The sequence below is a fragment of the Ranitomeya imitator genome, chromosome 3 (assembly GCF_032444005.1).
Source record: "Ranitomeya imitator isolate aRanImi1 chromosome 3, aRanImi1.pri, whole genome shotgun sequence".
NCBI classification, from domain to species: domain Eukaryota; kingdom Metazoa; phylum Chordata; class Amphibia; order Anura; family Dendrobatidae; genus Ranitomeya; species Ranitomeya imitator.
In genome coordinates, this window is record NC_091284.1 from 4,669,410 (window position 1) to 4,794,718 (window position 125,309).

Here is a 125,309-nt window from a genome sequence, read left to right on the forward strand (position 1 = left end):
GTGACCAGAAGAGGGCGCTGTACACAGGAGATGTCCCCGCAATCTGTTGTGACCTGAAGAGGGCGCTGTACACAGGAGATGTCCCCGCAATCTGTGGTGACCTGAAGAGGGCGCTGTACACAGGAGATGCCCCCGCAATCTGTGGTGACCTGAAGAGGACGCTGTACACAGGAGATGTCCCCACAATCTGTTGTGACCTGAAGAGGGCGCTGTACACAGGAGATGTCCCCGCAATCTGTGGTGACCTGAAGAGGGTGCTGTACACAGGAGATGCCCCCGCAATCTGTGGTGATCTGAAGAGGACGCTGTACACAGGAGAGACCCCGCAATCTGTGGTGACCTGAAGAGGACGCTGTACACAGGAGATGTCCCCGTAATCTGTGGTGACCTGAAGAGGACGCTGTACACAGGAGATGCCCCCGCAATCTGTGCTGACCTGAAGAGGACGCTGTACACAGGAGATGTCCTACAATCTGTGGTGACCTGAAGAGGATGCTGTACACAGGAGATGTCCCCGCAATCTGTGCTGACCTGAAGAGGATGCTGTACACAGGAGATGCCCCCGCAATCTGTGCTGACCTGAAGAGGACGCTGTACACAGGAGATGTCCTACAATCTGTGGTGACCTGAAGAGGACGCTGTACACAGGAGATGCCCCCGCAATCTGTGCTGACCTGAAGAGGGCGCTGTACACAGGAGATGTCCTACAATCTGTGGTGACCTGAAGAGGGCGCTGTACACAGGAGATGTCCCCTCAATCTGTGCTGACCTGAAGAGGACGCTGTACACAGGAGATGTCCCCACAATCTGTGGTGACCTGAAGAGGGCGCTGTACACAGGAGATACCCCCGCAATCTGTGGTGAGCTGAAGAGGGCGCTGTACACAGGAGATGTCCCCGCAATCTGTGGTGAGCTGAAGAGGGCGCTGTACACAGGAGATGTCCCCGCAATCTGTGGTGACCTGAAGAGGACGCTGTACACAGGAGAGACCCCGCAATCTGTGGTGACCTGAAGAGAGCGCTGTACACAGGAGAGACCCCGCAATCTGTGGTGACCTGAAGAGGGCGCTGTACACAGGAGAGACCCCGCAATCTGTGGTGACCTGAAGAGGACGCTGTACACAGATGTCCACGCAATCTCTGGTGACCTGAAGAGGACGCTGTCCACAGGAGACACCCCGCAATCTCTGGTGAACTGAAGAGGGCGCTGTACACAGGAGAGACCCCGCAATCTGTGGTGACCTGAAGAGGGCGATGTACACAGGAGAGACCCCACAATCTGTGGTGACCTGAAGAGAGCGCTGTACACAGGAGATGTCCCCGCAATCTGTGGTGACCTGAAGAGGGCGCTGTACACAGGAGATGTCCCCGCAATCTGTGGTGACCTGAAGAGGGCGCTGTACACAGGAGATGTCCCCGCAATCTGTGGTGACCTGAAGAGGACGCTGTACACAGGAGATGTCCCCGCAATCTGACAAATGTGAAGCTGCTTCGAGGAGGAGGCGGTAAAAACCTCCATTTCTAGATGTCCCACACTGATAGACCCCGACCCAAGAAGACTAAGGCTATGTGCACACGTTGCAGATTATTCGCGTTTTTTTAGCGTTTTTGCGCTATAAAACCACAAATAATCTGCATACATTAAGCATCCTATCTTTTTTAATGAAATCCGCAATTTCTGTGCACATGATGTGCGTTTTTCCGCATGAAAAACGCATTGCGTAAAACTAATGAACCTGCTTAATAATTTTGCGGTTTTTTCGCAGTTTTCCCACTGTCTAAGGGTACCGTCACACAGTGGCATTTTGATCGCTACGACGGCACGATCCGTGACGTTCCAGCGATATAGTTACGGTCTCGCTGTGTCTGACACGCTCCTGCGATCAGGGACCCCGCTGAGAATTGTACGTCGTATCACATCGTTTGAAACTTTCTTTCGTCGTCTAGTGTCCCGCTGTGGCGGCATGATCGCATGGTGTAACAAAGGTGTGCACGATATTGTATACGATGTGCGCATAGTAACCAACGGCTTCTACATCGCACATACGTCATGAAATTATCGCTCCAGCGTCGTACATTGCAAAGTGTGACAGCAGTCTACGACGCTGGAGCGATATTGTTACGATGCTGGAGCGTCACGGATCGTGCCGTCGTAGCGATCAAAATGCCACTGTGTGACGGTACCCTAATGCATTGGGAACTGTCTGGGAAAAACCGCGCAAAAACCGTCAAAAAAGCGCAAAAAAACGCGCAAAAAAAGCATGCGGATTTCATGCGGAAATCTGGCAGAAATGTCCGGATTTCCACAGGAATTTTCTGCATGAATTCCTGAACGTGTGCACATAGCCTAAGGCCTAAGGCTATGTGCACACGTTCAGGATTTCTTGCAGAAAATTCCTGAGAATTCCAGACATTTTCTGCAAGAAATCCGCAAGAAAACCGCATGCATTTTTGCAGCGATTTTGCCGCCGTTTTGACGCGTTTTTGCTGCGGTTTTGACGCGTTTTTGCCGTGGTTTTTTCCGGACACTTCCCAATGTATTTTGGAGTGGGAAATCCGCAAAAAAAAAAAAACGGAAAATTAATGAACATGCTGTGTTTTTTGCCGCGATGCGTTTTTTTCGCGGAAAAAAATGCATCATGTGCACAAAACATGCGGAATTCATTCTAAATGATGGGATGCTTATTGTATGCGGCTTTTTTGCGGTTTTATGGCGTTTTTATCGGAAAAAAACTGCAAAAAAACTGCAACGTGTGAACACAGCCTAAGGGTATGTGCACACGTCAGGATTTTTTGCAGAAATTTTCCTGACAAAAACCGGACATTTCTGCCAGAAATCCGCATGCGGGTTTTTTTGCGTTTTTTTCATGTGTTTTTGACGCGTTTTTGGTGCCTTTTTTGTGCGTTTTTTTCTCAAATGCATAGAATAGTGGGAAAAACGAAGAAAAAAACCACGCAAAATTAATGAACATGCTGCTTTTTTACCACTATGCATTTTTATCGCGGAAAAAAAACGCATCACGTGCACAAAAATTGCAGAATGCATTCTAAATGATAGGATGCATAATGTATGCGGTTTCTAATGCGGTTTTATAAAAAAAAAAAACGCAAAAAAAACTGAACGTGTGCACTTACCCTGAATGCTACCAGAAGCTCACAGGGGACTGCAACAAAGTATTAGTCTACATTATTTTACTTTTGTTTTTTATTTTTCCAACTGAAAAGATTTCCGTTTGTTTCTTAGTGGATTTGTACAGATTGCGGCGACATTAAAGTCTTATGATTCTTCGTGGTAGGATTTTTTACATGACAAAAACCTGGCACTTCCCAGGGGTGTGTGGAGTTATAATATCCACTGTATCCTCACTGATCGCTCAGTAACCATGAAAATGTCCTCGCCGATAGGCGGCGTGGCGGACGTGGTGATAGTCAGGTGCGTGGTTAATACGTGGCCTCTTGTGAATATTTACAATATAGGAGAAAATCAGAGCAAAGTCTTCATAAATGAATAATCTCCCGACAACCGTCACATGTAAATAGTGCTCCTCCTGCGCCTCTCTATAAGCGTGTGCCGGGGAGAACGCTCGGTAACATTTCCAAGTCCGGGGGGGGGGAACCAGTTAAACAATTGGATTGCCGGCTGTTTACAGTAAAGACTCGGAGAACGAGGGCGCTGTAGTGTCAACAGGCTGGGACAGGAGGGAGGGGTGACAGCCATGCAGATGCCACAGCCGCGGTCATAGAGCAGCTACACGCAGGAGGAGCGGACGCCGGAGATGAAGGCGATCACAGAGGAAGAGCTGCACAATTTTATCATTAACACGGTACTGTGTGTGTGTGAGAGTGAGTAGCCGGGACCTGGTGGCTTCAGTGGTCACAGTACAGGAGATCCTACCTGCTGCCTTCCATTAATGTACAATCCCTGTCTTCTATAATGGAAAGTTAATCCCACTCCTGACCTCTCCTTCCCCGGTCCTGGAGATCACAGATACAGTGCCTTGTGAAAGTATTCGGCCCCCTGGAACTTTCCAACCTTTTCCCACATATCAGGCTTCAAACATAAAGATACCAAATGTAAATTTTTGGTGAAGAATCAACAAGTGGAACACAATTGTGAAGTTGAACGAAATTTATTGGTTAGTTTGCATTTTTGTGAAAATTCAAAAACTGAAAAGTGGGGGGTGCAATATTATTCGGCCCCTGTAACTTAATACATTATTGCGCCCCTTTTGCTGCGATTACAAGTCTCTTGGGGTCTGTCTCTATCAGTTTTGTACATGGAGAGACTGAAATTCTCGCCCGTCCTTCCTTGGCAAACAGCTCGAGCTCAGTGAGGTTTGATGGAGATCGTTTGTGATCAGCAGTTTTCAGCTCTTTCCACAGATTCTCGATTGGATTGAGGTCTGGACTGTGACTTGGCCATTCTATCACCTGGAAACGTTCATTTGTGAACCATTCCATTGTAGATTTTGCTTTATGTTTGGGATCATTGTCTTGTTGGAAGACAAATCTCCGTCCCAGTCTCAGGTCTTTTGCAGACTCCAACAGGTTTTCTTCAAGAATGGTCCTGTATTTGGCTCCATCCATCTTCCCATCAATTTTAACCATCTTCCCTGTCCCTGCTGAAGAAAAGCAGGCCCAAACCATGATGCTGCCACCACCATGTTTGACAGTGTGGATGGTGTGTTCAGGGTGATGAGCTGTGTTGCCTTTATGCCAAACATATATCATTTGGCATTGTTGCCAAAAATTTCAATTTTGGTTTCATCTGACCAGAGCACCTTCTTCCACATGTTTGGTGTCTCCCAGGTGGCTTGTTGCAAACTTTAAACAACACTTTTTATGGATACATTGAGAAATGGCTTTCTGCTTGCCCATCTACCCATCACTGATCTATGTCCTGTCCCCGATTCTTTACCCTCTCCACCCATCACTGATCTATGTCCTGTCCCTGATTCTTTACCCTCTCCACCCATCACTGATCTATGTCCTGTCCCTGATTCTTTACCCTCTCCACCCATCACTGATCTATGTCCTGTCCCCAGTCCCTTACCCTCTCCACCCATCACTGATCTATGTCCTGTCCCCGATTCTTTACCCTCTCCACCCATCACTGAACTATGTCCTGTCCCTGATTCTTTACCCTCTCCACCCATCACTGATCTATGTCCTGTCCCCGATTCTTTACCCTCTCTACCCATCACTGATCTATGTCCTGTCCCTGATTCTTTACCCTCTCTATCCATCATTGATCTATGTCCTGTCCCTGATTCTTTACCCTCTCCACCCATCACTGATCTATGTCCTGTCCCTGATTCTTTACCCTCTCCACCCATCACTGATCTATGTCCTGTCCCTGATTCTTTACCCTCTCTACCCATCACTGATCTATGTCCTGTCCCCGATTCTTTACCCTCTCCACCCATCACTGATCTATGTCCTGTCCCTGATTCTTTACCCTCTCCACCCATCACTGATCTATGTCCTGTCCCCGATTCTTTACCCTCTCTACCCATCACTGATCTATGTCCTGTCCCTGATTCTTTACCCTCTCTACCCATCACTGATCGATGTCCTGTCACCGGTCCTTTACCCTCTCCACCCATCACTGATCTATGTCCTGTCCCAGATTCTTTACCCTCTCCACCCATCACTGATCTATGTCCTGTCCCTGATTCTTTACCCTCTCCACCCATCACTGATCTATGTCCTGTCCCCAGTCCCTTACCCTCTCTACCCATCACTGATCTATGTCCTGTCCCTGATTCTTTACCCTCTCCACCCATCACTGATCGATGTCCTTTACCCTCTCCACCCATCACTGATCTATGTCCTGTCCCCGATTCTTTACCCTCTCCACCCATCACTGATCTATGTCCTGTCCCTGATTCTTTACCCTCTCCATCCATCACTGATCTATGTCCTGTCCCCAGTCCCTTACCCTCTCTACCCATCACTGATCTATGTCCTGTCCCTGATTCTTTACCCTCTCTACCCATCACTGATCTATGTCCTGTCCCTGATTCTTTACCCTCTCCACCCATCACTGATCTATGTCCTGTCCCGAGTCCCTTACCCTCTCCACCCATCACTGATCTATGTCCTGTCCCTGATTCTTTACCCTCTCCACCCATCACTGATCTATGTCCTGTCCCCAGTCCCTTACCCTCTCTACCCATCACTGATCTATGTCCTGTCCCTGATTCTTTACCCTCTCTACCCATCACTGATCTATGTCCTGTCCCTGATTCTTTACCCTCTCCACCCATCACTGATCTATGTCCTGTCCCGAGTCCCTTACCCTCTCCACCCATCACTGATCTATGTCCTGTCCCTGATTCTTTACCCTCTCCACCCATCACTGATCTATGTCCTGTCCCTGATTCTTTACCCTCTCTACCCATCACTGATCTATGTCCTGTCCCTGATTCTTTACCCTCTCCACCCATCACTGATCTATGTCCTGTCCCGAGTCCCTTACCCTCTCCACCCATCACTGATCTATGTCCTGTCCCTGATTCTTTACCCTCTCCACCCATCACTGATCTATGTCCTGTCCCCGATTCTTTACCATCTCCACCCATCACTGATCTATGTCCTGTCCCTGATTCTTTACCCTCTCCACCCATCACTGATCTATGTCCTGTCCCCAGTCCCTTACCCTCTCTACCCATCACTGATCTATGTCCTGTCCCTGATTCTTTACCCTCTCTACCCATCACTGATCTATGTCCTGTCCCTGATTCTTTACCCTCTCCACCCATCACTGATCTATGTCCTGTCCCGAGTCCCTTACCCTCTCCACCCATCACTGATCTATGTCCTGTCCCTGATTCTTTACCCTCTCCACCCATCACTGATCTATGTCCTGTCCCTGATTCTTTACACTCTCCACCCATCACTGATCTATGTCCTGTCCCAGATTCTTTACCCTCTCCACCCATCACTGATCTATGTCCTGTACCCGATTCTTTACCCTCTCTATCCATCATTGATCTATGTCCTGTCCCTGATTCTTTACCCTCTCCACCCATCACTGATCTATGTCCTGTCCCCAGTCCCTTACCCTCTCTACCCATCACTGATCTATGTCCTGTCCCTGATTCTTTACCCTCTCTACCCATCACTGATCTATGTCCTGTCCCTGATTCTTTACCCTCTCTACCCATCACTGATCTATGTCCTGTCCCTGATTCTTTACCCTCTCCACCCATCACTGATCTATGTCCTGTCCCTGATTCTTTACCCTCTCCACCCATCACTGATCTATGTCCTGTCCCTGATTCTTTACCCTCTCCACCCATCACTGATCTATGTCCTGTCCCAGATTCTTTACCCTCTCCACCCATCACTGATCTATGTCCTGTCCCTGGTACTTTACCCTCTCCATCCATCACTGATCTATGTCCTGTCCCCAGTCCCTTACCCTCTCCACCCATCACTGATCTATGTCCTGTCCCAGATTCTTTACCCTCTCCACCCATCACTGATCTATGTCCTGTCCCTGATTCTTTACCCTCTCCACCCATCACTGATCTATGTCCTGTCCCCAGTCCCTTACCCTCTCTACCCATCACTGATCTATGTCCTGTCCCTGATTCTTTACCCTCTCCACCCATCACTGATCTATGTCCTGTCCCCAGTCCCTTACCCTCTCTACCCATCACTGATCTATGTCCTGTCCCCAGTCCCTTACCCTCTCTACCCATCACTGATCTATGTCCTGTCCCTGATTCTTTACCCTCTCCACCCATCACTGATCTATGTCCTGTCCCTGATTCTTTACCCTCTCCACCCATCAATAATCGATGTCCTGTCACCGGTCCTTTACCCTCTCCACCCATCACTGATCTATGTCCTGTCCCCGATTCTTTACCCTCTCCACCCATCACTGATCTATGTCCTGTCCCTGATTCTTTACCCTCTCCACCCATCACTGATCTATGTCCTGTCCCCGATTCTTTACCATCTCCACCCATCACTGATCTATGTCCTGTCCCTGATTCTTTACCCTCTCCACCCATCACTGATCTATGTCCTGTCCCAGATTCTTTACCCTCTCTACCCATCACTGATCTATGTCCTGTCCCTGATTCTTTACCCTCTCTACCCATCACTGATCTATGTCCTGTCCCTGATTCTTTACCCTCTCCACCCATCACTGATCTATGTCCTGTCCCTGATTCTTTACCCTCTCTACCCATCACTGATCTATGGCCTGTCACCGGTCCTTTACCTTCTCTACCCATCACTGATCTATGTCCTGTCCCTGATTCTTTACCCTCTCTACCCATCACTGATCTATGGCCTGTCACCGGTCCTTTACCTTCTCTACCCATCACTGATCTATGTCCTGTCCCTGATTCTTTACCCTCTCTACCCATCACTGATCTATGGCCTGTCCCTGATTCTTTACCCTCTCTACCCATCACTGATCTATGTCCTGTCCCTGATTCTTTACCCTCTCCACCCATCACTGATCTATGTCCTGTCCCTGATCCTTTACCCTCTCCACCCATCACTGATCTATGTCCTGTCCCTGATTCTTTACCCTCTCCACCCATCACTGATCTATGTCCTGTCCCTGATTCTTTACCCTCGCTACCCATCACTGATCTATGGCCTGTCCCTGATTCTTTACCCTCTCTACCCATCACTGATCTATGTCCTGTCCCTGATTCTTTACCCTCTCCACCCATCACTGATCTATGTCCTGTCCCTGATTCTTTACCCTCTCTACCCATCACTGATCTATGGCCTGTCCCCAGTCCCTTACCCTCTCTACCCATCACTGATCTATGGCCTGTCGCCGGTCCTTTACCTTCTCCACCCTTTATTGATCTTTACCATCTCCAATATTACTGATCTCTCTAGTTATCCTCCTATCCCTTTTGTTCTCTGCCCATCATTTATCTTTGACTTGTCACCAATCCTTTTTCCCTCCACCAATTACTAATCTATTGTCTGCCCCCTGTCGTTTACCCTCCTCACCCATCTTGTTTTCTACCCCAGCAATACTATCCATATAACCTTAAGTAGCTGGCCAACAACTAGGGCTCCCAGCTCCATGCATTCATGTGTTTGCAGTAGGGACAATTTTTCTGCCTCCTGGTTTTTCTTTCCGTTACTGACCTCTTTGATCCTGACCTTCATAATCCTCTTTAGGCTGCTGTATATATTGCTCACACCTCTGCCTCCACCAGATCTGTTTCCCCTACAGACTCCTTTGCTTCCTGATTTCAATGCTCCCTCATGACACCAATGTTCTTTTCTGTACTCCTGTACTCAAACCCTCCATCCCTTCAGGACTCCTGTGCCCAATCCAGTCTCCTCACCCAGATCTCTCCTTTGTCCTTCTACGGGCCCTTATGTCTACACAAAGACACAAATGTTGTCCCTTTCCAGACTTCTCTGTCACCTGCAAACGACAGTCTCCTCTAGACATTAGTATTCTCCAGACTCTTGTTTATCCAGCCAAACTATCCTGTCACCTTAAGATTCATCTGTCTCCTCCAGACCCCGCTGTCCTCTTCAAACCACAATATTTCCTCCAAACACCAGTCTTTCATGAGACTTTTGTCCTTCTCCAGACTCCGTCTTCCTCCAGAGCCCAATGCCCCTCCAGATTACAATGTACTCTCCAATCCCCTCTGTTCACTGCATACTTCTTTTTCTTCCAGACCTGTGTCCACTTGATACTTCCTTTTTATTCTCCGACACCTGTCTTTACCCTTTAAACGCCTCTGTCCCCTCCAAACTCCTTTGTCACACTTCATACTCCTCTGATGCCATTTAGTCTCCTCGATCCTCATTTAGACTTATCTGACCTCCTTCACTGCACTCCTTCAGACTTCTCTGTTCCCCAAATACTTATTTGTCCCTTGCAGATATTTTCATCTCTCTTCTCCCAACATCTCTATCCTCCTTCAGACTCATCTGCCTTTCTCAGACCCTTTTGTCCTTCTCCAGATTCTGTCTTTCTCTAGACCTTTCTGTCCTCCTCCAGAATCCACTCTTCCCCAAAGACTTCTTCCTAGTTTCTTCCAGACATCTTTGTTCCCAACAGATCTTTTTCTCTTATATCCCCGGACTCCATTATTTTTCTTCAGACTCCTCTGTGCCCCTGCAGACACTTCTGTCTTGCTACAGACTACACTGTTCCCAAAGCCTTCCCAGTCATCTCTAGACTTCTTTGCCCCACCTCCCCCAATTTTGTTATCATCTCTGTCACCCTTTACACTTTGTCCTCTAGATTCCACTGCCTGCTATTAAACAGCATGTATGTAAGTACTTGGATAAGAATATAGTAATTAACCCTGCTGTTGGCTTCGGTCAAAAACGACCGACCTTGAACTTCAATATTCTTTAAAATATTCAAGATGCGGCTCTGAAACCCGTGGCCGACCGACCCATCCTCATTTAAGTCAATCAACCACAAGTTTCAGAACCGCATCTTGAACACCCCAAAAAAATACCAAAGTTCAAAATCGGTCTCCCCAGACCGAAGACAACAGCAGGGTTAACCGGAGCCAAGAGTTTATAGAAATCCTGCAGACTGTGAGCCCTCGTGGGCAGGGTCCTCCCTCCTTATGTACCTGTGTGCCTTGTTTTTTGCTCATGTCTATTGTACTTGTCTATATTTGCCCCCTTTTCACATGTAAAGCGCCATGGAATAAATGGCGCTATAAAAATGTATAATAATAATAATAAGTAATGCCAGACTATTCTAATTTCCATCACTGACTGGGTGGATCAGGGAAATACAGTACATCTAGACTTCAGCAAAGCATTTGATAAAGTATCTCATACTATCCTTATTGAAATAATAATCAAGTATGGGATTGACAAGGCTGCAGTTAGGTGGATTCATAACTGGCACAGTGATCGTACTTAGAGTGATAATAAATGGCTGCATATCTAAAGTGTTTCAAGTAGGGTACCACAGTGCCCTGTCCTGGCTCCAATGTTACCAGTGGGGACCACAAGGCTCTGTCCTGGCCCCAATGTTACCAGTGGGGACCACAAGGCTCTGTCCTGGCCCCAGTGTTACAAGTGGGATACCACAAGGCTCTGTCCTGGCCCCAATGTTACAAGTCGGATACCACAAGGCTCTGTCCTGGCCCCAGTGTTACAAGTGGGATACCACAAGGCTCTGTCCTGGCTCCAGTGTTACAAGTGGGATACCACAAAGCTCTGTCCTGGCCCCAATGTTACAAGTCGGATACCACAAGGCTCTGTCCTGGCCCCAGTGTTACAAGTGGGATACCACAAGGCTCTGTCCTGGCTCCAGTGTTACAAGTGGGATACCACAAAGCTCTGTCCTGACCCCAGTGTTACAAGTGGTGTATCACAAGGCTCTGTGCTGACCCCAGTGTTACAAGTGGGGTACCACAAGGCTCTGTGCTGACCCCAGTGTTACAAGTGGGGTACCACAAGGCTCTGTCCTGGCTCCAGTGTTACAAGTGGGGTACCACAAAGCTCTGTGCTGACCCCAGTGTTACAAGTGGGGTACCACAAGGCTCTGTCCTGGCCCCAGTGTTACAAGTGGTGTATCACAAGGCTCTGTCCTGGCTCCAGTGTTACAAGTGGGGTACCACAAAGCTCTGTCCTGACCCCAGTGTTACAAGTGGGGTACCACAAGGCTCTGTGCTGACCCCAGTGTTACAAGTGGGGTACCACAAGGCTCTGTCCTGGCTCCAGTGTTACAAGTGGGGACCACAAGGCTCTGTCCTGGCCCCAGTGTTACAAGTGGGGTACCACAAGGCTCTATCCTGGCCCCAGTGTTACAAGTGGGGTACCACAAGGCTCTGTCCTGACCCCAGTGTTACAAGTGGGGTACCACAAAGCTCTGTCCTGGCCCCAGTGTTACAAGTGGGATACCACAAGGCTCTGTCTTGGCCCCATTGTTACAAGTGGGATACCACAAGGCTCTGTCCTGGTCCCAGTGTTACAAGTGGGGACCACAAGGCTCTGTCCTGGCCCCAGTGTTACAAGTAGTGTATCACAAGGCTCTGTCCTGACCCCAGTGTTACAAGTGGGGTACCACAAAGCTCTGTCCTGGCCCCAGTGTTACAAGTGGGGTACCACAAAGCTCTGTCCTGACCCCAGTGTTACAAGTGGGGTACCACAAGGCTCTGTGCTGACCCCAGTGTTACAAGTGGGTACCACAAAGCTCTGTCCTGACCCCAGTGTTACAAGTGGGGTACCACAAGGCTCTGTGCTGACCCCAGTGTTACAAGTGGGGTACCACAAGGCTCTGTCCTGGCTCCAGTGTTACAAGTGGGGACCACAAGGCTCTGTCCTGGCCCCAGTGTTACAAGTGGGGACCTCAAGGCTCTGTCCTGGCCCCAGTGTTACAAGTGGAGTACCACAAGGCTCTGTCCTGGCCCCAGTGTTACAAGTGGGGACCTCAAGGCTCTGTCCTGGCCCCAGTGTTACAAGTGGGGTACCACAAGGCTCTGTCCTGGCCCCAGTGTTACAAGTGGGGTACCACAAGGCTCTGTCCTGACCCCAGTGTTACAAGTGGGGTACCACAAAGCTCTGTCCTGGCCCCAGTGTTACAAGTGGGATACCACAAGGCTCTGTCTTGGCCCCATTGTTACAAGTGGGGTACCACAAGGCTCTGTCCTGGTCCCAGTGTTACAAGTGGGGACCACAAGGCTCTGTCCTGGCCCCAGTGTTACAAGTGGGGATCACAAGGCTCTGTCCTGGCCCCAGTGTTACCAGTGGGGACCTCAAGGCTTTGTCCTGACCCCAGTGTTACAAGTGGGATACCACAAGGCTCTGTCCTGGCTCCAGTGTTACAAGTAGTGTATCACAAGGCTCTGTCCTGACCCCAGTGTTACAAGTGGGGTACCACAAAGCTCTGTCCTGGCTCCAGTGTTACAAGTGGGTACCACAAAGCTCTGTCCTGACCCCAGTGTTACAAGTGGGGTACCACAAAGCTCTGTCCTGGCCCCGGTGTTACAAGTGGGGTACTACAAGGCTCTGTCCTGACCCCAGTGTTACAAGTGGAATACCACAAGGCTCTGTTCTGGCTCCAGTGTTACAAGTGGGGTACCACAAAGCTCTGTCCTGGCCCCGGTGTTACAAGTGGGGTACCACAAGGCTCTGTCCTGGCCCCGGTGTTACAAGTGGGGTACCACAAGGCTCTGTCCTGGCCCCAGTGTTACAAGTGGGATACCACAAGACTCTGTCCTGGCTCCAGTGTTACAAGTGGGATACCACAAGACTCTGTCCTGGCCCCAGTGTTACAAGTGGGGTACCACAAGGCTCTGTCCTGGCCCCAGTGTTACAAGTGGGATACCACAAGACTCTGTCCTGGCTCCAGTGTTACAAGTGGGATACCACAAGGCTCTGTCCTGGCCCCAGTGTTACAAGTGGGGTACCACAAGGCTCTGTCCTGGCCCCAGTGTTACAAGTGGGATACCACAAGACTCTGTCCTGGCTCCAGTGTTACAAGTGGGGATCACAAGACTCTGTCCTGGCTCCAGTGTTACAAGTGGGGTACCACAAGGTTCTGTCCTGGCCCCAGTGTTACAAGTGGGGTACCACAAGGCTCTGTCCTGGCCCCAGTGTTACAAGTGGGATACCACAAGACTCTGTCCTGGCTCCAGTGTTACAAGTGGGGATCACAAGACTCTGTCCTGGCTCCAGTGTTACAAGTGGGGTACCACAAGGTTCTGTCCTGGCCCCAGTGTTACAAGTGGGATACCACAAGACTCTGTCCTGGCTCCAGTGTTACAAGTGGGGATCACAAGACTCTGTCCTGGCCCCAGTGTTACAAGTGGGGTACCACAAGGCTCTGTCCTGGCCCCAGTGTTACAAGTGGGGATCACAAGACTCTGTCCTGGCCCCAGTGTTACAAGTGGGGTACCACAAGGCTCTGTCCTGGCCCCAGTGTTACAAGTGGGATACCACAAGACTCTGTCCTGGCTCCAGTGTTACAAGTGGGGATCACAAGACTCTGTCCTGGCTCCAGTGTTACAAGTGGGGTACCACAAGGCTCTGTCCTGGCCCCAGTGTTGTTCAACATTGTTAAAAATTATCTAAATAAGGGAACTGAAGGTAAACTAATCAAATTTGCAGACGATGTAAAGCTAGGAGCGATAGTAACACTAGAGAAAACAGAGGATTCAGAAGGATCTAGAGAGTCTTGAACAAAGGGCAGTGACTAAAGGCCCCTTCACACATAACGATATTGTTAACGATATCGTTGCTATTTGTGACGTAGCAACGATATCGTTAATGAAATCGCTATGTGTGACAGCGACCAACGATCAGGCCCCTGCTGGGAGATCGTTGGTCGCTGAGGAAAGTCCAGAACTTTGTTTCGTCGCTGGACTCCCTGCTGACATCGCTGGATCGGCGTGTGTGACACCGATCCAGCGATGTCTTCACTGGTAACCAGGGTAAACATCGGGTTACTAAGCGCAGGGCCGCGCTTAGTAACCCGATGTTTACTCTGGTTACCATGCTAAAAGTAAAAAACAAACAAACACTACATACTTACCTACAGCCGTCTGTCCTCCAGCGCTGCGCTCTGCTCTCCTCCTGCACTGGCTGTGAGCGTCGGTCAGCCGGAAAGCAGAGCAGTGACGTCACCGCTCTGCTTTCTGGCTGCCCGGCGCTCACAGCCAGACCAGAGAAGCAGAGCGCCGAGGACAGACAGCGGAAGGTAAGTATGTAGCGTTTGTTTTTTTACTTTTTAGGATGGTAACCAGGGTAAACATTGGGTTACTAAGCGCGGCCCTGCGCTTAGTTACCCGATGTTTACCCTGGTTACCGGGGACCTCGGGATCGTTGGTCGCTGGAGAGCGGTCTGTGTGACAGCTCTCCAGTGACCAAACAGTGACGCTGCAGCGATCCGGATCGTTGTCGGTATCGCTGCAGCGTTGCTATGTGTGACGGTACCTTTATTCTAGACTGATCTGTCCTCCTCTAAACTGCTCCTTTATTACCCTTTGTTTTCATCGAGCTCCCGCTCCTCCTCAAAACTCCACTGTCATTCTCCAGACTCCTGTGTCCCCCTCTAAATTCATTTGGACTCTTGTGTGATCCTCTATGCTCCCCTGTAATCCTCTATGCTCCCTGTATCACACAATCAGCAGAGCAGGAGATGAGTGAACAGCCCCAAGAACCTTTTATTACATTCAAACCGAAAGGTCCATAAAACAATCCACCACACAGAGGATAAAATAGACTAGGAGCATGGATTCAGTCCAGTAGCCGGATACATGCCCGGGACATGAGGGTCACAATCCCCCGATAGAGATTGATATGGCAGAGCGGCTCCAGATACTTCTCCAGATAGGGCTCCTCCGGCAGTATCTCCAGGGTAATCAGGGTTTCTCCAAGTCTCTCTGGGGTTCTGGCCTTAGCATCAGCATCCCACAAAGGGTCTATCTTACTGGTCTCTATGTCCTCCTCAGGCCCCTCCTTATATCCAGGAGTAGGCGGACAGGTCGGATGCTTTTCAGGCCCCCCTAGACCTGGGAATGGGTCTCAGAGATCAGGGCACTACAAGGGGTGATTTGCAGCATTTGGAGCCAAGAGGTGTACTGAATGGACAGTCAAAGTTGGGAAATGTCAGCAGGGGATCATCAAGAGGCATGGACACATTCAGGCTGTAGATGGTAACTGAGCTAATTCAATGATCGGACCTTTTGTAAGGTAATTAAGACTTGAGTCTAAACCAAGGTGGGCCTTGAGGACTGAAGTTGGGGAACACTGCTCTAGACTACTGTGTCTTCCTCTAGATTCCTCTATCCTCCTTTAGGTTCCTTTGGACTCCTCTGACCTCATCTGTTCTCCTCTAGACTCCCCTTTCAATCTCTAAACTTCCGTGTCCTCCTCTAGACTCCCATGTCCTCATCTAACCTCCCCTTTCAATCAACCTCCCCTTGGTCCTCCTCTAACCTCCCCTTGGTCCTCCTCTAACCTCCTCTATTTCATTCTGTAGAATCCCATGTCCTCCTCTAACCTCCCCTTGGTCCTCCTCTATCCTCCTCTATTTCATTCTGTAGAATCCCATGTCCTCCTCTAACCTCCCCTTGGTCCTCCTCTAACCTCCTCTATTTCATTCTGTAGAATCCCATGTCCTCCCCTAACCTCCCCTTGGTCCTCCTCTATCCTCCTCTATTTCATTCTGTAGAATCCCATGTCCTCCTCTAACCTCCCCTTGGTCCTCCTCTAACCTCCTCTATTTCATTCTGTAGAATCCCATGTCCTCCCCTAACCTCCCCTTGGTCCTCCTCTATCCTCCTCTATTTCATTCTGTAGAATCCCATATCCTCCTCTAACCTCCCCTTGGTCCTCCTCTAACCTCCTCTATTTCATTCTGTAGAAACCCATGTCCTCCTCTAATCTCCCCTTGGTCCTCCTCTAACCTCCTCTATTTCATTCTGTAGAATCCCATGTCCTCCCCTAACCTCCCCTTGGTCCTCCTCTATCCTCCTCTATTTCATTCTGTAGAATCCCATGTCCTCCTCTAACCTCCCCTTGGTCCTCCTCTAACCTCCTCTATTTCATTCTGTAGAATCCCATGTCCTCCCCTAACCTCCCCTTGGTCCTCCTCTATCCTCCTCTATTTCATTCTGTGGAATCCCATGTCCTCCTCTAACCTCCCCTTGGTCCTCCTCTATCCTCCTCTATTTCATTCTGTAGAATCCCATGTCCTCCCCTAACCTCCCCTTGCTCCTCCTCTAACCTCCTCTATTTCATTCTGTAGAATCCCATGTCCTCCCCTAACCTCCCCTTGGTCCTCCTCTAACCTCCTCTATTTCATTCTGTAGAATCCCATGTCCTCCTCTAACCTCCCCTTGGTCCTCCTCTAACCTCCCCTTGGTCCTCCTCTAACCTCCTCTATTTCATTCTGTAGAATCCCATGTCCTCCTCTAACCTCCCCTTGGTCCTCCTCTAACCTCCGCTTTTATTCTTTAGACTCCTTTGTCCTCCTCTGGCTGTGGCTTGATTCTCAGAAGAATAAAATGATCAGACCGTTTTATTTAAACTTTAGAATTCACAGTTAATTGTGAGGCCACATAAATTACATTTACTACTTTTCAACTGATATGTAAGAGGCTGTAAGATTTAAGCAGTCCTCTTATTACTACCATCACCAAACCTTGTCCTGCTGCCAGCAGCCATCACTAGGCCCCTGCTTCCCTCTGACCTTCACCACTCAGCAATCACCTTGCGATCACGATCCATAATCATCCCTAACATCATCCTTCATATGCATTCATGAACAAACTGCAGCCCTGGGCGATTGCTATTGACAGCTATCTGCTGCCCCTTAGTGCCCGTATCCACCCATAGCAGAGCTGTATACCACAGCCCCGAGCAGCGTACATTGCATTTGACCACTGTGCTTTCTATAAGCCCCAGGATCAGCCATCTCACCTCTCCCAAGCTCCAAAATATCTGCCCACCACTAACCCTCACCAAGATGTATGCCATCCCCGACCATCAGGCCATGTGCACACGTTCAGTATTTTTCGCATTTTTTCGCTATAAAAATGTGATAAAAATGCGAAAAAAACGCTTACATATGCCTCCTATTAATTACAGTGTATTCCGCATTTCTTGGGCAAATGTTGCTTTTTTTTCTGCGAAAAAATCACATTGCGGAAAAAAAAGCAACATGTTCATTAAATTTGCAGAATTGCGGGGATTCCGCACACCTAGGAGTGCATTGATCTGCTTACTTTCCGCATGGGGCTGTGCACACCATGCGGGAAGTAAGCAGATTATGTGCGGTTGGTACCCAGGGTGGAGCAGAGGAGACTTTCCTCCACGGACTGGGCACCATATAATTAGTAAAAAAAAAAGAATTAAAATAAAAAATAGTCATATACTCACCCTCTGATGGCCCCGGAGTGTTCCCGCCTCTTAGCGGTGCATGCTGCCGCTTCCGTCCCTATAGATGGTCTGTGTGAAGGACCTGCGATGACGTCACAGTCCTGTGATTGGTCGCGCGACCGCTCACGTGACCGCGACGTCATAATTTTACCTCTATACAAGTCACTAGTTCGACCACACTTAGAATACTGTGCACAGTTCTGGTCTCCGGTGTATAAGAAAGACATAGCTGAACTGGAGCGGGTGCAGAGAAGAGCGACCAAGGTTATTAGAGGACTGGGGGGTCTGCAATACCAACATAGGTTATTACACTGGGGGCTATTTAGTTTGGAAAAACGAAGACTAAGGGGTGATCTTATGTTAATGTATAAATATATGAGGGGACAGTACAAAGACCTTTCTGATGATCTTTTTAATCATAGACCTGAAACAGGGACAAGGGGGCATCCTCTGCGTTTGGAGGAAAAAAGGTTTAAGCATAATAACAGACGCGGATTCTTTACTGTAAGAGCAGTGAGACTATGGAACTCTCTGCCGTATGATGTTGTAATGAGTGATTCATTACTTAAATTTAAGAGGGGACTGGATACCTTTCTGGAAAAGTATAATTATTATTATTATTTATTGTTATAGCGCCATTTATTCCATGGCGCTTTACATTTGAGGAGGGTATACATAATAAAAACAAGTACAATAATCTTAAGCAATACAAGTCATAACTGGTACAGGAGGAGAGAGGACCCTGCCCGCGAGGACTCACAATCTACAATGGATGGGTGAGGATACAGGAGGAGAGAGGACCCTGCCCGTGAGGGCTCACAATCTACAATGGATGGGTGAGGATACAGTAGGTGAAGATAGAGCTGGTCATGCAGCGGTTTGGTCGATCGGTGGTTACTGCAGGTTGTAGGCTTGTCGGAAGAGGTGGGTCTTCAGGTTCTTTTTGAAGGTTTCGATGGTAGGCGAGAGTCTGATGTGTTGTGGTAGAGGGTTCCAGAGTAGGGGTGATACGCGAGAGAAATCTTGTATACGATTGTGGGAAGAGGAGATTAGAGGGGAGTAGAGTAGGAGATCTTGTGAGGATCGCAGGTTGCGTGTAGGTAAGTACCGGGAGATGAGGTCACAGATGTATGGAGGAGACAGGTTGTGGATGGCACCAGATCGCAGGGCAGGCAGAGTCATAGTAACATAGTTAGTAAGGCCGAAAAAAGACATCTGTCCATCCAGCTCAGCCCACACTCCATCATAACAAATACCCAGATCTACGTCCTTCTACAGAACCTAATAATTGTATGATACAATGAGTCCGGTCGGTCTGATGGCAAGTGCACTTCCTCTAGTGCCTGGATGTTGTAGTACCTTACTGCTAAGCTTCTCATAGGGTCCTCACAACTGTTGTAGATGTTCTAGATGTTATGTCTTTCTCTCTGTCCCCCAGATGGATAGGAACAACCCATATGACTGATGGCCTGAGGCTTTTTACAGGGACTCTAGCACGCCCCAGCCCCCACAAGTTGCCACCATGCCTCCTGGGTATAGATGCGGATAGGTAACGTGGAATTATCTGTCCTGCCAGTCTCTGAAGTAAAGCATAGAGATCTTTACTCCCTCGGTATTCTGGCTACCGAATTCCTGCGCCTCAGAAGGAAGCAGTCTGCTCCTGGCTGGTCTCCCTCTGATATTCCTCTCCTGTGCTCTGCTTTCCTGCACACTCTCTGCAATATGTTAACTTTAGTGTTTTCTTTCAAGAGCTGCAGCACTTCAGGCTCCAGGACTCTGTCCCGTCCCTCTGTCTTCCTGACAGGAACTGAACTCTGAACCCCTTTTCCCTCCAGATCAGGATGTTTTATAGGGGAGTTCACCTAAAACAGGCTTAGAGCTCCCCCTTCTGGTCTGGAGTGTGAACATGTTGCATGCATTGTGTTTACCTGGTAAAGAGATCTCCTTTATTGCCTTCAGACGTAACATCACTCCCCCTGGTGGAAGAATAAGATTACTGCAACGACCAGGATCCTGGGGCGCTGCACTTACATGACCCGTGCAGTTACACACTGGTGGCCTATTTGTTAACTGTATGACATTATAGGAGGACAAATTTATGAGAACGTTGTGAAAAGGACGTGTGTGGGGGACGTGTGCTGGTGTGAGGGGAAGTGTGCCGGTGTGAGAGGAATGTGTGAGGGGGACGTGTGCCGGTGTGAGGAATGTGTGAGGGGGACGTGTGCCAGTGTGAGAGGAATGTGTGAGGGGGACGTGTGCTGGTGTGAGAGGAATGTGTGAGGGGGACGTGTGCCGGTGTGAGGAATGTGTGAGGGGGACGTGTGCCGGTGTGAGGAATGTGTGAGGGGGACGTGTGCCAGTGTGAGAGGAATGTGTGAGGGGGACGTGTGCTGGTGTGAGAGGAATGTGTGCCGGTGTGAGAGGAATGTGAGGGGGACGTGTGCCAGTGTGAGAGGAATGTGTGAGGGGGACGTGTGCTGGTGTGAGAGGAATGTGTGTGGGTAACGTGTACCGGTGTGAGGGGGATGTGTGTGGGTGACGTGTGCTGGTGTGAGAGGAATGTGTGCCGGTGTGAGAGGAATGTGAGGGGGACGTGTGCCAGTTTGAGAGGAATGTGTGAGGGGGACGTGTGCTGGTGTGAGAGGAATGTGTGTGGGTAACGTGTACCGGTGTGAGGGGGATGTGTGTGGGTGACGTGTGCTGGTGTGAGAGGAATGTGTGCCGGTGTGAGAGGAATGTGAGGGGGACGTGTGCCAGTTTGAGAGGAATGTGTGAGGGGGACGTGTGCTGGTGTGAGAGGAATGTGTGTGGGTAACGTGTACCGGTGTGAGGGGGATGTGTGTGGGTGACGTGTGCCGGTGTGAGAGGAATGTGTGTGGGGGACGTGTGCTGGTGTGAGAGGAATGTGTGAGGGGGACGTGTGCCGGTGTGAGAGGAATGTGTGAGGGGGACGTGTGCCGGTGTGAGAGGAATGTGTAAGGGGGACGTGTGCCGGTGTGAGAGGAATGTGTTCCGGTGTGAGAGGAATGTGAGGGGGACGTGTGCCGGTGTGAGAGGAATGTGTTCCGGTGTGAGAGGAATGTGAGGGGGACGTGTGCCGGTGTGAGAGGAATGTGTGAGGGGGACGTGTGCCGGTGTGAGAGGAATGTGTTCCGGTGTGAGAGGAATGTGAGGGGGACGTGTGCCGGTGTGAGAGGAATGTGTTCCGGTGTGAGAGGAATGTGAGGGGGACGTGTGCCGGTGTGAGAGGAATGTGTGAGGGGGACGTGTGCTGGTGTGAGAGGAATGTGTGTGGGTGACATGTGCCGGTGTGAGAGGAATGTGTGAGGGTGACGTGTGCCGATATGAGAGGAATGTGAGGGGGACGTGTGCCGGTGTGAGAGGAATGTGTGAGGGAGACGTGTGCTGGTGTGAGAGGAATGTGTGAGGGGGACATGTGCCGCTGTGAGAGGAATGTGTGAGGGGGACGTGTGCCGGTGTGAGAGGAATGTGTGAGGGGGACGTGTGCTGGTGTGAGAGGAATGTGTGAGGGGGACGTGTGCCGCTGTGAGAGGAATGTGTGAGGGGGACGTGTGCCGGTGTGAGAGGAATGTGTGAGGGGGACGTGTGCTGGTGTGAGAGGAATGTGTGAGGGGGACGTGTGCCGCTGTGAGAGGAATGTGTGAGGGGGACGTGTGCCGGTGTGAGAAATGTGTGAGGGGGACGTGTGCTAGTGTGAGAGGAATGTGTGTGGGGGACGTGTGCCGGTGTGAGAGGAATGTGAGGGGGACGTGTGCCGGTGTGAGAGGAATATGTGAGGGGGATGTGTGGTAGTGTGAGAGGAATGTGTGTGGGGGACGTGTGCCGGTGTGAGAGGAATGTGTGAGGGGGACGTGTGGTAGTGTGAGAGGAATGTGTGTGGGTGACGTGTGCCGGTGTGAGAGGAATGTGTGAGGGGGACGTGTGCCGGTGTGAGAGGAATGTGTGAGGGGGACGTGTGCCGGTGTGAGAGGAATGTGTGAGGGGGACGTGTGCCGGTGTGAGAGGAATGTGTGTGGGGGACGTGTGCCGGTGTGAGAGGAATGTGTGTGGGGGACGTGTGGTAGTGTGAGAGGAATGTGTGAGGAGGACGTGTGCCGGTGTGAGAGGAATGTGTGTGGGGGACGTGTGGTAGTGTGAGAGGAATGTGTGAGGAGGACGTGTGCCGGTGTGAGAGGAATGTGTGTGGGGGACGTGTGCCGGTGTGAGGAGAATGTAAAATAGTAACAGTTAGCAAGGCCGAAAAATCCATTTGTCCATCCAGTTCAGCCTATATTCCATCATAATAAATCCCCAGATTTACGTCCTTCTACGGTCATTACTGATAGTGTGGCTATGATTACTCGCCCTCTACTGGTCATTACTGATAGTGTGGCTATGATTGCTCGCCCTCTGCCGGTCATTACTGATAGTGTGACCATGATTGCTCGCCCTCTGCCGTCCATTACTGATAGTGTGGCCCTGATTGCTCGCCCTCTGCCGTCCATTACTGATAGTTTGGCCTTGATTACTCGCCCTCTACTGGTCATTACTGATAGTGTGGCTATGATTGCTCGCCCTCTGCCGGTCATTACTGATAGTGTGACCATGATTGCTCGCCCTCTGCCGGTCATTACTGATAGTGTGGCCATGATTGCTCGCCCTCTGCCGACCATTACTGATAGTGTGGCCATGATTGCTCGCCCTCTGCCGGTCATTACTGATAGTGTGGCTATGATTGCTCGCCCTCTGCCGGTCATTACTGATAGTGTGGCCATGATTGCTCGCTCTCTGCCGGTCATTACTGATAGTGTGGCCATGATTAATCGCCCTCTGCTGGTCATTACTGATAGTGTGGCCATGATTGCTCGCCCTCTGCCGGCCATTACTGATAGTGTGGCCATGATTGCTCACCCTCTGATGGTCATTACTGATAGTGTGGCCATGATTGCTCGCTCTCTGCCGGTCATTACTGATAGTGTGACCATGATTGCTCGCCCTCTACTGGTCATTACTGATAGTGTGGCCATGATTACTCGCTCTCTGCCGGTCATTACTGATAGTGTGACCATGATTGCTCGCCCTCTGCTGGTCATTACTGATAGTGTGGCTATGATTGCTCGCCCTCTGCCGGTCATTACTGATAGTGTGGCCTTGATTGCTCGCCCTCTGCCGGTCATTACTGATAGTGTGGCCATGATTAATCGCCCTCTGCTGGTCATTATTGATAGTGTGGCCATGATTGCTCGCCCTCTGCCGGCCATTACTGATAGTGTGGCCATGATTGCTCACCCTCTGATGGTCATTACTGATAGTGTGGCCATGATTGCTCGCCCTCTGCTGGTCATTACTGATAGTGTGGCCATGATTGCTCGCCCTCTGCCGGTCATTACTGATAGTGTGGCCATGATTACTCGCCCTCTGATGGTCATTACTGATAGTGTGGCCATGATTGCTCGCCCTCTGCTGGTCATTACTGATAGTGTGGCCATGATTGCTCGCCCTCTGCCGGTCATTACTGATAGTGTGGCCATGATTACTCGCCCTCTGCCGGTCATTACTGATAGTGTGGCCATGATTACTCGCCCTCTGCTGATCATTACTGATAGTGTGGCCATGATTGCTCGCCCTCTGCCGGTCATTACTGATAGTGTGGCCATGATTGCTCACCCTCTGATGGTCATTACTGATAGTGTGGCCATGATTGCTCGCCCTCTGCCGGTCATTACTGATAGAGTGGCCATGATTGCTCGCCCTCTGCCGGTCATTACTGATAGTGTGGGCATGATTGCTCGCCCTCTGCTGGTCATTACTGATAGTGTGGCCATGATTGCTCGCCCTCTGCCGGTCGTTACTGATAGTGTGGCCATGATTACTCGCCCTCTGCTGGTCGTTACTGATAGTGTGGCCATGATTGCTCGCCCTCTGCCGGCCGTTACTGATAGTGTGGCCATGATTACTCGCCCTCTGCCGGCCGTTACTGATAGTGTGGCCATGATTGCTCACCCTCTGCCGGTCGTTACTGATAGTGTGGCCATGATTACTCGCCCTCTGCTGGTCATTACTGATAGGGTGGCCATGATTGCTCGCCCTCTGCTGGTCATTACTGATAGTGTGACCATGATTGCTCGCCCTCTGCTGGTCATTACTGATAGTGTGGCCATGATTGCTCGCCCTCTGCTGGTCATTACTGATAGTGTGGCCATGATTGCTCGCCCTCTGCTGGTCATTACTGATAGTGTGGCTATGATTACTCGCCCTCTGCCGGTCATTACTGATAGTGTGGCTATGATTCCTCGCTCTCTGCCGGTCATTACTGATAGTGTGGCCATGATTGCTCGCTCTCTGCCGGTCATTACTGATAGTGTGGCCATGATTGCTCGCTCTCTCCCGGCCATTACTGATAGTGTGGCCATGATTGCTCGCTCTCTGCCGGTCATTACTGATAGTGTGGCCATGATTGCTCTCCCTCTGCCGGTCATTACTGATAGTGTGGCCATGATTGCTCTCCCTCTGCCGGTCATTACTGATAGTGTGGCCATGATTGCTCGCCCTCTGCCGGTCATTACTGATAGTGTGGCCATGATTGCTCACCCTCTGCCGGTCATTACTGATAGTGTGGCCATGATTGCTCGCCCTCTGCTGGTCATTACTGATAGTGTGGCCATGATTGCTCACCCTCTGCCGGTCATTACTGATAGTGTGGCCATGATTACTCGCCTTCTGCCGATCATTACTGATAGTGTGGCCATGATTGCTCGCTCTCTGCCGGTCATTACTGATAGTGTGGCCATGATTGCTCGCCCTCTGCCGGTCATTACTGATAGTGTGTCCATGATTGCTCGCTCTCTCCCGGCCATTACTGATAGTGTGTCCATGATTGCTCGCTCTCTGCCGGTCATTACTGATAGTGTGGCCATAATTGCTCACCCTCTGCTGATCATTACTGATAGTGTGGCCATAATTGCTCACCCTCTGCTGATCATTACTGATAGTGTGGCCCTGATTACTCGCCTGTTATGATCTGGTGGCCTAGGAGCAGCATGAGACGTACTCTGGAGAAGGTGGTACCTGTACTGACCGCAGACCCTGAACTTAGCACTGCAACTAGAAGTAGCCGTGGGATGTACCTAACACTCCCTAGACCCCTCGGCACAGCCTAAGGACTAACTTCCCCTAAAGATAGAAACGGGAAAACTATCTTGCCTCAGAGAAAATCCCCAAAGGAAAGACAGCCCCCCACAAATATTGACTGTGAGAGGAGAGGGAAATGACATACGCAGACTGAAATCAGGATTTAGCATAGGAGGCCATACTAGCTAAAAAGAAAGAATAGGACAGAGTACTATGTGGTCAGTATTAAAACACTAGAAAATATCCACCACAGAATATACAAATCTCCACATCTGACTAAAGACATGGAGGGTATATCTGCATCTCCAGAGAAACAGCTTGGCTGCAAAAAAATCCTTACACAGACAAAGCTGGACAAGACAAAACATGAAAATGCACAGAAATATAAGGCCCACAGCATGTGGACAGCAAAAACAAAGCCAGAACTAATCTTTGAAGAACAGCAAAACAGGAGAGACCAGCAGGGAAGTGAATCCTCCAAAAACAATGGACAACTGGCACTGACTAAAGGATCAAGCAAGGCTAAATAGCCCAGTCCAAATTGCAATAAGTGGACACACCTGATAAATGCTGCGATCCAAAGACAGTAGCACTACCACTCATAACCACCGGAGGGAGCCCAAGAGCAGAATTCACAACACTCGCCCTCTGCCGGTCATTACTGATAGTGTGGCTATGATTGCTCGCCCTCTGCTGGTCATTACTGATAGTGTGGCCATGATTGCTGGCCCTCTGCCAGTCATTACTGATAGTGTGGCCCTGATTGCTGGCCCTCTGCCAGTCATTACTGATAGTGTGGCCATGATTGCTGGCCCTCTGCCAGTCATTACTGATAGTAACATAGTAACATAGTTAGTAAGGCCGAAAAAAGACATTTGTCCATCCAGTTCAGCCTATATTCCATCATAATAAATACCCAGATCTACGTCCTTCTACAGAACCTAATAATTGTATGATACAATATTGTTCTGCTCCAGGAAGACATCCAGGCCTCTCTTGAACCCCTCGACTGAGTTCGCCATCACCACCTCCTCAGGCAAGCAATTCCAGATTCTCACTGCCCTAACAGTAAAGAATCCTCTTCTATGTTGGTGGAAAAACCTTCTCTCCTCCAGACGCAAAGAATGCCCCCTTGTGCCCGTCACCTTCCTTGGTATAAACAGATCCTCAGTGGCCTTGATTGCTGGCCCTCTGCGGGTCATTACTGATAGAGTGGCCTTGATTGCTGGCCCTCTGCCGGTCATTACTGATAGAGTGGCCATGATTGCTGGCCCTCTGCCAGTCATTACTGATAGAGTGGCCTTGATTGCTCGCCCTCTGCTGGTCATTACTGATAGTGTGGCCATGATTGCTGGCCCTCTGCCAGTCATTACTGATAGTGTGGCCATGATTGCTCGCCCTCTGCCGGTCATTACTGATAGAGTGGCCTTGATTGCTCGCCCTCTGCCAGTCATTACTAATAGAGTGGCCTTGATTGCTCACCCTCTGCCGGTCATTACTGATAGTGTGGCCATGATTGCTCGCCCTCTGCCAGTCATTACTGATAGAGTGGCCTTGATTGCTCGCCCTCTGCAGGTCATTACTGATAGTGTGGCCATGATTGCTCGCCCTCTGCCGGTCATTACTGATAGTGTCGCCATGATTGCTGGCCCTCTGCCAGTCATTACTGATAGTGTGGCCCTGATTGCTGGCCCTCTGCCAGTCATTACTGATAGTGTGGCCATGATTGCTGGCCCTCTGCCAGTCATTACTGATAGTAACATAGTAACATAGTTAGTAAGGCCGAAAAAAGACATTTGTCCATCCAGTTCAGCCTATATTCCATCATAATAAATACCCAGATCTACGTCCTTCTACAGAACCTAATAATTGTATGATACAATATTGTTCTGCTCCAGGAAGACATCCAGGCCTCTCTTGAACCCCTCGACTGAGTTCGCCATCACCACCTCCTCAGGCAAGCAATTCCAGATTCTCACTGCCCTAACAGTAAAGAATCCTCTTCTATGTTGGTGGAAAAACCTTCTCTCCTCCAGACGCAAAGAATGCCCCCTTGTGCCCGTCACCTTCCTTGGTATAAACAGATCCTCAGTGGCCTTGATTGCTGGCCCTCTGCGGGTCATTACTGATAGAGTGGCCTTGATTGCTGGCCCTCTGCCGGTCATTACTGATAGAGTGGCCATGATTGCTGGCCCTCTGCCAGTCATTACTGATAGAGTGGCCTTGATTGCTCGCCCTCTGCTGGTCATTACTGATAGTGTGGCCATGATTGCTGGCCCTCTGCCAGTCATTACTGATAGTGTGGCCATGATTGCTCGCCCTCTGCCGGTCATTACTGATAGAGTGGCCTTGATTGCTCGCCCTCTGCCAGTCATTACTAATAGAGTGGCCTTGATTGCTCACCCTCTGCCGGTCATTACTGATAGTGTGGCCATGATTGCTCGCCCTCTGCCAGTCATTACTGATAGAGTGGCCTTGATTGCTCGCCCTCTGCAGGTCATTACTGATAGTGTGGCCATGATTGCTCGCCCTCTGCCGGTCATTACTGATAGTGTCGCCATGATTGCTCGCCCTCTGCCGGTCATTACTGATAGTGTGATGTTGTGAATTCTGTTGTCAAGCTCCCTCCTGTGGTCATGAATGGTACTTCGGCTGCGGCTTCTGAGTTTCCTTCCACAGGTGACGAGGTTAATTCGTTAGCTGGCTGCTCTATTTAACTCCACTTAGATCTTTGCTCCATGCCACCTGTCAATGTTCCAGTATTGGTCTAGTTCTCTCCTGGATCGTTCTTGTGACCTGTCTTCCCAGCAGAAGCTAAGTTCCTGCTTGTTTTTCTTTGTTTGCTATTTTTCTGTCCAGCTTGCTATTTTGATTTTTGTCTTGCTTGCTGGAAGCTCTGGGACGCAGAGGAAGCGCCTCCGCACCGTGTGTCGGTGCGGAGGGACTTTTGCGCCCTCTGCGTGGTCTTTTTGTAGTTTTTTGTGCTGACCGCAAAGTTACCTTTCCTATCCTCAGTCTGTTCAGTAAGTATTTCATCTCTGTGTTTGTATTTTCATCTTTACTCACAGTCATTATATGTGGGGGGCTGCCTTTTCCTTTGGGGAATTTCTCTGAGGCAAGGTAGGCTTTATTTTTCTATCTTCAGGGCTAGCTAGTTCCTTAGGCTGTGCCGAGTTGCATAGGGAGCGTTAGAAGCAATCCACGGCTATTTCTAGTGTGTGTGATAGGATTAGGGATTGCGGTCAGCAGAGTTCCCACGTCGCAGTGCTTGTCCTATATTATTTGCAACTATCAGGTCATTCCGTGTGCTCTTAACCACCAGGTCCATTATTGTCCTTACCACCAGGTCATAACAGTGTGGCCATGATTGCTCGCCCTCTGATGGTCATTACTGATAGTGTGGCCATGATTGCTCGCCCTCTGCCGTCCATTACTGATAGTGTGGCCATGATTGCTCGCCCTCTGCTGGTCATTACTGATAGTGTGGCCATGATTGCTCGCCCTCTGCCGGTCATTACTGATAGTGTGGCCATGATTGCTCGCCCTCTGCCGGTCATTACTGATAGTGTGGCCTTGATTGCTCGCCCTCTGCTGGTCATTACTGATAGTGTGGCCATGATTGCTCGCCCTCTGCCGGTCATTACTGATAGAGTGGCCTTGATTGCTCGCCCTCTGCCGGTCATTACTGATAGAGTGGCCTTGATTGCTCACCCTCTGCCGGTCATTACTGATAGTGTGGCCATGATTGCTCGCCCTCTGCCAGTCATTACTGATAGAGTGGCCTTGATTGCTCGCCCTCTGCAGGTCATTACTGATAGTGTGGCCATGATTGCTCGCCCTCTGCGGGTCATTACTGATAGTGTCGCCATGATTGCTCGCCCTCTGCCAGTCATTACTGATAGTGTGGTGTTGTGAATTCTGTTGTCAAGCTCCCTCCTGTGGTCATGAATGGTACTTCGGCTGCGGCTTCTGAGTTTTCTTCCACAGGTGACGAGGTTAATTCGTTAGCTGGCTGCTCTATTTAACTCCACTTAGATCTTTGCTCCATGCCACCTGTCAATGTTCCAGTATTGGTCTAGTTCTCTCCTGGATCGTTCTTGTGACCTGTCTTCCCAGCAGAAGCTAAGTTCCTGCTTGTTTTTCTTTGTTTGCTATTTTTCTGTCCAGCTTGCTATTTTGATTTTTGTCTTGCTTGCTGGAAGCTCTGGGACGCAGAGGAAGCGCCTCCGCACCGTGTGTCGGTGCGGAGGGACTTTTGCGCCCTCTGCGTGGTCTTTTTGTAGTTTTTTGTGCTGACCGCAAAGTTACCTTTCCTATCCTCAGTCTGTTCAGTAAGTATTTCATCTCTGTGTTTGTATTTTCATCTTTACTCACAGTCATTATATGTGGGGGGCTGCCTTTTCCTTTGGGGAATTTCTCTGAGGCAAGGTAGGCTTTATTTTTCTATCTTCAGGGCTAGCTAGTTCCTTAGGCTGTGCCGAGTTGCATAGGGAGCGTTAGGAGCAATCCACGGCTATTTCTAGTGTGTGTGATAGGATTAGGGATTGCGGTCAGCAGAGTTCCCACGTCCCAGAGCTTGTCCTATATTATTTGCAACTATCAGGTCATTCCGTGTGCTCTTAACCACCAGGTCCATTATTGTCCTTACCACCAGGTCATAACAGTGTGGCCATGATTGCTCGCCCTCTGATGGTCATTACTGATAGTGTGGCCATTATTGCTCACCCTCTGCTGGTCATTACTGATAGTGTGGCCATGATTGCTCGCTCTCTGCCGGTCATTACTGATAGTGTGGCCTTGATTGCTCGCCCTCTGCTGGTCATTACTGATAGTGTGGCCATTATTGCTCACCCTCTGCCGGTCATTACTGATAGTGTGGCCATGATTGCTCGCCCTCTGCCGGTCATTACTGATAGTGTGGCCATGATTGCTCGCCCTCTGCTGGTCATTACTGATCGTGTGGCCATGATTGCTCGCCTTCTGCCGATCATTACTGATATTGTGTGTTGTGAATTCTGTGGCAGAGCTCCCTCCTGTGGTCACAAGTGGTACTTCGGCCGATTCTCTCTATGAGCTTCCGTTGGTGGAGGAAAGTGGTACTGCGGCTTCTGAGTTTCCTTCCTCAGGTGATGTGGTGAAGTCGTTAGGTGCTGCTCTATTTAACTCCACCTAGTGCTTTGATCCTGGCCTCCAGTCAATGTTCTAGTATTGGACTTGCTTCCTCCTGGATCGTTCCTGTGGCCTGCTGCTCTGCATAGCTAAGTTCCGCTTTTGTTATTTTTGTTTGCTGTTTTTTTCTGTCCAGCTTGCTTTTTGGTTTTTCTTGCTTGCTCGAAGCTCTGGGACGCAGAGGGTGTACCTCCGTGCCGTTAGTCGGTACGGAGGGTCTTTTTGCCCCCTTTGCGTGGTTGTTTGTAGGGTTTTGTGTTGATCGCAAAGTTACCTTTCATATCCTCGCTCTGTTCAGAAAGTCAGGCCTCACTTTGCTAAATCTATTTCATCTCTACGTTTGTCTTTTCATCTTAACTCACAGTCATTATATGTGGGGGGCTGCCTTTTCCTTTGGGGTATTTCTCTGAGGCAAGGTAGGCTTATTTTCTATCTTCAGGCTAGCTAGTTTCTCAGGCTGTGCCGAGTTGCATAGGGAGCGTTAGGCGCAATCCACGGCTGCCTTTAGTGTGGTTGGAGAGGATTAGGGATTGCGGTCAGCAGAGTTGCCACGTCTCAGAGCTCGTTCTATGTTTTTGGGTTATTGTCAGGTCACTGTATGTGCTCTGACTTCTATGTCCATTGTGGTACTGAATTACCTAATCATAACAGTACTGGAGGCCCAAAGTACTAATGATTCTCAATAGAGGGAAAAAAGAAGTTCTGAGACCATTTTTTTTTTCTCTGCACTGTGTTTTGCCTTTTTTTCCCCTAGACATTTGGGTGGTTCAGGACACAGGTGTAGCGATGGACATTAAAGGTCTGTCTTCATGTGTGGATCAGCTCACGGCAAGAGTACAAAATATTCAAGACTTTGTGGTTCAGAATTCTATGTTGGAACCAAGAATTCCTATTCCTGATTTGTTTTTTGGAGATAGAACTAAGTTTCTGAGTTTCAAAAATAATTGTAAACTATTTCTGGCTTTGAAACCTCGCTCCTCTGGTGACCCAGTTCAACAAGTTAGGATCATTATTTCTTTTTTACGTGGCGACCCTCAAGACTGGGCATTTTCTCTTGCGCCAGGAGATCCTGCATTATGTAATATTGATGCGTTTTTCCTGGTGCTCGGATTGCTGTACGATGAACCTAATTCAGTGGATCAGGCAGAGAAAAATTTGCTGGCTCTGTGTCAGGGTCAGGATGAGATAGAGGTATATTGTCAGAAATTTAGAAAGTGGTCCGTACTCACTCAATGGAATGAAGGTGCGCTCGCAGCTATTTTCAGAAAGGGTCTCTCTGAAGCCCTTAAGGATGTCATGGTGGGATTTCCTATGCCTGCTGGTCTAAATGGGTCTATGTCTTTGGCCATTCAGATCGGTCGACGCTTGCGTGAGCGTAAATCTGTGCACCATTATCTGAGCATAAACCTGAGCCTATGCAGTGCGATAGGACTTTGACCAGAGTTGAACGGCAAGAACATAGACGTCTGAATGGGCTGTGTTTCTACTGTGGTGATTCCACTCATGCTATCTCTGATTGTCCTAAGCGCACTAAGCGGTTAGCTAGGTCTGCCACCATTGGTACGGTACAGTCAAAATTTCTTTTGTCCGTTACCTTGATCTGCTCTTTGTCATCGTATTCTGTCATGGCATTTGTGGATTCAGGCGCTGCTTTGAATTTGATGGACTTGGAGTATGCTAGGCGATGTGGGTTTTTCTTGGAGCCCTTGCAGTGTCCTATTCCATTGAGAGGAATTGATGCTACGCCTTTGGCCAAGAATAAGCCTTAGTACTGGACCCAGCTGACCATGTGCATGGCTCCTGCACATCAGGAGGATATTCGCTTTCTGGTGTTGCATAATCTGCATGATGTGGTCGTGTTGGGGTTGCCATGGCTACAAGTCCATAATCCAGTATTAGATTGGAAATCCATGTCTGTGTCCAGCTGGGGTTGTCAGGGGGTACATGGTGATGTCCCATTTCTGTCTATTTCGTCATCCACCCCTTCTGAGGTCCCAGAGTTCTTGTCTGATTACCGGGATGTATTTGATGAGCCCAAGTCCGATACCCTACCTCCGCATAGGGATTGTGATTGTGCTATCGATTTGATTCCTGGTAGTAAATTCCCAAAAGGTCGACTGTTTAATTTATCTGTGCCTGAGCACGCCGCTATGCGAAGTTACGTGAAGGAGTCCTTGGAGAAGGGGCACATTCGCCCGTCATCGTCGCCATTAGGAGCGGGGTTCTTTTTTGTGGCCAAGAAGGATGGTTCGCTGAGACCTTGTATAGATTACCGCCTTTTAAATAAGATCACGGTTAAATTTCAGTACCCCTTGCCGTTGTTGTCTGATTTGTTTGCTCGTATTAAGGGGGCTAGTTGGTTCACCAAGATAGATCTTCGTGGTGCGTATAATCTAGTGCGTATTAAGCGAGGCGATGAATGGAAAACTGCATTTAATACGCCCGAGGGCCATTTTGAGTATCTTGTAATGCCATTCGGACTTGCCAATGCTCCATCAGTGTTTCAGTCCTTTATGCATGACATCTTCCGAGAGTACCTGGATAAATTCCTGATTGTATACTTGGATGATATTTTGGTCTTCTCGGATGATTGGGAGTCGCATGTGAAGCAGGTCAGAACGGTGTTTCAGGTCCTGCGTGCTAATTCTTTGTTTGTGAAGGGATCAAAGTGTCTCTTTGGTGTTCAGAAGGTTTCATTTTTGGGGTTCATCTTTTCCCCTTCTACTATCGAGATGGACCCTGTTAAGGTCCAAGCCATCCATGATTGGACTCAGCCGACATCTCTGAAAAGTCTGCAAAAGTTCCTGGGCTTTGCTAATTTTTATCGTCGCTTCATCTGCAATTTTTCTAGTGTTGCTAAACCATTGACCGATTTGACCAAGAAGGGTGCTGATTTGGTCAATTGGTCTTCTGCTGCTGTGGAAGCTTTTCAAGAGTTGAAGCGTCGTTTTTCTTCTGCCCCTGTGTTGTGTCAACCAGATGTTTCTCTTCCGTTCCAGGTCGAGGTTGATGCTTCTGAGATTGGAGCAGGGGCTGTTTTGTCGCAGAGAAGTTCTGGTTGCTCGGTGATGAAACCATGCGCCTTCTTTTCCAGGAAGTTTTCGCCTGCTGAGCGAAATTATGATGTTGGCAATCGAGAGTTGCTGGCCATGAAGTGGGCATTTGAGGAGTGGCGTCATTGGCTTGAAGGAGCTAAGCATCGCGTGGTGGTCTTGACTGATCATAAGAACTTGACTTATCTCGAGTCTGCCAAGCGGTTGAATCCTAGACAGGCTCGTTGGTCGCTGTTTTTTGCCCGTTTTGACTTTGTGTTTTCGTACCTTCCGGGCTCTAAAAATGTGAAGGCGGATGCCCTGTCTAGGAGTTTTGTGCCCGACTCTCCGGGTTTATCTGAGCCGGCGGGTATTCTCAAAGAGGGAGTAATTGTGTCTGCCATCACCCCTGATTTGCAGCGGGTGCTGCAAAAATTTCAGGCTAATAAACCTGATCGTTGCTCAGCGGAGAAACTGTTTGTCCCTGATAGGTGGACGAATAAAGTTATCTCTGAGGTTCATTGTTCGGTGTTGGCTGGTCATCCTGGAATCTTTGGTACCAGAGAGTTGGTGGCTAGATCCTTTTGGTGGCCATCTCTGTTGCGGGATGTGCGTTCTTTTGTGCAGTCCTGTGGGATTTGTGCTCGGGCTAAGCCCTGCTGTTCTCGTGCTAGTGGGTTGCTTTTGCCCTTGCCGGTCCCGAAGAGGCCTTGGACACATATCTCTATGGATTTTATTTCAGATCTTCCCGTCTCTAAAAAAATGTCAGTCATTTGGGTGGTTTGTGATCGCTTCTCTAAGATGGTCCATTTGGTACCCTTGTCTAAATTACCTTCCTCCTCTGATTTGGTGCCATTGTTCTTCCAGCATGTGGTTCGTTTACATGGCATTCCAGAGAATATCGTTTCTGACAGAGGTTCCCAGTTTGTTTCGAGGTTTTGGCGAGCCTTTTGTGCTAGGATGGGCATTGACTTGTCTTTTTCCTCGGCTTTCCATCCTCAGACTAATGGCCAGACCGAACGAACCAATCAGACCTTGGAAACATATCTGAGATGCTTTGTTTCTGCTGATCAGGATGACTGGGTGTCCTTTTTGCCTTTGGCTGAGTTCGCCCTTAATAATCGGGCCAGCTCGGCTACCTTGGTTTCGCCGTTTTTCTGCAACTCTGGGTTCCATCCTCGTTTCTCTTCAGGGCAGGTTGAGTCTTCGGACTGTCCTGGTGTGGATACTGTGGTGGACAGGTTGCAGCAGATTTGCACTCATGTAGTGGACAATTTGACCTTGTCCCAGGAGAAGGCTCAACGTTTCGCTAATCGCAGACGCTGTGTGGGTCCCCGACTTCGTGTTGGGGATTTGGTTTGGTTGTCTTCTCGTCATATTCCTATGAAGGTTTCCTCTCCTAAGTTTAAACCTCGTTTCATTGGTCCGTATAGGATTTCTGAGGTTCTTAATCCTGTGTCTTTTCGTTTGACCCTTCCAGATTCTTTTTCCATCCATAACGTATTCCATAGGTCATTGTTGCGGAGATACGTGGCACCTATGGTTCCATCTGTTGATCCTCCTGCTCCGGTTTTGGTGGAGGGGGAGTTGGAGTATATTGTGGAGAAGATTTTGGATTCTCGTGTTTCAAGACAGAAACTCCAGTATCTGGTTAAGTGGAAGGGTTATGCTCAGGAAGATAATTCCTGGGTCTTTGCCTCTGATGTCCATGCTCCCGATCTCGTTCGTGCCTTTCATATGGCTCATCCTGGTTGTCCTGGGGGCTCTGGTGAGGGTTCGGTGACCCCTCCTCAAGGGGGGGTACTGTTGTGAATTCTGTGGCAGAGCTCCCTCCTGTGGTCACAAGTGGTACTTCGGCCGATTCTCTTTATGAGCTTCCGTTGGTGGAGGAAAGTGGTACTGCGGCTTCTGAGTTTCCTTCCTCAGGTGATGTGGTGAAGTCGTTAGGTGCTGCTCTATTTAACTCCACCTAGTGCTTTGATCCTGGCCTCCAGTCAATGTTCTAGTATTGGACTTGCTTCCTCCTGGATCGTTCCTGTGGCCTGCTGCTCTGCATAGCTAAGTTCCGCTTTTGTTATTTTTGTTTGCTGTTTTTTTCTGTCCAGCTTGCTTTTTGGTTTTTCTTGCTTGCTGGAAGCTCTGGGACGCAGAGGGTGTACCTCCGTGCCGTTAGTCGGTACGGAGGGTCTTTTTGCCCCCTTTGCGTGGTTGTTTGTAGGGTTTTGTGTTGACCGCAAAGTTACCTTTCCTATCCTCGCTCTGTTCAGAAAGTCGGGCCTCACTTTGCTAAATCTATTTCATCTCTACGTTTGTCTTTTCATCTTAACTCACAGTCATTATATGTGGGGGCTGCCTTTTCCTTTGGGGTATTTCTCTGAGGCAAGGTAGGCTTATTTTCTATCTTCAGGCTAGCTAGTTTCTCAGGCTGTGCCGAGTTGCATAGGGAGCGTTAGGCGCAATCCACGGCTGCCTTTAGTGTGGTTGGAGAGGATTAGGGATTGCGGTCAGCAGAGTTCCCACGTCTCAGAGCTCGTTCTATGTTTTTGGGTTATTGTCAGGTCACTGTATGTGCTCTGACTCCTATGTCCATTGTGGTACTGAATTACCTAATCATAACAATTGTGGCCATGATTGCTCACCCTCTGCTGGTCATTACTGATAGTGTTGCCATGATTGCTCGCCCTCTGCCGGTCATTACTGATAGTGTGGCCATGATTGCTCGCCCTCTGCCGGTCATTACTGATAGTGTGGCCATGATTGCTCGCCCTCTGCCGGTCATTACTGATAGTATGGCCATGATTACTCGCCCTCTGCTGGTCATTACTGATAGTGTTGCCATGATTACTCGCCCTCTGCCGGCCATTACTGATAGTGTGGCCATGATTGCTTGCCCTCTGCCGGTCATTACTGATAGTGTGGCCATGATTACTCGCCCTCTGCCGGTCATTACTGATAGTGTGGCCATGATTGCTCGCCCTCTGCCGGTCATTACTGATAGTGTGGCCATGATTGCTCGCCCTCTGCTGGTCATTGCTGATAGTGTGGCCATGATTGCTTGCCCTCTGCCGGTCATTACTGATAGTGTTGCCATGATTACTCGCCCTCTGCCGGCCATTACTGATAGTGTGGCCATGATTGCTTGCCCTCTGCCGGTCATTACTGATAGTGTGGCCATGATTACTCGCCCTCTGCCGGTCATTACTGATAGTGTGGCCATGATTGCTCGCCCTCTGCCGGTCATTACTGATAGTGTGGCCATGATTGCTCACCCTCTGCCGGTCATTACTGATAGTGTGGCCATGATTACTCGCCCTCTGCTGGTCATTACTGATAGTGTGGCCATGATTGCTTGCCCTCTGCCGGTCATTACTGATAGTGTGGCCATGATTGCTTGCCCTCTGCCGGTCATTACTGATAGTGTGGCCATGATTACTCGCCCTCTGCCGGTCATTACTGATAGTGTGGCCATGATTGCTCGCCCTCTGCTGGTCATTACTGATAGTGTGGCCATGATTGCTCGCCCTCTGCTGGTCATTGCTGATAGTGTGGCCATGATTGCTCGCCCTCTGCTGGTCATTACTGATAGTGTGGCCATGATTGCTCGCCCTCTGCTGGTCATTACTGATAGTGTGGCCATGATTGCTCGCCCTCTGCCGACCATTACTGATAGTGTGGCCATGATTGCTCGCCCTCTCCCAGCCATTACTGATAGAGTGGCCATGATTGCTCACCTTCTGCTGGTCATTACTGATAGTGTGGCCATGATTGCTCTCCCTCTGCCGGTCATTACTGATAGTGTGGCCATGATTGCTCGCCCTCTGCTGGTCATTACTGATAGTGTGGCCATGATTGCTCGCCCTCTGCTGGTCATTACTGATAGTGTGGCCATGATTGCTCACCTTCTGCTGGTCATTACTGATAGTGTGGCCATGATTGCTCGCCCTCTGCCGACCATTACTGATAGTGTGGCCATGATTGCTCACCCTCTGCCGGTCATTACTGATAGTGTGGCCATGATTACTCGCCCTCTGCTGGTCATTACTGATAGTGTGGCCATGATTGCTCTCCCTCTGCTGGTCATTGCTGATAGTGTGGCTATGATTGCTCGCCCTCTGCTGGTCATTACTGATAGTGTGGCTATGATTGCTCGCCCTCTGCTGGTCATTACTGATAGTGTGGCCATGATTGGTCTCCCTCTGCCGATCATTACTGATAGTGTGGCCATGATTACTCGCCCTCTGCCGACCATTACTGATAGTGTGGCCATGATTACTCGCCCTCTGCCGGCCATTACTGATAGTGTGGCCATGATTGCTCGCCCTCTGCTGGTCATTGCTGATAGTGTGGCCATGATTACTCGCCCTCTGCTGGTCATTACTGATAGTGTGGCCATGATTACTCGCCCTCTGCTGGTCATTACTGATAGTGTGGCCATGATTGCTCGCCCTCTGCTGGTCATTACTGATAGTGTGGCCATGATTGCTCGCCCTCTGCCGTCCATTACTGATAGTGTGGCCATGATTACTCGCCCTCTGCCGACCATTACTGATAGTGTGGCCATGATTGCTCGCCCTCTGCTGGTCATTGCTGATAGTGTGGCCATGATTACTCGCCCTCTGCCGACCATTACTGATAGTGTGGCCATGATTGCTCGCCCTCTGCTGGTCATTACTGATAGTGTGGCCATGATTACTCGCCCTCTGCTGGTCATTACTGATAGTGTGGCCATGATTACTCGCCCTCTGCCGACCATTACTGATAGTGTGGCCATGATTGCTCGCCCTCTGCTGGTCATTGCTGATAGTGTGGCCATGATTACTCGCCCTCTGCCGACCATTACTGATAGTGTGGCCATGATTGCTCGCCCTCTGCTGGTCATTGCTGATAGTGTGGCCATGATTACTCGCCCTCTGCTGGTCATTACTGATAGTGTGGCCATGATTATTCGCCCTCTGCTGGTCATTACTGATAGTGTGGCCATGATTGCACGCCCTCTGCCGACCATTACTGATAGTGTGGCCATGATTGCTCGCCCTCTGCTGGTCATTACTGATAGTGTGGCCATGATTGCACGCCCTCTGCCGACCATTACTGATAGTGTGGCCATGATTACTCGCCCTCTGCCGACCATTACTGATAGTGTGGCCATGATTGCTTGCCCTCTGCTGGTCATTACTGATAGTGTGGCCATGATTGCTCGCCCTCTGCCGACCATTACTGATAGTGTGGCCTTGATTGCTCGCCCTCTGCCGACCATTACTGATAGTGTGGCCATGATTGCTCGCCTTCTGCCGACCATTACTGATAGTGTGGCCATGATTGCTCGCCCTCTGCCGACCATTACTGATAGTGTGGCCATGATTGCTCGCCTTCTGCCGACCATTACTGATAGTGTGGCCATGATTGCTCGCCTTCTGCCGACCATTACTGATAGTGTGGCCATGATTGCTCGCCTTCTGCCGACCATTACTGATAGTGTGGCCTTGATTGCTCGCCCTCTGCTGGTCATTGCTGATAGTGTGGCCATGATTGCTCGCCCTCTGCCGACCATTACTGATAGTGTGGCCATGATTGCTCACCTTCTGCCGACCATTACTGATAGTGTGGCCATTATTGCTCGCCCTCTGCCGACCATTACTGATAGTGTGGCCATGATTGCTCGCCCTCTGCCGACCATTACTGATAGTGTGGCCATGATTGCTCACCTTCTGCCGACCATTACTGATAGTGTGGCTATGATTGCTCGCCCTCTGCCGTCCATTACTGATAGTGTGGCCATGATTGCTCACCTTCTGCCGACCATTACTGATAGTGTGGCCATGATTGCTCGCCCTCTGCTGGTCATTACTGATAGTGTGGCCATGATTACTCGCCCTCTGCTGGTCATTACTGATAGTGTGGCCATGATTGCTCACCCTCTGCTGGTCATTACTGATAGTGTGGCCATGACTGCTCGCCCTCTGCCGGTCATTACTGATAGTGTGGCCATGATTACTCGCCCTCTGCTGGTCATTACTGATAGTGTGGCCATGATTAATCGCCCTCTGCCGGTCATTACTGATAGTGTGGCCATGATTACTCGCCCTCTGCTGGTCATTACTGATAGTGTGGCCATGATTGCTCACCTTCTGCTGGTCATTACTGATAGTGTGGCCATGATTAATCGCCCTCTGCCGGTCATTACTGATAGTGTGGCCATGATTACTCGCCCTCTGCTGGTCATTACTGATAGTGTGGCCATGATTGCTCGCCCTCTGCTGGTCATTACTGATAGTGTGGCTATGATTAATCGCCCTCTGCCGGTCATTACTGATAGTGTGGCCATGATTACTCGCCCTCTGCTGGTCATTACTGATAGTGTGGCCATGATTGCTCACCCTCTGATGGTCATTACTGATAGTGTGGCCATGATTGCTCACCCTCTGCCGGTCATTACTGATAGTGTGGCCATGATTGCTCGCCCTCTGCTGGTCATTGCTGATAGTGTGGCCATGATTATTCGCCCTCTGCCGTCCATTACTGATAGTGTGGCCATGATTGCTCACCCTCTGCCGTCCATTACTGATAGTGTGGCCATGATTGCTCAACCTCTGCCGGTCATTACTGATAGTGTGGCCATGATTACTCGCCCTCTGCCGACCATTACTGATAGTGTGGCCATGATTGCTCACCCTCTGCCGTCCATTACTGATAGTGTGGCCATGATTGCTCAACCTCTGCCGGTCATTACTGATAGTGTGGCCATGATTGCTCACCCTCTGATGGTCATTACTGATAGTGTGGCCATGATTAATCGCCCTCCGCCGGTCATTACTGATAGTGTGGCCATGATTGCTCGCCCTCTGCCGTCCATTACTGATAGTGTGGCCATGATTGCTCTCCCTCTGCCGGTCATTACTGATAGTGTGGCCATGATTACTCGCCCTCTGCTGGTCATTACTGATAGTGTGGCCATGATTGCTCACCTTCTGCTGGTCATTACTGATAGTGTGGCCATGATTAATCGCCCTCTGCCGGTCATTACTGATAGTGTGGCCATGATTACTCGCCCTCTGCTGGTCATTACTGATAGTGTGGCCATGATTGCTCGCCCTCTGCTGGTCATTACTGATAGTGTGGCTATGATTAATCGCCCTCTGCCGGTCATTACTGATAGTGTGGCCATGATTACTCGCCCTCTGCTGGTCATTACTGATAGTGTGGCCATGATTGCTCACCCTCTGATGGTCATTACTGATAGTGTGGCCATGATTGCTCACCCTCTGCCGGTCATTACTGATAGTGTGGCCATGATTGCTCGCCCTCTGCTGGTCATTGCTGATAGTGTGGCCATGATTATTCGCCCTCTGCCGTCCATTACTGATAGTGTGGCCATGATTGCTCTCCCTCTGCTGGTCATTACTGATAGTGTGGCCATGATTGCTCGCCCTCTGCCGACCATTACTGATAGTGTGGCCATGATTGCTCACCCTCTGCCGTCCATTACTGATAGTGTGGCCATGATTGCTCAACCTCTGCCGGTCATTACTGATAGTGTGGCCATGATTACTCGCCCTCTGCTGGTCATTACTGATAGTGTGGCCATGATTGCTCACCCTCTGATGGTCATTACTGATAGTGTGGCCATGATTAATCGCCCTCCGCCGGTCATTACTGATAGTGTGGCCATGATTGCTCGCCCTCTGCCGTCCATTACTGATAGTGTGGCCATGATTGCTCTCCCTCTGCCGGTCATTACTGATAGTGTGGCCATGATTACTCGCCCTCTGCTGGTCATTACTGATAGTGTGGCTATGATTACTCGCCCTCTGCCGACGTTTACTGATAGTGTGGCCATGATTGCTCACCCTCTGCTGGTCATTACTGATAGTGTGGCCATGATTACTCGCCCTCTGCTGGTCATTACTGATAGTGTGGCCATGATTACTCGCCCTCTGCCGACCATTACTGATAGTGTGGCCATGATTGCTCGCCCTCTGCCGGTCATTACTGATAGTGTGGCCATGATTGCTCGCCCTCTGCCGGTCATTACTGATAGTGTGGCCATGATTACTCGCCCTCTGCCGACCATTACCCTGCACAGACCCAGTAGGTACCTTGTATGTAGGACACGGATACAGCAGTATGAGTGAGTGTAGGGTTATGTGAGTCGCTACGAGGGGTTTCGAGGTGACAGTGGATCATTTGCGCATGGTGGTGCATGGAAGCATCGGCAGAGGACATCGCAGGTATAGAATGGTAGAATGGATTGAACATCAATAAGAATCATGAACACAAGTCATTAATGGTCAGTAGCAGATAATTTTATCTGATATTCCTCCCTGAGGTCCAGAGTCCGTGCCACCGCCATGAATTGTCCGCTCATATGTGACCTGCTTGTTTACAGGGGGATGCCCGCCATCGCCACGTGTCCCGTATGGTGGAGGAGGTGCAAGGCATCATGCTGCAGCTGACGACTCAGATTAGTTCCTGGGACTCCAGGTTTCACAGCATCTCCAACTCCGGGATCCACAGCGACAACCTGAAGGTGAGAGACCTGGCCTCGGGTCAGATTATCAGTCATGGGGACTGGTCACATAGGAAGGATAATAGCTATGACCCTTCGAGGTCCCATGAATTTAGAAAGTTCAGACCGTTCACTTTACAGTACCTACCGCTTGTCGTATAATACTGTCATGTAACGTTGGGCCTTTATTGGCTGTAGCAGCAGACTGACGCTGAGCTGACATCTGCCGTACTCTACATTGTATCTGTCTCGTGACCTGTGGATTCTTTTTCTCTTTCTGCGGCTGCCATTGGATCAGGAGCAGCCAGATTTACTGGCTCATTGGACGGTTCTGCTCAGGGGGCGACGTTCTCTGCACCCCTGTATACAGGTAACGAGGGCTGATTACATAGCGGCTGTACATACTGTATCCTGGACGCAGTGATGCCCCTGTCCTACACTTGGTATAGGCCAGAGATGCACAGGAGTGTCCCTGACCTCAGTCATATACTTGGGAAGCTGGGGTGCAGGGATCTACAGTATATATGCAGGGCTCAGCCTAAATGAGTGCACCCCAACAGATTTGGCAGAAAACAGTTTACTCAAAGAAACATTTTGTATGGGACGCCACGCTGCAAAATACTCCCATAAATGTCGGTCATTGATTGCAAACAAAATGTATTATTTGTGCCCAAAAAAAGTCGTAATCCTAACAAATTAATTCAAGACTATGTTGCAAATATCAGTACACCCCAATGAAAGTCGTAGGAGCAAATCAAAAGTTTAGACTACAAAATCCTAATGAATAAGAATTCACCCACAGGTCAGTCTAACTCTTCATTACATCCATGTCCAGCAGACTGGTGACGATAAGTGCTCATTCAGACGTCAGTGATTTTCATCAGTGCTTGTATACGAAAACCAGTGGAAAAAAACAGAGAAAAACTATAATAGAAAGATTGACACCTGCTCTGTGTTTAAGAGACATTTTTGATTTTGGAATATAAACACTGATGAAGAATCAGTGACACCTGTGTGATTCCTAAGAGAGCGATACTTAACACACCATTCTATGCTGTCAGCAATGGCACCACATGGAAGAGAAATGTCACAAGACCTGAGAGATAAAATAAGTTCTTTATAGAAGAAAGGTGACTACTAGAAGAAGGTCAGCAAAACTTTAATAATCAATCAGATACCGGAGAAAAGTGATACAAAAATGTAACAAGGATGGAACTAGTCCCTCTTACAAAATTAAGTATCAAACAAGGGTAAATGCAACAGCTTATAGAAAAACCTAGATACCCCTTAAATAGAAATGCCTTAATTATCCGGGCTATAAGATACTGAAAGGAGACAACCAATATCCTTCTCTAGCCTCCTAGTATCGCTAGTATAATGTCTTCCTAGCTAGTAAGAATTTCAGACAGAGGTAAGCCCATCCTAAAACCTCACAAAAAAACATATAATACCCAAAATAAGTGACATAGTTGTGCTAACACATTGTCACTCAGCAGATGTGCAGATATAAATGATCTCACCTGTCACAATTCTCACCATGCTGACACCACTGTGTCACGGATTGGGGGTGACCTTTGGCCAGCACCCGGCTATCACATGTGCAGGGGTCTTATCTTAGTTATCCCTCCACTGCTCCAATGTGATGAAAACACAAACAAAGGCTATTGACCTATCAATTCACCGCAGGGGCTTATTTTAGTTATCCCACTGCTGCTACAATATCACGAACTGCAGGGATTTATGTATATCCCGCCTTACAGTTCCGGTTTGGACTTTGCAGCTCTCTGGTGCCCCCCTTACCCTCAGGTCAGTCTAGGTACTGCACCTAGTATAATTAGTCACCAGAAAGGCTGCCTGCTATGTACTGGGTATTGGGCACACTGCAGCGAGAGCGATATAACTACTTCCACTCAGGCAGGAACAATAATTATCAACGCTGCCATCACCACAACGACTCCCAAATGCACAGAACAAGTAGGCTTCCACTAGCTCCGATTAAAAGGGTCCGAAGCCAACCCAATTCAGTAGCGTAATGAACTTCAGAGGACTTAGGGTACGTTTTAGAACAGGAGAACGAAACTAGTAATTTATAAGTTTTACTCCATAAAAAGATCAGGCAGTGTTTATAAAAGGTATATAAAGATGTTACAATATGAGACAATTTAACGTATGTACAAAGCAATTATAAAATAAACATGGATTAAACGAGAAATTAACACTTACATGTGCTCAGATCATTTCAGGCAAACCATGCTGGTGGGCGGAGCCCCAAATGTCCTAATTCATGAAGAGGGTCCTGCTGTAACAGCTCCCCAGGCAAGAATGAAGGTTGGGCTCACTGGCAGTCACTTATACCTGCAGGCTTGTGACATCACTAAAGGGGTTTGAGTTACCTTTGCCATCCCCTCTCCTCAGATGTACAGTTTGTACAAACCATACTTGTAATTCTCATATCTTAGCTTGAGGACATTTCAGAATCACATCACACCCATCATTCCTCTTATTTTAAAATTGGCTTTCTAATGACACCAAATTCGACCTAGTTGTTCCACATGGTTCCGGGGAAATCTGCACTTTGCACTCGTTGTGTTTAGCTGCTTGTGCTTACAGAGTTTGACAGATCTACCGATGGAAGTTAGCAATATATACTCCTTATTTTTCTAGCCCAAATCGGTTTCTCAATATCTTATTATAATAGAACAAAGAACCTTGTGTCTTTTTAGAAAGGCTAGACCAGTTACAGCTGGTACTAGGTGGGAGGAGGGATGAGTAAGTTGCCCAGAGCCTGGAATTTACAGCTAGAAGCAATAAAACCTGTTCTACACACACACACAGCCAGCAGAAACACAGACAGAAGGGGGTCAGAGCCCACAGTATGTGTGCTAACAGGGAAAACTAAAAATCATATTATACATTATCATCACATCACCCTAGATACCAATCTGTCTGGATGCCTACCTATATGCTGAGGTTGACACCCTAAGACAATCGAGAATGGTGCCCCCGCTCTCGTGATGGCTGTTCCTGATCTCCTAATTGCATTCTATAAGATATTAGACAGAAACAGAAGGTCAGACGGCCTGTGTCGACCATATAATGATGTGTTAGAAGTAGTATATGCACTGAAAATACATACATAAAACCGTCAAGGGGTCACGATGTATAGTGTTGTGAATTCTGTGGCAGAGCTCCCTCCTGTGGTCACAAGTGGTACTTCGGCTGATTCTCTCTGGGAGCTTCCGTTTGTGGAGGAAACTGGTACTGCTGCTTCTGAGTTTCCTTCCTCAGGTGATCTGGTGAGGTCGTTAGGTGCTTCTCTACTTAACCCCACCTAATGCTTTGATTCATGCTTCCTGTCAATGTTCCAGTGTTGGACTTGTGTTTCTCTGGATCATTCCTGTGGCCTGCTGCTCTGCATAGCTAAGTGCTTCTTTGCTATTTGTTGCTATTTTTTCTGTCCAGCTTGTCTATTTGTTTTGCTGGAAGCTCTGGGACGCAAAGGGTGTACCTCCGTGCCGTTAGTTCGTTACGGAGGGTCTTTTTGCCCCTTTGCGTGGTTTTCTTTAGGGTTTTGTGTAGACCGCAGTGTTATCTTTCCTATCCTCGTTCTGTCTAGAATATCGGGCCTCACTTTGCTGAATCTAGTTCATCCCTACTTTTGTCTTTTCATCTTACTCACAGTCATTATATGTGGGGGGCTGCCTTTTCCTTTGGGGTATTTCTCTGAGGCAAGGTAGGCTTATTTTTTCTATCTTCAGGCTAGTTAGTTTCTCAGGCTGTGCCGAGTTGCATAGGGAGCATTAGGCGCAATCCACGGCTGCCTCTAGTTGTGTTTGGAGAGGATCAGGAATTGCGGTCTGCAGAGTTCCCACGTCTCAGAGCTCGTTCTATTATTTTGGGTTATTGTCAGATCACTGTATGTGCTCTGACCTCCATGTCCATTGTGATACTGAATTGCCTTTCATAACAGTATAGATGTGGAAGAGAAAGAGGAGAGTATATTCAATCTTTACCACTTACAGGCAGCCTCATCTTTTGGACAACTCTCCACTGCCATGCGATTATGAATCTCTCCTGATGAACCCATGTGTGGTGGAAACCAGGGCTGTATTTGCCACTAGGCACGTGAGATGTCCAGGAGACCGTGGAACTCGCTGCCTAAACAAGGGCCTCTTCTAATGAGAAGGGGGAAGAAAATAAAAATGTAAGTTTATTGTGTACATCAGTGATATTCAAAGCTATGTCATCAGCAGTGTATATTTTTCCATCAATGACAACCCAGGCGGACAGGTTTGAACTGAGGTGCTGGACTAAGCATACTGCCCAGCACCAGCGTCGGCAGTAGGACATTGTGTGAGAAGGTGGACTGTATTGACCACATACAACACTGATTCAATGTGGCTCCTTCACAGTGCCACATTACTGTGCAGAAGAAAGGTCTGGCAATCTGCTTCTATATTATGCCAAGAAAACCTGATGGACAGAACAACTAATGGAATTCAATAAAGTGCTGGAGGGGCATCAACAACCTAAGATCCGATGGTTGGCCTGAGTATGATCAATGTTCATGACACGCCAGGATCAAAGCCGCAAAGACATCTTCTGCTGATGTTGCCTGGTCGAAAGTAAAGATCAAAACCTGCAGAGATATCATTAAGTTCGAAGCTTGAAATGTATGAACCATGAACCAAGGCAAACTCGACATCTTCAAAGCCAAATGGATAGGACTCGATTTACTTGGGATTAGCAAATGAAGATAGACTCAGTCCGCACATTTCCAGTCAAACAAACATTGAGTCTACTACTCTTGCAAAGATAACTGAAGACAAAACGGTATCGCTTTTATTCTTAACCAAAGATTGGTCGGAAATGCCTAGAAGTACAAAGCAGTCAGTGATAGACTCTAAGGAGGCCCAATTCATATTCCTCTTATACAAATCTTCTTACCAACAACAGATGCCGAGGAGAAGGACGTTGAACTATTCTACCATCAAGTTTAAGAGGAATTCAAGCAGACGCCAAAACAAGACTTACTCATTATCATGGGAGACTTGAATGCCAAAGTCAGCCACTGAAAACATGGAACCATTGTGGGAAACTTTTGACTTGATGAACATAATGAGGCTGGAGGGAGATTCAATGATATTTATACGACAAATCAACTCTCCATGATGAACACAAAATCACAAACTGAGACTCTACACATGGACATCACTGAATGGGGCCTATAAGAATCAGATTGACATATGTGTTCGTCAAAGACTGCTGTCGTCTTTCATTACTGTGAAAACAAGGCCAGAAGCCGACTGTGGAACTTATCATGAACTTTTGACATGAAAGATTAGAGTCAAGCTGAACAAACCGATAAGACAACAGGCTGTTTTCATCTTTGATTTGACCAACATACCTGAAGTTTTTTGGAACAGTCTGCACATCGCATTCACATCACTGGACATGGATGAAAGAAACCCTGAGGAATTATGGACACATATAAAAGACTATAATTACTGAAGAAGCCATTTTCATATAATATCCTGAGGATAGGGAATGTAAAAGGGACAATGCCACGCAGGATCTAGGTGTAATATTAAAGAAACACACATAAAGGTGTAGAGCTGGCGCACTCACCAGACTTCGGTCAAAGAAACAGCGTATAGGCCCTGGAAGAGAATCCCAAACAAGGCCCTCTATTCTCGGTCTGCTGCACGGCTCCTGGTCCACGAGGTGATCCTCAATCGTCCGAAAGTGGAAGCGAAAAGATAGAGAAAACCAGTCTGATGCTGGCGCTCCCGAAAATTGAGTGGTGTGCTGTATTAACTAAAAAAAAATTTTTATTCTGCACATAAAGTAAAAACAACGCGTTTGGGCTTGAAGAGAGCAAAAGCCTTCATCAGGTAAATTGTACATCCATAATAGAAAAATAACCATGTCTTTATAAACCCTTTTCCCAACAAGAAGTGGAAAAAGAAAGGAAAGGGTGGGGTGAGGTGTTTGTTGCAATTCAACACTCGGGAGGGTATATTTTCTACTGGTGTTACTGTGATTTGGAATTTTTTATTGTGCTTTAATAACATGTGCCGCGATAAGCTATGCTGAAGGAAACCAATGTTGGTGTTATGACGGTGTCCATTCATTCTTGCTCTAACTGTGTTGTGCGGCCGACATATTGGAGGCCACAACCACATGTATATAACATAGTCACTGTCGTAGAACAGATGTTGATTAATCTCAAAAACCTGACCAGTGCTGTAAGAAATGATCGAGCAAGCCCCATGTTGTAAAATGTTGTGAAAAGGGTTTAAAAAGACATGGTTATTTTTCTAGTATGGATGTACAATTTAGCTGATGAAGGCTTTTGCTCTCTTCAAGCCAAAACGCGTTGTTTTTAAAATCTTTTTTTAGTTAATACAGCACGTCACTCAATTTTCGAGAGCGCCGGCATCAGACTGGTTTTCTCTATCTTTTCTACGGACGAAGCCAGTAAGACCATTAAAAAGAGGCAGAAGTGACTCCTGCAGCTACGGCTACCAGAAGAAACCCTAAAGATCATCGAAGAAAGACAAATGGAAAAAGTTAAAGGTAACAAGCGGGAAGCAGACATCAGTAAAAAACTAAAGTGAAGCCATTCGAGCAAAGTACTTGATTACCAAAAGATATGTACAGAGATGGAGCGCGAACATCTGAAGGGAAGACCACAAGACCAAGAAGCTATGCCTAAAGACGGGGCATCAGGATTTATGTCGGGTTTTTTGTAACTTAAAGAATGTTTTTAAATAAGAATTGCACATGTTTTCCTTTTTTTCTTTTTTTTTTTTATGTGTTCATGTTTGTTCAGTTGTTCATGCATTTTTGTAAAGGTGGATTGTGTCTCCGGCTCCCTGGATGACGTAGGTAGAGGGGAGGCTCTATACCTGTATATGAGGCTCGTCATTTCCTCTCCACCTGGGACTCGTAGAAGCGCTTGTTAGCGCGAAACGGCCGTCATCCAGGGCGACTCCACTTAGCACTCTCCTGCTTTTTGCTTCATGTGAATCCAGATAAAAGGACATTTTATGGGACGGTGAGTGCCACTTTCTCCTCGTATTGGTGGATATAAAAATATGAATACCACAAGGACTCTGTACTCTGTAGGAATTCAAAACTGTATGGCATTGCAAAGGTGAGGAGTACAAAGAAAACTGCCTGGTGCCTCCAGTGAGAGCCCGTAGTGGTTGTGTGCATTTGAGGGGGCACACGAGCTGCTGGTGTCGGTTGGGGGGACATGTCATTGATGGGATCTTTAAGTCACAGATGTCCTGCTCTGCGACAGGAAAGATGCCGCCATCACTCCAGGCCCTCTGTAGACAGGATTTTTCCATCATGACAATTATACAAAACTCACAACTGCTGCTGTGACGGCACAGCATTTCTTCTTGATTACGCCAGACATAAATTGTGTAGGCCCAGAACTATAAACTGTTATCTGAAGTATTGACTCATCCTGTAGAACCAATATTTATCTCTAATATTATCTCCTGCAGTTTATTTTCTGATATTTTTGCTAAACAATAATGCCTGGCCACTGAACAATTATGTTTGCTGATATGTTGATGACATACAATGTCCATGCTAGACAGTTTGTTAGCATTCCCAAACAGAGTAGGAAAAACTATGCAACTAGATGACATAAACAATGTAGGTTGGCCTCATTCACTTCTCTCTCTGACCTCTGGATGCTGGTTGTAGGCCAGTGGTGAACTATATAAAGAGACTTTTTCCTCTTTCCAAGAGACTCTACAGGAGATGAGCTTAGGGGACCATGGCACCAGTTGAAAAAACACAGGACTGCGTCATTGACCATCAGTGAAACTCCAGAGACATCTTAAATAATCCAGGTTGGGACAATCAGGTCACTTGACCACGTACCTCAATGCTCTCGGTTAGCTTCCTAAGCTTGTCATTACCTCCTCTCTGTGGGGGCCTGTCAAAAGTGGGGAGCCACTGGTGGGGCTTTTTGGCCCTGGAAGCAGTCGTAATCCCGGCGAGTCAGTGGAAGGGTGAGACTCTAGAATTTTCACGATCTTGCGTAATTGCTGAGATTGTTCTGTAGGCTATTGTGTGTTGGTGGTTCAATTGTGTGGTTCATTGCCACACTGTTTTACCCTCACCATGTGTTTTCTGAGTAGTGTTCTGCCCACTGGCTTCTAAAGATAGCCGGGCCAGTGGACGAGAGCACCCACTTGCCCTGCATCGCTACAGCTGAATTTTTGGAGATGAACAGGTGACAGTGACTCAGTGGCCAAGGTTGGATTTCATAAAAGCAGATTTTAAGGAATTCAGAACGAGGATAAGAGGGATTCAAAAGCTAGATGTCCTTAAGGAATGAAATGTCCAGGAAGGATGGGAAATTTTGAAAAATTAGATTCTCAAAGCACAATCGTTAACAATCCCTAAAAGAGAGACGAATGGGAAGCATTTAAGGAAACAATTATCGATGAACACAGAACTTAAACACATAGGAAAAAGGAAGAAATAAATGTATAACAAATGGAAAGAGGGAGGCTGTTGTGAATTCTGTGGCAGAGCTCCCTCCTGTGGTCACAAGTGGTACTTCGGCTGATTCTCTCTGAGCTTCCGTTGGTGGAGGAGAGTGGTACTGCGGCTTCTGAGTTTCCTTCCTCAGGTGATGTGGTGAAGTCGTTAGGTGCTGCTCTATTTAACTCCACCTAGTGCTTTGATCCTGGCCTCCAGTCAATATTCTAGTATAGGACTTGCTTACTCCTGGATCGTTCCTGTGGCCTGCTGCTCTGCATAGCTAAGTTCCGCTTTTGTTATTTTTGTTTGCTGTTTTTTTCTGTCCAGCTTGCTTGTTTGGTTTTTTCTTGCTTGCTGGTAGCTCTGTGACGCAGAGGGTGTACCTCCGTGCCGTTAGTCGGTACGGAGGGTCTTTTTGCCCCCTTTGCGTGGTTATTTGTAGGGTTTTGTGTTGACCGCAAAGTTACCTTTCCTATCCTCGCTCTGTTCAGAAAGTCGGGCCTCACTTTGCTAAATCTATTTCATCTCTACGTTTGTCTTTTCATCTTATCTCACAGTCATTATATGTGGGGGCTGCCTTTTCCTTTGGGGTATTTCTCTGAGGCAAGGTAGGCTTATTTTCTATCTTCAGGCTAGCTAGTTTCTCAGGCTGTGCCGAGTTGCATAGGGAGCGTTAGGCGCAATCCACGGCTGCCTCTAGTGTGGTTGGAGAGGATTAGGGATTGCGGTCAGCAGAGTTCCCACGTCTCAGAGCTCGTTCTATGTTTTTGGGTTACTGTCAGGTCACTGTATGTGCTCTGACTTCTATGTCCATTGTAGTACTGAATTACCTGGTCATAACAGTACTGGAGGCCCAAAGTACTAATGATTCTCAATAGAGGGAAAAAAGAAGTTCTGAGACCATTTTTTTTTCTCTGCACTGTGTTTTGCCTTTTTTTTCCCCTAGACATTTGGGTGGTTCAGGACACAGGTGTAGCAATGGACATTAAAGGTCTGTCTTCATGTGTGGATCAGCTCACGGCAAGAGTACAAAATATTCAAGACTTTGTGGTTCAGAATTCTATGTTAGAACCAAGAATTCCTATTCCTGATTTGTTTTTTGGAGATAGAACTAAATTTCTGAGTTTCAAAAATAATTGTAAACTATTTCTGGCTTTGAAACCTCGCTCCTCTGGTGACCCAGTTCAACAAGTTAGGATCGTTATTTCTTTTTTACGTGGCGACCCTCAGGACTGGGCATTTTCTCTTGCGCCAGGAGATCCTGCATTAAGTAATATTGATGCGTTTTTCCTGGTGCTCGGATTGCTGTACGATGAACCTAATTCAGTGGATCAGGCAGAGAAAAATTTGCTGGCTCTGTGCCAGGGTCAGGATGAGGTAGAGATATATTGTCAGAAATTTAGAAAGTGGTCCGTACTCACTCAGTGGAATGAAGGTGCGCTCGCAGCTATTTTCAGAAAGGGTCTCTCTGAAGCCCTTAAGGATGTCATGGTGGGATTTCCTATGCCTGCTGGTCTGAATGAGTCTATGTCTTTGGCCATTCAGATCGGTCGACGCTTGCGTGAGCGTAAATCTGTGCACCATTTGGCGGTATTATCTGAGCATAAACCTGAGCCTATGCAGTGCGATAGGACTTTGACCAGAGTTGAACGGCAAGAACACAGACGTCAGAATGGGCTGTGTTTCTACTGTGGTGATTCCACTCATGCTATCTTGATTGTCCTAAGCGCACTAAGCGGTTCGCTAGGTCTGCCACCATTGGTACGGTACAGTCAAAATTTCTTTTGTCCGTAACCTTGATCTGCTCTTTGTCATCCTATTCTGTCATGGCATTTGTGGATTCAGGCGCTGCCCTGAATTTGATGGACTTGGAGTATGCTAGGCGTTGTGGGTTTTTCTTGGAGCCCTTGCAGTGTCCTATTCCATTGAGAGGAATTGATGCTACGCCTTTGGCCAAGAATAAGCCTCAGTACTAGACCCAGCTGACCATGTGCATGGCTCCTGCACATCAGGAGGTTATTCGCTTTCTGGTGTTGCATAATCTGCATGATGTGGTCGTGTTGGGGTTGCCATGGCTACAAGTCCATAATCCAGTATTAGATTGGAAATCCATGTCTGTGTCCAGCTGGGGTTGTCAGGGGGTACATGGTGATGTTCCATTTCTGTCAATTTCGTCATCCACCCCTTCTGAGGTTCCAGAGTTCTTGTCTGATTACCGGGATGTATTTGATGAGCCCAAGTCCGATACCCTACCTCCACATAGGGATTGTGATTGTGCTATCGATTTAATTCCTGGTAGTAAATTCCCAAAAGGTCGACTGTTTAATTTATCTGTGCCTGAGCACGCCGCTATGCGGAGTTACGTGAAGGAGTCCTTGGAGAAGGGGCATATTCGTCCGTCATCGTCGCCATTAGGAGCGGGGTTCTTTTTTGTGGCCAAGAAGGATGGTTCGCTGAGACCTTGTATAGATTACCGCCTTCTTAATAAGATCACTGTTAAATTTCAGTACCCCTTGCCATTGTTATCTGATTTGTTTGCTCGTATTAAGGGGGCTAGTTGGTTCACCAAGATAGATCTTCGTGGTGCGTATAATCTAGTGCGTATTAAGCGAGGCGATGAATGGAAAACTGCATTTAATACGCCCGAGGGCCATTTTGAGTACCTGGTAATGCCATTCGGACTTGCCAATGCTCCATCAGTGTTTCAGTCCTTTATGCATGACATCTTCCGAGAGTACCTGGATAAATTCCTGATTGTATACTTGGATGATATTTTGGTCTTCTCGGATGATTGGGAGTCGCATGTGAAGCAGGTCAGAACGGTGTTTCAGGTCCTGCGTGCTAATTCTTTGTTTGTGAAGGGATCAAAGTGTCTCTTTGGTGTTCAGAAGGTTTCATTTTTGGGGTTCATTTTTTCCCCTTCTACTATCGAGATGGACCCTGTTAAGGTCCAAGCCATCCATGATTGGACTCAGCCGACATCTCTGAAGAGTCTGCAAAAGTTCCTGGGCTTTGCTAATTTTTATCGTCGCTTCATCTGCAATTTTTCTAGTGTTGCTAAACCATTGACCGATTTGAGCAAGAAGGGTGCTGATGTGGTCAATTGGTCTTCTGCTGCTGTGGAAGCTTTTCAAGAGTTGAAGCGTCGTTTTACTTCTGCCCCTGTGTTGTGTCAACCAGATGTTTCGCTTCCATTCCAGGTCGAGGTTGATGCTTCTGAGATTGGAGCAGGGGCTGTTTTGTCGCAGAGAAGTTCTGGTTGCTCGGTGATGAAACCATGCGCCTTCTTTTCCAGGAAGTTTTCGCCTGCTGAGCGAAATTATGATGTTGGCAATCGAGAGTTGCTGGCCATGAAGTGGGCATTCGAGGAGTGGCGTCATTGGCTTGAAGGAGCTAAGCATCGCGTGGTGGTCTTGACTGATCATAAGAACTTGACTTATCTCGAGTCTGCCAAGCGGTTGAATCCTAGACAGGCTCGTTGGTCGCTGTTTTTTGCCCGTTTTGACTTTGTGGTTTCGTACCTTCCGGGCTCTAAAAATGTGAAGGCGGATGCCCTGTCTAGGAGTTTTGTGCCCGACTCTCCGGGTTTATCTGAGCCGGCGGGTATTCTCAAAGAGGGAGTAATTGTGTCTGCCATCTCCCCTGATTTGCGGCGGGTGCTGCAAAAATTTCAGGCTAATAAACCTGATCGTTGCCCAGCGGAGAAACTGTTTGTCCCTGATAGGTGGACGAATTAAGTTATCTCTGAGGTTCATTGTTCGGTGTTGGCTGGTCATCCTGGAATCTTTGGTACCAGAGAGTTAGTGGCTAGATCCTTTTGGTGGCCATCTCTGTCGCGGGATGTGCGTTCTTTTGTGCAGTCCTGTGGGATTTGTGCTCGGGCTAAGCCCTGCTGTTCTCGTGCCAGTGGGTTGCTTTTGCCCTTGCCGGTCCCGAAGAGGCCTTGGACACATATCTCTATGGATTTTATTTCTGATCTTCCCGTCTCTCAAAAAATGTCAGTCATTTGGGTGGTTTGTGATCGCTTTTCTAAGATGGTCCATTTGGTACCCTTGTCTAAATTACCTTCCTCCTCTGATTTGGTGCCATTGTTCTTCCAGCATGTGGTTCGTTTACATGGCATTCCAGAGAATATCGTTTCTGACAGAGGTTCCCAGTTTGTTTCGAGGTTTTGGCGAGCCTTTTGTGCAAGGATGGGCATTGACTTGTCTTTTTCCTCGGCTTTCCATCCTCAGACTAATGGCCAGACCGAACGAACCAATCAGACCTTGGAAACATATCTGAGATGCTTTGTTTCTGCTGATCAGGATGACTGGGTGTCCTTTTTGCCTTTGGCTAAGTTCGGTCTTAATAATCGGGCCAGCTCGGCTACCTTGGTTTCGCCGTTTTTCTGCAACTCTGGGTTCCATCCTCGTTTCTCTTCAGGGCAGGTTGAGTCTTCGGACTGTCCTGGTGTGGATACTGTGGTGGACAGGTTGCAGCAGATTTGGACTCATGTAGTGGACAATTTGACCTTGTCCCAGGAGAAGGCTCAACGTTTCGCTAATCGCAGACGCCGTGTGGGTCCCCGACTTCGTGTTGGGGATCTGGTTTGGTTATCTTCTCATCATATTCCTATGAAGGTTTCCTCTCCTAAGTTTAAACCTCGTTTCATTGGTCCGTATAGGATTTCTGAGGTTCTTAATCCTGTGTCTTTTCGTTTGACCCTTCCAGACTCTTTCTCCATCCATAACGTATTCCATAGGTCATTGTTGCGGAGATACGTGGCACCTATGGTTCCATCTGTTGATCCTCCTGCCCCGGTTTTGGTGGAGGGGGAGTTGGAGTATATTGTGGAGAAGATTTTGGATTCTCGTGTTTCAAGACGGAAACTCCAGTATCTGGTTAAGTGGAAGGGTTATGCTCAGGAAGATAATTCCTGGGTCTTTGCCTCTGATGTCCATGCTCCCGATCTTGTTCGTGCCTTTCATATGGCTCATCCTGGTCGTCCTGGGGGCTCTGGTGAGGGTTCGGTGACCCCTCCTCAAGGGGGGGGGTACTGTTGTGAATTCTGTGGCAGAGCTCCCTCCTGTGGTCACAAGTGGTACTTCGGCTGATTCTCTCTATGAGCTTCCGTTGGTGGAGGAGAGTGGTACTGCGGCTTCTGAGTTTCCTTCCTCAGGTGATGTGGTGAAGTCGTTAGGTGCTGCTCTATTTAACTCCACCTAGTGCTTTGATCCTGGCCTCCAGTCAATGTTCTAGTATAGGACTTGCTTCCTCCTGGATCGTTCCTGTGGCCTGCTGCTCTGCATAGCTAAGTTCCGCTTTTGTTATTTTTGTTTGCTGTTTTTTTCTGTCCAGCTTGCTTGTTTGTTTTTTTCTTGCTTGCTGGTAGCTCTGTGACGCAGAGGGTGTACCTCCGTGCCGTTAGTCGGTACGGAGGGTCTTTTTGCCCCCTTTGCGTGGTTATTTGTAGGGTTTTGTGTTGACCGCAAAGTTACCTTTCCTATCCTCGCTCTGTTCAGAAAGTCGGGCCTCACTTTGCTAAATCTATTTCATCTCTACGTTTGTCTTTTCATCTTATCTCACAGTCATTATATGTGGGGGCTGCCTTTTCCTTTGGGGTATTTCTCTGAGGCAAGGTAGGCTTATTTTCTATCTTCAGGCTAGCTAGTTTCTCAGGCTGTGCCGAGTTGCATAGGTAGCGTTAGGCGCAATCCACGGCTGCCTCTAGTGTGGTTGGAGAGGATTAGGGATTGCGGTCAGCAGAGTTCCCACGTCTCAGAGCTCGTTCTATGTTTTTGGGTTACTGTCAGGTCACTGTATGTGCTCTGACTTCTATGTCCATTGTGGTACTGAATTACCTGGTCATAACAGGAGGCATATCTAAAGAAGAATATAATGCTGTCTGCAGAACCTGCAGGGCACGAATCAGATGAGCTAAAGCTGACAATGAATTAAGGCTTGCAAGAGACGTCAAAAGCAATAAAAAAGGATTTTGGGGGATATGTCAAAAGTAAAAGAAAAGTCAAAGATGCTATAGGATTTTTACAGTATGAAAATGGTTAAGTGGTCAAAAATGATGTAGAAAAGGCTGAACTTTTAAATTCCTATTTTGCATCGGTGTTCTCTCAGAAAGTAAATGTAACATCAACTGATCTTCACGGCGCCATCGAAGGAATAAAGGAATCCACTCTATCCATAAACAGAGAGGTGGTGAGGGAACACTGAGCTAAATAAATGAATTCAAGTCTCTGATAAATGGTTGCACAATCAGTTGAAATAATGTCTCAAGTGGGGTACCACAGGGTACTCTCCAGGGCCCAGTGTTGTGCAACATCTTTATTAACGATTTAGATGAAGGAATCGAGGGTACACTAATTAAATTTGCAATGACACAAAGCTAGGCGGGATAGCTAATACTAGAGAGGAGAGAAGATTCAAAAAGATATAAATAAACTGGAACAATGGACAGAGACTAATAGAATGGTTTTTAACCGGGAGAATGCAAAGTCCTACATCTGGACAAGAAGAATGAAAAAAGCATATACAGAATGGACCGAATAGAACTAAGCAACAGCACATGTGAAAAACACTAGGGTATACTATGTGGTGCAGTTACCCCTGTTACAGGTAGGGGGCGCTGTATGGTCTCCCCAGAATATGCATGGAGCTGTATTGAGGCCATAGGAATGCATGGCAGTCAAAGGCAAAACTGTGGTGATAAGACAAAGGCTGGCTTTATGGTGAATGGCAGGGATGTGTGTCGCAGAGGAAGATACTCTGCACTGTCAGCCTGAAGTAAGGATGTTCTGGGACCTGTAGTCCTACAAGTACATTGTGTTGCTTAACAAGGGAGACTGGCAGGGCTAGTTATGAAAGATGGGCGGGTCAAGCTAGCCACACACACAACTTCCACCTATGAGAGGGGTTACAAGTATGTAATGTAACCAGGGTGTGGGTCACATGGTCTCTGAGTGTGGACCTGAATGGTTCTGTGCTGGAAGGTCCTGGAAGCCTAGGTGTTGGGAGTGCTGTCTCCCTGAAGAGCACGTGGTGGGGCTTTGGACCTGGTGGCCTGGGTGTTGGACGGCCCAAGCCGGGGACGCACGTCCTGAATAGCACCCGGACAGGTCACCTGTGTTGAGGACCTTGGACTGACGAGGAGTAAGCCTGTGGAGCAAGGTAAACCCTGGACAAGGGGATTGTAATTTGATTAAGAGAAGTTTATCTGCTGCATGAACAGACTGGGGGTCATGACATGTTCGTGGATGTATTGAAATGAACTTTACGTTATGTGGTTTATGATGGTTAATAAACGTAAGAGACTGATTTATATGAGGAAACCGTGCCTGAGTGCTTGAATCCCGTGCCAAGTGAGTGTCCCCCAAGACACGTAGTAGGCGAAATGCTACAACTAATAGATCATAAACTGAACATGAGTCAACAGTGTGATGCAGCAGCAAAAAACGCAAATGCAATTCTAGGATGTAAAAGAGAAGCATAGAGTCTAGATCACGTGCAATAATTCTCCACCTCTACTCCTCCTTGGTCAGACCTCATCTGGAATACTGGGTCCAGTTCTGGGCTCCACATTTTTAAAAAGACATTGAAAAACAGGAGCAAGTTCAGAGAAGATCTACCAGGATGGTGAGCGGACTGCAAAGTATGTCTTACAAGGAACGGGTAAAGGATCTGGGAATGTTTATCTTGCAATAAAGAAGGCTAAGAGGAGACTTAATAGCTGTCTACAAATATCTGAAGGGCTGTCACAGTGTAGAAGGATCATTATTCTCATCTACACATGGAAGCACGAGAAGCAATGGGATGAAACTGAATGGGAGAAGATACAGATTAGATATCAGAAAACTTTTTGACAGTTAGAGTGATCAATGAGTGGAACAGGCGGCCACGAGAGGTGGTGAGTTCTCCTGCAATGGAAGTCTTCAGAGGCTGGACAGACATCTGTCTGAGATGCTTTAGTGACTCCTGGATTGAACAGGGGGTTGGACACGAGGACCCTGGAGGTCCCTGTTAACTCTAGCATTCTATGAGTATATGTTTCCTGATCTGACAATTGGACACTTATGGGGATTTCTGGAGACAAGTTGTCACCACTCTCTGTCCGGCATACAGGCTCTTGAATTGCTTGTTCTTAAAGGGGGTTTCCCATAAACAAAGGAATGCTCTTCCTGGAGCGTAATAATATTATATCATACAATTATTAGGTTCTGTAGAAGGACGTAGATCTGGGGATTTATTATGATGGAATATAGGCTGAACTGGATGGACACTTGGCTTTTTTTGGCCTTACTAACTATGTTACTATGACACAGAAAGAATCACGTAAGATCCCGTGCTGTGCTGTCTGTATACTCGTTTGTGCTGTGATCAGACCATGTTCCCGTACGGTAAGACACGACCATTACACAATACAGCAGGGGCACAGATATAAGATTCTCAGTACAGGAACATTTTTTGTAATATCCAAGTGTGGAAAATATTATTATTTCAAGATCTATTTATTAAAATCAACTTTAAAATGAACTTTGTTCATGGAAAAACCCCTTTAAGAATGGAGAAAGATCCATGTTGTAATGTGTCGCCACCTTGTTCATTCCAGGCGTAGAAGACTCGGTGCCGTCCTTACCCATCATGACGGGTATACAGAATACTAGATGTAGGGATGTTTGATGTGGGGTTCACTCACTTTTGCAATAAGTAATTTGAGTAAAACTGAAGATTTTGCAGTGAGAGTTATATTATAACCTTACTGTCGTGTAATGGTGGGAAAAAGGTTCTATGAAACGCCGAATTATCAGAATTTAGGAAATTGTTCTTCTATTCAGTTACATACTGATTAAAATCTTACGCTTATTATTGTATACCAGGGCAGCTGGAGCAGAGGCAACTATATGATTATATAGGTAGCCAACCAGACACCAGTAAAGTACAGAACCCCATCTGATCCAGTCACGTCTTATACTGGGCAAAGTCCAACCAGAGGGTCTCATCTGGTACGAGGAGGCTGAGCAGCTGGAAGAACAAACCCAAAACCACGGGGCTCGCCTTATCTAATGTAACCGTGAGAAGTTCCCTGTCAGTGAATGGGAATACTCTGCTTTCCTTCCAGAAGCTCATCCTGATCTAGACTCTGGTCACAGCTGAATTGGAGGCTCTGCCACAAGAGGCTGAAACATTATGGACCACCATACAGTAAATGGGGTCCCTGAGTCAATACTGCCATCCAGTGTGTCAGGGAACGGTAATGTCATTGTTTTCTTCACATGATGGAGCAGAAGCAGACGTGACCAGAGCCTCAGACCTTCTCATATACTTGATTAGGTATAATAAGTGCAGAAAATCCTGTGCGCAAAACGAATCGATCAGAGAGGTGAGAGCGAGAGGTCAAAGAGATGAAGCCAGAGCGGTGAGCGCAGGAGGGCAGAGAAGTGACTGAAGAAAGTCCAAGTGGTGAGCGCAGGAAGTCAGCGCAGTGAGCGCGGGACATCAAAGCAGTGAGCGCAGGACGTCAGAGCGCTGAGCGCGGGACATCAGAGCGGTGAGTGCGGGACGTTAGAGCGTTCTGCGCAGAGAAGTGACTGAAGAAATTCCAAGTGGTGTGCACAGAACGTCAGAGCAGTGAGCACAGAATGTCAGAGCGGTGAGCGCAGGAGGGCAGAAAAGTGACTGAAGAAAGTCCAAGTGATGAGTGCAGGACGTCAGCGCAGTGAGCGCAGGACATCAGAGCAGTGAGCGCAGGACATCAGAGCGGTGAGCGCGGGACGTCAGAGCGGTGAGCACGGGACATCAGAGCGGTGAGCGCAGGAGGGCACAGAAGTGACTGAAGAAAGTCCAAGTGGTGAGTGCAGAACGTCAGAGCAGTGAGCGCGGGATGTCAGAGCAGTGAGCATGGGACATCAGAGCGGTGAGCGCGGAACGTCAGAGCGGTGAGCGCGGGATATCAGAGCAGTGAGCGCGGGATGTCAGAGCGGTGAGCGTGGGACGTCAGAGAAGTGACTGAAGAAAGTCCAAGTGGTGAGGGCAGGACGTCAGAGCGGTGAGCGCAGGAGGGCAGAGAAGTGAGTGCAGGAGGGCAGAGAAGTGACTGAAGAAAGTCCAAGTGGTGAGTGCAGGACATCAGAGTGGTGAGCGTGGGACGTCAGAGCGGTGAGCGCAGGAGGGCAGAGAAGTGACTGAAGAAAGTCCAAGTGGTGAGTGCAGGACGTCAGAGCGGTGAGGGCAGAGAAGTGACTGAAGAAAGTCCAAGTGGTGAGTGCAGGACGTCAGAGCGGTGAGCGCAGGACGTCAGAGGGGTGAGCGCGGGACATCAGAGCAGTGAGCACGGGACGTCAGAGCGGTGAGCGCAGGAGGGCAGAGAAGTGACTGAAGAAAGTCCAAGTGGTGAGGGCAGGACGTCAGAGCGGTGAGCGCAGGAGGGCAGAGAAGTGAGTGCAGGAGGGCAGAGAAGTGACTGAAGAAAGTCCAAGTGGTGAGGGCAGGACGTCAGAGCGGTGAGCGCAGGAGGGCAGAGAAGTGAGTGCAGGAGGGCAGAGAAGTGACTGAAGAAAGTCCAAGTGGTGAGTGCAGGACGTCAGAGCGGTGAGCGCAGAATGTCAGAGCGGTGAGCGGGGGACGTCAGAGTGGTGAGCACGGGACATCAGAGCGATGAGCGCGGGACGTCAGAGCGGTGAGCGCGGGACATCAGAGCGGTGAGCGCGGGACGTCAGAGCGGTCTGCGCAGTGAATTGACTGAAGAAATTCCAAGTGGTGTGCACAGGACGTCAGAGCGGTGAGCGCAGGAGGGCAGAAAAGTGACTGAAGAAAGTCCAAGTGGTGAGCGCAGAATGTCAGCGGTGAGCGGGGGACGTCACAGTGATGAGCGCAGTACGTCAGAGCGGTGAGCGCGGCACGTTAGACCGGTGAGCGCAGGAGGGCAGAGAAGTTACTGAAGACAGTCCAAGTGGTGAGTGCAGGACGTCAGAGCGGTGAGCGTGGGATGTCAGAGCGTTGAGCGCGGGACATCAGAGCGGTGAGCGCGGGACATCAGAGCGGTGAGCGCGGGACGTCAGAGCGGTGAGCGCAGGAGGGCAGAGAAGTGACTGAAGAAAGTCCAAGTGGTGAGCGCAGGACGTCAGAGCGGTGAGCGCAGGAGGGCAGAGAAGTGACTGAAGAAAGTCCAAGTGGTGAGTGCAGGACGTCAGAGCGGTGAGCATGGGACGTCAGAGCGGTGAGCGCAGAATGTCAGAGCGGTGAGCGGGGGATGTCACAGTGATGAGCGCAGTACGTCAGAGCGGTGAGCGCAGGAGGGCAGAGAAGTTACTGAAGACAGTCCAAGTGGTGAGTGCAGGACATCAGAGCGGTGAGCGTGGGATGTCAGAGCGGTGAGCGCGGGACATCAGAGCGGTGAGCGCGGGACATCAGAGCGGTGAGCGCGGGACATCAGAGCGGTGAGCGCGGGACGTCAGAGCGGTGAGCGCGGGACGTCAGAGCGGTGAGTGCAGGACATCAGAGCGGTGAGCGTGGGACATCAGAGCGGTGAGCGCAGGAGGGCAGAGAAGTGACTGAAGAAAGTCCAAGTGGTGAGCGCAGGACGTCAGAGCGGTGAGCGCAGGAGGGCAGAGAAGTGACTGAAGAAAGTCAAAGTGGTGAGTGCAGGACATCAGAGCGGTGAGCGCGGGACGTCAGAGCGGTGAGCGCGGGACGTCAGAGTGGTGAGCGCAGGAGGGCAGAGAAGTGACTGAAGAAAGTCCAAGTGGTGAGTGCAGGACGTCAGAGTGGTGAGCGCAGGACATCAGAGCGGTGAGTGCGGGACGTCAGAGCGGTGAGAGCAGGAGGGCAGAGAAGTGACTGAAGAAAGTCCAAGAGGTCAGTGCAGGACATCAGAGCAGTGAGCGCAGGACGTCAGAGCGGTGAGCGCGGGACATCAGAGCGGTGAGCGCGGGACGTCAGAGCGGTGAGCGTGGGACGTCAGAGCGGTGAGCGCAGGAGGGCAGAGAAGTGACTGAAGAAAGTCCAAGTGGTGAGTGCAGGACATCAGAGCGGTGAGCGTGGTACGTCAGAGCGGTGAGCGCAGGAGGGCAGAGAAGTAAGTGCAGGAGGGCAGAGAAGTGACTGAAGAAAGTCCAAGTGGTGAGTGCAGGACATCAGAGTGGTGAGCGTGGGACGTCAGAGCGGTGAGCGCAGGAGGGCAGAGAAGTGAGTGCAGGAGGGCAGAGAAGTGACTGAAGAAAGTCCAAGTGGTGAGTGCAGGACGTCAGAGCGGTGAGCGCAGGAGGGCAGAGAAGTCACTGAAGAAAGTCCAAGTGGTGAGTGCAGGATGTCAGCGCAGTGAGCGCGGGACGTCAGAGCGGTGAGCGCAGAATGTCAGAGCAGTGAGCGGGGGACGTCAGAGTGGTGAGCACGGGACATCAGAGCGGTGAGCACGGGACATCAGAGCGATGAGCGCGGGACGTCAGAGCGGTGAGCGCGGGACATCAGAGCGGTGAGCACGGGACATCAGAGCGATGAGCGCGGGACGTCAGAGCGGTGAGCGCGGGACATCAGAGCGGTGAGCGCGGGACGTCAGAGCGGTCTGCGCAGAGAAGTGACTGAAGAAATTCCAAGTGGTGTGCACAGGACGTCAGCGCAGGACGTCAGAGCGGTGAGCGTGGAACTTCAGAGTGATGAGCGCAGTACGTCAGAGCGGTGAGCACGGAACGTCAGAGCGGTGAGCGCGGGACGTAAGAGCGGTGAGCGCAGAATGTCAGAGCGGTGAGCGCGGGACGTCAGAGCGGTGAGCGCGGGACATCAGAGGTGAGCGCGTGATGTCAGAGCGGTGAGCGCAGAATGTCAGAGTGGTGAGCGCAGGACGTCAGAGTGGTGAGCACGGGATGTCAGAGCGGTGAGCGCGTGATGTCAGAGAGATGAGCGCAGGACGTCAGAGCGGTGAGCGCGGGACGTAAGAGCGGTGAGCGCAGAATGTCAGAGCAGTGAGCGCGGGATGTCAGCGGTGAGCGCGGGACATCAGAGGTGAGCGTGTGATGTCAGAGCGGTGAGCGCAGGACGTCAGAGCGGGGTGCGCAGGACGTCAGAGCGGTGAGTGCGTGATGTGAGAGCGGTGAGCGCAGGACGTCAGAGCGGTGAGCGTGGGATGTTAGAGTGGTGAGTGCAGGACGTCAGAGAGGTGAGCGCGGGACATCAGAGCGGTGAGCGCGGGACATCAGAGCGGTGAGCGCGGGACATCAGAGCGGTGAGCGCGTGACATCAGAGCGGTGAGCGCGGGACGTCAGAGCGGTGAGTGCGGGACATCAGAGCGGTGAGCGTGGGACATCAGAGCGGTGAGCGCAGGAGGGCAGAGAAGTGACTGAAGAAAGTCCAAGTGGTGAGTGCAGGACATCAGAGCGGTGAGCGCGGGACGTCAGAGCGGTGAGCGCGGGACGTCAGAGTGGTGAGCGCAGGAGGGCAGAGAAGTGACTGAAGAAAGTCCAAGTGGTGAGTGCAGGACGTCAGAGTGGTGAGCGCAGGACATCAGAGCGGTGAGTGCGGGACGTCAGAGCGGTGAGAGCAGGAGGGCAGAGAAGTGACTGAAGAAAGTCCAAGAGGTCAGTGCAGGACATCAGAGCAGTGAGCGCAGGACGTCAGAGCGGTGAGCGCGGGACATCAGAGCGGTGAGCGCGGGACGTCAGAGCGGTGAGCGTGGGACGTCAGAGCGGTGAGCGCAGGAGGGCAGAGAAGTGACTGAAGAAAGTCCAAGTGGTGAGTGCAGGACATCAGAGCGGTGAGCGTGGTACGTCAGAGCGGTGAGCGCAGGAGGGCAGAGAAGTAAGTGCAGGAGGGCAGAGAAGTGACTGAAGAAAGTCCAAGTGGTGAGTGCAGGACGTCAGAGCGGTGAGTGCAGGAGGGCAGAGAAGTGACTGAAGAAAGTCCAAGTGGTGAGTGCAGGACATCAGAGTGGTGAGCGTGGGACGTCAGAGCGGTGAGCGCAGGAGGGCAGAGAAGTGAGTGCAGGAGGGCAGAGAAGTGACTGAAGAAAGTCCAAGTGGTGAGTGCAGGACGTCAGAGCGGTGAGCGCAGGAGGGCAGAGAAGTCACTGAAGAAAGTCCAAGTGGTGAGTGCAGGATGTCAGCGCAGTGAGCGCGGGACGTCAGAGCGGTGAGCGCAGGAGGGCAGAGAAGTGACTGAAGAAAGTCCAAGTGGTGAGTGCAGGACATCAGAGTGGTGAGCGTGGGACGTCAGAGTGGTGAGCGCAGGAGGGCAGAGAAGTGAGTGCAGGAGGGCAGAGAAGTGACTGATGAAAGTCCAAGTGGTGAGTGCAGGACATCAGAGTGGTGAGCGTGGGACGTCAGAGCGGTGAACGCAGGAGGGCAGAGAAGTGACTGAAGAAAGTCCAAGTGGTGAGTGCAGGACGTCAGAGCGGTGAGGGCAGAGAAGTGACTGAAGAAAGTCCAAGTGGTGAGTGCAGGACGTCAGAGCGGTGAGCGCAGGACGTCAGAGGGGTGAGCGCGGGACATCAGAGCAGTGAGCACGGGACGTCAGAGCGGTGAGCGCAGGAGGGCAGAGAAGTGAGCGCAGGAGGGCAGAGAAGTGACTGAAGAAAGTCCAAGTGGTGAGGGCAGGACGTCAGAGCGGTGAGCGCAGGAGGGCAGAGAAGTGAGTGCAGGAGGGCAGAGAAGTGACTGAAGAAAGTCCAAGTGGTGAGGGCAGGACGTCAGAGCGGTGAGCGCAGGAGGGCAGAGAAGTGAGTGCAGGAGGGCAGAGAAGTGACTGAAGAAAGTCCAAGTGGTGAGTGCAGGACGTCAGAGCGGTGAGCGCAGAATGTCAGAGCGGTGAGCGGGGGACGTCAGAGTGGTGAGCACGGGACATCAGAGCGATGAGCGCGGGACGTCAGAGCGGTGAGCGCGGGACGTCAGAGCGGTGAGCGCAGGACGTCAGAGCGGTGAGCGCAGGAGGGCAGAAAAGTGACTGAAGAAAGTCCAAGTGGTGAGCGCAGAATGTCAGCGGTGAGCGGGGGACGTCACAGTGATGAGCGCAGTACGTCAGAGCGGTGAGCGCGGCACGTTAGACCGGTGAGCGCAGGAGGGCAGAGAAGTTACTGAAGACAGTCCAAGTGGTGAGTGCAGGACGTCAGAGCGGTGAGCGCGGGACATCAGAGCGGTGAGCGCGGGACATCAGAGCGGTGAGCGCAGAGAAGTGACTGAAGAAAGTCCAAGTGGTGAGTGCAGGACGTCAGAGCGGTGAGCATGGGACGTCAGAGCGGTGAGCGCAGAATGTCAGAGCGGTGAGCGGGGGATGTCACAGTGATGAGCGCAGTACGTCAGAGCGGTGAGCGCAGGAGGGCAGAGAAGTTACTGAAGACAGTCCAAGTGGTGAGTGCAGGACATCAGAGCGGTGAGCGTGGGATGTCAGAGCGGTGAGCGCGGGACATCAGAGCGGTGAGCGCGGGACATCAGAGCGGTGAGCGCGGGACATCAGAGCGGTGAGCGCGGGACGTCAGAGCGGTGAGCGCGGGACGTCAGAGCGGTGAGTGCAGGACATCAGAGCGGTGAGCGTGGGACATCAGAGCGGTGAGCGCAGGAGGGCAGAGAAGTGACTGAAGAAAGTCCAAGTGGTGAGCGCAGGACGTCAGAGCGGTGAGCGCAGGAGGGCAGAGAAGTGACTGAAGAAAGTCCAAGTGGTGAGTGCAGGACATCAGAGCGGTGAGCGCGGGACGTCACAGCGGTGAGCGCAGGAGGGCAGAGAAGTGACTGAAGAAAGTCCAAGTGGTGAGTGCAGGACGTCAGAGTGGTGAGCGCAGGACATCAGAGCGGTGAGTGCGGGACGTCAGAGCGGTGAGAGCAGGAGGGCAGAGAAGTGACTGAAGAAAGTCCAAGAGGTCAGTGCAGGACATCAGAGCAGTGAGCGCAGGACGTCAGAGCGGTGAGCGCGGGACATCAGAGCGGTGAGCGCGGGACGTCAGAGCGGTGAGCGTGGGACGTCAGAGCGGTGAGCGCAGGAGGGCAGAGAAGTAAGTGCAGGAGGGCAGAGAAGTGACTGAAGAAAGTCCAAGTGGTGAGTGCAGGACGTCAGAGCGGTGAGTGCAGGAGGGCAGAGAAGTGACTGAAGAAAGTCCAAGTGGTGAGTGCAGGACATCAGAGTGGTGAGCGTGGGACGTCAGAGCGGTGAGCGCAGGAGGGCAGAGAAGTGAGTGCAGGAGGGCAGAGAAGTGACTGAAGAAAGTCCAAGTGGTGAGTGCAGGACGTCAGAGCGGTGAGCGCAGAATGTCAGAGCGGTGAGCGGGGGACGTCAGAGTGGTGAGCACGGGACATCAGAGCGATGAGCGCGGGACGTCAGAGCGGTGAGCGCGGGACATCAGAGCGGTGAGCGCGGGACGTCAGAGCGGTCTGCGCAGTGAATTGACTGAAGAAATTCCAAGTGGTGTGCACAGGACGTCAGAGCGGTGAGCGCAGGAGGGCAGAAAAGTGACTGAAGAAAGTCCAAGTGGTGAGCGCAGAATGTCAGCGGTGAGCGGGGGACGTCACAGTGATGAGCGCAGTACGTCAGAGCGGTGAGCGCGGCACGTTAGACCGGTGAGCGCAGGAGGGCAGAGAAGTTACTGAAGACAGTCCAAGTGGTGAGTGCAGGACGTCAGAGCGGTGAGCGTGGGATGTCAGAGCGTTGAGCGCGGGACATCAGAGCGGTGAGCGCGGGACATCAGAGCGGTGAGCGCAGGAGGGCAGAGAAGTGACTGAAGAAAGTCCAAGTGGTGAGCGCAGGATGTCAGAGCGGTGAGCGCAGCAGGGCAGAGAAGTGACTGAAGAAAGTCCAAGTGGTGAGCGCAGGACGTCAGAGCGGTGTGCGCAGGAGGGCAGAGAAGTGACTGAAGAAAGTCCAAGTGGTGAGCGCAGGATGTCAGAGCGGTGAGCGCAGCAGGGCAGAGAAGTGACTGAAGAAAGTCCAAGTGGTGAGTGCAGGACGTCAGAGCGGTGAGCATGGGACGTCAGAGCCGTGAGCGCAGAATGTCAGAGCGGTGAGCGGGGGATGTCACAGTGATGAGCGCAGTACGTCAGAGCGGTGAGTGCGGGACGTCAGAGCGGTGAGCGCAGGAGGGCAGAGAAGTTACTGAAGACAGTCCAAGTGGTGAGTGCAGGACATCAGAGCGGTGAGCGTGGGATGTCAGAGCGGTGAGCGCGGGACATCAGAGCGGTGAGCGCGGGACATCAGAGCGGTGAGCGCGGGACATCAGAGCGGTGAGCGCGGGACGTCAGAGCGGTGAGCGCGGGACGTCAGAGCGGTGAGTGCAGGACATCAGAGCGGTGAGCGTGGGACATCAGAGCGGTGAGCGCAGGAGGGCAGAGAAGTGACTGAAGAAAGTCCAAGTGGTGAGCGCAGGACGTCAGAGCGGTGAGCGCAGGAGGGCAGAGAAGTGACTGAAGAAAGTCCAAGTGGTGAGTGCAGGACATCAGAGCGGTGAGCGTGGGACATCAGAGCGGTGAGCGCAGGAGGGCAGAGAAGTGACTGAAGAAAGTCAAAGTGGTGAGCGCAGGACGTCAGAGCGGTGAGCGCAGGAGGGCAGAGAAGTGACTGAAGAAAGTCCAAGTGGTGAGTGCAGGACATCAGAGCGGTGAGCGCGGGACGTCAGAGCGGTGAGCGCGGGACGTCAGAGTGGTGAGCGCAGGAGGGCAGAGAAGTGACTGAAGAAAGTCCAAGTGGTGAGTGCAGGACGTCAGAGTGGTGAGCGCAGGACATCAGAGCGGTGAGTGCGGGACGTCAGAGCGGTGAGAGCAGGAGGGCAGAGAAGTGACTGAAGAAAGTCCAAGAGGTCAGTGCAGGACATCAGAGCAGTGAGCGCAGGACGTCAGAGCGGTGAGCGCGGGACATCAGAGCGGTGAGCGCGGGACGTCAGAGCGGTGAGCGTGGGACGTCAGAGCGGTGAGCGCAGGAGGGCAGAGAAGTAAGTGCAGGAGGGCAGAGAAGTGACTGAAGAAAGTCCAAGTGGTGAGTGCAGGACGTCAGAGCGGTGAGCGCAGGAGGGCAGAGAAGTCACTGAAGAAAGTCCAAGTGGTGAGTGCAGGATGTCAGCGCAGTGAGCGCGGGACGTCAGAGCGGTGAGCGCAGAATGTCAGAGCGGTGAGCGCGGGACATCAGAGCGGTGAGCACGGGACATCAGAGCGATGAGCGCGGTACGTCAGAGCGGTGAGCGCGGGACATCAGAGCGGTGAGCACGGGACATCAGAGCGATGAGCGCGGGACGTCAGAGCGGTGAGCGCGGGACATCAGAGCGGTGAGCGCGGGACGTCAGAGCGGTCTGCGCAGAGAAGTGACTGAAGAAATTCCAAGTGGTGTGCACAGGACGTCAGCGCAGGACGTCAGAGCGGTGAGCGTGGAACTTCAGAGTGATGAGCGCAGTACGTCAGAGCGGTGAGCACGGAACGTCAGAGCGGTGAGCGCGGGACGTAAGAGCGGTGAGCGCAGAATGTCAGAGCGGTGAGCGCGGGACGTCAGAGTGGTGAGCGCGGGACATCAGAGGTGAGCGCGTGATGTCAGAGCGGTGAGCGCAGAATGTCAGAGTGGTGAGCGCAGGACGTCAGAGTGGTGAGCAAGGGATGTCAGAGCGGTGAGCGCGTGATGTCAGAGAGATGAGCGCAGGACGTCAGAGCGGTGAGCGCAGAATATCAGAGCAGTGAGCGCGGGATGTCAGCGGTGAGCGCGGGACATCAGAGGTGAGCGTGTGATGTCAGAGCGGTGAGCGCAGGACGTCAGAGCGGGGTGCGCAGGACGTCAGAGCGGTGAGTGCGTGATGTGAGAGCGGTGAGTGCAGGACGTCAGAGCGGTGAGCGTGGGATGTCAGAGTGGTGAGTGCAGGACGTCAGAGCGGTGAGCGCGGGACATCAGAGCGGTGAGCGCGGGACATCAGAGCGGTGAGCGCGGGACATCAGAGCGGTGAGCGCGTGACATCAGAGCAGTGAGCGCGGGACGTCAGAGCGGTGAGTGCGGGACATCAGAGCGGTGAGCGTGGGACATCAGAGCGGTGAGCGCAGGAGGGCAGAGAAGTGACTGAAGAAAGTCCAAGTGGTGAGTGCAGGACATCAGAGCGGTGAGCGCGGGACGTCAGAGCGGTGAGCGCGGGACGTCAGAGTGGTGAGCGCAGGAGGGCAGAGAAGTGACTGAAGAAAGTCCAAGTGGTGAGTGCAGGACGTCAGAGTGGTGAGTGCAGGACATCAGAGCGGTGAGTGCGGGACGTCAGAGCGGTGAGAGCAGGAGGGCAGAGAAGTGACTGAAGAAAGTCCAAGAGGTCAGTGCAGGACATCAGAGCAGTGAGCGCAGGACGTCAGAGCGGTGAGCGCGGGACATCAGAGCGGTGAGCGCGGGACGTCAGAGCGGTGAGCGTGGGACGTCAGAGCGGTGAGCGCAGGAGGGCAGAGAAGTGACTGAAGAAAGTCCAAGTGGTGAGTGCAGGACATCAGAGCGGTGAGCGTGGTACGTCAGAGCGGTGAGCGCAGGAGGGCAGAGAAGTAAGTGCAGGAGGGCAGAGAAGTGACTGAAGAAAGTCCAAGTGGTGAGTGCAGGACGTCAGAGCGGTGAGTGCAGGAGGGCAGAGAAGTGACTGAAGAAAGTCCAAGTGGTGAGTGCAGGACATCAGAGTGGTGAGCGTGGGACGTCAGAGCGGTGAGCGCAGGAGGGCAGAGAAGTGAGTGCAGGAGGGCAGAGAAGTGACTGAAGAAAGTCCAAGTGGTGAGTGCAGGACGTCAGAGCGGTGAGCGCAGGAGGGCAGAGAAGTCACTGAAGAAAGTCCAAGTGGTGAGTGCAGGATGTCAGCGCAGTGAGCGCGGGACGTCAGAGCGGTGAGCGCAGAATGTCAGAGCGGTGAGCGGGGGACGTCAGAGTGGTGAGCACGGGACATCAGAGCGGTGAGCACGGGACATCAGAGCGATGAGCGCGGGACGTCAGAGCGGTGAGCGCGGGACATCAGAGCGGTGAGCACGGGACATCAGAGCGATGAGCGCGGGACGTCAGAGCGGTGAGCGCGGGACATCAGAGCGGTGAGCGCGGGACGTCAGAGCGGTCTGCGCAGAGAAGTGACTGAAGAAATTCCAAGTGGTGTGCACAGGACGTCAGCGCAGGACGTCAGAGCGGTGAGCGTGGAACTTCAGAGTGATGAGCGCAGTACGTCAGAGCGGTGAGCACGGAACGTCAGAGCGGTGAGCGCGGGACGTAAGAGCGGTGAGCGCAGAATGTCAGAGCGGTGAGCGCGGGACGTCAGAGCGGTGAGCGCGGGACATCAGAGGTGAGCGCGTGATGTCAGAGCGGTGAGCGCAGAATGTCAGAGTGGTGAGCGCAGGACGTCAGAGTGGTGAGCACGGGATGTCAGAGCGGTGAGCGCGTGATGTCAGAGAGATGAGCGCAGGACGTCAGAGCGGTGAGCGCGGGACGTAAGAGCGGTGAGCGCAGAATGTCAGAGCAGTGGGCGCAGGATGTCAGCGGTGAGCGCGGGACATCAGAGGTGAGCGTGTGATGTCAGAGCGGTGAGCGCAGGACGTCAGAGCGGGGTGCGCAGGACGTCAGAGCGGTGAGTGCGTGATGTGAGAGCGGTGAGCGCAGGACGTCAGAGCGGTGAGCGTGGGATGTCAGAGTGGTGAGTGCAGGACGTCAGAGCGGTGAGCGTGGGACATCAGAGCAGTGAGCGCGGGAGGGCAGAAAAGTGACTGAAGAAAGTCCAAGCGATGAGTGCAGGACGTCAGAGCGGTGAGCGCGGGACATCAGAGCGGTGAGCGCGGGACATCAGAGCGGTGAGCGCGGGACATCAGAGCGGTGAGCGCGTGACATCAGAGCAGTGAGCGCGGGACGTCAGAGCGGTGAGTGCGGGACGTCAGAGCGGTGAGCGCGGGACGTCAGAGCGGTGAGCGCAGGAGGGCAGAGAAGTGACTGAAGAAAGTCCAAGTGGTGAGTGCAGGACATCAGAGCGGTGAGCGTGGTACGTCAGAGCGGTGAGCGCAGGAGGGCAGAGAAGTGAGTGCAGGAGGGCAGAGAAGTGACTGAAGAAAGTCCAAGTGGTGAGTGCAGGACGTCAGAGCGGTGAGTGCAGGAGGGCAGAGAAGTGACTGAAGAAAATCCAAGTGGTGAGTGCAGGACATCAGAGTGGTGAGCGTGGGACGTCAGAGCGGTGAGCGCAGGAGGGCAGAGAAGTGAGTGCAGGAGGGCAGAGAAGTGACTGAAGAAAGTCCAAGTGGTGAGTGCAGGACATCAGAGCGGTGAGCGTGGTACGTCAGAGCGGTGAGCGCAGGAGGGCAGAGAAGTGAGTGCAGGAGGGCAGAAAAGTGACTGAAGAAAGTCCAAGTGGTGAGTGCAGGACGTCAGAGCGGTGAGCGTGAGACGTCAGAGCGGTGAGCGCAGGAGGGCAGAGAAGTGACTGAAGAAAGTCCAAGTGGTGAGTGCAGGACGTCAGAGCGGTGAGTGCAGGAGGGCAGAGAAGTGACTGAAGAAAGTCCAAGTGGTGAGTGCAGGACATCAGAGTGGTGAGCGTGGGACGTCAGAGCGGTGAGCGCAGGAGGGCAGAGAAGTGAGTGCAGGAGGGCAGAGAAGTGACTGAAGAAAGTCCAAGTGGTGAGTGCAGGACATCAGAGCGGTGAGCGTGGTACGTCAGAGCGGTGAGCGCAGGAGGGCAGAGAAGTGAGTGCAGGAGGGCAGAGAAGTGACTGAAGAAAGTCCAAGTGGTGAGTGCAGGACGTCAGAGCGGTGAGCGCAGGAGGGCAGAGAAGTCACTGAAGAAAGTCCAAGTGGTGAGTGCAGGATGTCAGCGCAGTGAGCGCGGGACGTCAGAGCGGTGAGCGCAGAATGTCAGAGCGGTGAGCGGGGGACGTCAGAGTGGTGAGCACGGGACATCAGAGCGGTGAGCACGGGACATCAGAGCGATGAGCGCGGGACGTCAGAGCGGTGAGCGCGGGACATCAGAGCGGTGAGCGCGGGACGTCAGAGCGGTCTGCGCAGAGAAGTGACTGAAGAAATTCCAAGTGGTGTGCACAGGACGTCAGCGCAGGACGTCAGAGTGGTGAGCGCGGAACTTCAGAGTGATGAGCGCAGTACGTCAGAGCGGTGAGCACAGAACGTCAGAGCGGTGAGCGCAGAATGTCAGAGCAGTGAGCGCGGGACGTCAGAGCGGTGAGCGCGGGACATCAGAGGTGAGCGCGTGATGTCAGAGCGGTGAGCACAGAATGTCAGAGTGGTGAGCGCAGGACGTCAGAGTGGTGAGCACGGGACGTCAGAGCGGTGAGCGCGTGATGTCAGAGAGATGAGCGCAGGACGTCAGAGCGGTGAGCGCGGGACGTAAGAGCGGTGAGCGCAGGAGGGCAGAGAAGTGAGTGCAGGAGGGCAGAGAAGTGACTGAAGAAAGTCCAAGTGGTGAGTGCAGGACGTCAGAGCGGTGAGCGTGAGACGTCAGAGCGGTGAGCGCAGGAGGGCAGAGAAGTGACTGAAGAAAGTCCAAGTGGTGAGTGCAGGACATCAGAGTGGTGAGCGTGGGACGTCAGAGCGGTGAGCGCAGGAGGGCAGAGAAGTGACTGAAGAAAGTCCAAGTGGTGAGTGCAGGACGTCAGAGCGGTGAGCGCAGGAGGGCAGAGAAGTCACTGAAGAAAGTCCAAGTGGTGAGTGCAGGATGTCAGCGCAGTGAGCGGGGGACGTCAGAGTGGTGAGCACGGGACGTCAGAGCGGTGAGCGCGTGATGTCAGAGAGATGAGCGCAGGACGTCAGAGCGGTGAGCGCGGGACGTAAGAGCGGTGAGCGCAGGAGGGCAGAGAAGTGAGTGCAGGAGGGCAGAGAAGTGACTGAAGAAAGTCCAAGTGGTGAGTGCAGGACGTCAGAGCGGTGAGCGTGAGACGTCAGAGCGGTGAGCGCAGGAGGGCAGAGAAGTGACTGAAGAAAGTCCAAGTGGTGAGTGCAGGATGTCAGCGCAGTGAGCGGGGGATGTCAGAGTGGTGAGCACGGGACATCAGAGCGGTGAGCACGGGACATCAGAGCGGTGAGCGCGGGACATCAGAGCGGTGAGCACGGGACATCAGAGCGATGAGCGCGGGACATCAGAGCGGTGAGCGCGGGACGTCAGAGCGGTCTGCGCAGAGAAGTGACTGAAGAAATTCCAAGTGGTGTGCACAGGACGTCAGCGCAGGACGTCAGAGCGGTGAGCGCGGAACTTCAGAGTGATGAGCGCAGTACGTCAGAGCGGTGAGCACGGAACGTCAGAGCGGTGAGCGCGGGACGTCAGAGCGGTGAGCGCAGAATGTCAGAGCAGTGAGCGCGGGACGTCAGAGAGGTGAGCGCGGGACGTCAGAGCGGTGAGCGTGGGACATCAGAGGTGAGCGCGTGATGTCAGAGTGGTGAGCGCAGGACGTCAGAGTGGTGAGCACGGGATGTCAGAGCGGTGAGCGCGTGATGTCAGAGCGATGAGCGCAGGACGTCAGAGCGGTGAGCGCGGGACGTAAGAGCGGTGAGCGCAGAATGTCAGAGCAGTGAGCGCGGGATGTCAGCGGTGAGCGCGGGACGTCAGAGGTGAGCGCGTGATGTCAGAGCAGGGTGCGCAGGACGTCAGAGCGGTGAGCGCGGGATGTCAGCGGTGAGCGCGGGACGTCAGAGGTGAGCGCGTGATGTCAGAGCGGGGTGCGCAGGATGTCAGAGCGGTGAGCATGGGATGTCAGAGTGGTGAGTGCAGGACGTCAGAGCGGTGAGCGCAGGAGGGCAGAGAAGTCACTGAAGAAAGTCCAAGTGGTGAGTGCAGGATGTCAGCGCAGTGAGCGCGGGACGTCAGAGCGGTGAGCGCAGAATGTCAGAGCGGTGAGCGGGGGACGTCAGAGTGGTGAGCACGGGACATCAGAGCGGTGAGCACAGGACATCAGAGCGATGAGCGCGGGACGTCAGAGCGGTGAGCGCGGGACATCAGAGCGGTGAGCGCGGGACGTCAGAGCGGTGAGCGCGGGACATCAGAGCGGTGAGCGCGGGACGTCAGAGTGGTGAGCGCGGGACATCAGAGGGGTGAGCGCGGGACGTCAGAGCGGTGAGCGCAGAATGTCAGAGCGGTGAGCGGGGGACGTCAGAGGGGTGAGCACGGGACATCAGAGCGGTGAGCACGGGACATCAGAGCGATGAGCGCGGGACGTCAGAGCGGTGAGCGCGGGACATCAGAGCGGTGAGCACGGGACATCAGAGCGATGAGCGCGGGACGTCAGAGCGGTGAGCGCGGGACATCAGAGCGGTGAGCACGGGACATCAGAGCGATGAGCGCGGGACGTCAGAGCGGTCTGCGCAGAGAAGTGACTGAAGAAATTCCAAGTGGTGTGCACAGGACGTCAGCGCAGGACGTCAGAGCGGTGAGCGTGGAACTTCAGAGTGATGAGCGCAGTACGTCAGAGCGGTGAGCACGGAACGTCAGAGCGGTGAGCGCGGGACGTAAGAGCGGTGAGCGCAGAATGTCAGAGCGGTGAGCGCGGGACGTCAGAGCGGTGAGCGCGGGACATCAGAGGTGAGCGCGTGATGTCAGAGCGGTGAGCGCAGAATGTCAGAGTGGTGAGCGCAGAATGTCAGAGTGGTGAGCGCGGGACATCAGAGCGGTGAGCGCGGGACGTCAGAGTGGTGAGCGCGGGACATCAGAGGGGTGAGCGCGGGACGTCAGAGCGGTGAGCGCAGAATGTCAGAGCGGTGAGCGGGGGACGTCAGAGGGGTGAGCACGGGACATCAGAGCGGTGAGCACGGGACATCAGAGCGATGAGCGCGGGACGTCAGAGCGGTGAGCGCGGGACATCAGAGCGGTGAGCACGGGACATCAGAGCGATGAGCGCGGGACGTCAGAGCGGTGAGCGCGGGACATCAGAGCGGTGAGCACGGGACATCAGAGCGATGAGCGCGGGACGTCAGAGCGGTCTGCGCAGAGAAGTGACTGAAGAAATTCCAAGTGGTGTGCACAGGACGTCAGCGCAGGACGTCAGAGCGGTGAGCGTGGAACTTCAGAGTGATGAGCGCAGTACGTCAGAGCGGTGAGCACGGAACGTCAGAGCGGTGAGCGCGGGACGTAAGAGCGGTGAGCGCAGAATGTCAGAGCGGTGAGCGCGGGACGTCAGAGCGGTGAGCGCGGGACATCAGAGGTGAGCGCGTGATGTCAGAGCGGTGAGCGCAGAATGTCAGAGTGGTGAGCGCAGGACGTCAGAGTGGTGAGCACGGGATGTCAGAGCGGTGAGCGCGTGATGTCAGAGAGATGAGCGCAGGACGTCAGAGCGGTGAGCGCGGGACGTAAGAGCGGTGAGCGCAGAATGTCAGAGCAGTGAGCGCGGGATGTCAGCGGTGAGCGCGGGACATCAGAGGTGAGCGTGTGATGTCAGAGCGGTGAGTGCAGGACGTCAGAGCGGGGTGCGCAGGACGTCAGAGCGGTGAGTGCGTGATGTGAGAGCGGTGAGCGCAGGACGTCAGAGCGGTGAGCGTGGGATGTCAGAGTGGTGAGTGCAGGACGTCAGAGCGGTGAGCGTGGGACATCAGAGCAGTGAGCGCGGGAGGGCAGAAAAGTGACTGAAGAAAGTCCAAGCGATGAGTGCAGGACGTCAGAGCGGTGAGCGCGGGACATCAGAGCGGTGAGCGCGTGACATCAGAGCAGTGAGCGCGGGACGTCAGAGCGGTGAGCGCGGGACGTAAGAGCGGTGAGCGCAGAATGTCAGAGCAGTGAGCGCGGGACGTCAGAGCGGTGAGCACGGAACGTCAGAGCGGTGAGCGCGGGACGTCAGAGGTGAGCGCGTGATGTCAGAGCGGTGAGCGCAGAATGTCAGAGTGGTGAGCGCAGGACGTCAGAGTGGTGAGCACGGGATGTCAGAGCGGTGAGCGCGTGATGTCAGAGCGGGGTGCGCAGGACGTCAGAGCGTTGAGCATGGGATGTCAGAGCGGTGAGCGTGGTATGTCAGAGTGGTGAGTGCAGGACATCAGAGCGGTGAGCGCGGGAGGGCAGAAAAGTGACTGAAGAATGTCCAAGTGATGAGTGCAGGACGTCAGAGCGGTGAGCGCGAAACTTCAGAGTGATGAGCGCAGTACGTCAGAGCGGTGAGCACGGAACGTCAGAGCGGTGAGCGCGGGACGTAAGAGCGGTGAGTGCAGAATGTCAGAGCAGTGAGCGCGGGACGTCAGAGCGGTGAGCGCAGAATGTCAGAGTGGTGAGCGCAGGACGTCAGAGCGGTGAGCGCAGAATGTCAGAGTGGTGAGCACGGGATGTCAGAGCGGTGAGCGCGTGATGTCAGAGAGATGAGCGCAGGACGTCAGAGCAGTGAGCGCGGGACGTCAGAGGTGAGCGCGTGATGTCAGAGCGGGGTGCGCAGGACGTCAGAGCGTTGAGCATGGGAGGGCAGAAAAGTGACTGAAGAAAGTCCAAGCGATGAGTGCAGGACATCAGAGTGGTGAGTGCGTGATGTCAGAGCGGTGAGCGCGAGAAATTAGAACAATGAGAGTAGGAAGTCAGAGCAGTGAGTGAAGGAGTTCAGAGCAGTAAGTACAGGAAGTCAAAGCAATGAGAGTAAGGGCTATGAGCACAGGAGGTCACTTGGCGAGCACACTGGGTCAGAACAATCAGCATAGGAGTTTAGAGCAGCGCGTACAGGAGGTCAGAGCAGTGAGCACAGATCAGGGCAGTGAGCGCAGGAGGGCAGAGAAGTGACTGAAGGAAGTCCAGATGGTGAGTGCAGAACTTCAGAGTGGTGAGCGCAGGAGATTAGGGTGGTGACCGAATGATAACAGGACGTCAGGACGGTGAGTGCAGGTTGTCAGGGCGATGAACCCAGGACGTCAGAGCGGTGAGCGCAGGAGGCCAAAGAAGTGCAGGAGATAAATGCACAGAATGCGTCTCTGAAGGTGACTGCACATAAGAGTGTGTACAGCAGGTTGCACCATTGTTAGCTCTGAAACCACCAGGTCTCTGGTGACTTTGCTCCATATATTGCAGGTTTTGTCCCCATCTCAATTGCTGGTGACGGTTCCTCTACGGGGCCTGAGTGGGTACCGCCAGAAGAGTTTGAGGAGATGGCGTTACTACACCCCAAGAGGAGTGCGGCTTATGAGCCCCGTGATGGAGCCAGAGAAGCTTCACCAGTGGCTGGAGGTGGAGCAGTTCCAGAAGAGCAGCTCACAATGGCATGACGCCGACGTCTCCATCCAGGGTGACCTAGTGCCCGGTCGTGTACTGACTATTCTCCAAGAACTACTCCGGCGAGCCATCCCTGCATGCAACCTGACCAGTAAGACAACACGGTGCCCCATCCCTGCCTGTAACCTGACCAGTAAGAGAACACGGTGCCCCCAACCCTGCGTGTAACCTGACCAGTAAGAGAACACGGTGTCCCCAACCCTGCGTGTAACCTGACCAGTAAGAGAACACGGTGTCCCCATCCCTGCCTGTAACCTGACCAGTAAGAGAACACGGTGCCCCCATCCCTGCCTGTAACCTGACCAGTAAGAGAACACGGTGCCCCCAACCCTGCGTGTAACCTGACCAGTAAGAGAACACGGTGTCCCCAACCCTGCGTGTAACCTGACCAGTAAGAGAACACGGTGTCCCCTTCCCTGCCTGTAACCTGACTAGTAAGAGAACACGGTGCCCCATCCCTGCCTGTAACCTGACCAGTAAGAGAACACGGTGCCCCCAACCCTGCGTGTAACCTGACCAGTAAGAGAACACGGTGTCCCCAACCCTGCGTGTAACCTGACCAGTAAGAGAACACGGTGTCCCCTTCCCTGCCTGTAACCTGACTAGTAAGAGAACACGGTGCCCCATCCCTGCCTGTAACCTGACCAGTAAGAGAACACGGTGCCCCCAACCCTGCGTGTAACCTGACCAGTAAGAGAACACTGTGCCCCCATCCCTGCCTGTAACCTGACCTGTAAGAGAACACAGTGCCCCCATCCCTGCGTGTAACCTGACTAGTAAGAGAACACGGTGCCCCCATCCCTGCCTGTAACCTGACCAGTAAGGGAACACAGTGCCCCCATCCCTGCGTGTAACCTGACTAGTAAGAGACACGGTGCCCCCATCCCTGCCTGTAACCTGACCAGTAAGAGAACACGGTGCCCCCAACCCTGCGTGTAACCTGACCAGTAAGAGAACACGGTGCCCCCATCCCTGCCTGTAACCTGACTAGTAAGAGAACACGGTGCCCCCATCCCTGCCTGTAACCTGACCAGTAAGAGAACACGGTGCCCCCAACCCTGCCTGTAACCTGACCTGTAAGAGAACACGGTGCCCCCAACCCTGCCTGTAACCTGACCAGTAAGAGAACACGGTGCCCCCAACCCTGCGTGTAACCTGACCAGTAAGAGAACACGGTGTCCCCTTCCCTGCCTGTAACCTGACTAGTAAAAGAACACGGTGCCCCATCCCTGCCTGTAACCTGACCAGTAAGAGAACACGGTGCCCCCAACCCTGCGTGTAACCTGACCAGTAAGAGAACACGGTGTCCCCAACCCTGCGTGTAACCTGACCAGTAAGAGAACACGGTGTCCCCTTCCCTGCCTGTAACCTGACTAGTAAGAGAACACGGTGCCCCATCCCTGCCTGTAACCTGACCAGTAAGAGAACACGGTGCCCCCATCCCTGCCTGTAACCTGACCAGTAAGAGAACACGGTGTCCCCTTCCCTGCCTGTAACCTGACTAGTAAGAGAACACGGTGCCCCATCCCTGCCTGTAACCTGACCAGTAAGAGAACACGGTGCCCCCAACCCTGCCTGTAACCTGACCTGTAAGAGAACACGGTGCCCCCAACCCTGCCTGTAACCTGACCAGTAAGAGAACACGGTGCCCCCAACCCTGCGTGTAACCTGACCAGTAAGAGAACACGGTGTCCCCTTCCCTGCCTGTAACCTGACTAGTAAAAGAACACGGTGCCCCCATCCCTGCCTGTAACCTGACCAGTAAGAGAACACGGTGCCCCCAACCCTGCGTGTAACCTGACCAGTAAGAGAACACGGTGTCCCCTTCCCTGCCTGTAACCTGACTAGTAAAAGAACACGGTGCCCCAACCCTGCGTGTAACCTGACCAGTAAGAGAACACGGTGCCCCCATCCCTGCGTGTAACCTGACTAGTAAGAGAACACGGTGCCCCATCCCTGCCTGTAACCTGACCAGTAAGAGAACACGGTGCCCCCATCCCTGCCTGTAACCTGAACTGTAAGAGAACACGGTGCCCCCATCCCTGCCTGTAACCTGACCTGTAAGAGAACACGGTGTCCCATCCCTGCGTGTAACCTGACCTGTAAGAGAACACGGTGCCCCCATCCCTGCGTGTAACCTGACTAGTAAAAGAACACGGTGCCCCATCCCTGCCTGTAACCTGACCTGTAAGAGAACACGGTGCCCCATCCCTGCGTGTAACCTGACCTGTAAGAGAACACGGTGCCCCCATCCCTGCCTGTAACCTGACCAGTAAGAGAACACGGTGCCCCCATCCCTGCCTGTAACCTGACCTGTAAGAGAACACGGTGCCCCCATCCCTGCCTGTAACCTGACCAGTAAGGGAACACGGTGCCCCCATCCCTGCGTGTAACCTGACTAGTAAGAGACACGGTGCCCCCATCCCTGCCTGTAACCTGACCAGTAAGAGAACACGGTGCCCCCAACCCTGCCTGTAACCTGACCAGTAAGAGAACACGGTGCCCCCAACCCTGCCTGTAACCTGACCAGTAAGAGAACACGGTGCCCCCAACCCTGCCTGTAACCTGACCAGTAAGAGAACACGGTGCCCCCAACCCTGCGTGTAACCTGACCAGTAAGAGAACACGGTGCCCCCAACCCTGCCTGTAACCTGACCAGTAAGAGAACACGGTGCCCCTATCCCTGCCTGTAACCTGACCAGTAAGAGAACACAGTGCCCCCATCACTGCGTGTAACCTGACCTGTAAGAGAACACGGTGCCCCCATCCCTGCCTGTAACCTGACCAGTAAGAGAACACGGTGTCCCCATCCCTGCCTGTAACCTGACTAGTAAGAGAACACGGTGCCCCCATCCCTGCCTGTAACCTGACCTGTAAGAGAACACGGTGCCCCCAACCCTGCGTGTAACCTGACCAGTAAGAGAACACAGTGCCCCCATCCCTGCGTGTAACCTGACCTGTAAGAGAACACGGTGCCCCCATCCCTGCCTGTAACCTGACCAGTAAGAGAACACGGTGTCCCCATCCCTGCCTGTAACCTGACTAGTAAGAGAACACGGTGTCCCCATCCCTGCCTGTAACCTGACCTGTAAGAGAACACGGTGCCCCCATCCCTGCCTGTAACCTGACAAGTAAGAGAGCACGGTGCCCCCAACCCTGCGTGTAACCTGACCAGTAAGAGAACACGGTGTCCCCATCCCTGCCTGTAACCTGACCTGTAAGAGAACACGGTGCCCCCATCCCTGCCTGTAACCTGACCTCCAAGAGAACACGGTGCCCCCATCCCTGCGTGTAACCTGACCAGTAAGAGAACACGGTGCCCCCATCCCTGCGTGTAACCTGACCTGTAAGAGAACATGGTGCCCCATCCCTGCGTGTAACCTGACCTGTAAGAGAACATGGTGCCCCATCCCTGCGTGTAACCTGACCTGTAAGAGAACATGGTGCCCCATCCCTGCGTGTAACCTGACCTGTAAGAGAACATGGTGCCCCATCCCTGCCTGTAACCTGACCTGTAAGAGAACACGGTGCCCCCATCCCTGCCTGTAACCTGACCTCCAAGAGAACACGGTGCCCCCATCCCTGCGTGTAACCTGACCAGTAAGAGAACACGGTGCCCCCATCCCTGCGTGTAACCTGACCTGTAAGAGAACATGGTGCCCCATCCCTGCGTGTAACCTGACCTGTAAGAGAACATGGTGCCCCATCCCTGCCTGTAACCTGACTTGTAAGAGAACATGGTGCCCCCTTCCCTGCCTGTAACCTGACCTGTAAGAGAACATGGTGCCCCATCCCTGCCTGTAACCTGACCTGTAAGAGAACATGGTGCCCCCATCCCTGCCTGTAACCTGACCAGTAAGAGAACACGGTGCCCCCATCCCTGCCTGTAACCTGACCAGTAAGAGAACACGGTGCCCCCATCCCTGCGTGTAACCTGACCAGTAAGAGTGTTAGGTTGAACAATTTAATAAAATGTTCACTTAAGTTGCCTACTCCTGGCCTAATGGATATTGATCAGGTGCGCACCAAAGAAATAAACATATAACAACACACAGTCATATGTAAACTCTCCATGATCAATCTATGGCCCAGCTGCAAGGGAAAAGAGACTTTATTCAGTCAGAACACATGGTTACATATCCCCTGTAAGGGGGCTCGGTTAGCTCTAAAATGGGAGTGATCGGATGCATTCCATTGGTTAGTGGGTTGGGCAATGAGCAAGTCCATGGGTGGATCCATGAGGTCATCAGGGTGGGTTGGTCCATGAGGTCATCAAGGTGGGCGTCACTGTGGGTGGATCCATGAGGTCATCAGGGTGGGCGTCATCTTGGATACCAGCCAGGCAGCCACATGGCTCTCTGATACAGGAAATGGCAGCCATCTTTAGTGTCTTACTTTCATCTAAAAAACTTATGTAAGATCAAACAATACACGTTATGGGTCATTTCTCTCAATCTCTTATGGCTTGGGGTTAATTAAGTATTTGATCTTATGGCTCTCCTCAACAGTCCCCCCTAAATACTTTATTAACCCCTTTTTTTTTTTATCTTGATCCCACCGTGGTTCCCTAACCCACCAGTGTTAAGTGTCACTATGACATCAGAGGCTTCATGACAATACAGATGCTATAGACACCAGAGAATGTGTGACCAATCATGGATATATCAGGAGGTATCTCGGAGCGCGCTACCAGCGTCCTCGGGACTTTCCTACCTGCTGGATCTATTTCTCTCCAATCTCCATGGTTACATAAAATACATATGTCACTCACCCTGATGTAACACATCCTATATCTGACCGTCTCGCCCGGGAGGGGGGAATTGGAGTTTTCACCAGTTTGAGACAAGTTTTCCCTTGTGGAAAACCTCCCTTTGTAGCTGGACTTTGACAAGCAGGTCAGATCCTACTCTGTCCCTAACTGTCTAACAAGTTTATAATGTGAGAGATGGATTAAATGGCGCTATAACAATTAATAATAATAATAATATGAATCCAGAAGACGCTCAGCAATCCTGACTGAAGTAGGAGTAGTCAGGAGCACTTGGTAGGAACCCTCAAATCTCGACTCCAGGGATGTCTTTCTGATGAACTTCTTTACCAGCATGTAGTCACCAGGTTGGAAATCATGGGTACCTTCACTGGAATCTGGATCTGGAATGGATGATAAAACTTGTACATGTGTTACTGACAGTTCTTTTAGTAAGGACAATTACATAATTTACAAGAGTATCACTTCCTAAAGCTAGTTGTTGTGGAAAATATTGACCCAACCTTGGAGGCTCCCCCAAAAAGAATCTCGTGTGGTGTGAGTTTGGTGGGACCCCTTGGAGTGTTTCTGACTGAGTATAAGGCAATGGGCAAAATGTCTGTCCAAGTCTGACCTCCTAACTGGCTTCCAGTATTTTATTTTTCAAGGTGCCATTCAGTGTTTCTACTTTCCCACTGCTCTGTGGGTGATATGGAGTATGTAAACCCAAATCAGCTCCCACCAATGTCCATAGTTCCTTAGTCAGTGCTGCAATGAATGCGGGTACTTGGTCACTCTCAATTACCTCTGGGACCCCATATCTGCATACTACTTCAGTCATCAGTCTCTTAACAGTCACTCTGGCAGTCATGTTTATTACTGGATAGGCTTCGGGCCATCCTGAGAACATGTCAGTCACTACCAGTACATACTCGTACTTCCCTACTTTTGGCATTTGAATGTGATCAATCTGAATCCTCCGAAAGGGATAGAGTGGTTTAGCCAATGTTTCTGAGTAACTTTCTGGGGCAGTGCTGGATTGCATGTTGCACACACAAGGCAGGAATTGCAGTATTTTTGGGTGACAGTAGAGATCCCAAGTGCCATGTAAGTCTTCCAAATCAGGTCAATCATCTGATTCCGGCCTCTGGGCGATACCGTGTGCCCATTCTGTCTCCGAGGAATACAGATTACGGGGTAGACAGAACTTTTTGTTCACCCTCCAGACTCCATCTTCATCCTTTTTTAGCTCCTCCTTCTTGTCATGGCTTCTTTTCATCATCCAATGTCTTGATGTAGATGGATAATCCTCATAAGAGAGCCTTTAGTCCCTTCTTCAGTGTTTTGTGACACGTACACCGCTGCTTTCTCTTTCCCAAATGGATCAGCAGCATAGGTTTTTACTGTTTTGTCAGCAAAGAAGTTCCTCCTTGCTTCTGGAGAATCCAATCTTCCGTGAGCTTTGATCTTGATCACTGCAACCTCCGAATGTAGATCAAGAGCGGCCACAAGTTCTTGTATGGTAGCAGCATGTTTTACAGGAGTTCCACTGGACGTTAGGTATCCTCTGGCTGCCCAGATACTGCCGAAGTCATGAGCCACTCCGAAAGCATATCTTGAACCCGTGTAGAGGTTGACCACCTTCTCCGTTGCTTCCTGACAAGCCAACGTCAAAGCTTTAAGTTCCGCTTCTTGTGCAGACATGTGCGGTGGTAGTGATCCAGCTGAGATGACCTGGTCATGTGTAACCACGGCATATCCCATATGGAACCTTCCCGTTTCATCTGCAAATCTGGAACCATCATTGAGGAACGTCAGGTCAGCATGTGGGAATGGGTCTTCAGACACATTTTTCTTGGAGGCTACTTCTTCCTGCATTTGTTCAAGACAGTCATGATCCTCCTTTGAGTGTGTAGAGGCATCTCCTCCGAGAGCATCAGCATCATCATCCACATCCCCCCTGGAAAGAGGAAGCAGCATGGACAGTTTGAGGATGCTGCAGCGGACAAGAGTGACATTATCCGGAACCAACAGCGAATATTGTAGTCTCATATGACGCTGCACCAACAGATGTTAGGGTTGCAGGAATAGCGATTATGTCGTGTGGAGCCATTAAGAGAACTGGATGTCCTCAGATGATATCAGAATTTGGGATTCCAAAAGCTGGTGCAGACTGTATGGCCTGTTTAAGAGCGTAGAAAGCTTCCACGGATTTGGTACATAGTGGAAACGCTGATGTCTTGAGGTCTTCGTACAATGGCTGCATCAGCTTTGAGGCATCTGGAATCCTTTGGCGACAATAAGTGATAGGTCAGCCAGCTCATCCGAGGCCCATGTCTTGGGTTCTTGGCAGAACTCAACACCAGAGTCCCATGTCTTGTCACTGGCAAGTGAGTCATCATTGAACACGATATCCATAACAGGCCAATATGCATCGACTGCTTTAAGATTTGACAGGGAAATTAGATCTTGCCACGTAGCTGGGTAAGTACTTTGGATTTGAAGCATGCTTCTGTAGAAAGGCATCGGCTGTTTTTCTGGATCTGGAGCTTGGTACAACAGAGTAGCAGCTTGCTGGGGTGTAAACTTGACGTAGAGGGTGGGCTCCTCAGACATGAGCATTGGCACTGTTGGTGGTGACACCTGAGGCGGGAGTAGAGATGGCACCGGAATTGTCAAGGTCTCAATTTGCTCACTAATATTCGCATACTCTAAACTGTGAGTTATTGCTGCATGAAGTTGTTGAGCACTAACGTCTGGATGAATAGGGTAAAATGTAGGGGTCACAGCGTGTATGATCATTCTACATGGAAGATTGCCAGCTTTAGTCACCACTATGTCCCCAACAGCTATCTGACCATGTGACTCAACAATGATTTGACTGTCAGCTTGAATAGTCGCCCCTCCTGCTTACACTATAGCTCTAGCTACACCTCCATTATGCTCTAACCGAGAATTGGCAGCTTTAACAATAGCGTCTGTTTCCATTGTCATTATGTCACCCTTTCCCACCACTAACAAGGGTCCCTCAGGAAGTTCTTTTTGAAAACAGGTTGTCAACATTCCCTCCCCTTTGTGCTTCCTGTGCTATTGACATCCCCCTCCCAGATTGAGCCCCCCCCCTTGATACAGTTGTCACCATCCCATACATGTGTGCACTTGGCTGCAAGAGAGCCTGTGAGGTACCAGGTATAGGGTTAGGTAGACTGTGTGAGAGTGCTATTGTAGTGGAAGCGTTGGGAGGAGAGGTGTTATGGTCTGGTGATTATGGAGCGACATGAGACTAGCTCTGAGCAGGTGGTATCTATACTGACCGCAGACCCTAAGCTCAACACACAACTAGAAGCAGCCGTGGATTGCTCCTAACGCTCCCTATGCAACTCGGCACAGCCTGAGAAACTAACCAGCCCTGACGATAGAAAAATAAGCCTACCTTGCCTCAGAGAAACTCCCCAAAGGAAAAGGCAGCCCCCCACATATAATGACTGTGAGTAAAGATGAAAACACAAACACAGAGATGAAATAGATTTAGCAAAGTGAGGCCCGAGTTACTGAATAGACCGAGGATAGGAAAGATAGCTTTGCGGTCAACACAAAAACCTACAAACAACCACGCAGAGGGGCAAAAAGACCCTCCGCACCGACTAACGGTACGGAGGTGCTCCCTCTGCGTCTCAGAGCTTCCAGCAAGCAAGAAAAACAAACAAAGCAAGCTGGACAGAAAAAATAGCAAACAAAAATAACACAAGCAAAACTTAGCTTATGCAGGACAGACTGGCCACAGGAACGATCCAGGAGGAAGCAAGACCAATACTAGAGCATTGACTGGAGGCCAGGATAAAAGCACTAGGTGGAGTTAAATAGAGCAGCACCTAACGACTCAACCTCATCACCTGAGGAAGGAAACTCAGAAGCCGCAGTACCACTCTCATCCACCAAAGGAAGCTCATAGACAGAACCAGCCGAAGTACCACTCACGACCACAGGAGGGAGCTTGGCCACAGAATTCACAACAGTGGGTGTGCGGCTAAATTGGCAGTGGAAGTGACAGTAGAAAGGGTCGGTGCCGAGGACGATCCAGGCTGGAGCATTGCTAGATAGGGGAAAGGTTCGGTGCCCCATTGGAAACCACTGAGACAGGATACATGGGTAAAGCTTGTTCACTTCCCAAAGGAAAATAGTATTGGCCGTTAGTGGTCATTACTGGGTAACAAGGATTTGGTGATGTGGTGTATAGCCTTAGTCTAAGATGTTCACCACCAGGAGCAGCACATTTGCCATCCAGAAAATGGCTACCGTCAGAATTACATGTTATCCACAAAATGGCCACCATTAGAATTAACACATTTGCCATCCACAGAATGGCCGCCGTCAGAATTACATTTGCCATCCACAGAATGGCCGCCGCCAGCATGAACACATTTGCCATCCATAAAATGGCTGCTAACAGCATTAACAAATTTACCATCCACAAAATGGATGCTACCAGCATTAACAAATTTACCATTTACAAAATGGCTACTACCAGCATTAACAAATTTACCATCCACAAAATGGATGCTACCAGCATTAACAAATTTACCATCTACAAAATGGATGCTACCAGCATTAACAAATTTACCATCTACAAAATGGATGCTACCAGCATTAACAAATTTACCATTTACAAAATGGCTACTACCAGCATTAACAAATTTACCATCCACAAAATGGATGCTACCAGCATTAACAAATTTACCATCTACAAAATGGATGCTACCAGCATTAACAAATTTACCATCTACAAAATGGATGCTACCAGCATTAACAAATTTACCATCTACAAAATGGATGCTACCAGCATTAACAAATTTACCATTTACAAAATGGCTACTACCAGCATTAACAAATTTACCATCCACAAAATGGATGCTACCAGCATTAACAAATTTACCATCTACAAAATGGATGCTACCAGCATTAACAAATTTACCATCTACAAAATGGATGCTACCAGCATTAACAAATTTACCATCCACAAAATGGCCGCTGCCAGGGTTAGCACATGGCTCTGGGCCACCAATATAAGGTGATGGCCGCTCACAGGATATATTTTTGTAATACACATAATTCAAAACTCTGCCCTTTTTTATTCCTTTTCCTCTTCTACCCAATTTTCTCTATACAGACTTTCAGAGACTCTTTCCCATGCCCTAGCAGTAGACAAAAATCCATTATCTTCTAGGATACCCTTTCTTTCTTTCAAGACAATCTTCCACTCCAGGGGCTGTAACCTCCCCCTTCTGGCATTCCACACAACTTCATAAGCTTTTTACATTGTTTAACATGACTCTTCCCTTCACGAGTCGTTACTAATGTGCACGGGTCTAACTTGCCATCTGAATTTGGCTTAGTGCCAATACGGCAGAACTGCATTAATTTCTCCATCTTTCTATAGATATCTATATCCCTATCAAGATAACAAGCACCAAACAAACAATAAGACGGGGGAGATGACTCAAACCTGAGATTCTAAAGAGAACTGAGTCTGCAGTACTCAGTTCCTATTCTTTCTTGTCACGTGGTCCCTGTCTGACTTCCGTATTCTGTACTTTACAAACCAATTATTCCCTACTTAGTCAAATTGCTCCCTAACTTACCAGTCCCCGTGCAGAGTCAACTCACTCGATGCCACGGGGCAAAAAAACTATAAATTTATTTATTTGGCTCGAACTGAGTCATCTCACTCCAAGTTTTAATGAGCCGCTACACAATTTATTAGGCGCCGAACTGAGTCATCTCACTCCAAGTTTTACCGGGCCCCCCTAGGCCGAGTCAATCACTCAAGGTCCTAGTCTCTCTTATACAGAACTGAAAATCTTATCACAGGCGACAACCATGTACTGTACCACAGACAAAAATATTTTTTTTTTTTTTTTTTCTCACACTTGCTTGCTTTTCTTTTCTAAAAACTTGCTTTTCCTGTTCTAACACTTGCTTTTCCTTCACTAAAAAACAACAACTTGCTTTTCCTGTTCTAACTACCAGTCATCTCCCCTCCTCACAGCACATAACAGGCAGTAGGCAACTAAAACATGTGACGGTTCTTGCAATTAAATGACCAGCAGCGGAGAGACCCTTCTGCCGTCTTACAGATACCACGAAGACCGGACACGGTCAGGCAATCTGCACAGGATACCCCGAAGGACACAGGTAAAGACTACAGATTATAAAAATCAGCAGACTTACCGTGTTCTGATAAGGAGGTGATCAGTCTCCACGTTCGGGGTATTCAGCGCGTTCTGCCATTCCAGTCGCCGGTCCTCAGGGTTCAGGGCTCTTCCTCTGCTGGCCCCACGTTGGGCGCCAAATTGTTAGGTTGAACAATTTAATAAAATGTTCACTTAAGTTGCCTACTCCTGGCCTAATGGATATTGATCAGGTGCGCACCAAAGAAATAAACATATAACAACACACAGTCATATGTAAACTCTCCATGATCAATCTATGGCCCAGCTGCAAGGGAAAAGAGACTTTATTCAGTCAGAACACATGGTTACATATCCCCTGTAAGGGGGCTCGGTTAGCTCTAAAATGGGAGTGATCGGATGCATTCCATTGGTTAGTGGGTTGGGCAATGAGCAAGTCCATGGGTGGATCCATGAGGTCATCAGGGTGGGTTGGTCCATGAGGTCATCAAGGTGGGCGTCACTGTGGGTGGATCCATGAGGTCATCAGGGTGGGCGTCATCTTGGATACCAGCCAGGCAGCCACATGGCTCTCTGATACAGGAAATGGCAGCCATCTTTAGTGTCTTACTTTCATCTAAAAAACTTATGTAAGATCAAACAATACACATTATGGGTCATTTCTCTCAATCTCTTATGGCTTGGGGTTAATTAAGTATTTGATCTTATGGCTCTCCTCAACAAGAGAACACGGTGCCCCATCCCTGCCTGTAACCTGACCAGTAAGAGCACACGGTGCCCCCATCCCTGCCTGTAACCTGACCAGTAAGAGCACACGGTGCCCCCATCCCTGCCTGTAACCTGACCAGTAAGAGCACACGGTGCCCCCATCCCTGCCTGTAATCTGACCAGTAAGAGCACACGGTGCCCCCATCCCTGCCTGTAACCTGACCTGTAAGAGAACACGGTGCCCCATCCCTGCCGGTAACCTGACCAGTAAGAGAACACGGTGCCCCCATCCCTGCCTGTAACCTGACCAGTAAGAGAACACGGTGCCCCATCCCTGCGTGTAACCTGACCTGTAAGAGAACACGGTGCCCCATCCCTGCGTGTAACCTGACCTGTAAGAGAACACGGTGCCCCATCCCTGCCTGTAACCTGACCAGTAAGAGAACACGGTGCCCCCATCCCTGCCTGTAACCTGACCAGTAAGAGAACACGGTGCCCCCTTCCCTGCCTGTAACCTGACCAGTAAGAGAACACGGTGCCCCCATCCCTGCCTGTAACCGGACCAGTAAGAGAACACAGTGCCCCCATCCCTGCCTGTAACCTGAACACTACAGTAAGAGAACACGGTGCCCCCATCCCTGCCTGTAACCTGACCAGTAAGAGAACACAGTGCCCCCATCCCTGCCTGTAACCTGACCAGTAAGAGAGCACGGTGCCCCCATCCCTGCCTGTAACCTGACCAGTAAGAGAACACAGTGCCCCCATCCCTGCGTGTAACCTGACCAGTAAGAGAACACGGTGTCCCCATCCCTGCCTGTAACCTGACCTGTAAGAGAACACGGTGCACCATCCCTGCCTGTAACCTGACCAGTAAGCGAACACGGTGCCCCCAACCCTGCGTGTAACCTGACCTGTAAGAGAACATGGTGCCCCATCCCTGCCTGTAACCTGACCAGTAAGAGAACACGGTGCACCCATCCCTGCCTGTAACCTGACCTGTAAGAGAACACAGTGCCCAAATCCCTGCCTGTAACCTGACCAGTAAGAGAACACGGTGCCCCCATCCCTGCGTGTAACCTGACCAGTAGGAGACCACAGTGGCCCTTCCCTGCCTGTAACCTGACCAGTAAGAGAACACGGTATGTCACGATTCCACCACGACCGTCACTCCTTCGTCACGGATCGGGGTGACTTTAGTTATCCCTCCACTGCTACAATGTGATGGAAAAACACACGCAAGGCTATTGACCTCTTAGTTTACAGCAGGGGCTTATTTTAATTATCCCACTGCTCTTCAATATGCCACGAACTGCAGGGATTTATGTATATCCCGCTTTACAGTTCTGCTTGAACTTGCAGCTCTCTGGCGCCCCCCTTACCCTCAGGTCAGATTAGGTACTGCACCTATGGTAATTAGTTGTCAGAATGGCTGCCTGCTATATACTGGCTATTGGGCACGCTGCAGCGAGGCGATATAACTACTCCCACTTAGGAAGGAACAATAATTATCAACGCCGCCGTCGCTACAATGACTCCCAAAGGCACAGCACACGGTATGCTGCCACCAGCTTCGATTAAATGGATCCGAAGCTAACCAAAAACAGTAGCGTAATTCCCTGCAGAAGACTTGGGGTACGTTTTAGAGCAGGAAGAACGAAACTAGTATTTTATGTATTTTACTCCGTTAAAATTAAGGCAGTGTTTATAAAAAGATGTTACAATATGAGACAATTGAAAATATGTACAAGGTAATTATAAAAATAACATGGATTAAAGAAGAAAGGTAAAACTCACATGCTTTCAGATCATGTCAGGCAAAACCATGCTGGCAGGCAGACCCCAAATGTCCCAGTGCATCAGATCTGGGTAGAAACAGCTCCTCAGGTAAGATTCAGGCTCAGACTAAGACTGCAGGCTGGGTTAAGGGTAGAGACTTTTAAACCCCAGCCTCGTGACATCACTAAAGGGGTTGGTTTCCTCAGTCCCTTCCATCTCCTCAGACTCACCAAGGTTAACACAAATTTGTATAATGCTCGTATCTCCACTCCAGAATATGTCAGAATCATAACACACCCAGCATTCAGCTTATTTTAAAATTGTCTTTCTAATTAAACCAAATTTGGGCTATTTGGGACATACAGTTCCAGAGAAATCCATACTTTTTTACCTGGTGGAATTAGAACCTTCTGCTTACAGTGGCTGATAGATCCGCCGATGGAGGTTAGCAATATATCCTTATTATTTTTCTAGCCCAAATCGGTGGCCCGATATCTTACTATAACCAAACACAGAACCGCATGTCTTTGAGAAGGATAATCAGACCAGCTTCAGCTGGAGGGAGCTTTGGGCCGCTACAAGCTGTTGTGAATTCCGCTCTTGGGCTCCCTCTTGTGGTTTCTAGTGGTATGGCTGCTCCTTGGAGTTAGCTGTCATCAGCTGCCTCCACTTATCTTCTCTTCTGCTCGGCTATTTAGGTCTGGCTCTGTCTTCAGCCAGTGCCACTTGTAAATGGTTCCTGGTTGGATTCACATCTCTTCGGAGTTCCCTGTTATCCTGACCAGTTCAGCTAAGCTAAGTTTCTGTCCATAGATTGTGGACTTATCCATTCTGTGCTTTCTATGTTTGTCCAGCTTATCAGTGTGAATTTATTCTGTCTTGCTGGAAGCTCTGGGAGGCAGATTTGCCCTCCACACCTTTAGTCAGGTGTGGAGTTTTTTTGTAAACTCTGCGTGGATTTTTGTAGTGTTTTATACTGACCGCACAGTATTCCATCCTGTCCTATCTATTTAGCTAGACTGGCCTCCTGTGCTCATCCTGGTTTCATTCTGTGTATGTCTTTTCCCTCTCCACTCACAGTCATTATTTGTGGGGGCTAATCTATCCTTTGGGGATTTTCTCTGAGGCAAGATAGTTTTCCTGCTTCTATCTTTAGGGGTAGTTAGCTCTTAGGCTGTGACGAGATGCCTAGGGAGAGTTAGGAGCATTCCACGGCTACTTCTAGTGTTGTGTTGAGCTTAGGGACTGCGGTCAGTACAGTTCCCACGTCCTTCAGAGCTCGTTCCATGTTGCTCCTAGACCACCGTATCATAACAGTACAAGTGGCCAAAAATGAATTAAATGCATCTCAAAAGAAGGAAAAGAAAGTTCTGAACCATTTTTTTTTTCTGTGCTTTGGTTTGTCTTTTTTTTTTTTCTTTTCCTCTTGATATCTGGGTGGTTCAGGATATATGCTTTGGCATGGATGTTCAGGGTTTGTTTTCTCGTGTGGATCAACTTGCTGCAAGAGTACAGAGTATCCAGGACTATCTTGTCCAGACTCCGGCTTTAGAGCCCAGAATTCCTACTCCTGATTTGTTTTTTTGGGGACAGATCCAAGTTTTTGAACTTTAAAAATAACTGCAAATTGTTTTTTGCTTTGAAACCCCGTTCTTCTGGTGATCCCATTCAGCAAGTAAAAATCATCATATCCTTGCTGCGTGGTGACCCTCAAGACTGGGCTTTTTCTCTTGAAACAGGGGATCCGGCATTATTGAATGTAGATGCGTTTTTTCAAGCGCTCGGATTATTGTATGACGAACCTAATTCTGTGGATCATGCAGAAAAAACCCTGTTGGCCTTGTGTCAAGGTCAGGAAGCGGCAGAGTTATACTGCCAGAAATTTAGAAAATGGTCTGTGCTCACTAAATGGAATGAAGAGGCTCTGGCTGCTATTTTCAGAAAAGGTCTTTCTGAAACCCTTAAAGATGTTATGGTGGGCTTTCCTACGCCTGCCGGTTTGAGCGAATCTATGTCTCTATCCATTCAGATTGATCGGCGTCTGTGCGAGCGCAAAGCTGTGCACCATATGGCAGTATCCTCTGAGCAAAGTCCTGAACCTATGCAATGTGATAGGATTTTGACTAGAACAGAATGGCAGGAATTCAGACGTCAGAGTGGGCTGTGTTTTTACTGTGGTGATTCTGCTCATGTTATTTCTGATTGCCCTAAGCGTACTAAGAGAGTCGCTAGGTCTGTTACCATTAGTACTATACAGCCTAAATTTCTCTTATCTGTGACCCTGATTTGCTCATTGTCGTCCTTTTCTGTCATGGCATTTGTGGATTCAGGCGCTGCCCTGAACTTAATGGACTTAGAATTCGCCAGGCGCTGTGGTTTTTCCTTGCAGCCTTTGCAGAGCCCTATTCCTTTGAGGGGCATTGATGCTACATCATTGGCCAAGGATAAACCTCAGTACTGGACACAGATGACTATGTACATGGCTCCTGCACATCAGGAAGATTGCCGTTTTCTGGTGTTGCATAACCTGCATGATGTTGTTGTACTGGGATTTCCATGGTTACAGGAACATAATCCGGTGCTGGATTGGAAAACTATGTCTGTGACTAGTTGGGGTTGTCAAGGGGTACATAGTGACGTTCCTTTGATGTCAATTTCCTCTTCCCCCTCTTCTGAGGTCCCTGAGTTTTTGTCGGATTTCCAGGATGTATTTGAGGAGCCCAAGTCCAGTTCCCTTCCTCCACACAGGGACTGTGATTGTGCTATTAACTTGATTCCTGGTTGTAAGTTCCCTAAGGGCCGACTTTTCAATCTGTCTGTGCCAGAGCATGCCGCCATGCGGAGCTATGTTATGGAATCTTTGGAGAAAGGGCATATTCGGCCCTCTTCGTCACCATTGGGAGCGGGTTTCTTTTTTGTTGCTAAGAAGGATGGCTCCTTGAGACCCTGTATTGATTATCGTCTTCTTAATAAGATCACGGTCAAATTCCAATGCCCCTTGCCTTTGCTTACTGATTTGTTTGCTCAGATTAAGGGGGCTAGTTGGTTTACTAAGATTGACCTCCGAGGGGCATATAATCTTGTTCGTATTAAACAGGGTGACGAATGGAAAACTGCATTTAATACGCCCGAAGGCCATTTTGAATACCTTGTGATGCCATTTGGGCTCTCTAATGCTCCATCTGTGTTCCAGTCTTTCATGCATGATATTTTCCGCAATTATCTTGATAAATTCATGGTCGTATATTTGGATGATATTTTGATTTTTTCCAATGATTGGGAGTCTCATGTGAAGCAGGTCAGGATGGTGTTCCAGATCCTTCGTGATAATGCTTTATTTGTGAAGGGGTCTGTCACGATTCCCCTGACCGCTGTCACCACTGGGTCAGGATTCACACCGTGACCGTCACCCCTACGTCACGGATCAGGGTGACTTTAGGCCAACAGACGGCTATCACATGTGCAGGGGGGCTTATCTTAGTTATCCCTCCACTGCTAACAATGTGATGAAAAACCACACACAAGGCTATTGACCTCTTAGTTTACAGCAGGGGCTTATTCTAGGTATCCCACTGCTTTTCTATATACCACGAACTGCAGGGATTTATGTATATCCCGCTTACAGTTCCACTTAACACTTGCAGCTCTCTGGCGCCCCCCTTACTCTCAGGTCAGATTAGGTACTGCACCCTGGGTAATTAGTCGCCAGAAAGGCTGCCTGCTATGTACTGGCTATTGGGCACGCTGCAGCGACGCGATAACTACTCCCACACAGGCAGGAACAATAATTATCAAACCCGCAGTTGCTTCAGCATAATCCAACCGTCAGCACACTTTCGCTGCCACCAGCTTCGATTAAACGGGTCCGAAGCTAACCCAACACAACAGTAACAGTAGCGTATTTTCCCTTCAAGAGACTTAGGGTACGGTTTAGAGCAGGAGAACGAACTAATATATAATAGTATATCCCATTAAAAATAATTAGGCAATGCTTTATCAAAAATAGTTTATAAAGAGGTTATAAATGAGACAATTGCAAATATGTACATGGGTAATTATAACATAAAGGGAATAAATGAGAAAAGCAACACTTACATGTTTAAAGCATGACAAGCAACCAGGCTAGTGCAGTTTCCATACATCCCAGTCCATGGGATGTACCAGCTCTTCCAGGACAATAGGACAACGCAGTCCAGAAGGAGAAATCAGCAAAAAGTGACTCCTCAGAGCCTGCCAGACACTTAAAACATTAAGGCTGTGACATCACAGAAAGGCTGGCTTATCCAGACCCTCCTCTCTCTACATTCTGCCTAAACTTTAAACTATTCTCTCTGATTTCTATAACTTCACTACAAAACATGTCAGCGTCCTAAAAAGCTCATCATTCATCTCAGATTAACGTGAGCATTCTAATGAGATCAAATATGTCCTATCTGGGATACATATTTACAGAGAAAACCCTACTTCTTTACCAGATGGAGTTAGAAACCCGAGTGTCATGAGATGTGTAGCTACACCGAGTGGGACTACGAATATATATTTTCGTATTTCTAGCTTAAATCGTTTGCCTAATATCTAACAAAAACTAAACAAAGAATCTTTCATGAATTTTTGGAGCCATTTTCCTGTTCTAGCTGGAGCGAGATTCTACCCTGGCCGTAAATTCCTCTCGGCCATAAAACTTCCCCCAGTGCAGGGGCAAAGCAGCTCTTGGCTGAATGAAAGGGAAGGGGGGCTTGTTAGCCCACAGCCTTGAGCAAGAGAACTACTTATGATATTTCATACCATATCGTGACACCTCCCCCTTTTGGTGTGCGCTAGGGAGGCAGTACCCCACGGTATGCCTCCATGGGCACCTCAGTAGGTTCACCCTGGCGGGAGAGTCCATCTGCATTCCCATGCTCTTTGCCCATTTTATGTTCAATGGTGAAGTCAAACTGCTGAAGGGCAAGGCTCCAGCGTAGCAACCTGCCGTTGGTTCCACACATGGCGTTTAGCCAGCGCAGAGGGTTGTGGTCGGTCACCACAGTGAAGGTGTGACCGTACAAGTAGGGCTGCAAGCGCTGCAGGGCCCAGACTATGGCCAGGCACTCCTTCTCGATGGTGGAGTAGGCCACTTCCCTCGGCAAAAGTTTCCGACTCAGGTATAACACGGGGTGCTCTTGGTCCTCCGAGTCAACCTGGCTGAGTACAGCACCAAGGCCAAACTCGCTGGCGTCGGTCTGCACCAAGAACGGTCGACTGCTGTCGACTGCTTTCAACACAGGGGCGTTGCACAGTGCGGTTTTCAACGCCTTGAAAGCCCCCTCACAGCCATCTGTCCAGTTGACGATGTGGGGTAGCTTCTTCCTGGTGAGGTCCGTCAAAGGTTTTGCCAGGCTACTATAGTGCTGTACGAAGCGCCTATAGTACCCTGCAGTGCCCAAGAAGGACATCACCTGTTTCTTGGTCACGGGAGTGGGCCAGTTCACGATCGCGCCCACTTTCTCCGGCTCTGGCTTCAGGGTGCCTCCGCCTACCCGGTGTCCTAGGTAGTGAACCTCCCTCTTGCCCATCTGACACTTCCCCGGCTTGATAGTCAGTCCTGCTTGGTGAATCCGCCTGAGCACCTCCTCGAGATGCTGCAGGTGTTCCTTCCAGGAGGGACTGAAGATGGCAATGTCATCCAAGTACGCCACGGCGTACGTCTCCAGTCCCTGAAGCAGGCGGTTGACCATCCGCTGGAAAGTGGCAGGGGCATTCTTCATGCCGAAGGGCATGACCGTGGACTCGTACAGTCCAAAGGGTGTGATAAAGGCGGACTTCTCCTGCGCCTCGGGGCTCAGGGGAATCTGCCAGTATCCTCTACTCAAATCCATTATTGTCAGGTATTTTGCGCCAGCTAACTTCTCAAGCAGCTCCTCGATGCGCGGCATTGGGTGCGCGTCCGAGGCTGTGATGGCGTTGAGCCCCCTGTAGTCCACGCAGAACCGTGTGGTCCGGTCCTTCTTTGGCACGAGAACTACAGGCGATGCCCACGCGCTCTTTGACCGTCGAATCACCCCCAGCTGTAACATCTCATCGATCTCTTGGCGCATAGTCTGCTGCACCTGGTCAGAGATTCGATAGGGTGTCCGCCGTAGTGGGGCGTGATTCCCGGTGTCCACCTCGTGGACGGCTAACTCAGTCCTCCCAGGTCGGTTGGAGAATACGACCCGGAAGGGTTCCAGTGTGGTTTGCAACTGCACCCGCTGGGGTTCAGTTAACGAGGCGCTTACCTCCACATCCTCGATGGACCCATTGGCCTTGGCTTGGGCCAGCAAGTCCAGGAGGGTGTCTTCCTCACCGTCTTCGGGCAAGCTGCAGACCGGTAGGACGAAAGGTTCACGTTCGTGATGAGCCTTCATCATGTTGACGTGAAAGGCCTTTCGCCTACCCCGAGCGTGGTCAAGCGTGACCACGTACGTGACCGGGTTGAGCTGTTGGTGGACGACGTACGGGCCCTCCCAGGCTGCCTGAAGCTTATCCGTTGGTACGGGGACCAGCACCCACACCTTTTGACCCACGTGGTAGGTCCGCTCCCGGGCGTTCTGGTCGTACCAGTGCTTCTGATCAGCCTGAGCCTGCGTCATGTTGTCATGCACCAACTGCGTCAAGGTCTGCATCTTGTCACGGAAGCGCATGACATACTCCACTATGGACACTTCAGAAGGGTTCGGCTCCTCTTCCCAGGATTCTCTTACCAACCCAAGGGGTCCCCGAACTCGCCTGCCGTACAGGAGCTCGAAGGGGGAGAACCCCGTCGAGGCCTGCGGAACCTCTCGGTAAGCGAACAGCAGGTGTGGGAGGTACCGCTCCCAGTCGCGCCCTTGAGTCTCAACCAGCATGCGTAGCATCTGTTTGAGGGTACCATTGAAGCGTTCACACAAGCCATTGGTCTGTGGGTGATACGCACTCGATACCAGGTGCTTCACCTGCATTTTCTTACAGAGAGCCTCCATTAGGCGAGACATAAATTGGGTCCCTTGATCAGTAAGCATTTCCCTGGGAAATCCTACACGTGAAAAGATGGCCAACAGGGCATCCGCCACCTTATCTGCCCTAGTTGAGGACAGAGCTACTGCCTCTGGGTACCGGGTAGCGTAGTCTACCACAGTAAGGATGTATTGCTTTCCAGAGCTGCTGGGGACGGCCAGCGGGCCCACAATGTCCACCGCGATCCTCTGGAAAGGCTCTTCTATCACTGGCAAAGGGATCAGGGGAGCCTTAAGAGCAGGCCCTGCCTTCCCCACTCTTTGACAGGTGACACAGGAGCGGCAGTAGTTTGACACATCTGTCCCCATCTTAGGCCAATAGAAGTGTTGAGACAGCCGGGCCTTAGTTTTGCTGATCCCCAAGTGTCCAGCTAGCGGGATCTCATGGGCAATCCGCAACAACTCACCCCGGAATTGCTGCGGGACGACCAGCTGTCTTTCCCTCAACCACTCCTTTTGTGATTCTCCGGGTACTGTCTCCCGGTATAACCTTCCTTGTTCCCAGAACACCCTCTCCTTATCAGTCACGGAGGTGGGCGTCTCGGCGAGTTGTCTCAAACTCTCTAGGCTCGCATCTGTGTGCAGAGCGGCCTGAAACTCCTGGCTAGGGGAAGCCAAAAGCGACGTCAGGGTCCCTTCCCCACGGGAACCCTCTTGGACCTGCTCTGGGTCCACCTCTGGTTCAGTCACAGTGATGACTGAGGAGGGTCCGGAAGGCAGACAGTTATCTGCGTTCCGGGCACTCTGACTGCGGGTGACAGCAGCTACGTAGGCTGTCTCCCCGGGGATTTCTACAGGCCCATCAGCCGGCGCTGCTATGGGCTCTACCTCCCCATCCACCCCCAACACTCCAGGGGCAGTGCTACTTATGGGCCAGTTACCTTCCTCGGTGGCACTGGTCACTTTCATGGCGTCACCTTCCTCACGGTTCCCATGCATCTCCCCATTTCCTGTAGCACCGACACTTGCCCCTGTTAGGGGTTCCTCAGCCGTCTCACTCCGCAGAGCGACGTGGCTGGGCACGCCTGTACCTATGGACACATTAACCTTCACAGAAAAATCATTATCAGGTTCAGCTGGCACAGGTACAACATTTTCACCATCAATCCTAGGGAAAAAATCATTAGTAGATGCATCAACACAAGATAAAGCATGGTCAGGTAACACATGCGATTTCCCATCATCATCATCATCAGGGTTAACTTTACCCTCATTAGTAGATTGGGGAGGGGTGTCAGGGACGTAGTATGCATACATCCTCCCCAAATCAGTTCCCAACAAAACATCAGTGGGCAAATTATCCGACAGCCCCACTTCCTTCACCCCGCTCCCAGCACCCCAATCAATAAAAACCCGGGCCATCGGTAAGGGACAGCTGATGCCCCCAATCCCAGTGACAGTTAGGGTTTTCCCCGGAATGATTTCTTCAGGGGCCGCCAGTTCGGGTCGGATGAGGGTTCGTTCAGCCCCGGTGTCCTTGAGGCCTGTAGCAACATGGCCTCCCACAGTGACGGGCTGCACGTTGTCACACACCCTCCCAACCACACCACCCACCAAAAGAACTGCTGCATTAGGCCCTGGGGCCTTGGCTGGGGTGTTCTTCGGCCTGTCTGGACAGAAGGTACTGATATGCCCAGGCCGCTTGCAGGTGTAACACGCGCGAGGTTCGGTGGTAGGTCTGGTGCTGTTGGCCACAGGGACAGGACCTCTGGTGTGCTGGCTGACAGGGGTACTGGCGTTGGTTGCAGGCTTACCCCCTCTCCAGCTGGTGGTGACTGGCTTCCGCACTTCCGATCTACGGTTGGCCTCATAGGCATCGGCAATCTGCGCTGCTTTCGTCACGTCTTTGGGTTCTCTGTCCATCACGAACTGTCGCACCTCAGCTGGGCAAAGATGAAAGAACTGGTCTTTGATCATCAGGTCTCGCAGCTGTGCAAAGGTGGTCACTGACAGTCCTTGGGTCCACTGGCCAAAGTGGGTCCCCAGTCCATGCACCACATCACTGTAACTGTCGTGTGGGCCACGTTGGAGGGTCCGGAACTTTCTACGGTACACCTCGGGTGTAAGCTGGTACTTGGCTATCAGAGCCTGCTTGATGGCCTCATAGTCTCCATCTTGTTCTTGAGGGAGGGCAGCAAACGCCTCCAGAGCTTTACCTTTCAGCCCTGGTGTCAGGTATCGGGCCCATTCATCTGTAGGCAGCCGGTACTGTCTGCAGGCTTTCTCAAAGGCCCGCAGAAAAGTGTCCAACTCTCCGTCCTTCTCCATAACAGGGAAGTGATCGGGCCGGGGCTTAGGTATCTGAGCGCTGCTGGGCTCACGGTTGGTCTGAGACAACCCCTGCATTTGCAGTCGGGCTAACTGCAGCTGGTACTCCCGCTCAGCTTGCCGCTCGGCTCGGGCCTCTTTCTCGGCTTGCTGGGCCTGGGCCTCCTGCCGGTATTGCTGAATCAGCTGCCGACGTCCCTCCTGGTCGTCAATGGGGAATTCTTTCAAGGCCGCCTGCAGGTGGGGGTCCAATTCGCCCGGATTACTAACAGGGCCAGCATTCAGTGGTTGGACCTCTGCTGCAGCACCATGTTCGCTGGTGCTGGCTTCTGCGGCCTCTGAGCTCTGAGATTGGTCTCGAGCGGCTTCCCATTGCACCAGATCTGCGACCAGTTGGGCTTTGTTTTTGCTTGCAAAGTCAATGTGCTGTGTCTTGCATAAGGCAACAAGGGTGTCTCTGGTCTGCTGCTCATAAAAGGTTTCTCCCAGCCCAACCATGGTTGCCAAATAAAAGATAGGATAGAAAAACGAAGAGAAAGGGAAGGGATAATTACCAGTACGCAATTGTCTCACAACTAAAAAGCACTGAGTTCGTTCTCCAAACTTATTTGCGCAGAGTCCTCGCAAGAACTTTCTGCAAGTTTTTAGTGAGAGGAATGATTACTCAAACCAAATCACTAATGCTCTAAGATATCCCACCGCCTTGCCACCAATTGTCACGATTCCCCTGACCGCTGTCACCACTGGGTCAGGATTCACACCGTGACCGTCACCCCTACGTCACGGATCAGGGTGACTTTAGGCCAACAGACGGCTATCACATGTGCAGGGGGGCTTATCTTAGTTATCCCTCCACTGCTAACAATGTGATGAAAAACCACACACAAGGCTATTGACCTCTTAGTTTACAGCAGGGGCTTATTCTAGGTATCCCACTGCTTTTCTATATACCACGAACTGCAGGGATTTATGTATATCCCGCTTACAGTTCCACTTAACACTTGCAGCTCTCTGGCGCCCCCCTTACTCTCAGGTCAGATTAGGTACTGCACCCTGGGTAATTAGTCGCCAGAAAGGCTGCCTGCTATGTACTGGCTATTGGGCACGCTGCAGCGACGCGATAACTACTCCCACACAGGCAGGAACAATAATTATCAAACCCGCAGTTGCTTCAGCATAATCCAACCGTCAGCACACTTTCGCTGCCACCAGCTTCGATTAAACGGGTCCGAAGCTAACCCAACACAACAGTAACAGTAGCGTATTTTCCCTTCAAGAGACTTAGGGTACGGTTTAGAGCAGGAGAACGAACTAATATATAATAGTATATCCCATTAAAAATAATTAGGCAATGCTTTATCAAAAATAGTTTATAAAGAGGTTATAAATGAGACAATTGCAAATATGTACATGGGTAATTATAACATAAAGGGAATAAATGAGAAAAGCAACACTTACATGTTTAAAGCATGACAAGCAACCAGGCTAGTGCAGTTTCCATACATCCCAGTCCATGGGATGTACCAGCTCTTCCAGGACAATAGGACAACGCAGTCCAGAAGGAGAAATCAGCAAAAAGTGACTCCTCAGAGCCTGCCAGACACTTAAAACATTAAGGCTGTGACATCACAGAAAGGCTGGCTTATCCAGACCCTCCTCTCTCTACATTCTGCCTAAACTTTAAACTATTCTCTCTGATTTCTATAACTTCACTACAAAACATGTCAGCGTCCTAAAAAGCTCATCATTCATCTCAGATTAACGTGAGCATTCTAATGAGATCAAATATGTCCTATCTGGGATACATATTTACAGAGAAAACCCTACTTCTTTACCAGATGGAGTTAGAAACCCGAGTGTCATGAGATGTGTAGCTACACCGAGTGGGACTACGAATATATATTTTCGTATTTCTAGCTTAAATCGTTTGCCTAATATCTAACAAAAACTAAACAAAGAATCTTTCATGAATTTTTGGAGCCATTTTCCTGTTCTAGCTGGAGCGAGATTCTACCCTGGCCGTAAATTCCTCTCGGCCATAAAACTTCCCCCAGTGCAGGGGCAAAGCAGCTCTTGGCTGAATGAAAGGGAAGGGGGGCTTGTTAGCCCACAGCCTTGAGCAAGAGAACTACTTATGATATTTCATACCATATCGTGACAGGGTCTAAGTGCCTATTCGGAGTTCAGAAGGTCTCTTTTTTGGGTTTTATTTTTTCTCCCTCGTCTATAGAAATGGATCCTGTTAAGGTCCAAGCTATTCATGACTGGATCCAACCCACATCTGTGAAGGGTCTTCAAAAATTTTTGGGCTTTGCTAATTTCTATCGCCGTTTCATTGCCAATTTTTCCAGTGTGGTTAAGCCCTGGATGCATATTTCCATGGATTTTGTTTCGGATCTTCCTGTTTCCCAGAAGATGTCTGTTATCTAGGTTGTTTGTGACCGGTTCTCTAAAATGGTCCATCTGGTACCTTTGCCTAAGTTGCCTTCCTCCTCAGATCTGGTTCCATTATTTTTTCAGCATGTGGTTCGTTTGCATGGCATTCCAGAGAATATTGTGTCTGACAGAGGTTCTCAGTTTGTCTCTAGATTTTGGCGGGCCTTTTGTGCTAGGATGGGCATTGATTTCTTTTTCTTCGGCGTTTCATCCTCAGACTAATGGCCAAACTGAGCGAACTAATCAGACCTTGGAGACCTATTTGAGATGCTTTGTGTCTGCTGATCAGGATGACTGGGTGTCTTTCTTGCCGTTGGCCGAGTTTGCCCTTAATAATCGGGCCAGCTCGGCTACTTTGGTTTCACCTTTCTTTTGTAATTTTGGTTTTCATCCTCGTTTTTCTTCTGGACAGGTTGAGCCTTCTGATTGTCCTGGTGTTAATTCTGTGGTGGACAGGCTGCAGCAGATTTGGACTCATGTGGTGGACAATTTGACGTTATCTCAGGAAAGGGCTCAACATTTTGCTAACCGCCGTTGGTGTGTTGGTCCCCGGCTTCGTGTGGGGGATTTGGTTTGGTTGTCTTCTCGTCGTGTTCCTATGAAGGTTTCTTCTCCTAAGTTCAAGCCTCGGTTTATTGGTCCTTATAAAATTTCTGAAATTATTAATCCGGTGTCTTTTCGTTTGGCTCTTCCTGCCTCTTTTGCCATTCATAATGTTTTCCATAGATCTTAGTTGCGGAAATATGTCGTGCCCGTTGTTCCCTCGGTTGACCCTCCTGCCCCGGTGTTGGTTGAGGGAGAGTTGGAATATGAGGTTGAGAAGATTTTGGATTCTCGTTTTTCGAGGCCGAGGCTTCAGTATCTTGTCAAGTGGAAGGGTTATGGCCAGGAGGATAATTCTTGGATTGTTGCCTCCGATGTCCATGCCATCGATTTGGTTCGTGCTTTTCACTTGGCTCGTCCTGATCGGCCTGGGGGCTCTGGTGAGGGTTGGGTGACCCCTCCTCAAGGGGGGGTACTGTTGTGAATTCCGCTCTTGGGCTCCCTCCGGTGGTTGTAAGTGGCACTTTTGTGAGTTCTGCTCTTGGGCTCCCTCTTGTGGTTTCTAGTGGTATGGCTGCTCCTTGGAGTTAGCTGTCATCAGCTGCCTCCACTTATCTTCTCTTCTGCTCGGCTATTTAGGTCTGGCTCTGTCTTCAGCCAGTGCCACTTGTATATGGTTTCTGGTTGGATTCACATCTCTTCGGAGTTCCCTGTTATCCTGACCAGTTCAGCTAAGCTAAGTTTTTGCTTGCTCTTTTCTGTCCATAGATTGTGGACTTATCCATTCTGTGCTTTCTATGTTTGTCCAGCTTATCAGTGTGAATTTATTCTGTCTTGCTGGAAGCTCTGGGAGGCATATTTACCCTCCACACCTTTAGTCAGGTGTGGAGTTTTTTTGTAAACTCTGCATGGATTTTTGTAGTGTTTTATACTGACTGCACAGTATTCCATCCTGTCCTATCTATTTAGCTAGACTGGCCTCCTGTGCTCATCCTGGTTTCATTCTGTGTATGTCTTTTCCCTCTCCACTTACAGTCATTATTTGTGGGGGGCTAATCTATCCTTTGGGGATTTTCTCTGAGGCAAGATAGTTTTCCTGCTTTCTTTAGGGGTAGTTAGCTCTTAGGCTGTGACGAGATGCCTAGGGAGAGTTAGGAGCATTCCACGGCTACTTCTAGTGTTGTGTTGAGCTTAGGGACTGCGGTCAGTACAGTTCCCACGTCCTTCAGAGCTCGTTCCATGTTGCTCCTAGACCACCGTATCATAACAACAAGCGCAATAAATCTTCCTGGGCTTGGGGGCAGGGCAGGCATTGAGAAGAATAGCTTCACACACACATAGAAACACAGAGTGAAGGGGGGTCAACGCCCACCCTATATGTGCTGGCAGAGAAACTAAAACCTAAATTATACATTTTCCTCACAGGTGCCCCCAACCCTGCATGTAACCTGACCAGTAAGAGACCACAGTGGCCCTTCCCTGCCTGTAACCTGACCAGTAAGAGAACACGGTGCCCCATCCCTGCGTGTAACCTGACCAGTAAGAGAACACGGTGCCCCCATCCATGCCTGTAACCTGACCTGTAACAGAACACGGTGCCCCATCCCTGCCTGTAACCTGACCTGTAAGAGAACACGGTGCCCCCATCCATGCCTGTAACCTGACCTGTAACAGAACACGGTACCCCATCCCTGCCTGTAACCTGACCTGTAAGAGAACACGGTGCCCCCATCCCTGCCTGTAACCTGACCAGTAAGAGAACACAGTGCCCCCATCCCTGCCTGTAACCTGACCTGTAGCAGAACACTGTGCCCCCATCCCTGCCTGTAACCTGACCTGTAAGAGAACACGGTGCCCCCATCCCTGCCAGTAAACTGACCTGTAAGAGAACACGGTGCCCCCATCCCTGCCTGTAACCTGACCAGTAAGAGAGCACGGTGCCCCCATCCCTGCCTGTAATATGACTCTATATACCAGACCTCCCAGGCCCTATGTTAGTTTGCACCATGCATTTTGTTTTTCCCTATTTGTTCTTTGTAACCGTCTGTCTCTAGACAAGGTGAGCGTTCTGGAGTCTACTGGTCCCATCATCAGAGTGATTGTGGAGACCTCGGGGCAGATGGTTGAGGTGGAGCTCCTCCCCATGGTGGAAATCCCAGGATGCTGGCCTCGCAAGGCTCGCTGGCCGCGGTTCTTTAAGAGATGGCCCTCCAAGGACCGAGCTCGCTGTATGAAGGTCTGTCATTCATAAAGGCATGAGAACTGTACATATCAGAAGGTGGAGCTGACAACCACTCACAGTATACAGGATGGTCGTCAGCAGCAATAGATGAGGGGCCAGTGCTGTATTATGGGGTGTCTGCTGATATTATATCGTGATGTCATCACTACTTTTTTCAGACCTTTGGATTTGACCTGGTTGCTCGGAGTAACTACCACTGGCAGCTTTCCTTCCTGCGTGTGGAGCGTCTCCTGCTGGACGGGGTAGATGAGGATGGAGGATGTCGGATGAAGTGTCTGCGGGTGGTTCGGCAGCTGAAGGAAGATGTGTGGTGCCCGGGAACTCGCCCTGTTATCACCTCACAGCATCTGCAGGTGAGATGTGTGATTGTTGGGTCCCATCTGAGAACACCCTGCAAGAGGAGGAGCCTCAGAATTCCGCAGTTGCAAGCTCTTTATTCTCTGTGTCATTATAATTTCCCTGTGTGAAGGATCCGCACCTCGCCACCCCACCTGACATCAAGACTATGTCAGCGGGATCACTTGGTAAGGTCTCCCCACTTGTACCAACATGACGTTTCATACCGCCTGGGCAGGGCCGGCGTTAGGGACAGGCAGACCAGGCAGCTACCTACAGCCTCCACTCCTCCAGGGGCCCCCAGCTGAGCCAGTGGTGTGTCCCTAATAGCAGCACACCACGCGGAAGCTGAGGGGCCTGATACCGCCCCACCCCTCACTGATTGAACTTATCAGCATCATAGATGCCAATACAGTTATAAGCAGTGATGGATTAGAGAGCGTCAGACCCTCTCTCTCCCATCACTCCCCCTCTGCTTGTGACTCAGCAGGCTTTGCGAGGGCGTCACTTCATCGTGCGCCACACTGTGCCAGCAGTGGAGCCGATGAGACCGGAGCAGCAGAGCCTGGAGCAGCACGGGGAACAACGAGGGGGGTGAGTATTGTGCCAGTGTGTCTGCACTCTACTGTGTGTTGGGGAGCAGCACTATACTGTGTGTGGGGGGGGGGCTTCACTATACTGTGTGTTGGGGAGCTGCACTAAACTGTGTGTTTGAGCTGCACTAAACTGTGTGTTTGAGCTGCACTAAACTGTGTGTTTGAGCTGCACTATACTGTGTGTTGGGGGAGCTGCACTGTACTGTGTATTGGGGGAGCTGCACTATATTGTGTGTTGGAGCTGCACTAAACTGTGTGTTTGAGCTGCAATATACTGTGTGTTGAGGGAGCTGCACTGTACTGTGTGTGGGGGGAGCTGCACTGTAGTGTGTGTAGGGGAGCTTCACTGTACTGAGTGTAGGGGGAGCTGCACTATACTGTGTGTTGGGGGAGCTTCACTGTACTGTGAGTTGGAGCTGCACTATACTGTGTTGGAGCTGCACTAAACTGTGTGTTTGAGCTGCACTAAACTGAGTGAGCTGCACTAAACTGTGTGTTTGAGCTGCACTATACTGTGTGTTGGGGGAGCTGCACTGTACTGTGTGTTGGGGGGAGCTGCACTATATTGTGTGTTGGAGCTGCACTAAACTGTGTGTTTGAGCTGCAATATACTGTGTGTTGAGGGAGCTTCACTGTACTGAGTGTAGGGGGAGCTGCACTATACTGTGTGTTGGGGGAGCTTCACTGTACTGTGAGTTGGAGCTGCACTATACTGTGTTGGAGCTGCACTATGCTGTGTGTTGGGGAGCTGCACTAAACTGTGTGTTTGAGCTGCACTATACTGTGTGTTGTAGGAGCTGCACTGTACTGTGTGTTGGGTGGAGCTGCACTATATTGTGTGTTGGAGCTGCACTATATTGTATGTGGGGGGAGCTGCACTAAGCTGTGTGTTCGAGCTTCACTATACTGTGTGTTGGGGGAGCTGCACTGTACTGTGTGTGGGGAGCTGCAGTGTAGTGTGTCTAGGGGGAGCTTCTCTATACTGTGTGTAGGGGGAGCGGCACTGTACTGTGTGTTGCGGAGCTGCACTGTACTGTGTGTTGGGGGAAGCTGCACTGTACTGTATGTTGGGGGGAGCTGCACTATACTGTGTGTGGGGAGCTGCACTAAACTGTGTGTTCTAGCTGCACTATACTGTGTGTTGGGGGAGCTGCACTGTACTGTATGTGGGGGGAGCTGCACTGTACTGTGTGTTGGGGGAAGCTGCACTGTACTGTGTGTTGGGGTGAGCTGCACTATACTGTGTGTGGGGGAGCTGCACTAAACTGTGTTCTAGCTGCACTATACTGTATGTTGGGGAAGCTGCACTATACTGTGTGATGGGGAGCTGCACTATACTGTGTATTGGGAGGGAGCTGCACTGTACTATGTTTGGGGGGTGGCTGCATTATACTGTGTGTGGAGGGGGACTGCTTTATACTGTGTGTGGGGGGGTAGCTGCAGTATGCTCTGAGGGGGGCTGCATTATACTCTATCAAGGGCCATGAGGAGTGCATTATACTGTTTCGAGTACTATCTGTCCCCATCATTCTCCCTCAGCTGGTGTAAAGAAACCCGGGAACAAGCGTTGAACAACTTCAGTGATGTTGATCATGCTCGTTTAATGGCCTGAACTGCACCTGTAAATATGGCCGAAATGTTTGTGTGATGTGGAATATGTGAGCATTTGGGGCCCCACTTTAAACTTTTGCCCAGGGCCTCACCTTCTCTAAAACAGGCCCTGCCCCTGGCGACATGTAAGGTCAGCTTGGCACAGTTTTTCACAGACATCCTCTGTACACACAGATCTAGGGAGGGGCGGGGATTGAGAGAATTTGACCCACGCAGTTACTGACATGGCACCAAACTTGATCACAACCCTGACAGGCTGAGAATCCCCATTCACTAGCACCAGAGAAACAGGGCACTGCCAGCCCAGTAGGACTGACACCAGTTCCTCACTAGATATTAGCCCGGTCCATTAATGGGATTATATCGGTCCAGAAACCAGCCCTGGTAGCATGGGAAATTAAACTGAATAATGAACGTGTGGATTTGTGGATCGAGATAAAAGAGCAGCCCAAGGTTAAATTATAGATTTAGTCGCCTTAAGTGCACATTAAACAACACAGTAAATACATGATGGTTACAAGTATCTTTCTGGACGGTCCTATGGCGGCGGTTCTGTCAACATCAGATCCAGCCAGCTTTGCTATCTGGTTTCTACCGGCTGTTCTGGTATCATACCCATTGGTGCTAGAACAGGTTGAGACCCTGCAAAACATTTGGACCTTTCCAGAGTTCACGAAAATATACACAATGTACAAATAGCACATATAGTATCTCCATAACTCCTCATGGAATCATAGCTGATTTAACAAAGCAGACCAAATGGTTTGGATCTACAGAGAGTCTTCCTGAAGGAACTGGATTCTGCCTGGCTGGTGAGGAAGTGAATTCTGATTTTGCAGCTGAAAGGTGGGACCACCTGCAGAGCCAGGGATCTTGTTACAGCTACACATGCTTCCATGATAGTAAGTTGCCATTATAGCTCCCCATCCTTCACACCTTGTGTCTTCCATTCTCTTTCTGACAGATGATCCTCCTCTGGGAGTGTGAGCGCAATCCTTCCTCAAAGGCTTGGCTGGACTTTGGTTCCTGTTTCCTACGTCTTGTGAGCAGACTCTTGAAATGTTCCCAGCAGCGCTTCCTACGCCATTACTTCGTCAGACGTGCAAATCTTCTGAAATATGCAGACGCCAATCAGTTGGACAAGCTGGCGGACAATCTGAGCAGATTCTTGCAGTGTCCTAATCTGAATCTATCTCCATACTGTGACAATGCCTCTGTCTGCTGAGCCCACCCCCGAGTAGCAGTTAACTAATAGACCTGTCAATGACAGAGAGAATATTCAAGGGAATAGCTAGATACTGTTTCTCGAGTCCTCAAGGATCTTCTGAAGACACCCCTGAAATGGGAATGGGCTACAATGTACTAAAACATCAATGGTCCAGACAATAGTGGTAGCACCACGTCTCCTGAGGATATTCCTGTAATATGAAGCATGACACTGCAGTATTCCGCATAGGTCCAAACATTAGTGGTGGCATTACACCTACATTAGTGGCGGTGCTACCTCTCAAGTATCGACGAACAAGAGAAAAGGAGACATGCCAATAGAAATTGGAAACTCCCAAAAAATCAATAAAAAAGGAAGGAATTTTATTAATCAACAAAGCAGCACATGTAAGAGACACAACAAAGACTCAATACAAACATTTAAAAACACACAGAATGAAAAAAAAATGACCAGTTATGCCCACGGTGTGGCAATAACTAACCCCCACTGAATCCCCAACAGCAGTGAAAATAACCAGATATGACTCTAGACAAAAGAGATACATGACAAATAACAATAAGACCAGTTATGGCATATTCCCATTCACAGCACCATATGGAAAACTGAGACAGACAATCAAATAATTGGTAGGAACAGCAAATAAACATGTTCCAGAGATGTGCAATGATTGTAAGATGAACTAATTCACTCAACTAAGTAACTTGTAGGAGCAGCAAATGAAGCAGTGTTCCAAAAGCATATTTGTGCAATGGTTGTGAGCAAAAAAATGGGCTCATTCACTGTGAAACCACAAAGACTATGGCTAATGAATGTGAATGGATTTAGGATTCCGAACTTCTCTTCCTTGATATACCACAGGATTTGGTTTGACTTTTATTATTATCAAACGAGAATAATAAAAGTAAAGAGGTGAGGGAATCATGCAGAGTCATGGAGGCTGATGGAGATCCAGGGAGGTGAAAACCCAAACCTCTCTCGTATCGGTGGCATTACAACTGCAGTAATTGCAGTTCTACCTCTCGTTTCGGTTGCATTACACCTACAGTAGTGGCTGTGCTACCTCTCGTATCGGTGGCATTACACCTACAGTAGTGGCAGTGCTACATCTCGTATCGGTGGCATTACACCTGCAGTAGTGGCTGTGCTACCTCTCGTATCGGTGGCATTACACCTACTGTAGTGGCGGTGCTACCTCTCGTATCGGTGGCATTACACCTACAGTAGTGGCTGTGCTACCTCTCGTATCGGTGGCATTACACCTACAGTAGTGGCGGTGCTACCTCTCGTATCGGTGGCATTACACCTGCAGTAGTGGCTGTGCTACATCTCGTATCGGTGGCATTACACCTACTGTAGTGGCGGTGCTACCTCTCGTATCGGTGGCATTACACCTACTGTAGTGGCGGTGCTACATCTCGTATCGGTGGCATTACACCTACAGTAGTGGCGGTGCTACCTCTCGTATCGGTGGCATTACACCTGCAGTAGTGGCGGTGCTACCTCTCGTATCGGTGGCATTACACCTGCAGTAGTGGCTGTGCTACCTCTCGTATCGGTGGCATTACACCTACAGTAGTGGCGGTGCTACCTCTCGTATCGGTGGCATTACACCTACAGTAGTGGCTGTGCTACCTCTCGTATCGGTGGCATTACACCTGCAGTAGTGGCGGTGCTACCTCTCGTATCGGTGGCATTACACCTACTGTAGTGGCGGTGCTACCTCTCGTATCGGTGGCATTACACCTACAGTAGTGGCTGTGCTACCTCTCGTATCGGTGGCATTACACCTACAGTAGTCGCGGTGCTACCTCTCGTATCGGTAGCATTACACCTACAGTAGTGGCTGTGCTACCTCTCGTATCGGTGGAATTACACCTACAGTAGTGGCGGTGCTACATCTCGTATCGGTGGCATTACACCTACAGTAGTGGCTGTGCTACATCTCGTATCGGTGGCATTACACCTACTGTAGTGGCTGTGCTACCTCTCGTATCGGTGGCATTACACCTACAGTAGTGGCTGTGCTACATCTCGTATCGGTGGCATTACACCTACTGTAGTGGCGGTGCTACCTCTCGTATCGGTGGCATTACACCTACTGTAGTGGCGGTGCTACATCTCGTATCGGTGGCATTACACCTACAGTAGTGGCGGTGCTACCTCTCGTATCGGTGGCATTACACCTACTGTAGTGGCGGTGCTACCTCTCGTATCGGTGGCATTACACCTACTGTAGTGGCGGTGCTACCTCTCGTATCGGTGGCATTACACCTACTGTAGTGGCGGTGCTACCTCTCGTATCGGTGGCATTACACCTACAGTAGTGGCTGTGCTACCTCTCGTATCGGTGGCATTACACCTACAGTAGTCGCGGTGCTACCTCTCGTATCGGTAGCATTACACCTGCAGTAATTGCAGTGCTACCTCTCGTATCGGTGGCATTACACCTACAGTAGTGGCTGTGCTACCTCTCGTATCGGTGGCATTACAACTGCAGTAATTGCAGTGCTACCTCTTGTATCGGTGGCATTACACCTACAGTAGTGGCTGTGCTACCTCTCGTATCGGTGGCATTACACCTACAGTAGTGGCGGTGCTACCTCTCGTATCGGTGGAATTACACCTACAGTAGTGGCGGTGCTACCTCTCGTATCGGTGGCATTACACCTACAGTAGTGGCGGTGCTACCTCTCGTATCGGTGGCATTACACCTACTGTAGTGGTGGTGCTACCTCTCGTATCGGTGGCATTACACCTGCAGTAGCGGCTGTGCTACCTCTCGTATCGGTGGCATTACACCTACAGTAGCGGTGGTGCTACCTCTCGTATCGGTGGCATTACACCTACAGTAGCGGCGGTGCTACCTCTCGTATCGGTGGCATTACACCTACAGTAGTGGCTGTGCTACCTCTCGTGTCGGTGGCATTACACCTACAGTAGTGGCTGTGCTACCTCTCGTATCGGTGGCATTACACCTACAGTAGTGGCTGTGCTACCTCTCGTATCGGTGGCATTACACCTACAGTAGTGGCTGTGCTACCTCTCGTATCGGTAGCATTACACCTGCAGTAATTGCAGTGCTACCTCTCGTATCGGTGGCATTACACCTACAGTAGTGGCTGTGCTACCTCTCGTATCGGTGGCATTACAACTGCAGTAATTGCAGTGCTACCTCTCGTATCGGTGGCATTACACCTACAGTAGTGGCTGTGCTACCTCTCGTATCGGTGGCATTACACCTACAGTAGTGGCGGTGCTACCTCTCGTATCGGTGGCATTACACCTACAGTAGTGGCGGTGCTACCTCTCGTATCGGTGGCATTACACCTACAGTAGTGGCGGTGCTACCTCTCGTATCGGTGGCATTACACCTACTGTAGTGGCGGTGCTACCTCTCGTATCGGTGGCATTACACCTGCAGTAGCGGCTGTGCTACCTCTCGTATCGGTGGCATTACACCTACAGTAGCGGTGGTGCTACCTCTCGTATCGGTGGCATTACACCTACAGTAGTGGCTGTGCTACCTCTCGTATCGGTGGCATTACACCTACAGTAGTGGCGGTGCTACCTCTCGTATCGGTGGCATTACACCTACAGTAGTGGCGGTGCTACCTCTCGTATCGGTGGCATTACACCTACAGTAGTGGCGGTGCTACCTGTCTTGTATCGGTGGCATTAGAGTACACCTACAGTAGTGGCAGTGCTACCTCTCTTGTATCGGTGGCATTATACCTCCAGTAGTTGTGGTGCTAGCTCTCAAGTATCGGTGGCATTACACCTACAGTCGTGGCTGTTCTACCCTCTTGTATTGGTGGCATTACACCTACAGTCGTGGCTGTGCTACCCTCTTGTGTTGGTGGCATTACACCTGCAGTAGCGGCTGTGCTACCTCTCGTATCGGTGGCATTACACCTACAGTAGTGGTGGTGCTACCTCTCAAGTATCTGTGGAATTACACCTACAGTAGTGGCGGTGTTACCTCTCTTGTATCGGTGGGATTACACCTACAGTAGTGGCGGTGTTACCTCTCTTGTATCAGTGGCATTACACCTACTGTAGTGGCAGTGCTACCTCTCATATTGGTGGCATTACACCTCCAGTAGTTGTGGTGCTAGCTCTCAAGTATCGGTGGCATTACACCTACAGTAGTGGCTGTTCTACCTCTAAAGTATTGGTGGCATTACACCTACTGTAGTGGCTGTGCTACCTCTCTTCTAGCGGTGGCATTACACCTGCAGCAGTGATGGTGCTACCTCTCAAGTATCAGTGGCATTACATCTATAGTAATGGCTGTGCTACATCTCAGGTATTGGCATTACACCTGCAGTAGTAGTGGTGCTGTTATGGACCTGGTAGTTAGGAGCACCCGAAACGACCTGATGGTTAAACTAACAAAGGACAAGCTCTGGGAAGTGGGAGCTCTGCTGACCGCAACCCCTAATCCTATCACACACACACTAGAAATAGCCGTGGAGCGTAACTAACTTTGCCTAGACGCCTCTACACAGCCTAAGAGCTAACTAGCCCTAGAGATAGAAAATAAAGCCTACCTTACCTCAGAGAAATTCCCCAAAGGAAAAGGCAGCCCCCCACATATATTGCCTGTGAGTTAAGATGAAAGTCACAAACACAGAAATGAAACAGGTTTCAGCAAAGGAGGCCAGACTTACTAAACAGACTGAGGATAGGAAAGGTATCTTTGTGGTCAGCACAAAAAACTACAAAAAAATCGTGCAGAGTGTGCAAAAAGACCTCCGCACCGACTCACGGTGTGGAGGTGCCACTCTGCATCCCAGAGCTTCCAGCTAGCAAGGCAAAATCATGATAGCCAGCTGGACAAGGAAACAATGAACAAATAATAACTAGCAGGGACTTAGCTTCTGCTGGAGTAGACAGGTCACCAGAAAGATCCAAGAGCGAACTGAACCAATACAAGAACATTGACAGCTGGCATGGAGTAACGATCTGAGTGGAGTTAAATAGAACAGCCAGCCAAAGAATAAACTACGTCACCTGTGGAAGGAACCTCAGAAGCAGCAGCTCCACTCACAGCCACCAGAGGGAGTCCATGGACAGAACTCGCCGAAGTACCATTCATGACCACAGGAGGGAGTTCGATAACAGAATTCACAACAGTACTCCCCCTTGAGGAGGGGTCACCGAACCCTCACCAGAGCCCCCAGGCCGATCAGGACGAGCCAAATGAAAGGCACGAACTAGATCGGCAGCATGAACATCAGAGGCAAAAACCCAGGAATTATCTTCCTGACCATAACCCTTCCACTTGACCAGGTACTGGAGTTTCCATCTCAAAATACGAGAATCCAAAATCTTCTCCACCACATACTCCAACTCCCCCTCGATCAACACCGGGGCAGGAGGATCAACGGAGGGAACCATAGGCGCCACGTATGTCCGCAATAACGACCTATGGAACACATTATGGATGGCAAAAGAAGCTGGAAGGGCCAAACGAAATGACACAGGATTGAGAACTTCAGAAATCTTATACGGACCAATGAAACGAGGCTTAAACTTAGGAGAGGAAACCTTCATAGGAACATAACGAGATGACAACCAAACAAAATCCCCAACACGAAGTCGGGGACCAACACAGCGCCGGCGGTTAGCGAAACGTTGAGCCTTCTCCTGGGACAATGTCAAATTGTCCACCACATGAGTCCAAATCTGCTGCAACCTGTCCACCACAGTATCCACACCAGGACAGTCCGAAGGCTCAACCTGCCCTGAAGAGAAACGAGGATGGAAACCAGAATTACAGAAAAAAGGCAAAACCAAAGTAGCCGAGCTGGCCCGATTATTAAGGGCGAACTCAGCCAAAGGCAAGAAGGACACCCAATCATCCTGATCAGCAGAAACAAAGCATCTCAGATATGTTTCCAAAGTCTGATTAGTTCGTTTGGTTTGGCCATTAGTCTGAGGATGGAAAGCCGAAGAAAAAGACAAATCAATGCCCATCCTAGCACAAAAGGCTCGCCAAAACCTCGAAACAAACTGGGAACCTCTGTCAGAAACGATGTTCTCCGGAATGCCATGTAAACGAACCACATGCTGGAAAAACAATGGCACCAAATCAGAGGAGGAAGGCAATTTAGACAAGGGTACCAAATGGACCATCTTAGAGAAGCGATCACAAACCACCCAAATGACCGACATCTTTTGAGAGACGGGGAGATCCGAAATAAAATCCATATAGATATGTGTCCAGGGCCTCTTCGGGACCGGCAAGGGCAAAAGCAACCCACTGGCACTAGAACAGCAGGGCTTAGCTCGAGCACAAATCCCACAGGACTGCACAAACAAACGCACATCCCGCGACAGAGACGGCCACCAAAAGGATCTAGCCACCAAATCTCTGGTACCAAAGATTCCAGGATGACCAGCCAACACCGAACAATGAACCTCAGAGATAACTCTACTCGTCCATTTATAATAATAATAATATAATAATAATTTTATTTATATAGCGCCAACATATTGCGCAGCGCTTTACAAATTATAGAGGGGACTTGTACAGACAATAGACATTACAGCATAACAGAAATACAGTTCAAAACAGATACCAGGAGGAGTGAGGGCCCTGCTCGCAAGCTTACAAACTATGGGGAAAAGGGGAGACACGAGAGGTGGATGGTAACAATTGCTTTAGTTATTCGGACCAGCTATAGTGTAAGGCTCAGGTGTTCATGTAAAGCTGCATGAACCAGTTACCTGCCTAAGTATGTAGCAGTACAGACACAGAGGGCTAATACTGCATAAAGTGTATGAGAACATGATGCGAGGAACCTTTTTTTTTTTTTTTTTTATTATAAATAGGCCACACAGGGATCGTTAGGTTAATGCATTGAGGCGGTAGGCCAGTCTGAACAAATGAGTTTTTAGGGCACGCTTAAAACTGTGGGGATTGGGGATTAATCGTATTAACCTAGGTAGTGCATTCCAAAGAATCGGCGCAGCACGTGTAAAGTCTTGGAGACGGGAGTGGGAGGTTCTGATTATTGTTTATCAGGGACAAACAGTTTCTCCGCTGGGCAACGGTCAGGTCTATTAGCCTGAAACTTTTGCAGCACCCGCCGCAAATCAGGGGAGATGGCAGACAAAATTACCCCCTCTTTGAGAATACCCGCCGGCTCAGGCAAACCCGGAGAGTTGGGCACAAAACTCCTAGACAGGGCATCCGCCTTCACATTCTTAGAGCCCGGAAGGTACGAAACCACAAAGTCAAAATGGGAGAAAAACAGCGACCAACGAGCCTGTCTAGGATTCAACCGTTTGGCAGACTCGAGATAAGTCAAGTTCTTGTGATCAGTCAAGACCACCACACGATGCTTAGCTCCTTCAAGCCAATGACGCCACTCCTCGAATGCCCACTTCATGGCCAGCAACTCTCGATTGCCAACATCATAATTACGCTCAGCAGGCGAAAACTTCCTGGAAAAGAAGGCACATGGTTTCATCACCGAGCCATCAGAACTTCTTTGCGACAAAACAGCCCCTGCTCCAATCTCAGAAGCATCAACCTCGACCTGGAACGGGAGCGAAACATCTGGCTGGCACAACACAGGGGCAGAAGAAAAACGACGCTTCAACTCCTGAAAAGCTTCCACAGCAGCAGAAGACCAATTGACCACATCAGCACCCTTCTTGGTTAAATCAGTCAATGGTTTAGCAATACTAGAAAAATTATTGATGAAGCGACGGTAAAAATTAGCAAAGCCCAGGAACTTCTGCAGGCTCTTCACAGATGTCGGCTGAGTCCAATCATAAATGGCCTGAACTTTAACAGGGTCCATCTCGATAGTAGAAGGGGAAAAAATGAAACCCAAAAATGAAACCTTCTGAACACCAAAGAGACACTTTGACCCCTTCACAAACAAAGAATTTGCGCGAAGGACCTGGAACACCATTCTGACCTGCTTCACATGAGACTCCCAATCATCCGAAAAGACCAAAATATCATCCAAATATACAATCAGGAATTTATCCAGGTACTCTCGGAAGATGTCATGCATAAAGGACTGAAATACTGATGGAGCATTGGAAAGCCCGAATGGCATAACCAGGTACTCAAAATGGCCCTCGGGCGTATTAAATGCTGTTTTCCATTCATCGCCCTGTTTAATACGCACAAGATTATACGCACCACGAAGATCTATCTTGGTGAACCAACTAGCCCCCTTAATCCGAGCAAACAAATCAGACAGCAGCGGCAAGGGGTACTGAAATTTGACTGTGATTTTATTTAGAAGGCGGTAATCAATACAAGGTCTCAACGAACCATCCTTCTTGGCCACAAAAAAGAACCCTGCTCCCAATGGCGATGACGACGGGCGAATATGGCCTTTCTCCAAGGATTCCTTTACGTAACTCCGCATAGCGGCGTGCTCAGGCACAGACAAATTTAACAGTCGACCTTTAGGAAACTTACTACCAGGAATCAAATCGATAGCACAATCGCAATCCCTATGCGGAGGTAGGGCACTGGACTTGGGCTCATCAAATACATCCCGGTAATCCGACAAGAACTCTGGGACCTCAGAAGGGGTGGATGATGAAATAGACAGGAATGGAACATCACCATGTACCCCCTGACAACCCCAGCTGGACACAGACATAGATTTCCAATCCAATACTGGGTTATGGACTTGTAGTCATGGCAACCCCAACACGACCACATCATGCAGATTATGCAACACCAAAAAGCGAATATCCTCCTGATGCGCAGGAGCCATGCACATGGTCAGTTGGGTCCAGTATTGAGGCTTATTCTTGGCCAAAGGCGTAGCATCAATTCCTCTCAATGGAATAGGATACTGCAAGGGCTCCAAGAAAAACCCACAGCGCCTAGCAAACTCTAAGTCCATCAAATTCAGGGCAGCACCTGAATCCACAAATGCCATGACAGAATAGGATGACAAAGAGCAGATCAAAGTAACGGACAAAAGAAATTTCGACTGTACCGTACCAATGGTGGCAGACCTAGCGAACCGCTTAGGACAATCGGAGATAGCATGAGTGGAATCACCACAGTAAAAACACAGCCCATTCCGACGTCTGTGTTCTTGCCGTTCAGCTGTGGTCAAAGTCCTATCACATTGCATAGGCTCAGGTTTATGCTCAGGTAATACCGCCAAATGGTGCACAGTTTTACGCTCACGTAAACGTCGATCGATCTGAATGGCCAAAGACATAGACTCATTCAGACCAGCAGGCATAGGAAATCCCACCATGACATCCTTAAGGGCTTCAGAGAGACCCTTTCTGAAAATTGCTGCCAGCGCATATTCATTCCATTGAGTGAGCACGGACCACTTCCTAAACTTCTGACAATATATCTCTACCTCATCCTGACCCTGACACAGAGCCAGCAAATTTTTCTCTGCCTGATCCACTGAATTAGGTTCATCATAGAGCAATCCGAGCGCCAGAAAAAACGCATCAATATCGCATAATGCAGGATCTCCTGGCGCAAGGGAAAATGCCCAGTCTTGAGGGTCGCCACGTAATAAAGAAATAATGATCTTAACTTGTTGAACTGGGTCACCAGAGGAGCGGGGTTTCAAAGCCAGAAATAGTTTACAATTATTTTTAAAACTCAGAAACTTAGCTCTATCTCCAGAAAACAAATCAGAAATAGGAATTCTAGGTTCTAACATAGAATTCTGAACCACAAAGTCTTGAATATTTTGTACTCTTGCAGTGAGATGATCCACACAAGAAGACAGACCTTTAATGTCCATCGCTACACCTGTGTCCTGAACCACCCAAATGTCTAGGGGAAAAGACAAAACACAGTGCAGAGAAAAAAAAAATGGTCTCAGAACTTCTCTTTTCCCTCTATTGAGAAGCATTAGTACTTTGGGCCTCCAGTACTGTTATGAACTGGTGATTTAGAACCACAATGGACCTGGTGGTTAAGAGCACAGCAAATGACCTGATAGTTACTAATAACATAGGACGAGCTCTGAGACATGGGAACTCTGCTGACCGCAATCCCTAATCCTATCACACCACACTAGAGGTAGCCGTGGAGCGCTCCTGACCAGACCTAGGTGCCTCGGCACAGCCTGAGAAACTAGCTAGCCTGAAGATAGAAAAATAAGCCTACCTTGCCTCAGAGAAATTCCCCAAAGGAAAAGACAGCCCCCCACATATAATGACTGTGAGTAAAGATGAAAATACAAACACAGAGATGAAATAGATTTTAGCAAAGTGAGGCCCGACTTACTGAATAGACCGAGGATAGGAAAGATAGCTTTGCGGTCAGCACAAAAACCTACAAACAACCACGCAGAGGGCGCCAAAAGACCCTCCGCACCGACTAACGGTACGGAGGTGCTCCCTCTGCGTCCCAGAGCTTCCAGCAAGCAAGACAAACCAATATAGCAAGCTGGACAGAAAAAATAGCAAACAAAAGTAACACAAGCAGAACTTAGCTTATGCAGGGAAGACAGGTCACAAGAACGATCCAGGAGAGAGCAAGACCAATACTGGAACATTGACTGGAGGCCAGGAACAAAGAACTAGGTGGAGTTAAATAGAGTAGCACCTAACGACTTAACCTCATCACCTGAGGAAGGAAACTCAGAAGCCGCAGCCCCACTCACATCCACCAGAGGAAGCTCATAGACAGAACCAGCCAAAGTACCACTCATGACCACAAGAGGGAGCTTGACCACAGAATTCACAACACCTCTGGTTCCTTCTGAATGAGATTTATCTATATCCCACTTTGGAACTTGCAGCTCTCTGGCGCCCCCTTTACCCTCAGGTCAGATTAAGTACTGCACCTAGGGTAATTAGTCGCCAGAAAGGCTGCCTATGTACTGGCTATTGGGCACGCTGCAGTGAGGGCGATATAACTACTCCCACACAGGCGGGATCAATAATTATCAACGCCGCCGTGGCTACAAAGATTACCAAATGCACAGAACAAAGTATGCTGCCACCAGCTCTGATTTCCTAAGGATTAATGGGTCCGGAGCCAACCCAAATCAATAGCGTAATTCACTTCAGAGGAAGCGACAGTTTGTTTATAGAGCAGGGAGAGACAAGCTGGTAAATTATATATTTTACTCCATAAAAAGGTAGGCAGTGTTTACAATGTATAAAAGATATTCTAAAGAAAACAATTCATATGTACATTGCAATCACAAATTAAAAAAAGGATTAAAATTGAATAGAACACTTACAGATCGTTATGTAATGGTATCATCTTGGCTAGACTGTGGCTTAGGAGGATAAAAACATCTAGATGCATAGCACATATGTAGAGAGCAGCTGGACCCCGGACACAAAACGCTGCTGGAATGCTGTCTAAGATATTCTTAGTGCAAAACCCAGGCACTCCCCCTGTGGTGACATCACTTAGAAGCTGAAATTTCCGCTTTACTTACAGCTATGGTAACTATTTTTATGCATAACTTGCTGTTTGAACCTCGCATAAGTACAACACCACGCTGATGATGTTCCCCACGTCAGGGGCGTTCTTTTAAGTGTAAATACGGAGCAATTACCTGAACCGCTAACTGAGAAATCTGCACTTTGCACTCGTTGCATTTAGCTGCTCGTGCTTTCAGTGGGCGATAGATCTACCGATGGACATCCGGAATATATACTTCTTATCTGTCTAGCCCAAATCGGTGCCGCTATATATAGCTTTAATAACAAAACCAGGCAACATAATAGATACAGGAAGGGGATAAGGGCACTAAATAGTGCGAAGTAACCCCCCAACCAACAAAAGAACCAACTCCATAAAATATGTGAACAAAGAGTACAAAAGGAGCATAACGGAAATCAAGAGGTAATAATACTTTATTAAATTACATGTAAAAATGTAACATACACATAATAACAATATACTAGTACAAAAATATATACGTAGTGCTCAAGGATGGTTAAAACATAAGTGGACAACCCCCGGAGTGCACCGCCAATAGGGCCAATACACAAGCATAAGGTTTGCGTGTGCTGGTTCAGGTGCGCATGAGTAGCTGCACCCGTATAAAAATAGTACCTAGTGGTAACAAAGGTAAATGTCAAACGTAGCCACACTTGCCGAATAAAGGCACCGAGGCAGGGCACACCGGGCGCGGACCACATATATATATAACTTTAATAGAACACAGAAACTAAGGGCTTTACACCAGTTCCAACTATTACTAGATGGGAGGGGGAAAATTAGTGGTTTTCACAAAGACTGGTATCTGCAGCTACAGCCATAAAACTGCTCACACATTGGTATCAAGTTGCACAGAGCATCTGCCATAGGGCTTCTGTTTGTTGTATGAGCGAATGTAGAGGGGAAGAAAGGGGGGTCGAAGCTGCAGCGTGTCTGTGCCATGGTACTTTTTAGAACTAATCTCACATTATGACATTTTTACATTATCGTGACAACATCATGCTCATCATGCTGTGTATATGGAAGGATGTATGAATATCAGGCCTCATCTGGATGCTGTGTCCAGTTCTGGGATGTATAAGGAGAAGCATAGAGTCTAGATCACGTGAAGTAATTATCCTGCTCTACTCCTCCTTGGTCAGGCCTCATCTGGAATACTGTGTACAGTTCTGGGCATCACCTTTCAAAAAAAAGACATTGACAACCTGGAGAAAGTTTAGAGAAGAGCTACCAGGATGGTGAGCGGACTGCAAAGTTTGTCCTGAGGAATGCAATGACTGGCCCAGGTTAGCGGTAATGGTGTAATAGTTGGTGAAGAATATGATCCTGGCTGCAAACATTCAAGATAGATCAATGAGGAAAGAGTTTGATGAGAGGGAGAACAATTAGTAGAGAGTTACAATAGTCCAGATGAGAATGAGTAAGAGAAACAGTAAGAGTTTTTGCAGAGTCGAAAGCAAGAAAAAAAAAGTTGAATTCTAGAAATGTTTTTGAGGTGAAGATAACAAGAGCGAGCCAGTGATCGGATGTGGGGGGTGAATGATAGCTCGGAATCAAGTATGACCCCAAGACAGTGGGCATGTTGCTGGGGAGTAATGGTAGAACTGCATACAGAAATAGCAATGTTGGGCATAGGTAAGTTAGTAGTGGGAGGAAACACGAGTTCACTTTTTGAGAGGTTCAGTTTCTGATAGAGGGAGGACCTCATGTTGGAGACAGCGGTAAGACAATCACTGGTGTTTTCTAAAAAGGCAGGTGAGATATCAGGAACAGAAGTGTATAATTGGGTGTCATCAGCATAGAGATGGTACTGGAACTAAATCTACTGATTGTCCAATAGTGGCAGTATACAAAGAGAAGAGGAGGAGGCCTAGGACTGATCCTTGAGGAACCCCAACAGTAAGGGGAAGATGAGGAGCCAGCAAAAGATACAGTGAAGGATCGGTCAGAGAGATAGGAGAACCAGGAGAGAATGGTGTCCTTGAGGCCGATGGAGCGGAGCATAGTGAGGAGGAGCTGATGATCCACAGTGTTGAATGCTGCGGAGAGATCCCATTGAATTAGCAGGGAGTAGTGACCATTAGATTTATCTGTTAGTAGATCATTCGAGACTTTAGTGAGGGCAGTTTCAGTAGAGTGTAAAGAGCGGAAGCCAGATTGTAGAGGGTCGAGAAGAGAGATATCTGAGAGATAGCGGATAAGACGGGAGTGGACCAGGCGTTCGGGGAATTTAGAGATGAAGGGAAGATTAGAGACAGGTCTATAATTTGCGGCACAGATTTGGTCGAGGCATGTTTTTTAAGTAATGGATGTATGATGGCATGCTTAAATGAGGGAAAGATACCGGAAGAGAGAGAGAGGTTGAATATTTTTGTTAGGTGAGTGGTGACAGCAGGGGAAGGGGACTGGAGGAGATGTGACGGAATGGGGTCACTAGTGCAAGTGGTCAGGTGAGAAGATGCAAGGAGCCTGATCACTTCTTCTGTGACTGGTTCAAAGATAGAGAGTGAGCGAGATACAATGGGGAGGGAGGACATTGCAAGGTATCCGGGGATTGGAAGAAAATATCCTGTCGGATATGGTCAATTTTTCCTTTGAAGTATTTGGCCAGATCGTTAGAGCGGAGATCCGTGGTTGGGGCCTGCACTCTTGGATTGATTAGTTAATGAAAAGTGTCACAGAGACGTTTAGGGTTATTGGACAGTGAGGTGATGAGGGTGCTGAAATACGTTTGTTTGGAGAGGTGAAAGGCTGAATTGTATGTTCTAAGCATAAACTTATAATGGATGAAATCTTCGGGCAGATTGGATTTTCTCCACAGACGTTCAGTGCACCTAGAGCAGAGGTCCCCAACTCCAGTCCTCAAGGCCCACCAACAGGTCATGTTTTCAGGATTTCCTTTGCATTGCACAGGTGATGAAATTATTACCTGGGCAAGACTAAGGAAATCCTGAAAACATGACATGTTGGTGGGCCTTGAGGACTGGAGTTGGGGACCTCTGACCTAGAGCACGGCAGTAGGAAACGTGTTTGCAGCATGTGCCAGGGTTGTCACCATCTGTGCCGAGTTGTTCTATGTATGGAAGGTGCAGCTTCATCCAGGGCACTTTGCAGGGTTTCATTGTAATGTTTCAGAGCAGAATCAGGACATGAGAGGGAGGACATAGGGGCCAATGATAACTGCAAGTTCTTCATAAGTTTCTGGATGTTAATGGCCTGTATATTTCTATAAGTGTGGAAAGTGGGGGTGACCTGAGCAGGATGACAGTTCTTGACAGAGAATGAAATAAGGTTGTGGTCAGAAAGCAGGAGAGGCGAGTTGGTAAAATCATGCACTGAGCAAAGCCGGGAGAAGACCAAATCCAGGGAGTTTCTGTCTTCATGCGCAGGAAAGTTAGTAAGCTGTGAAAGGCTGAAGGAGGAGGATAGAGACAAATGGTGAGTGGCAAATGGGGAGAGGGGAAAACCAATTGGGATGTTAAAGTCTCCCTTGATGAGGGTAGGGATGTCACAGGAGAGAAAGTGTGGAAGCCAGGTGGCAAAGTGATCCAGGAACTGACAGGTGGGACCCGGAGGAAGATACACCACCGCCATTCACATGGAGAAGGGGGATGTAGAGTCTGACAGCGTGTACAACAAAAGGAAGATAAATGATTGTACTTGGGGATAACCTGAAAGGTACATTTGGTTGATAGAAGCAAACCAATGCCTCCACCTTCTCTGTTATCTGATCTTGGGGTATGAAAGAAGTGTAGTCCACCATATGAAAGAGCAGCAGCAGCAATGGTGTCTGTTTCAGTAAGAGCCTGAAGGTTAAGAGAATCAGAAAGGAAGAAGTCATGGATGAAAGAGTTTATTATACACTGAGCAATCGATAATTCCAGAGGGCACAATTAAAAGATACAGAAGGCATGCAGGGAATATTAATGAGATTTGAGGGATTTCTCAGTGTAGCAGTTGGGGGGTTTGACTTACTATAACATGAGAGGCCAGGGTTGGGAGAGATATCTCCTGCGACAAGGAGGAGTGAGAGGATGGTTAAGTGATTTGTGAGAGCGTATCTTGTGTTGGATGGTGGGACTGAATGGATCTGTGCAGTTTAGCAATGTGAACAGAGCGTGAGTGCGATACATAGGAGAGGACAGAGAGGCTGATAGGTTGGAGTGTAAAGAGTTAGTGCAAGGACGGTGGATGGGTGTGAATACAGCAGCCAGGATATAAATGATACAAATGCATATTTCTTTAAATGTCTTACCTGCCTCCTGCCAAACTGCAATGATTAACTACAAGACACTTGGAATAAAATGTACATAAATGCCCTTTACATAAATGCTCTCCCAAAGCTATGTCTGAATATATATGAGGTTTGCTCTTAGATCTATCACAAATTCGTTAGCAATCAATCAACTAAGTTAAGACAGCAGGAGACAATAGATGTAGGGATAAACATACAGGTTTGCAGGCCAACATGGATCATAATACTCTTTGAGAAAGTCAAGTGACATTACAACTTAAGGGACAAGTTCATCAATAAGATGAATGAACTATATACCATTAAATATGCTAGCAGAGATGGAAATATGGTTACAGGCGACATGCCGGCCATATGCAGCAGATGAATGAACTATATACCTGTATGAAGAGAATAGAGAGGAGTGCTAGAAGAGGCCATGTTTAACTACAAGGCATGAATGCCCCCTGTACAAATGCAGTTTATAAATTAGGTCAAAGTTCTCTATGGGTCACCTTCCACTAGATTGAGAGTAAATGGTCGATTGGCAGTGCCATGCGAGTTGGGCAGGGGTACACGACAGGGGCGCCCGCTCTCACCTCTCCTATTTGCCTTAGCAATGAGCTGCTGGCATGAAAACAGATTCCAAGG

At 49.9% G+C, this 125,309-nt stretch overlaps 1 protein-coding gene across 1 annotated transcript; it reads left to right on the forward strand.

Annotated features, from left to right (window-relative positions):
* The first annotated feature begins 3,750 nt into the window (after positions 1-3,750).
* On the forward strand, positions 3,751-109,606 carry MAB21L3 (mab-21 like 3). The gene is made up of 6 exons (XM_069760013.1): positions 3,751-3,823; positions 41,580-41,720; positions 77,110-77,401; positions 105,044-105,225; positions 105,390-105,584; positions 108,739-109,606. Exons 1-6 carry the CDS (start codon positions 3,776-3,778, stop codon positions 108,997-108,999), a joined length of 1,119 nt encoding a protein of 372 aa, XP_069616114.1. The 5' UTR covers positions 3,751-3,775; the 3' UTR covers positions 109,000-109,606.
* The last annotated feature ends 15,703 nt before the right edge of the window (positions 109,607-125,309 follow it).

What these genes read in the sequence shown, in the direction of transcription:
- MAB21L3 (XM_069760013.1), top strand. Translation starts at nt 3,776, where the DNA reads ATGAAGGCGATCACAGAGGAAGAGCTGCACAATTTTATCATTAACACG. An exon ending in CCCTGCATGCAACCTGACCA is followed by an intron (nt 77,402 to 105,043) that starts GTAAGACAACAC and finishes GTCTGTCTCTAG; the next exon opens with ACAAGGTGAGCGTTCTGGAG. An exon ending in TCACCTCACAGCATCTGCAG is followed by an intron (nt 105,585 to 108,738) that starts GTGAGATGTGTG and finishes TCTTTCTGACAG; the next exon opens with ATGATCCTCCTCTGGGAGTG.